Below are 144,179 nucleotides of genomic sequence, written 5' to 3'. Positions count from 1 at the left end.
TGGTCTACTTGGAGTAGAGCTCCAGGTAATGCTTTGCCCATCTCTCCATCTGCTTACCTTAGTATGTAATGACTTCACCTGAGGCAGACTTTAGGGACATAATCTTGACTGTACAGGAGCCGAAGGCTTTCTTCATGCCCTCATACATGGTGTGGATGTTGCACCAGTCATCGGCGAGTTGGATGCTGTGACAGAGAATCAGCCAGCAGTTGGTGGCACATTGCCAAGTGATCCATTGGGCATAATTTCTGGTCTTTCTAAGCACAGCTAGAGTCACCTCTGAAAGGTCCCTCTTGTAGCTGAGCAATGATGCTCACTTGGCTGGGGCATAATGTCCTGACATTCCATCTTGCCAGTCACAATATTGGTAGTTTACTTTTCTTTTTTTCATTGCCTGGTGCAGGATTTTACAGTCTGCTCTTCAATATTCACCTTAGCTCCAAGCACCCATTGAAGTAGGCAGACTGTGGCAAGTCAGCATCTTACTGTCTGGGGATTGCCCAACTTGAGGTAGGTGATAGCTGACCAGTGGGATTATGATGGGCTCTCCCACAATCAGAGACAGCCCATAGTGTCCAAGCTTACCCCAATCACTATGGACTTATAACTCATAACTGCTGTCTCTCATGTTGTTTTTGACAATGTGACCAGGCACTGAATTGACCTCTCCAGGACTCAAGCCTGGGCATAGTATATGGAGCTCTTGAGATGCCCAGTGGACAGGATCCCTCCTCAGCCTCCCTGATGTTGTAAAAAGGAATTGGAAGTGATACATTTGGCATCAGCTTGGCTGCAGGAGCTGCCAGAAGGAAGTCAGAGTTGACAACCAGACACCTTAGGGGCTCCACTCCGGATTTTCTGTCTGAGTTTACTCCCATAGCCTTTTCTTCTCCCAAAGATGTCCATAAGGCAGTGGAGCCATCATCTAATGGCCAGATTTTGGGTTTGAAGTCAGAGTTACCTTCTCCTAGATGAACTGCTTCACAAGGCTAATGAGCTCCATCTGCTCAGGTTTGGAGTCACAGTTTACCTTCTCCTAGGCTGGCTGCCAGCCAAGGTTAATGAGCCCAGCCTGCCTATCAGTCATACCGCCAGGTACTTGGTCATGCCACACAGCAGGCTCTGTGAAAACAGGGGCCCCATGAGAAGGTGCTGCTGTGGACACAATACTGTAGGAGAAGCTGCAACACCCTACCTCTGGTCCAGTAATCAAGGAGCCTCAATCCTCACCAACAGCACCAATGGGGGATATACATTGGGAGGATGACAGGTACATACACAGTATTTCCAGATGCAGCTCTCTGCATCAAATGTAATTTCCCCTTAACAGCACACAGAGACCACAGTCAGTCTGGGGCTGGTTTCTCCCTCTTTCTCCAGATCCCCAATAAGACTCCCAATTGGCACAGCTATAGAGTAGAGATCTCAGCTGAGTGGCCAAGCCAAGACCTCCAACACTCTCTCTGTCCACCCAGTGTTTTGTATACCTGCCCAAGTAGCTGACACACACCGCTGGAGATTTGTTTTACACACACACACACACACACACACACACACACACACACACACACACACACACACACACACACACACACACACCTGGGAAAGGCTGGAACAGGTTTACTAGCTATGCCCCCTCTGCCCAGACTATAAGATAGTTATTACTGCCACCATCCACCCTTTTATCAACTACTTTAAGGCCCTTAACAAAGGGTGTCCAATCTTACTGTGTAATGTTACTATCAATATAAATGGTTGTTTGACCAAGAGCAAGGCTATTAGGAGTGGCCTACACAGTGTCACTCTCAGAACTTAAATATGTCTCACAAAGGTCATCTCCAATGAAATGTTTAAATATATTTATAATAAATAATACAAGAACAAGACAATACTAAATAAATATATGTACAGTGATATCAGAGTTCAAAATCACAGGAAATATTTAAAACAACATTGCAGGACAGTCCCAAATAAATAAAGAAAAACATCTAAGCTAAGCTTTGCTATATTCCTGACTGAATCCAAGAGATTACTGTACCCTAATAACTTACTTCAGAGCAAGCAAGGCAGATGTTCTTGATGCTGATGTTGTCAGGTCAAAGACAAATACAGAATACTGTCTCTCACTAAGAGACTTCCCAAATTAATATCTTAAATATTACTGCTGGGATAGCTTGCAGAATGACATCTTTTCTTGTCATTTGACTCTGTCCCAGATGATAAATTACCATTGAAGTAGCTGGTAGCATTTAGCATCTACCTGTGAAAATGCATACACAAGGGCTTTTCCTCAAATCTTGGTACTTGCTGGAAGTCATAAAACAATAAAACCCTTGCCAGACAATGCAGAACGTTCCCTAGTTTTAGACATTGTGTCTCCTTTCTGCCATAAAGTAATTTAATTTCAGCTATTTTTTTCTGAAGTTAACCTCTTGCATTCTAGTTTCCACTGTTAAAACATATACATTCAAACAGTTACAATAGTGTATGTACATTTCTGTTCCCTTCCAACATGGCATGCTGTGGATCCAGTTTTAAACAGCACTTTGTAAAATACATCTTCAGCACACGTCTGTACAAACCACCTTATATGACATACAGTTCTAACACATTTGTAACACAAGCATATGAATAATGTTGATATTTACAAATGACATATAATTATTTACAAAATTCCAGATAGCTGGGCTGGTAGTATCTCCTTTCATGACAGAGGTCATATGCATGGACATTGTATATAGCAAATCAGACAGTAGTCCTACAGTGATCACTACACCTGGAAAGGAGAGGCTGTAAGAGATGCCTCTTTCTTTTATCAAGTGGGAAATCCAGCCCAGACCTTAAACATCCATTATATATTATTATTTATATTATTATTATTTTATTTGCACAACCTAAATCATAAAGAGCCACTATCCATTATCAGAATCAGAGTTATTTCTCAATGAATTAGTAAACTTTTATAACTAATCCTAATGATAAGAGAACCTCTCAAACTTCTAGTTGTCTCTTCCATGGTGTAATGAGACAATGTTTAGGGCATTCTGTCTGTATATGTTAGGTGGTTTTGCTTTCCACACCAACGTAATAATAATTAAGAAATGTACATAATTATTTATTTATTCCTTATTTTTTAACTGGCAACTGAGTTGATCTTAACAGGGCCATCTTCAGCCAACAGCCTCACCCAAAAAGGAGCAATACCTGAAAACTAGCATAATGTGTTCATTATGAGCATTTTTGCACTTATTAAAATACACAATATTCAAGGATTTTATAGAAAATTGAATAATTTTCTGATACCTGTTAACTTACTCAGAGCTGTGGAGGAGTCAGTGCTTATCATGGCAACCAGTGGCTATGAAACATAGAACCAGTTCTGCACAGAGCATTAATCAGTGACAAGACACACTCTCTCGCTCTCACACAAACACACAGACTTAATGGCAGTTTGAAGTGTGCCTGCAGAAGGAAAGCACAGGCCCCTATAAAAACCCATGTGCTTACACAGAAGACATAAAAAACACAGCCAATATCATAACCAAACTGAAGAACCAAATGCCATAAAGTAGGAACATACTATTCAGTATGATGAAATTACTTGATAATGAATCTCTCACTTTGCTGCACAGCATCTGTTGGCAGTTATTGATCTTACTTTCACCTGAATTATTTTTGTGTGACTGCTATTCTCTTAATATAATTGCAAATTTGAGTTTGGTAAGTAATACTTATCTGTGTAGATATCTTTATATACTGTAATGTTTCCTAAAGTACTCTGGTATCTTTTTTTTTTTTTTTGTCTGTGGCCCAAGTTGCGACTGAAATGTCCAATTGTACAGCAGTTCACTTTTCTGGGTAGCAAGCTGTAAATAGATACATAAGTAAATGCATAATTAAAGATCTGTTGGGCAGGACAACACAATGTAATGCAAAAGTACTGTATGAAATCAGAATGCCACAAGCATGACAGATGAAGCAAAGTAAGACAGCCTTTTCCCAAGAAAACTGAAAAAGTTGTTAAATGCATTGTGTCAGTTATCAGAGCAATTCTAAAAAGGTGTAGTAGACTAAACTGGTCATGTGTACTTAGAAGCAATACTACAGAGAGTAAAGCAGTGGCAAGATAAAGGAGAGGAAAGGGAGAGTTTATCTAAAAAGCTACATGGGTCTAATGGAATTCCAGAACAAAGAAGAGTGCATTCATAGTTTGGGTACTGTAATGACAAATTAGCACTTTTCTATCTGAGGCAAAGCTTTATTGAGTCCTTTAAATTCAACATGTGGGTTTTGTTAGAAAAAAAGGGGAATATACAATCAAGGGGCTCAGGCATTTTGAAACAGAAGTGTGTATAGATGCAACCAGAGAAGAAGTTAACCCTAAGTGGTGTAAGTAACCAGTTCTTTTGTGCGGAGTTGAAAAATAGTATTCTAAAAAGGGTCAAGTAGATGAATATAAAGATACATTTTTGCACAGTTCATACTATATGTAATATATGTATGCATGTATGTGTATTATTTATGTATTTATTTACACCATAGGAAAGTACAATTAACCACAAGGGTCCAAGGTTTCTCTCCAGCATCAATCTGTTATAGTAAATGTATTATTTATTTGGGTCTATATCACATTATCGGACAATGAAAAGAGCAAACGCTCTTTCATCGATCTGATAATGTCGAAAAGAGAAAAAAGTGAAGTCACGGAACATCAATTTGTTTTCCCAGGGAAAAAATTGGTGGGCTGTCTTCGTGACTTTGACATTTCCCCCACTATGGTGCGATTTCATGGTTGGTATATTTAAGTAGGGGTGTGTGTGTGTGGGGGGGGCACAGCCCCCCACTTCATTTTGTGTTTAAACTTTTTTTCGATATTATCAGTTCGATGAAAGAGCATTTGCTCTTTTCATCGTGCGATAATATGATATAGATGCATTTATTTCTTTGGTTGTTTGTTTTAAAACACCTTTCTTAAATATTATGTAAGACATAGGTATACATGCGTTAATTGAAAAGAAAACACACCATATTAACATGTTTAATTTACATGTATTATATATTAGATATATAGTTTCCTTCTTTCTTTTTGACAATTCTCATTCACTCCAGCATTACATAAATTGATCAATTCCTGCCTTCCCTTAAACCTCACACTTCTTCTTGAGCATTATTCTGCATGCATTTTTCACTACAAATTCCATTCATTTCTATGTAATTTGCTCATTTCCTTTTCTAAAAGATCCCACCTCCAATTATTTTATATCCATTATAATATTCAGTACTTCAATTCAAGTTGGTTTCAATTTTGATTTACTTTTAGAAATTGCTTTTTAGGCAGCCAATAGCATTAAACTAAGTAAGGCATTACTAAGTCTAGGCAATTCAAATCTTGTATCCCAGCTCAAAAGAGTCATTTCCTTAGTTACAGCCATTTGCTCCCAGAACATTTCTGACAGAGTATTCTGTAAGGAATTTTTAAAATCTCCCAGCTCATTATATCCCCCCAAAAAACATTTTCCCAGTTACTTTTGCCTTTCCCTTCATACCGCCAGCATTTGCGACCTACCTGAGGAAAAAAATTCTCTGAAGTTCACATGGCGTACAAAACACATATGCAAAAACTTCCAAAAAAAATTCCTAAACCCTTTGGACTTTGTTGCATACTTGAGTGGCATACAGATATCCTCCCATCGTTCCTTTGTAAATTATAAATTACGTTTCCAGTCTCTCTTACCAATCTTTTAATTTAATTCTTATAGTTATTTTATTTCTCTACTAATTAAGGCTTCTGTTCTAGACTTGACTGAGCTCATGTTTCACTTAGCATTCCCCTATACCTTTCAATTTGTACATGTTCTTTGGAGTTTTCAGGAGTCTGATTAAAAAAAAAAAAAAAGGTTAGTAAGAATAATGTAATGGACACATTACAGAATGAAATCTACAGATAACCTGCCTTCAGCAACAAAACTGTACACAGTAAGAGCTGCTACCAATGCGTAGCAACCAAAATATTATTAAAGGTCAGGCATTAAGGATATCGAGATTAACAGATTAACAACAGAAGACACAAGTCTTCATTAATGAACTACCGACATGGCAGTGTTTATATATATTATATACAAACACACACACACACACACACACACACACACACATATATATATATATATATATAAAAAAAAAAAAATATATATATATATATATATATATATATATATAGTCCTATACTATATTATATATGTACATGTACACACATATTTTATACATACACACACACACACACACACACACACACACATATATATATATATATATATATATATATATATATATTCATATTCATCCATATCCCCACTGTAGTGCGATCTTGGAGTTAGAATATATTAGTAGCGGGGGGGGGGTGCAGTAGACTCAAATGTGTCGATCATTTGGGTCAACATTGTGGCTGTTCGGACTGTTTGTGTTCGGTATTACTTTCCGTTGTTTTGAACGGCAAATGTTTTGCTGCTCGAACAAACGATAGTAAACTATATATATATATATATATATATATATATATATATATATATATATATATCTATATGGGTCTATATGACAAGGTCGACAAGTTACAAGATCGACAACCAGTTGATCGACACAAAATCACCGACAATCCAGATAACCGACAGTGCAAATACCCGACAATGAAATGTTCAACAAATCTAAATGAAATATCTGACCAGAGTATACTATTGATTGCAGTAGCCTTATCTTTCAATTCCGCCGTATAACGGATACAGAACCCACGTCCTTTTAATTTAAATCCACCACGTCAGTGAATAAATAAAATATATTGTACAGCAACAGATAAATTTAAAGTACTCAAATCTTCGTAGTCCAATTCAAAAATCATTGAAACATGCTGAAATGTATTATTCACATCTTAAGTAGCCTTGCAATGGCCTTCACAAACTCGACGTTAGAATAATTTGCCATATTTGAGATTACCGTTTCAAATCTCTTCTGCCGAAGTACTACTTTCCTCTTTTTGGGTGACGATACATACCCTGTAGACATCCGCACTCTGAGCTCATCTACCCGGTCTTGTTCATGAGCTAATATGTGAAGTAAATACCTCAAATCAGTCCCCCTTTCACTGAGCAAGCATTTTAACCTCCTATGCCACGCCTCCACTTTGTTTTGCGTCTGAGGCAGAGATAGTTCATTCAATTCAAAGACATTCCAAAATGTAATTGGGAACAATGATGGAAATCTAATTGCAGATGTAAATCTAGTGTTGAACTTACGCCTTTTCCCATACATGTACCAGTCTGAAAAGTACTGTATAATATCCTTTCCTTCTGGTGGAAATATCGATCTAAGTTCTTCAAATGTAACTTTAACTTTGTCTTCAGGTAAGAAGGCTAGGGCTACTAATGATTTCACAGCGAGCTGCAATTCCTGTGAATTATTGTAGGTAGAGGCCAAACCTAAGGATTGCACCTTTCGCCAGATGTTTTGCCCAAAGTGAAACAGACAACTCTTAGAACGAACATCAGGAATGTTCATTCTAATGCTCTTTAACGCAGTGATTTCAAAATCACATAAAACAAATTTAACTTGCATTCCTAAACCATTTGATGTGAGCAAAAAGAATATACCATTCCATAGATAGTTATATGCTTTTAGTGATTTCTTGGACATTAATACATAAATTAGAGGGACAGATTTCATATACGTCCCATATTTCACAATTGCATGCACGTTGTACAATTGCCGTATTGTTACACCTTTCAAAAAGAACGTACCATCCATCAGCCATGTACTAGCTTGACTTAAATCACGTAAATTATCTATAATACAGAATACTACGACTGTTGTGTCAGTTCCTTTGTCTGACAGATTTACTTAGAAATGTACCATTTTTAAGGTTAAATTTGCTAAAATCTATGTTATCAAGTGTTAGTACAAACTTTTTAGTTAGTCCACACTTGAGGTGTCTAACACGATTCACTTGTTGCAGCAGTGCTGTTCTTTGAGGAAGACAGTCAATTGTAGCTAAGGAGGTTGATGCTAAAGCATCGTCAACTATGAGAGCCGGTGTGTCTCTACCCATAGTAGCTCTAAATTTTAGGTCACTACAAACAACATATCATTGTAGTTCTCCTGGCTCTGCAGCATGGCAATGAGCAACTGATTTTTCAAGCTTATCACCATCAGGCAAGTAGACGGTAACAGCTCTACCCTTACAGCCCTCTGTAATCTTATATTTACAAGCCCAATATCTTTTACTCTGCCTTGTACGTTCAAGGTAGTAGAGATAACTGTCGATTACTAACATTGGTTTCATCTTTTGAGAATCTACAGTGTGATATATAGTCCCCACTACTCCCGGACTACTCATCTCAACATTCGCCATATTGTCTTCGGTGCATAGCACATAGTACGCCCACTAACACAACTATTTAATGTCTACACTGTGTCTCTATTTGCTAATACAGTGTGGATATGTATATAATTATTATGTGTGCAATGGAATTTATGGCAGAATGCATTGTTTACTCCGTATGTATTCACAGAGATAATATTACATATTGTATTTGTACGTAGTTTACTTTCAACAAAATTTACTTTGGTGTCTTTTACTGAAGTTTGTAATAGTGTGTTGTTGAAACGGGTATTTACTAAGTAACTGATTCATTGTCGACGTTACTCTATGTTGAGTATTTGCACTGTCGGTTATCTGGATTGTCGGTGATTTCGTGTCGATCAACTGGTTGTCGATCTTGTAACTTGTCGACCTTGTCATATAGACCCATATATATATATATATATATATATATATATCTATGGTTCCCCTTCAGACCATCGAGCGTTTAAAACATCGAAGTTCAGATCATCGAGACCAGAACATCGAGTTTGAAAATGTTGAAGGTTTGAAGGGGAAGAAAAAGGTAAGTGTAGGTGGGAGACTGTTTGTGTTTTATACTGTGTGCATCTATGTGCCATCTGTGTGATGGCACTACAGATAGGGTACAGAAAATCTCCCATTTAGCGCTTCTGCATATAGCGCTAAATGGGAGATTTCCCTTTACTCCACTGTAGTGCGGTTTCAGAGTTGGAATATTAAAGTAGGGGGGGTCTGGGGGGTGCAGGGGGACAAAGTATACAATTGTTAAAATTGTTTTTTTTTTTTTTTTTTGGTTACACTTGTAACCTTTGACGGTTCAAAATTCAATGTTCTGGTCTCAATGATCTGAACTTTGATTTTTTTTGAAATTTTGATGGTTAGAAGTGGAACTATATATATATATATATATATATATATATATATATATATATATATATATATAAATATATGTACACACACACATATGTGTGTCAGAGTGTGTGTGTGTGTGTGTGTGTGTGTGTGTGTGTGTGTGTGTGTGTGTGTGTGTGTGTGTGTATGTGTGCGCATTTGAACCACGTAGACTGATATTCTAATGTTGGGAAAGCCAGGCTTGTTAAGCACCTTTCTGATGTAAGAAGGGTGCTTAACAAGCTTTTGGCAAGCACTCCTAATTGCTGTTGAAATTGGGTCTTATACTAGGAATAAACAAGAGAAATTATCAGATGGTAAGGAACAGCAACAGAAGGAAACACAGCTTCTAAAAGCTGTTAGAAGTTCACTGTTGTGTACTTAATAGTACTATGTACTTTGTTAAGGGAAAACATAATGAAATCTGATGAATTTCTCATGGTATTTGTATAGTTTTAATACCACCAGCAGTTGTGGAATTTATGCCATAAATTCATTTTTAAAGCAAAGTTGAATGATCTTAGAAACAACAACCTTGGAATCTCCCTTAGAAATAATTATAACCACTCTAACTTTAAATCCATCCTCTATTCCTACCTATCTTCAAAGTGGGAATGCCCTTGCTTCTTCCCCACATAGGACTCTCTTATATTAAAATCCACCTTCTAGCTCTGTGCATCATCTCTGCACTCACATCATTTTCACTCCTACTCCTCCTTAAACTCCAAATTGTGTTAATAGTAATTCCTTACCCTCAATTGTAATTCACGAGTAATGACCCTTAGACTGTACTACTGCTAGATTTTTACTACTGTTATTGTGCAATGTAAAATTTCAATGGTAATTCAATGTTAATGATTCTTAGATTGTACAGTTACCAGATTTTATTATTATTATTGTAGAATGTAGAATTTATTTTACTGTAGAATGTTGCATAAAGCAGTATGACGTCTTTGCTTTGTATGTGTATATGGTAATATGTTTGTCATTGTTACTGGAGCTTTTCTCCTCAGGCCTCCACTAAAAACAGGCTCTTTTTAGGCCCCAGTGGACTTCCTTGGTCATCAAATTGAAATAAATAAATAAATAAATAACAAGATATAATGTTTTAGTCAATTTACTTCTAAGAATTAAAATTAGTTTTTGTTCAGTTACTGTATATTATGTTTGTGATAGCATATGCTACCACATCTTTATGAATATCTGGCACTGCTAAACCTATTTCCTCTCTTGGTACTGTTACTAACTACCAAAGTATTCTTGGTGATCCCTCTGTCCATAAAAAAATACTTACTACCCTTTTGACTTGCCATACCCATTTGTGTGTGTGTGTGTTGGGGGGGGGGTTGTTATATTTTGCATTGGAAAATGATAGTGTTAGCCCTTCTTAATATAGAAAAAAAGTTTTGAATTATTTTAAGTAAACACTAAATTTTCTTTAGATAATTCATATGGATATTATTAGTTATCTGTCACACTTTAGTGAAATAAATATGCCATGAAATTTTATAACTGTTATCTCTGGCGTAATGAACTGAGAATAAGACTGACTATCAAAAAGTTTAATCTTTGTGATTTGTTGCATTTTTTATGTAGCCTATCACATTGTCTGCTTCTTTTAATGTTTTTGTAGTAATATTTATTTCATGTTTTGCTTCTAGTGTTATAATTGTTAAATCATCTGCATAAGCTATTGTGATTTTTTATTTATCAAGAGTACAGTTATCTGTTTTTTAACTTTTATTATAATGGCAAGTATGAATAAGAATGTTTAAAAGTTCACATATGCTATCAGTCTGCAGATGATTATATATTGAGCTCAATAACCAGAAATCAGAATCAAACCTTGTACTGTTTATATGTGAGGTAAACCTTAACCATGACTCCAAATCCTCCTCCTTGCAGAAGACAGTTGGCATTTCTGTCTTACACCTCTCAGTAAGGAAAAAAATGGTAATATTTTATTAAACTTTATATATGCCTCTGACTATGAATCTACCTTTTGAATTATATTAATTAATGTTTGCGGGATTTCATAATAATTTATTTATTTATTTATTTATTTATTTATTGCAGTTGGTTTACCAGGATAGTCCATTGGGCCACGAAGAACCCGTTTTCAATGGAGTCCTGGGGAGAAAAGCTCCAAAAAAGAATAAATGTACATTAACATGTGACAATAATTTCTAGGTACATTGTAGTAAAAGAACATAAGCAAAATATTAAAGTTTGTTACTATTAGATAGTAACAGCCTTGGTATATGCTATAGAATCAACAAAACACAAACATAGAAGAAGATTTATAAGCAAACATGGAAGATGAAAACAGTAGGTTATGGTAATTAAAGGGGATGTAGTAGAGTAGTTATATAGTAGAGTAGGTTATGAGGGGTGGGTGCATGAGCACTCCCATAGAGATGCTAGGTGTGAGAAAAGAGATTTCTTGAAGGTAGAGTGATTAGTGGTAGTGCGGATGTTAGGTGGAAGAGAGTTCCAGAGGCGAGCGAGGCTGAAGGAAAGAAGGTTTTTGCCTGGGGGAAGAGTGGGTTTGTGCACTTCTAGTAGATTCTGATTATTGGACCTTAGGACTCTGTTTGGTAGGTGCATTTTGAGGGCAGAAGAAAGGGAGGGACAGTTGGAGGGGTTTAGAATCAGCTTGTGGGCTAGAGTTAGTTGAGTGTAAGTGAGATAGTTGGGAAGTTCTAGCCATTTTAGTTTTTGGAGGGAGATACAGTGGTGGGTGGAAGACCTATGAGAGGTGGCAAATTTAGCAATTTTGTTATAACAGGAGGAGAGCTGTTTTTAAAGAGGATTGAAGATTTGTAAGTAGAGGGGCACCATAGAGAAGGGAGGGATAAGAAAGGAAGTAGCTAGAGTGGTTTTAGTGGTGGATGTAAGATAGGCATTTTGTCTATACAGCATGCCAAGTTTTTGATGTGTTTTTTTGATGTGTTTTTGGAGGTGGGAATTAAATTTTAGCTGGTTGTCGATCTGGACCCCGAGTAGTTTGGTGTCTGACACTATTTCGAGAGGTAGGTTATTTTGACTGGTAACTAAGAATGAGTTTATGTTGGGGAGTGAGTTTAGAGGAGTAAATAACATTAATTTGGTCTTGGTGGCATTGAGAGCAAGATGATTTCTTAGCATCCATTGCTCTGTGGAGGAAAAGGCATCTTGAGTAAGTTTTTGTAGTGTGGGGATAGAAGAGGCAGAGCAGATGATAGTAGAGTCATCTGCATATTGGATGATGCTCGAGAGGATAGATTTGTAGAAGTCATTAATAAAGATATTGAAGAGTAGAGGACCCAGTATGGAGCCTTGTGGAACTCCAGTAGGGGTATTTAGGTAAGAGGAAGTTGCTTTTTCCATTTAACAGCTTGATTTCTGTTTGATAGATAGCTAGAGAACCAGTTCAAAGAGGAGGTAGAGAGGTAGAGTTTGGAGAGTTTTGTTAGGAGCAGACTGTGAGAGATAGTATCGAAGGCTTTTGAAAGATCAAGGAGGATGGTAGAAACAATTTGACCTGAGTCGCGGGCTTTGTTGACGATTTCAAGAAAGGAGAGAAGGGCAGTCATGGTGCTATGATTAGGTCTGAAACCGTGTTGTGTGGGGGTGATAAGTTTGTTATCTAGAAGATGAGGAAGAAGTTGGAGTTGTACACATTTTTCAAGGATTTTTGAAATGGGGGACAAGATGGCTATGGGACGGAAGTTATTAATGTTGTTATTGTTACCACCTTTGTGTAATGGTATGATGAATGCTTGTTTCCAAATTTGGGGAACTGTACCTTCTTGTAGGGAGCGATTAATTAAGATGCTGATGGGATAGGCAAGGCTTTCAGCAGCAATACTGAGAAAGTAAGATGGGATATTATCAGGAGCATTGGTACAAGGTTTCAATTTTTGAAGGAATTTCTTAATGGTAGCAGTAGGAATGGGATTTAAAGTGAAGAGAGTGCAGTCGGGGGGTGTTGAATTCTGGGGTGGTAAGGATGTGGGTGGGATTTGTGTAGAGTAGGGGATAGTGGGATTAGTGGGTGGTGAGTATGGAGTGGATGAAGAGATATCGGGGGTAGGTGAAGGGGTGTTAGGTGTTGGGGAGGAGATAGAAAAAGAGGAGGTGAGTTTGGAAATAGAGTCAATGAAGAAGGAATTAAATTGGGTGGCTAAGTCTAGTTCTGGAGCATTTGGGTCTGGGGTGGGAGTATCTGGTTTGCTGGGGTGGAGGAGAGAGGAGAGAGGAGATTCCTTTCCAGAATTTTTGAGGGTTGTTTTTGTTATGGTTTTGGAGTGTATAGTAATAGTTCCGTCGATCACTAGAGATATGTTTCTTAACTTTGTTGCGAAGCATTTTGTATTCATTAAGGAGTGGGGTTGCCTTATGTTTTTGGTAGCGTGCCCATGCTTTGTCTCTATGCTTCATGGTAGAAAGGGTAGTTTTAGATAGCCAAGGGGCTGATTTAGCTTTTATTCTCTTAGTCCGTAGGGGAGCTTGAGAGTCAAGTACTTTTAAGAATGTTGAGTTAAAGTATGAGACAGCATTGTCTAGAGGTAGTGTTTTGAGACAGGTCCAATTTACTGCTTTAAGTGAGTTAGAAAAGGTTATAGGGTTGAAGTTTTTGGTCACGGATAGTAATGATGTTGTGGGTCTGTTGATGGATAGTGGGAAATCGGTGGGTAAAGGTGGGTAGGTGGTCACCTAGTGGGTCGGGAAGGATACCAGTGTTGGTGAAATAGTGGGGATGAGAGACTAGAATCCAATCCAATATACTCCCATTTGAGGGTTATTGGCTGGGTATGTGGGTAAGTTGATTAGTTGTGAAAAATTGTAGAGGTTGATATTGTTGGTGTTTGCAGGAGCCTGGATAGAGGCCCAGTTAATGTTTACATCCCCAAGGATTATGGTTTCATTGCTAATGTTACTGGATAGCCAAGAGAGTATAAGTTCAAGTGTAGGGATGTTGTCTCCTGGGGGAATATAGAGGGAAGCTATACATATGTGTTTGTGATTATTGATGTGTAGAAGAGTAAGGAGAAGTTCAGCGTTATTAAAATATGGGATAGGTTTGTTGTAGGGAGAAACTACTAGGGAGGAGGAGTATAAAAGTGCTACTCCTCCACCCTTTCTGAGAGGTCTATCCTTTCTTATGATTGAGTAGTTAGGGGGAGTTATTTCAGAGTCCTTGATATGAGGTTTTAGCCAGGTTTCAGAAATAGTCAAGATGTCAGGTTTATTGTGTATAAGCCAAGCATGAAGGTTTGGGACTTTGTTAACGATACTTAGCGGATTTAAGGAAGTGAATAATAAGGATTTAGTTGTGGTGGTTATAGAGGCAGGGCCTGGGTTGGGATGGATGTCACCTGATATGAGAGTACATATCAGGTTAGGTATAGAACAGTTTAGGTGAATAGATAGCAGTGTGGTGAGATTGTGGTTTGTGGTGAGATAGAGGAGTTTACTAGTGGTTATGGGAATTGAAATTGTGTGATGGGAGATAAGTTTGTATCGATAAAGAAGGAGGTTGTCTGAGGGGTATAAGTGGGGTGAAATAAGAGAGTATGATTGTATTGGGGGTGAGTTATGGTGGTTAGTTAGCCAACCATATTCTCTAGTTCAATAATCAAAAGCTTTTAGAGGCATCAAGTTTTGTTAGATCTACAGTATCCTATTTTCTGAAGTGTTATTAGAATAATACTGTATTATAACTTATACCATGAATCAATTTATTGGCTTTTGCCACATTTCTTTTAGGGGAGTAGCTAAATTGCATATGGTATAATACCTTATCCAAATGTAATATTAATTTCATATTTACCACTTTTGCTTATATTTTATAGTCCATTTTGAGTTGTAAAATTGGTCTGTGGTATTCTGGTTTTACACCATCTTTCCTTCTTTTTTAATCAAAACCATTTCCACCTAACCCATGTTTTTGGTTTGTCCTAACTTGGAGAAGTCAGCAAATTATTTTATGTAGATGATAAAATTCTGCTAAGAATTCATTTCATTCTGTGGCTTTATTTTTTAAGGAAGTAATGGCAATGTTTATATTTTTAGAGTAATTTCAGGGTTCATAATCTCCATTAATAATACTGGTGTTTTATATAACCATCTCTCTAAATGGCCTGTGTTGCTTATCCATTGTTGATTATTGAGTTTATTAAAGCAGTTATTTATTATAAGTCTGATCATTTATTGACCTGTGGTTCTATATCCATTTTTGCCTTGCATTTGTAAAATTATATTCTTAGCTTTAGTGGCTTGACATTGGGATGCTAGAAGTTTCCCTATTAGCTGACTGACATTGTATATTTTAAAATCATTTTTGCAAGCATTCCTTTCTATATCAATTCTTATTTCACTTTATTTCTATAATTTTGCTTTCCAAATTTGGAAAATATTTGTCATAATTTGTAACCAACATTTGATTTAAATTTGAATTTATTGACCTAGTTCTTTTAACAATTCACTTTGGAAATAGATAATTAATATATGTCTTCATTTAACTATAAATAATGCATTTAAATTTATACCATTTAGTATTAAAGGGTATGGTGTCATTATTATTATTCTGGCAGCAATTTTTTTAAGACTTAAATACGAAAATGCTACTGCATAAGGACTTAACACTACAAAACCAAAATGTATAAAGCAAAAAGTGAATAGTCACCACAGCTAAAAAACACAAACTTTAATCGATAAAAATAATATGTAGCATAGTAAGCGCTTTCACTATTCACAGATCACTTTTTCAGACTAATTATAGCAAAAACAGTTAAGATATTTAAATCTCCTGTAACCAGACACAAAGCTAAATTATTCCTAAGCAGCATATATACATCTTACAATATAATAAAAAATCAAGACATATCTTAAAATGACATAAAACATTACCAAGCCTCATACATACACAAAAACTACTATAAATCTTAAAATATATGTATATAGTGATCACATTCTACAATAAAAGTTAATTACATTCTAGAATCAGCATCAATGGCGAGTGTTCAAGCTCTCAAAGCCAGTTTTAAAGAGTCTGAGTTACTAAAACCGGGAGGTCTATCAGCACATAAGTTCAAAATCAAATTTTGTTCCCTTAACTCTGTTTAGTTTTTCAAATCACCACCTCTGATGCTCTCATTAATAATTTCAAGTACAAAGATCTTAAAAGTATGTTGTCTTCCCCTCTACATCTCGGGCTAAAGCATTGTTCATCTTTACACTCCTAATATCCTTAAATGCTCAAGTATACATACCTTAAAGGAGCGATTCATCTTGCCTATATAAGATGCATCACAAACAGTGCATTGGGTATAATAAATTATATTCTTAGTGGTGCAATCCACATAAATGTACATTCTATGGAATAGCCAAGAAGGGAATGAATAAAAGTCATTCCAGAATGTATGTAATGACATGCACTGCATCTTCTACAAGGATAGGTCCTCTGACATTCAGTTACTAATGAAGAACAACCTGTGTATGCCTTATAGCATAAATGTCTTTTTAAAGATAAGTTATTCTTAAAGGAGAAGTGTGGTACTTCAGTAATGACCTCTGAGGTATTCAGGATGTTCCAGTTCCTCTTAATAATATTACAAAAAAATATTCACATCTCTCGAATAAATTAAGGGGATCCTCAGTTGTCTATTAAAAGATCAAATTTGTGTGCTGCTATCTCCTAGCACCTGTTCTGAAAAAATAAGCTCTACCCCTTCTGTTCCTTTCTGACCAAATTTTAGCAATGCCGTGATCTATCACTTGTTCTTTATAACCTCCATTCAAACAATCTGATTTTAGCACAGCAGAAGCTCTCTCCAAAGATGTCACTGAGCTGACCATACCCTCCACATCTTATACTCCTACACAGGCCCTGTTTTGGCACTAGGAATAGTGGAGTTGAATGTTCCCATACAGTGATAATCCTTCAATCAGAGACAACACCCTTGGTACTAGACACCAACTACTTTGGTACAAAGGTCCACTAATCACAAGGTCATTAACTTTGATGGCTCCCCTCCAGCAATGACACCAATCTCTATGGCTCCATTTATGTTATTGGCATTGTTGGCATTCAAGCTATAAGTGACAAAGCCATCATCAAAGTCAGGTGCGATGTTGGCACTGAGACATGGTACCATCAGCTCTGTGGCAACTTCATAAGGGTCAGTGTCTTAACTGTATTGACTCCAGCAGCCTAACATTTGGATGCAGTGTAGCCATCTAGGTTGTTAGACTCCAGAGAGACACATTCTACTTTAGCTACATTCCATGACACTTCTCAGTTTGATACCCTGTGTCTCTTATCCTTGTCTCTTCAGGATTCTGCACTGAAAAGTCTCCATAGATCCCAGCCATCTAGAGAAGAACAGTCTTCTGAACATTCAGATGAGTTTACTCCTAGTTTTCCAGGAAAGAGAAAGTACAAGAGTAGGCACCTTGACTTTCCACCATAATCTCCACATTAGGTGTGAATCTTGACTAAGAGAAGTCTTCCACACTATCCCCTCCAGAACACCCCAGATATGAGGAGATCCCATAATTAATGAGACAGAGGGAATCTTGACTCCTTTTCCCCAAGGAAGATATTCGGTAGAAGGATTTTCAGTCTGCCCCACCTGCAACTTAGTTGGTCTCTCCCACTAATTGCATAATCGATTTGGTGTAGTTAGGTCTTGGCAAGAGTCATGGTTGAGTCTGTTCCTATGAAACCTGACAAGATCCTCTATCTTCACAAGGACAGACCCACGTGGAGCAGAATTGTGGTGACAGCAGCCACCAAGATAGAGATAGAGGGAGACAATTGAGGAGAGTCCTTCGTTTCATCCTGGATTCTATAGGAAAGAGTGCTTATACAGTTACCTTTGATATAAGGTACAATACCAATTTTCAGCATTAGTTGGTAGAGAAAAAGCTCAACACATTGAAAAGGTTATACTGCAAGCTACTCCACACGTTAGAATTGTGCATTGCCACTGTAGCAGACATTACATCATTCACCATGAGGCTGATCAATAATGCAGCAAAATAAGCAGCAAGGGCAGCTGAGACAGGCAGTACCATGAGGAAGCACACCTGATATAAGTTATGTAAGTTTAAGGAAAACTTCGGGCATCCCTTGCTAATGCCTACTTTGATACTTTCTCTCTGTTTGAACTTCAAGTGAAGGAGAGATTGTTCAACAGCAAGCAAGAGAGGAAAATAGTCGGGGCTGTTGGGGTGAAGTTTTCCATACCACAGCAGTCATTTGCCAGAAACCAGAAGGGGGCAAAGAACTTATGGGTTCATGAATCTAAACATTATTCCTTTGAGCAATGGTCTAACAAAAACTAATGAGATCACAGACTTCCTCAGTGGGCAGAGATGAATGGCAGAACCAAGAGTTCTCTACCCTTTCCCCAGGAGTCAGCCACAATACCCCTGAGATCTTGCCTTACTGTCCACCTCTAGAGGCAGTTGGGGATCAAACATTCCTTCATCAATCATTGTGGATGCCTTTTATGCAGTACAGATGAACCTGAAAAATTATTTCCAGAGGTTACATTATTATTTTTATGATAGCTCCCAAAACTTCCTCCTTACCTCTTCAGATGTCCCTCCTTGCCAGAAAGAAGTACCCAAAGCAGCATCACTAGCCACCTTACAAAATGTTATCCAAATGGTCCCACCATATCAGAAAGGATGCAGAGTTTATTCCAGATTCTTTTTTAAACAACTTTATTTATTCATCACAATTACTAATTTCCAGCATGAGTTCACATACATTAAAGTGAAAAGAGAAGAATCTCAATAACATTTTCCATTATCATTTATATGTATTTTATTAACAAACTCCATCATAATTGATTCTTTAATCACATAACATTACAACATACTCGTATTTTTCAATTTCTACTGACCTACTTTAATCTTTTACTTCAGTATTATTTTGTTTATGATGTTCTCAAAAGATATCTGTGGTGTATTTCATTTGGAATTATTAAAGTATTTGAACTGCTCAATGGGTTTTTGTATGTTGGGTTGGCATAGTCAATTACTCTCTATATCCTGGGTTCATGTACTCATTTTGCAGTTTGAATATAATATGTTCCCCCAACAATTGTTCCAGAACATTTTGCAAGAAGTTCTTAAACTCAGTTAATTTCACACATTCCCAGAATATTTGCTCTCAGTTTCCTATCTTCTTACCTTCATATCTCCAAGAACTATTCTCCACTTGAGGGAAAAGCTCTTAAGTCTACTTGGGGTATAATAGTACATGTTTACACAGTTCCATGCAAATATTCTAAATCTTCTGAACTGTATACCTGGGACCTTCCAAAGTTTCTCCCATTGTTCATTTGTAAGTTTTTCTAATACTTCTTTCTAGTTTGTTCTAGTCTCCTCTGATTTTTTAAGATGTTCATCATTAGATCCCTGTTGCAGTAGCCTTAAGCTGCAGCGAATGTACCCTAACATGATTGTCCCTGCTGGCCATTTTCCAAAGATTTACAGTCCCAAAAATCAGAACTTTCTTGTTATTGAAGAGTGCCTTCCTCTGTGGCTTTCTAGAGATCAATTATGGTTTGGTGCTTCTTGAAGGCCAGACTGATAATTCTTTGTTGGGGATTTCCTTCCAGTATTGTTTTATTGTCCCTATCCGTGTTGGTGGTGCTGCGGTAGCGTTGTCGCCTCTCAGTAACACGCTGTCCAGTTCGATTCTCAGCTAGAGCGTCTTCTGCATGGAGACATATGTGAATGGGCATACCTTCATTGAAGGTTGTGCGTCAGGGCTGGCAACTCGGCATGTAAAAATCAACTGCCAATCATTAGCGGACCGGAGTTCCACTGTGGCAACCCCTAACCGGGAAAAGCCGAAAGACGCAACATTGTTTTATTGTCCCTATATTATACCTGCTTCTGCCCATGTCAAACTCCCACTTGACATCTTTGTAGCCTCTGCCTCCCCACTGGATGTCTATTAGGTTTTCTATTTTTAACATTTTTGACATTGTTAACATTTGTTGAAGTTCATTTGTGAGTTTTCGTCTCAGCATATTAAATTTTGGTATTTTGCTCTACTGAAGTAGATCTCTCTCTCTCTCTCTCTCTATAAATATATATATATATATATATATATATATATATATATATATATATATATATATGTGTGTGTGTGTGTGTGTGTGTGTGTGTGTGTGTGTGTGTGTGCGTGTGTGTGAGTGTGTGTGTTTGTGTATATGTCTCTCTCTCTCTCTCTCTCTATATATATATATATATATATATATATATATATATATATATATATATATCATAATGAAGCTTTAATAAACAATTATCTGACCATGCTATAGATTTTGGTTCACTAAATCTCATATGTTATTTGACATAAAAATGTCTATTCATTGTCTTAATTTAATTGGTAGCATGATCTTCCCTCACAGCCTTGGTGTTTACTGAGGTCTTTTTAGGCTGACTGAATACTATCTTCATTCAGGGTGGCATCAGCACATTGGGTGACTTTGCCTCCATACTACTATATTTCTTCTGTGGCTCTACAACATTCTAAAGAAATCTTCCACTTCTATGAATAAAAGTGGCCACCACTCACAATTGTGGTGATGCCCAAGCCCACTGACTCCCTTAGAGTATTCCAGCAGTCAACCTTTAGGATGGTGGTAAAGGATTGTTCATCCATCTATCTGGAGACATGGCTTTGACCATACATTATGGCTAAGGTACATCCTTGGTTAGTTACAAATGAATCTATTTCAGAATGTGTATGATAAGAGCTATATGCATAGAAGGATAGATGACCATATCTATTTAACAAGAATGATGGCTGTAGAGTGGCATACCATAAGATGAATAGGTGAAGAGGTAGCTACGATGGCACTCTTTACTCTAACCTAAGCAGGTGGTAAGGTGTACAGATCTTTTATCCAGTTATGAATCATGTTGGAAAGCCAATAGCTCAAGAGTGGTAAAGACAAATAGCTAATGAACTTTGTCAAAAGCCATTTTCAGCATCAAAGTATGACAAAATCTGTGTAACCTGCCATATCCAAAAAGTAAAACAATAAGCTAAACAGCTGCAGCCTTTAACAAAATCTGAGCTGTTCCTCCAAATGATTTCAAAGTAATGTAGATTTTAGCAGGACAGCCAGCATACATTATTTAAAGTATTCAGTTAAGAAACAGGGCTGTAAGGTCTGTCCCTGAGCTTCATGAAGAATAGGAAACCTTGCAAGTACAAAGAACTCACTATAACACAACAAATTATGATTGGGTCTCTGATTATAATCAGCTTGTTATATGTTTGAAAATTGGATGTCAAGAAATTCACCCTGAAAGCAGAACAAATTTTGACATCCATACAAGTTATAACTGAAGAAACCTGATTATAACTATTTGTAGTACATGGGACAGGTACGGGTGAAAATTGTTTTACAGTCTTGAAAACTGTAACATATGGAGAACCTATGGGTAGACAAACTCCCAGATTTACTACTCTTCCGTGCAGGACTAGCTTAGTCTTGCATGGAAGCGGCCATTTAGGAGCAGGATGGCAGAGCGCCATGCATATTAATGAAGGCACGTTGCCTGAGCTCCTAATCTTACATGGAGCATGTAAAAGTGCAGGGGGCATATCTGACAGCAGAGCTGTCAGAATATACATGTCCCTGCAATGAAGAACAGCAGAAAGTCCTAAAAGAATGAGCGAGACCACTCATAGGTGTACGCATACCCCCAGCAACATCCCCCCACGTGTACAATAGCAATAGTCAACACAAAATATATAAAGATACTTTTTTTTATGAAACAGATTAAATTTAACAATAGGTGCACAGGTTTGCCCATCGCTTAGCTATGGTTAATGAAGCTTAAATAGCAGAAGAGGATAAAAAGCAAGATATATGCAATTGAAACAGTATAGCAATAGTGTAGTGGGAAGAGCATTCGCCATACGAGCAGCCATTCTCAGTTTGAGTCCCACTGCAGCACATTCCGTTTTCCATGTCAAATCACTTTATGACCAATATTTTTAGTTGCATAACCTACTAAATAACATATATTTGTGAAAAGGAGTACTGCTTTAAATGAAGATGCGAGGTGTTAGTGTCATAATGTTGCAAAGTCCACAGATAATCACATGTGCCCCATCAGGGATACAAATGGAAGGTAAAATGTGTAATGAATGATAACTCCATACAGCTTCCAAATCCTCCACCTTCCCAAGAACCATTAGACATTACTATCTAAATTAGTGCAGTGGTAAGTGGGAGTAAGCACTAATAAGCAAGTGTAAGCACTATTAAGCAGTAGTAAGTGGGAGTAAGCATATGTGAGCACTAGTAATCAGGTTTAAGCCTGTTTACACTGGGTAAGCAATGCGCACATAGGTTAAGCAATATTGAAGCTAATTCTCTGTAAGCATATTTAATTGGAGGTTAGCATTGCTTACCCTCGTGCAAACACTTGCAAACCCATGCTTACAAGTGCTTAAAAGTGCCTTAATCACTCTGTATGCAACAGCCACTGTTCTTGCCAGAAACAAAATAAACAGCCTTTGTAGGCCTTGAACTCAGGACACTATAGTCACAGTAGTTAACCACTAAGCCATCACAGCAGTACATAAAATTGAGGTATCACCAAACAAATCTTCACTATAGTAAAATCAAACTGCACATGTGAAAGGAATCTATATACAGTCTTATGTTCTATAAACTACTACATAACATAACTATGTGAACTGGAGTACTAAAGTAAGCCCAGATGTGAGGTGTAACTGTAATAAAGTGTTGAAGTCCCCTAATAAACACAAGGACCCCATACAGTGTACGTACACATGAATCATGGTTACCAGACACATACATAACATGTAAGGAATAATAATTCAATGCCAAAAAGCAAACAGAATGCAAATTAAATATTAAGTAACTCTAAGTATTGCACAGGCCAGCTTAGTAGATGTAAGCAATGTGTTGGCCAGCTAAATCAATTTGCCCATTGGTATACCCCTTTACACAATGCCAACCTTAGGTAAGCAGGTTTGCCCATAGCTCAGCCTTTTCAAAATCGTCCAATCATAGCAAAGTGTGGTAAATTGGCCCTATTTAAACCCAACAGGTGGGAATACATCTCATAACTGGTTGTAGCTTCCCCTTGCAGGCACCATGTCTGGAATGGGAGAGGGTGTGCACTTTCAGGTGCAGCGCTGGGGCATCCAGGAGTCCGGAGTCATGGCAGGACTCCTTGTCAAAGACCATGAGCAGAGACTGCAGCAGGGCCAGTACCAGAGTTCCTAATATAAAGCGCAAGCCTGGGACCATCTCGCCCGTGACCTCACCAATGTCACTGGCATAACCTGAACTGGTGAGCAGGTCAGGCATCACTATGACAACCTGAAGTGGCAAAAATGGGATCTCTTAGATCAGTGGATCCAAGAGGCTAGGAGGAGAGGGGAGGTCCCACATGTGTGTAAGTATCACTCCACTTCCTGTTTAATAATTGCCAGCTCATGTATATTATGGATAGGTATGGCTAAATATTCCTCTTATGTCCTTCACAATGGCAAGTGAGCAGGCTGCAAACCAGGAGGCCCATGGATGTTGCTTGGAGAGGTTGCAATGCAAGGCAGGTTAGTAATACTCTTGCATGTACTGTCATAGGAAATAAATCTAAAAGTATTAGTAAGTTAATTGCCTGTATAAAACCTGTATTGTTTAAGGCAAGTACTGCATACACCAGAGAATATGGCAGGAAGATTCTCATACAGGTTGTATGTAAATAAAAGCATAATAGCCTGACAATAAAGGTCTAACTGCTGGACTGCATGTGTTTACTTTGGTATCATATGGTAATGTAGATTTCCAATCATGTAATAGTACTGTTGTATTAAGCACTGTTACCCACACTGTGCAACATAAATAAAATGTGTAGGAATGTCTGTATATGACTGGCGTAATTCCCAGAGGTCATTTAGTAAAACTGAGAGAGACATAGACAGAAAGCAGTGAAAAGCTAGATAACAAAATCCAAATAGCACATGCAACTAAGACGTGAATTGTATTTTTAGCACACACAGCCATGGTTCGAATCTTGGGAGTGGTAGTAGTCTGCATACAGAATCATACCACACAGCTGTACAGCTATGTCCAGAATGTCCGGTATAATGGCCCATATCTGCTGCCTGTCACCCTGTCCCCCTGGGAAATCAGTGGGATGATCCCAGATGTTTAGGCACAAAACAGGAAATACAACTGATTGTCACACATTTATAAGAACAAACTTGTCACACTAGCATCTCCCCAAAATGTTATGAAAGTAATAGGCCAAGTATGTGCCATCTACACCCCCATGTTGTCAATGTTATGTATGTGCATTATACTACTGTGGATTCTGGTATTTGTGTGGCAACATTCAGATAGTGCTAACAAACATTGCTCCCAAAGATCCGTCAGATACGAACACTGTGCCTAGAAATAAAAAAAATGATACCCTGTACTGGTACTGTTTACTCTGGTATTGTATGGCATTGTGAGTGTTGCAGTTGTTCTGAATAATAAGGTATCACTCATCACTGTCACCCACACTGTGCTACATAATATAACTGTCTAGGAAATCTTGTATAAGAGTGTTGTAAGTCACTAAAGGTTGAAGAGGGCAATAGTCTACATATGCCCTGTTCACCTACATGTGGTCAAGACATGGCCAGAATCTGTGCAAAAAGAGATGGACAGGTATGTGCATAACATCAACCTGGAATCTGGGAGTATGTGTAGAAACAGTTAGTGTTAACAAACAATTCCTCCACAGGTATACCAGGTAAGAAGTGTATCATAAAGTAAAACCAGTTCATGTATATAGTTGTTGACAGCCATATCACTGTCCAAACTAAGGCAATAGGGTAGTGCAGTAATACTTGTATGGTACGCATAACAGCACTGACTAGGAAAGTAATGCAAACTACAGGAATATACTAGTTGTTAATTGACATCTTTCACTCCCCCACCATATCTGCAACAATAAACTAAATACCCAAGTCAATTGGTGCGTGATGACTTCGCTATAATGTTGGGACATGTGTCCTATTGTTTGATAATTTCTGTTTCTATGCATGTGCTATGTTGAAATACTCCAACATTGGTGGCATGGTGCCATCAATGTACTTGCATGCTGCTGTAATTACCACTGTAGTCCCATATATGCATGTGTTCTGTTTGCTATGCAACTGTTTCATATCTGGTGTCTGGGTTAAAGGGAATATCTATGCATGCTGTTATACCTAATCCTGGAATGTGTTGACTATTACTAACCCACATATGTTGATAAAACATAAACACCATAGCATGTATGGGAATGCGTGTCCCAGCGGACCCACCTGTCTCACCTCAGCTGGCCGTGGCAACGGGCATCAGCACATCTGGGGCCCAACCCAGGACCTCCTCATCCATTGGTCCTGCACCACCTTCAGGTGGAACCGCCTCAGCGGATGGGGCTCACGGACAGGAACCTGTCACCCATTGCCAGGTCCAGGTCATGGTGCATAGCGAGCTCAATCAGCAGTTTGGAGATCTGCTATGCCAGCTTGAGGGCCACGTGTTGTGACTAGAGGGTCTGCCTAGGTCTTTGACTCAGCCCCCAGCACAGCCACCTTCAAGGCTGTGAAGGTGCAGTTGTGACTGCCCATGGGTGGGGACCTCAGTCCCACTGTTTCCACCAGGGGCCTCATGGGCTTCTGATTTCCCAACACCCTTCCCCATCAAGGTGTTTACCCCCAACATGTGTCATATACCACCCCTGTATGCATCTTGTTTGTCTTGTCTGTTAACCTACCCAACCTACCTCCTCAAATATACCTACTATCCCTCCCAGTATCCCACTCTCACCTGAAAAAACAAAAAAAAAGGCTATCTGTTCCTCCAAAAAATCTCGTCTCATATATAGCTGTCTATTTTGCACACGTGTCCACTGGACACATGTAATCTGGTCTAATTGGCATCACAACATATTATTGTTGTCCTCACCCCTCTCTCAGGGGTTTGATCATCCAACTCTACCTTCAAATGCAGTGTATATGTACAGCTGTTGCTGTAGAAGAAGTGGGCAGCTATGGCCCTTCCCTTCACCCTTTCTGCACATCTCAAGCTATTTTCCCTACTGTCTTTCCCTCTTTGTGCTCCTTTTTCACCATTTTCCTATCAACCCTTTTTTTCTTTTCTTTTAAAGAAAGCATGGGGGTAAGTGGGAGTAAGCACTTTTAAGCAACAGTAAGCAGGTTTAAGCTTGTTTGCATGGGGGCAAGCAATGCCTACAAAGGTTAAGCAATTGCGAACCTAAATCAGCCACCCATAGAAATGACAATAGTTGCCTGCTACATATACCCACAGAGAGGTCAAAGGATATAACACCACACAGGTTTGCATACATGGTAAACCTTTATTTATGTACTATTACAGTTGCATGTGCCATGTCATATAGCTGTTTAGACTTAGACATACATATAAACAGACTAATGCAACTATGAAACAGTTATATTAATCCAGTATTCTGGAAAGGTTTACATATGTTGGTGTCCAGGCCGAGGCCTTCAAGTAGTACAATAGTAAAGACAGATTGGGCCACAGGATAATAATCAATCAACAGTAAGTAATGCAGATGTATAGCCTCTATCTACACTCTGTACAAAATCCCTAGGAGGTAAATACCTCAGTTGATACAATGGGATGTATCTGCTACATAACAAGGCATAACTGACACCATCACAATCACACTGACAGACAGAACAGTCTGCATGGCAGGAAGCAGTAAGCCTGCATTTACCCAAGGTGAATTGTATGGTAATGTACATCCAGATACCTTAAGGCAGCTTACCCCTGATACCCCCACATGTTGTAACAGCCTAGGTTAGTTATGGTGCACCCCCCATAGACTGACATACAAGGCCATATACCACTGTTACATACACTGGCCTCTGGAGTTCATAGGTGCACATATGTATTATGTAGATGAAACCCACACATATATGGACCCAACCCCACAATATGTGTGGGGGGCCACAACAGCAGTGGACTGATGGCAGGCATGGCAGCATGACATATTCACAGCCCACTACATAACAACCCCTGACAGCATGATATATGGACAAAGCCTGGTATGTAGGTGGAGGACAGAGGCTGGAACACAGGCCTATATGTGAAATACTGTTTTCATACACTTAGCAAGTTACTGGTGTTACAGGATAGTCTGCAACATGCCCTTAGTCAGAAATATGAAGTTAGAAACAAAAATGGATGTAGCCATGTACTGATAGCATTCAACACACAAACTGCCAGTGATATATCTGGCATAAGACCTGTGTGTTGGACAGACAAAACATAATAGGCACACCTCTGGCCATCAAGTGGATAGGCCCACAGTTGAGAGCTATGCAGACAGACTGCATTCCATGTTAAACTAGTATGTACACACAAACCCTGTAACACTGGTGCTATACAATGCATACACTACTCACACTCTGTCTGTAGTTCTGGAACCTCATACAAATATGTAGCTGGCCTGAGTGTGCAAGTTATCTTGTAAGAGGTATTGCTACCTGCTGTCTGTAACACTGCTGCCCACACACAGGAAGGATGTCCACCATACAGGAAAGGTAAAGGGACCACGCCCGCATGATGTAGGGATTTATAGAACTGGGTTGCCATAAAAGTGATAACTGGAAGTACAACACAGCATGCTGCATGCAGGTAGCAAGTGGAGGACACTGATTAGTGCAGAGGCCATCACCTGATCATGTGCATCACCTACAAAAGCCATGCTGCAATCTATTCCAAGCAGCTTGATCCATTTACTGGAGGGAGACCAAGCTAGAGAGAGTGAGTGAAATGCAAAAAAAAAAAAAAAAAAAACATCCATCCAGCAAACTATCCAGAAGAGACATCATTCCCACAACAGGTATGTGAAGTATATATGCATGTAATTGACTGTAGTAACTAGTCCATAATAATGGGATAGATGATGTGGAATGATTTATATATGCCATCAGGTGCTGTTGTTGTAATGATGTTCAGCTGAACAACTGCTAAGGACAATAGAGTCTGTCCATGTGGGTAGTGGGCCATACCTATCAACTGTGCAGAGCAGCATCAACTGATAAGATGTAAGCCATCATAATGTCTGTTGTGTAATGGGAAGCATGTATATTACTGTGGCCAATAGCTGGTGGTGGAAGTAATGCCATAATGATGGACACATGGTTCCACAGCCCACCACTTTTAGGATACTCAGGTTAACCTGTATTGTAGCATGCTGGAATGCCATAGGTGTGTAATAGGGTTACCTGCAATCTGGCCCTACATATACCCCCTTAATGTTAGGCTGTGTCCATATGTGGCACCTGTCTGTGTTGTAGCAAGGCAGAACAGTGCAGCTATGCAGGAAGGTGTTGTGAGATTGTGGACCCGATGGCTGAACGTACCCCATATATAGGTATGTATATGTGCACATATATATCTATATATATATCTATATATATATATATATATATATATATCTATATATATCTATCCATATCTACATGTATGTCCACAAATATCCAGATACCCATATGTAGACATATTTATAAACATATATACATCATATATATCTACACATATATAGATATATACCTATATGCACATGTCTACATATATACAAACACACACACACACACACACACACACACACATATGTATGTAAATACATGTCCCCTATATTACCACCACAGTGCTGCATGCTATGTGTGAGGGAACAGCACACATAGCAATACACACAGATATATATACAGCTGTCAGTGTGTGCAACATGGATGGGTATCTCACATGTGAACCCCTTGTTGGGACCACATTGCCCTTTTCTGTGAAGTAGGAATGAGAATATGGGGAAGTATAGCAGGTATACTTCTGGAGGTGGTCTGGGTTGGTGTATATAGAGGAAAACCTACAGGGGTGGTATGTGACACATGTTGTGGGTAAACACCCTGGATGGTGTGTGTGGTCTGTGATGTGGAAGCCCCATGGGCCCCAATATGGTCACAATGGGAACAAGCTTCCCACCCACTACTACTCACAACAGCAGTCCATGTCCTGAAGGTGCCTAGCCTGGAGGCTGAACAGGAAGAGCATGTGGACCCTGTGAATGTGTACTGGGTGCCTCAAGGTGATGTAGCACATCCCACATGTGTCTGAGGAGCCCGCTATGGAAAAGACCCTGGACCTGACCTTGGGGGGCAAGATCATGTCTGTGTGTGCCTCCGGGGGGGAAGGGACATCCCCTGAGTTGGTTCCACCTGAAGGTACTGCTGGGCCAGTACATGAGGAGGCCCCAGGGTGGGTCCCACATGTGATGTGGCCTGGTAACATGGGAAGATGAGTTTGGAGAGGTGGTTCTGCTGGGAAATATTCCCTAAGCATGCTATTGTGTCACTGTTATAGAACATATGTGGGTAGTAATAGCCTACACAATCCTGGAACATGTCCGACAGCATGCATAGATATCCCCAATAACACAGACTGTCAGATGTGCAGCAATCACATAGGAAGCATACCACATGCATATATGGAATCATAGTGGCCCTGACAATGGCATGCAGGTGAATAGTCTGTAACAGGCCAGCAATTATAGTGTCCACACAGGGAACATGGCTACAAACACATAACACAAAGTGTGGTACAATACAATATCTGTCCCACTGGTAGGTAAGCTGTAGCCATACCTATTGAGTTGTGTGTACAGTTTGTTGTTGCTGATATGGTGGGGGGGTGACAGAGATGTGTATTAAGAACTGTGGTAACCTTGCTATATGAGTTTCTCAGACCTGTTTCCATCTTTATGTCTTTCAGGTAAGATGTCACATGGACGGCTCCCAGCTTACTCAGCTGCTGAGAATGACATAGTGATAAACCACCTAATCCAGCACTACCCAGTCCTGTTTGGCCAGGCTGCCCATGAGCAGCAGGAGCAGACCGTACTGTGGAACAACCTAGTCCACAGGGTCAATCATGCTGGACTGCACAACTGCAGTTATGAGCAGGTCCGAGATTATTGTTCTGACCTGCTTCACAATGCCCGTCAAAGTGCTGCTGCAGTCTGTGGGGATCACCTCACAACAGGGGGGGGGCATGCCATCCATCCCCCTGACACATGTTGAGGAGCTCCTCGCCAGCCTCATGGCACCTGCCCGTCCGCATAGCCAACAACTGCCAGACACCATTGTAGAGGTGGGTGCTACCCACACACCGGCTGAGGACCGTGCAGGTAAGGCCACAGGGCACATCAGTAGACCACTGTTGCGTATGCATCTGCAGCTGTACAGGTAGAACATGCATATCTGACATATTATAGATATAGTTTGTTGCTGCATAGTAGTGATAAACAGATGTGCATACATGGTAGTATTGTGGACATGTTGTACTGTAAAGCTGCACCCATCCTATAGCAATGCCAAAGGTGTGGCCACTGACTTCACATCTCTCACCCTCTTATGCAGGTCCCTCCGGTATACCACCAAGGCAGCAGCCTGTAGCCGGTGAGTATGGTTCATGTTGATGCTTGACAATACACCGGGCATGTAATGGCTATGATATATTCCATGCACACATCTAACACACCTACCCAGAATGCATGTTGCACATGTGCATGTATTGTTGCTATTAAATGTACAGCATCACAGTGGTGACCATGATGGGGTATTTGAAGTGTATGTCAGACACCTGCAAGATAACTAGCATCCTGTCATTGTGGAATGTGTCCACAGGGAGTAACATAATGGTGGGAGACATGGCCTACAGTAGGGGCATGTGTGAAACATCGCCCATATACAGTGCAACAAGCGTGTATATACCAGTAGTACAATGGCAACTGTTACAGAGTTACACTATGACATAACGTATTACTGTGGTCCACATTATCAGCTGGGACTAGGCTGTAATATGTGGAGTGCAGTGAATGGGACACTGCAAACTGACACACATGTGTAGGCCTTACTTGTCAAGCATCTGCAAAAAGGCTGAAGGTGGGGAGGGGCTGTCAGCATGACATACCAATGTACTGCAGCAGGGATCCTAATGATGCTAAGAATGGATGTATCTGCACACAGTCTGGTTCAGGAACTGTGGCAGATATAACCCTACCCCCACAGCAATAGTGACGGCAGTGTGTGAACACCAAGGGATGTACAACTGAGTAGACCTTGTAATCATGCAGATTAGGGGGACATGTTTAGGGCAGACTGAACATACACTGGCAAAAGCAAATGGCCCATGCTAGTATAACCATGCCAGGAGAAGTGACTGCTGTAGTACACATAATAGGTGCAGCAAACCATCATGATAAGGGTGTGCATTCATATGCACACATGGAGTGTATGCATCGTGGTCAGCATCTGCACACCTAGCACATTCCATAGACACTGCATGTGAATGTACAGGACATATGTCACATATTGGGTTCATGTACTGTTAACATATGCTGTGATGTGGTCCCATCGCAGATCAAGGAAGGGTGTGTCATATCAATAAAGGTGTGTACACTCCCCATAGCCATGGGATGCTCTGATGGTTGTCAGTGTAATAGTATTGGATTGGTCATACATGGTCCGCTGATGTTGAGATCTGTAAAGCAGACATCAGGCATTCACAAATGACATCTGTCCACATATCATCCCAGGTATGTATTGCTGAAAAACATAGGGGCTGTGAGCATTAGAGCTGACATAACTGACACAGTACTATACATTCAGCAGTGGGTTGTACACCTGTGAGGTTTGTTGCACAGTACATGGCAGGGTGCAGAACAGGTGCACAGCAATACTGTGTAAATGGGTGCAGTGGTACCCAGGGGAAGGGGCATCACCTATTAACACAGCACATGCATCACACACATGTATACTGTTGCTAGCATGGATTGATTATAGCTGCACTGCATGCTGTTGTGTACCAGATGTTATGCATTTTGACAGATGGGTAATAGGAGGACTGTGTGTACTATCATTGTGCAACCTCACATGTATGTGTGTGTGTGTGTGTGTGTGTGTGTGTGTGTGTGTGTGTGTGTGTGTGTGTGTGTGTGTGTGTGTGTGTGTGTGTCTCAGTGGGTGGTTATTTTGTCTGTAGGGTCACTCTGGTGAAGTGGAGGGAGGGTGATGCATGTAGGATGCATGTGTGCATGTGTGTGTGTTTGTGTGGGTGTCCATGTATGCACATGTGTGATTGTGGGGTTGTTCATACAGCAGTACTTCCCTTTGGGATCGTGCAGTACATGGACATGGACTGACACATGACACACCAGGAATACTTGTCATGTATGTAATCACAGGACAGCTGATTGAATAATAAGGTCTGTAGAATGGAACATAAATTAGGAGGGAAGGTAGACACCAGGTATACCCTTAATATCGCATTCAGCAGAGAGGTGACTGACAACCAACATATGCAGCACTACAGATGCATTGGGGAATTACTAGACAACACCAGGGAGTGTATCCATATATTACAATTGTCACATGATAGGTTGATTGAGCAGCATATCTGGCATGTACTGAGCAATACTTACACATAATACTCCATTGCATGATATTATGGAGTGAACATAGTAGCCCGTCACATATAGAGGGCATGCTCATGATGTCCGGACATACACAGGGTGAACACTGAATGACAGCAGTGAGGCCATGTAAAACCACTCCCCTCAAGTAAGGGAGGTAATGGAGTAACAGGTCTTGTGTTGTGATCACTTGTCAGAATGATACATTAATGAGTGTGTGTTACCAAGTGTGATGCAGGATGGAGAACGCATGGGAATAAAGAAGGGACTGTCTGTAAAGTCACGGACAGGTAAGTATTAAGGTGATGTGTGTGTGTGTGTGTGTGTGTGTGTGTGTGTGTGTGTGTGTGTGTGTGTGTGTGTGTGTGTGTGTGTGTGTGTGTGTATGTGTGTACTGTTATGCAATGCTGTATAGGTCTTAAAGTGCATTTGTTGTTTTCCTCCACAGGTGGCAAGTTGGGTCAGGGCCCCACCTGCATGTAATCTGATGTTGGTGTCCATACAGACACAGAAGATGATGATAGTACTGTTGAGGCACAGGTGGGGTTGTCAGGGGCCAAAACAGCACCATCATTTGACATCCCCCTTTTAGCCACCCCAACCCTGCACACAGTTTCAGTGCCTATACATACTCCAACACCAGTGGCCATAATGGAGGGACAGCTGGCGTTTGGTGGCAGTACACAGGAGAGTGTGTTTACCATGCCTACTGTGTCTGGTCACAGCAGGCATAGCTGGATGTCCGGCAGGGCAGCACATAGGCAGATGTCCCAGGGTGCTCGTTGTAGGGCCGCTGGTCATCATGCCCCTGGCAGACGCGCCACAACTGGTACCACCAGGCGCATGTTTCAGGCTGTCATGGCAGCGCAGGTACATATGGAATGTTACACCAGACAGGGCCTGAGGCTGCAGAGGGCTGCTCTTACATCTGCAGGTGACAACTTCCGTGAACTGTCTGGTGCCATCCATGCTTATACCGAGCTCATGGATAGATGGTCTGGTGAGATGATGGCCCTCATTGACTGTAGTTTGTCCGTGCTTGAATGTGTGATGGGAGTGCAGCGACAGCCGCATGGAAGTAGGCCAGCAACGCCAACAGCTGGCAGTCAATGTGGACGAGCTAGGACACCAAGGGGCTCCCATAGTGGCAGTACCAGCCCCAGTACTGCAGGTGGGTACTCTCCACACCACACCACAGCAGGCCACGAGTAAGTGGTCCTGGCCAGTCCCAGGAGGGACCTGTTTTCAGCGAACATCTGTCATCATCAGTGGAGAATAGCACATCGAGGCCTGTACCTGGACATGCCCATGGATCCCCTGGCAGGCAAAGTTCATGTGTCTATGGCCGGAGGCAGTGAACTGCACACCCTGCCAGGTATGGTCAGCAGCTGTCCATAAACACCTGTGTAGGGCAGCCACATGGCACAAAGTTGTTCATGCATACCCACACACTATACAAACACACCTAGGGCAACCCCATACCTACACACACCACATTACCACACCCAGTTCTTCTCATTACACCTCTCACCCACACACATGGTGTCAAATGTATGGCCCACCCTCGGCCTCTGGCAAAACAGCAACACACCCTGTGCATATGATGATACCTGTGCCACATCCCTGACATACATAACATCGATGCAGAGACAGGCTAATATGGTTCTGATGCACATGGTGATTGTACTACAGTGTACCAAAGTACTGAAGTGTAACATGTTGTCAGGAGTAAAGTTTAATGCATACATGTCAGGTTGTGTAGCCATCCAGAAATGATGCATCATAGCTATTAGTAACACTGGCTGATTGTAGTCTCCATAATTTTATCCATTTGTGTTGTAGGTGTACATGTGTCAGCATGAGGATGGTCTGCAGTCATATTCCACAATGGGGTATGGGACTTTGGTGACACTATGGCTGTGACATATCTGGGGTATAGTTGAATACATGTCACAGGTTTGTATAACAGTTATTGCCTGTGCCACATGGACAGGTGACCCACTGGGACGTATATAATCTGCAACCTGATGTAGACCCATCCACATACACACACACTCTTACTTGGCAACACTGGGACTAGACCCCTACCTAGGTATGTAGTGCTACTGAAGTGTGTGGCTTTCATTGTAAACACCACACAGCATTTAGGGTGAGGTGTGTTCCAGGTTACATGTTACACGCAGTACATCCCCAGACACGTACAGTATGCTAATGGGGGATGTAATGGGTGTAAATGGACAATACATAGTGTACATACCTTTATATACATATTAACAGACACATAACAGGCAAACACACATCCGAGAGACCTGGGCCTGTCACTGCTAACTAACTTGACCGTGAGTCCAATGTGTTACAGGTAGGCTGCACACAGCACATGCATAACTGGGCTGGATTGTGGTATCAGTTACCTGTATGGTTGATGGTAACAGTGGTAACCATAAAGTGGTACATGGGACATATATAGGGTGTACCTTGGTGTAATGATAGTATACACAGCACCCACATCCCCCAGTGGATATTGAACTCCCTGAAATCCATGATGACACTCTGACATACCCACCATCACACATTGCCCATGACTGCGATACAGCCCATTGTATATCCCAACAGTGGTACTATAGGGATATGCATCTAATGCACATGCCACAGGCATAGTAGGGTGTTGCATTGTCATGTGTCACCTATGGGCAGCAACAACACTATCTGTACTACTGTGTGGCAATGGGTGGCAAAATAGGAGTATGTGGCTTCAGAATGCTGTACCCTACAGATATACAGACATGCACACATACACACACTTGGCAGAACTCCATGGGTATCCCATGCCTATTGACCCATTTGTACAACACTGCTGTGCTGGTACTGTAAGGTTCGTGTAGCCAGTATGGAGAGGAGCATAACAGGGTACATGTAATGTCCTATAAAGCAGCAGCCACAACTGAATATGCCAATGGGTGTTGCTGTGGTTGTGAAGGACCCTCATGGAATTCCAAGTACAGGTGTGCTAACACAACGACACTGCTGTACTCAGTAATGAACACGTACACGTGTCAGTATTGGGGTGCATCGTTGCAGGTGGTCATAGCTGTGTACCTAGCTATTGTCCATGGAGAGATGGGTAGTGTAGGGGATGGGTGTACAGTGGTATTCTGCCACCTGCCATGTGGCAGCAGGCAATCTATTGACAGACACCACCGTGGTAACCCTCAGGGTGAGAGTGACATGCAGCAGCCAATCCTCTGGGTGCCTCCTGCACATGGCCACTGAGGTGATAAAGTTGACATGTATGCAACATGTATTACAACACATGGTTAGTGTCTGTGATGGAGACCTGTACCCAAACATGTTCTGTTGACTGTGGTAGTGTAGTGGAGGTACCCATGGCATGTGGTACATACAGGGTGTTGTCTCCTATATATGCCAGTTCTTCCACAGCTGGGCAGACATGTAAGTGTCAGTCAAGCATAGTTTGCCTGTACATATCCCATATATATATATATATATATATATATATATATATATATGTACATAAACATATCCATATATGTATGTTGATATGTATATGTGTATATATCTATATAGATATATGGATAATTATATATACATATATGTTCACCATATGCCCAGAACATGGAGTGGAGTCCTACCTCAGCCCCAATAGTCGCAACCTCATAGGGCAATGGGATGTCAGGTATGTATTGCAAGTATATATGTAGACTGTTGCTACTGTAATAGGGGTTGACTTAACAGATATGTTGTGTGTGGGAGGTCACATCTGCTTTTAACATGTGTACCATTGGCTACTGACAGACATCCTAAGGACATCATAGTACAGTACCACTGCTAGCACAGTAATGATCCTGTGGACTACAGCAGAGATATGGCCAATAAATGTGGACAGCCTGACACATTCTGGTCAGTCCAGAGGTATACACAGAACCCCTTAGTGCAAGATATGTGGACCAAGCCTGACAATGTGGATGTTAGCCATGTGGATGGGTATATCACGTAAATACTGGAATACATTTTCCCCCATTCACACAATTCTGTCTGTCCTGACACATAATAACCGCTGGTGCAGAGGTCACATGGTCACAAACTACCCACTAGTTAGTGACATACATCTGTACAGCATCCCACTGCTTTGTCAGGAATACATGACAGTTATGATGGCCTGGCAGCAGTACATCTGGCAAATATCTGGATATAACATCACACTGGGTAAGTACACTAAGTTGCTAGGCATGTAACAAAGCACTGTGCAGGCTACAGGCAGACTGCCACAATGCTGGCCTACATTTCTTATGGGGGAATACACATGTACCTGCAAATATAGCGGGCTGTACAGGCATGTCATAGCACAGAGTAAAAGACATCTGTGTGAAAGTGCATAACCACAACCAATTTGAAAACAGCCACAGCCACATATGGTAAGCTAGCTTAATATTACAGTATATGGACTGCCTGATCAAAACCATCCTCATATGTGCCACTCACACACTAACCCTACATATACTGGGCCACTACACAGTATGGGCCGATGCCTGTCTGTGGTATGGACATGTGTGTGTTTGGCCCTACAAACATGGAAGCCGATAGGGTACCATACACTGGAGCAGCATGTAAAATCAGATAGAACAGAACCAAGAACATTGACATCTACCACAGTCTGCACACAGGCCAAGGTACATATTCACAATACACACATTGTCGACAATCACTATAAGTACACCGACCTCAGTACTGTATACACAACCACAGAATGCCTAGGTTATTTCCTCAAATATAACCCATACTATACATAACATGTGTAGCAGTCTGATATCTCACTGGCTTATCAGATATGATGTCAGTAAATAATGTTGTACAGAACATATGCACCTCTTACTGCATGACATATGTACAAAGGTTGAGAGTTTTTGCTGGATGCACAAACACAGGGCCAATATTGATATGTTGCTGTGATAACCTCATACATTTACTGTTGTAACAGGGTTTGTTGTGACATATGTTCTATGAGGGATATGAAGTCAGTAACTCTCATGACTGTCACCATGTACTGACTGCAATCCTCACACTATGCTTCTGCAGTTCTCAGATAGGTGCTCTGTGAGTAACACAAGAAACAAAAGGCACCACACACTGACCAGTCTGCAAATAAGGATGGGGGTTTCCTCAAAAACATAGCACTGTCATGACAGGTATTAAAACATGTAGAGCAGCCATATCCACACAGACCCTGTTGAACCAACATCACTCCAAATGCAGAACAGCAACACTTATATTCTGTAGTCATGTCAGGCACACCCCCCTCCTGTGTGTTGGCCTGTTTCAACAGTGTATGTTGTTAGAGGTAAATCCCAAATCCATCTGTGATGCTGTTTGCCAAACACCACATCTAGGTCATGCTCACAGTGAATGAAAAGGCCCAACACCAACATGATGTTCCTAGATATTGGAGTGTGTTTCCATGCAATTGGCTAAGGGAATGTTACCACAGCTATTCCACATGCAATCAGCTAGAGGAGGGCTGCAATTCGTGCAGAGGCCATCAGCTGATCATGAGCATCACTTACAAAACACATGCTGCTGCCTAAGCAAAGCAGGTGTAGTTCTTCACATCCATCAGAGAGGGAGTGAGAGAGACAGAGACAAAGTAAGTCAGAGAGGGGGTGGGAGAGTGAAACCTAAACATGTTTGCGTCACACACCTACCAGTACAGAGTTTCAACCCCCTGAATGACTATGTATTGCTATCACGTCTATGCAGTTATTGCATGTGGCACATAGCTTACACATTAAGGAGCTGTCCAAACGTATATGTGATGGTGAGTGACATCTGCAACAGTGATATTGTAGCAATATGGTAGGTGTAGTACACATGCCTGTCCACATGAACAGGTGTCAGCGTCAACACAGCCACACTCTCTCAGGGACTCACACACATTGACACACTTGACAGGGTCAGGAATACACTTCCTAACTAGTTAGTTTGCCACAATACAGTACTGTGCAGGTATCACATGCACCACAGTGGTTATCCGGAGGTTATATGGGCAAAGGGTATGTGAAGGTGTCTGACATCAGACAGCATGCTTCGGTATGTCAATGGGGGTTGTAGTGAGATTGAATGTGGTCAAAAGCATCATACACCACACACACAGAGACAGGGTGCCAGTACTGGCATGCATGCATGCATTGCTTTATGGGTGTGTAGCGGTTGACTGTGGCAGAAGGCTATACAAGGCTAGGTGAAGGGTATTACTTGGCATCAGACCACATGACAATGGTCTGCAGTGTGGCTCAGGGGTGTAGTGTCTAGATTGGCCCACACAGGTGGGTATTGTATTCACCATCCAGTCACCTGGGTAAATATTGTGTGTGGCCATTGCTTTGCAATGCTTGCCATGTATATGTTCTTTAGTCTATGACATGGACACTGGGATGTGCACACGTCCCACACACATGTAAAGTGACATGTGGAACTGTACCTGGGGTGTCTGGCCCATGTTGTGTACACAGATTGTTATCATCAGATGTGCCTGTTCTGGCCTCATGTGCCGGGAACTGGTAATGTATAGTAGGTTGACCCTGCGCCTACACTGATAGCATAATACAGGTATTCCCTGGTGTCAGTGGCATCTGTCCATACAGGGCATGTGTTTAAGGCATGGTATGTCCTTTGTAGGTCACTTTTGATGGCACCACAGGTGTTGCAGGTGTCCATGGGGAACATAGTGAAGGCACACTGTCTGCATGTACATGCCTATTGTACTGATGGACAGGGTGCCATACCCTCTGTAGTCCACTGCAATCACACCATGGTTACTATCTGTGGGCAATATGCAGGGTACTACCAACATAGCGGTTGTACTTTGTTCACCAGGCCTTAATGTCACATGTAGGGGCATGGATTTCCACCCCAGCCTCTAGGCTATTTCACATCTGTTATCTATGTAAGGTGGACATTGTGACATATAATAGGGCCACCATATAAGAAATGTGCAAAACCCACTCACGCCACAATAAGTCCAGTTGTTACACACTCCCAGCCACCTACACACAAGATACGAATGAACAACACAGACATCTGGGATTAGAGCTCCTACCAAACTAGTTTATTACACTACAGCATTACACAGTTATGGGACACACCATGGAGACTACTGGAGTACTCCTTCCCCAAAGGTGTATTTCACTGGGTATGACATCAGCAGGCTTGCCAAAGGAGGTCATTGGAGGTTGCAGTGAGTGTGAATGGCCTCAAAAGCATTGCCCCCTACACAGACAAAGAAGCACACACAAACCTCCACACTTGCCATATGTGGGAATTGAACCCCTACCAAGTTACTATATCACACTACAGCATTCCGCTGTTATAGGACACACCACAGAGATTACTGGGTTGCTCTTTTCCCAAAGGTGTATTTCACAGTGAATGATAGCAGGCTTGCCAAAGTAGGGCATTTGAACTGTAGTGAGTGTGACTAGCCTAAAAAGCATTGCTCCCTATACAGACAAAGAAACACACACACACAAACATCCATACTTGCCATGTGTGGGAATAGAGCCCCTACCAAAGAATTATATCACACTACAGTATTACGCTGTTATAGGATGCACCACAGAGATTACTGGACTATGTTTTTCCCAAAGGTGTATTTCACAGTGAATGACATCAGTAGTCTTGCCAAAGTAGGGCATTTGAATTGTAATGAGTGTGACTAGCCTAAAATGCATTGCCCCCTACACAGACACACACACATTTACCATGTCTCAGATTAGAATTCCTACTCAACTAGTTTACCATACTACAACATTACACAGTTGTAGGATGCACCACAGAGATTACTAAGATACTCCTTTCCCAAAGGTGTATTTCACAGTGAATGATATCGGCAGCTTTGCCAAAATAGGGCATTTGAATTGTAGTGAGTGTGATTAGCCGAAAAAACATTGCTCCCTTCACAGACAAATACACACACAGTTGCCATGTCTGGGATTAGACCTCCTACATAACTAGTGTATCACACTACAGTATTACACAGTTATAGGATTCACCACAGAGATTACTGGGTTACTTTTTTCACAAAGGTGTATTTCACAGTGAATGACATCAGCAGGCTTGCCAAAGTAGGGCAATTGAATTGTAGTGAGTGTGACTAGCCTAAAAAGCATTGCCCCCCTACACAGACAGAAACACACTGTTGCCATGTCTGGGATTAGAACTCCTTCCTAGAATAGTTTATCACACTACAGCATTACACAGTTGGAGGACACACCACAGAAATTACTGAGCTACTCCTTTCCAAATGGTGCATTTCAAAGTGGATGACATCAGCAGGCTTGTCATAGTAGGGCTATGGGGAGGGCAGTGTGTGTACATGGGCCATAACCTATTCATCTAGAGGTAGACACACCACACACAGGAACATGCAGGTTTATATTCTACAGGTACGTGTATACAATTGCTAGATGACTACTACCTTGTACAGTCATGTTGCACAGCTAGCACTTGTACCACAGAGTCTGTAATGCTGATGGATACCAGTGTCCAATTTCTATAGTGAGTGACATTTACACCTGTGGTTGTAGCCATTTGGCTGTGTGCTGGGTGGGACAGGCCTCATGATGGAAGGCTCTATGTCACTCTCTTCCACACATCTATGTATGTCTACTTTTGGCATTTTATAGTGTGTTGCCCTTGGATATATGTCTGTATTCCTATCCAATGTGTGTGCAAAGCATGACTGGTGCATACTGAGGAGTGTATGCACTAACATCTGCAACTGTCAGATATGTATTGTCCACTGTTGTTGGCAGGCATGGGCTTCATTTGTTTTTAAGTGTGTAAGCATGCCTTGTATGACCTTTCAGTATGTTGTTGTCTGATATTGCCTTTATTACTCTGTGTATGAGCATGCCCAGTATGCCCTTCTGTACTGAATGTGTGGATCCATTCCAGGTAGTTTGTACTCCAGTGCAGACCTTTGTGTTCTATACCTATGGGTAGCAAACTGTTTCTGCAGGATCTATAGATCAGTTGGCAATATGGGTTCAATATGTGCAAGGGATAGTGTGTACTGTAGGTGATTGTGTCTGTGCTGCTTCTGCTACATGGTACTGGTGTTAGCAGAGATATTCAGACATGTGTACTGTTATGCACTGTGATGTTTTATGTCCTCAAGTACTGTCAGGTGGACATTCTTGCTCACAGTGATGTCCTGGGGAACACAGGGTGAATGCAGCTGTGTCCAGTATTGTGGGCAAATGCCTACATATTCATGGAAAGTTATGCCATTCAGGAGGGGGAACTGCAGACACTTGCTGCTGGGTCTGTGTATCCAGTTCAGCACCTCGGTACAGTGCTGGCAAAGGATCCCATACTTGTACATCCATTGACATGACAGTATGGCCTTATCTTGCTGTGGTGATACCTCACAGCTGTACAGATTCACACAGGTTACCCAAAGGCAGGGGTCATAAGTCAGGACATTACCCTTATTGTGGTGTATGGGAAGGTTTGTAGCCATCAATTTTTGTGTTTGCAGCCAGGGATAGTATCTGCACATGGCTGTGTGTCGGACCTTGCACATTCCATGCTGCCCATCCTCCCACCCACCCCCTATTATTCTATCCTTTTCCATACATTGTGCATACATTCTCTGATACTTTCCCTAAAGTTATCACCTCATCACAGCTGTGTTTTGGTATTGGTCCACAGTTTATGCAGTGGGACATGGTAGACATGTTTCTGTGGTTTGTCCACATGGCCTTGCATATGGCTTATGTGGAGTGTGTTATGTTGTTATTTGGGTGTCCATGACATAAAATACATTGGCAGTATTGGTGAGACACAGGCCTTTGGCAGAGACCTGTAGGCCATTTGGTGGTGATGCAGGCCAGCTGTAACAGGCTGTTGCATTCTGGCAGTCCTACAGTCCCAAACTGCCATACAGTATATTCCCCTGGGGTGACAGAGTAGGTATGCTAGGTGTTCATGCCAATACTTTCTTTCAGTATTGATCAGGTGGCAGGGTGGTACTTACAGCTAGGGACATACTTGCATGGGACACCTGCACTGCATGCTGCATTCTTTTGCTATTGCCATACACTGGTGGGGGTCATATTGTACCCATTCCCAACAGCAGGGATACGACCAGAGAGGTACCTGTGGGTGGTGTTTGGGTGAGCTGGGTGCATGTGTGCTATGGACACTACTTGCATCTGACAGATATGTATGGGGCATTCCAGTTATGCTGGCTTGAGCAGGGACATGAGCTGTTTCCCAATACATCAGTCCTATCACCTTTGTGATCTGCAAGTGTTCAGCCAAATGACATTGGTGTTCCCTACTACAGGCTCAGATAATGTGATGCATACCTGTATGTACAATTCCAGGGGTCTGTCCATTACACGGTTACACATTATATACTGTATGTCTGAGGTACTTTTCCATGTGTACTGCTTGTATATCTAGCCCAACAGTCATGCCATGTCTATCTTTCAGATGTTGACACATATTACCACCATACATTTGCAATGGCTTACTGCTAGCATGTGTTATACTGGGGGGAATTGTCTTTGGCACTGCAGTTGTGTCACCGGCAGTAGTGGGCAATGGCCACCAGGTCAAACCTCAACATGCATACATACTGACCACTCTCACACAATATGAAACACACACCAACCTAACACACACATACCTGCATATTGTACATGCTACAATCTATCTTGCTACCTTGGCCACCTCTAGTCATTTGTGCTCTACTGGTATTATACCTACACATACATGTTACTACATGTCTACATCAGATTGGGGGGGCATACCTGACGTTACTACATTTCTACATAGGATTGGGGGCACACCTGACTGTTACTATATGTCTACATGGGATTTGGGGGGGCACACCTGACTGTTACTACATTGCTACATAGGCTTGGGGGGCACACCTGACTATTTCTAACATTTCTACATAGAATTGGGGGGCACACTTGACTGTTTCTACATGTCTACATAGGATTGGGGGGGCACACCTGACTGTTTCTAACATTTCTACATAGGATTGGGGGGCACACCTGACTGTTTCTACATGTCTACATAGGATTGGGGGGGCACACCTAACTGTTTCTAACATTTCTACATAGGATTGGGGGCACACCTGACACTTGTACACATTTGCTATGACTGTACTGGTATGTTGGGTACTCCATTTCATTCTGTTTTCTAACCTATCATGCTGACTAGAGACATATCAGTGTACTGCAGGTGTTAGGTTTGATTGACCTACATATTAGTTTCTGCCTTACCTACTCTTCAGAACTAACATCCCACTGTCTGACCTGATGTAGTCTATCTGTGTAGGTCTGGGGGGATTACCCATATACATCATTCAGAGGCCTTAGCACAGCCTTTGTTTGTATTCAGCTACACCTGTCCTGCTGGCTAAGACTGTTGTTGGGTATGTGAACCTCCCTGACTGGCATATGTGTGTCACATGGACACATGTGGCCCACCACATTTCCTGCATTGGGTTTTGTCATCATGTGTAGTACTGGTTACTATGGTGACACCAGTATTTGTTACAGATCTCATGCTGCCACTATAGGTGTCTACTATCTGCTGGCATCCCATTCAGCCACCCATTTCCCTTGCATGTTCACATCCATACAATAGATACTGGTAACAACACATACTACTCCATTCAGCAATTGGTAAGGAGAGTGATGTACCTTGTGGGTGTGCCAGTACTGAGGATGGTGCTGGAGGGCTGCCTATGTCGGATGCACATAGTACGCTCTGTATACATTGGTTGAGCACAGGTAGTGTCATGTTTGGCATCCCTTTTACTGCATGTGTGAGTCAGAGAGAGGTGTCATTCCTTGGGTCCCTCCTGTGTCAGTGTATGTGCTATGCGTTGCCTCTTTGCCAAGGCCAGGGCATACTGAGCACACCTCCTTCTGCCTACTGGGGCAGGGTCAGGTTGTTCCTCCTCCAAGTCACTCTGTGCCTGTGCAGGCCTTGGCAATGGTGGGGGGCTGTGTGGCCCTGCCCCATGCTGTTCCTGCTGCAGCTTTTTCTGCAAGATCATATTGTGTAGCATGGCACATACAATGACAATTTGAGTACATGTAGCTGGGGAGTACTGCAAGGCTCCACCGGATGTGTCCAGGCACTGGAACCGTGACTTGAACATCCCAAACACATGCTCTATTACAGCTCTGGTCTGTGCATATGCCTCATTATGGAGTTCTTGTTCAGGTGAGTGTGCATTTCTGATGGGTGTCATCAGCCACGGCTCCAGTGCGTAACCAGCATCCCCCACTAAGTGACCAAAAGGTATGCCCCCATTGGCAAATCTCTGGTACAGCTGTGTCAGATGCCAGATGCGGGAATCGTGATAGCTTCCAGGGCAGCCAATACACACATTCATTATTATGCCCTGGGCATCGCACATGACCTGGCAGTTAGAGGGGAAGCCTTTGCAGTTGGTGTAGATCCTACCCCGCTCACCAGGTGGTGATTTTTTGCATATGTGCATGCAGTCTATAGCACCCACTACCTCAGGGTATTCTGCTATTTGGTGGAAGAGATGCATATTGCTGGCCAACGCCTCACAGGTGTTGGGGAAATATAAGTGCTCACCACTGGTGGAGTACCCTGGATGCTGATGCCTGTGAGACCCCCATGATATCCCCAGTTGGCATTTGGAAGGTACCCGTAGCAAGTATTCTTAGGCCTACACATACCTTAGTATCCACTGGGATGGGTTCCCCTCTGTTAGTTCTGTGTGTGAGGCGTGGCTGGCACAGCTCATTTTGCTGTAGGAGTTCCTTGTCCACCCTATAGCACTCCACTATCTCCAGCTCATGTAGCCGCTGTTAGGATACCCTGGGTCTGTACACTCTTCTCCTTCTCCTCACTGTGGGTTGGTTGACAGCATTCTCATCCTCACCACCCTCAGCCTCTTCCACATGTTGTTGTATGATAGGGATAGCAGCCCCTATCATTTTGTTGCTTTTGTTTGTTAACAATTCCCCACTTGTATACATCAGTGGTGTAGACTATGTGGAAAAAAACAGAGGGAAAGGTGTTTGCATAGTTTATTGCAGTGTTTTAAGCTGGTCTGCTGCCTGTGTAATTGGCTGATTCTGATACATTTCACCTGCCAGCTATGCTAGTTCTCCTTGATTACTTTCCTACTACTGTTTTCCCTTCCCATTGCCTTCCTGTTTAATCCCAGGGGAGCGACACGCAAACACAGTGCTCAAATGTGCACAAAGCTGCTATTTCCAGGTTTACATTTCTTTTCCTTTAAAACCTGGTGCTCAGCACGCAAACCTGCTTAGGCAATGTAAAGAGTGCTATGCATCCTCAGACACACCCCCCTTGCTTAGCTCTCCTAGGCTAAGAGCAAACCCAAGCCACAGGGCTCCAATCTGCTTACAGTATGCCTGACACCCCCTCATGATGTCAGCTAACTCCTAGGCTTGCACCAAGCTATTCCTACTCTTACACTGTTGGGTGCTGACTAATATGCAGGGGAAATATGGGATTCTGTATCATTCCCCTCATTTGCATAGGATTGCCTGATGATGCATAGTTACAGGTCCCACAATAAGCCTCCCCCCTTAGTAACCACTATTAACTGGCTATGTTGTCTTCTGCCTGCCATTGAGTATAATGGCAAAATAGTGATTTTGGTTAGAATGCTTATTTTAGGCTTTTTTTTTTAATTTTTCGCCCGATCCCGTTTGCACTCCCCTGCCCTAAAAAAAATTAAAAGTTGCTTTTTTTATTTTTGCAACTGTTTTTCATGCCAGTGGCCATATATTTGACCATTGGCATGCTTTCCACTTAATATCAACCCTTTATTTGGAGCTGTCATGGCTCCGTTTTATAGTTTGCAGAAATGTACTCAGTTACTGGCCGAGTACATTTCTGCAGATTACACTAGTCCTGCACGGCTGGCTTCCAGCTTCATGGATTGCAAATTCACCTCATTTGCATGGATTTCACCTGAAAATGTGGTAATTTGCATACAGGGGCTGAGTCCATGCAGGACTAGTGCAGGAGCGCTCATGCACGTCCCAACAGCTTATTCCTGGATCACCCGGCAGACATATTGCCTGCTGGAGCTCCTGCACTAGTCCTACCCACCATGCAGGGCTTGCTGAAACAGGGAAAGATGAAGGTCAATTGTCAGAAATCAGGATCAGAGGTGAGTATCAGAAGTCTCAGTGAGTGAGCATCCCAGTGCCAGATGCCCCTTGTCAAAAGACCTCCAACTTCCTCCTTCTTTAGCTCTATGAAATTTATATATATTATTATATATATATATATATATATATATATATATTATATATATATATATATATATATATATATATATATATATATATATATATATATATATATATATATATATATATATATATATATATATATATATATATATATATATATATATATGCACACACACACACATACACACACAGTTGAGGTTGTGGGGTGCAGAGGGGCTTATACCCCCTGCAAAAAAGCACTTAAAGTGGATTCTTTTAGACTTTTGTTTTTGGTTAGGAATGCAGTTCACGGATTTCAGTCCTTGGCAAGTTGGAATTCTTCCACTCATAGTGGAAGTATAATACACTTAGTGCTGCTACACAAACAGCTATCAGGTTTAAAAGCCATTAGACATTTCACTCTTGTCAATTTGTTTTTCTTTATGGTAGCACAAACAGTACTGCATATTTCAAAGCTGTAAAACTGCTTCTGATACTGTTCTGTTGTAGCTACAGTGATTGCTGCAGTACAAGACCTGATCATAACACTGTGCTCACAGGTGTTTAACACTTGTTATTCACAGTTTAAGGCTATTATGATCAGGTCTTACACTGCAGCACTGTATAGCTGATTTAGCTTTCTAGCTATTTTAGATAATATTCAAAGCAGTCCAAGTACTACAAGCTATTACTTAACTAATTGTATGTGTAACAAGAGTACTTTCTGCATTACACACTGTGTTTTTTGTGCGCACGCGTGTGTGTGTGTGTGTGTGTGTGTGTGTGTGTGTGTGTGTGTGTGTGTGTGTGTGTGTGTGTGTGTGTGTGTGTGTGTGTGTGTGTGTGTGTGTGTGTGTGTGTGTGTGTGTGTGTGTGTGTGTGTGTGTGTGTGTGTGTGTGTGTGTGTGCATTTATTTATCCTTTGTTGGCCAGGTTATTCCCACTAGGCTGCTGGCATCTTTTCAGAGGAGACCCAAGATGGAATTTATGCTACTAGGTGAAATTTGGCAAGTACATTGGGGAACTTCCCCTACTCTTGGTAGTAGGGGGAGGCATGTATGTGTAACACAACAGTCTTGCTGTTCCTGTTCCAGACACTGAGGTGTCCTGGAGAAATAGGGAGAAAAAATGTCTGATTTGGCTTGTGCTGAAACTGGAATGAAAGCTGCTGATAATGTAGTTGAAATGGTAGAATTGCTACCAGAAGTTTTTTTCTGATGATGTGGGTACAGAAAAAACACTGACATTGGAGAAAAAGGAGATTGTGAAAGAAAAGGAGATTGTAGCTGAAACAGAGATGGATTCAGAGGAAAATTTTCAGAGGAGATTGTGTGAAGGAGAGATAGTTACCTCTGAAAAATGCATAATTACAATCGTACAATCGGGGGAGAGGGGTTGCGGGATAATTATTTTGAAGAAATGGTAAACCAAAGTGAGACAGAAAGTGGAGCAGCAATTTTATGGAGTGACATCATGGCTAAAATAGAAGAAGAAAAAGGAGAAGAATGCATTGTGCCAGAAAAAGTTCCAGAGACAAAAACTTATGCACAAACTGTTGGAAAAGAAACAAAGAAGAAAAAAGAAATAAAAGATGCAGTACATGTGAGCAGTTAAAAAAAAGAAAGTTTGACAAGTATGAGGTTTGGGACTTTTTCATAGCACCTCTGGGTGTCAAAGCAAAACAAGTAAGATAATTTATTTTAATTAATAAAGAGACTTTTTGTGACTTGATATTTGAGATTGGGCAGGCCATGGAAGATTATTTGGGTGTATATGAACAAAAGAAAAATATTTATCCATGGTCATGTTGTGCAAGCTTTTTACAGACAAACCAAAAATTACTAATGATCCAGTTTAGAACTGAAGTTGAATCGAAAGAACTGAAAGAACATTTGTTAACTATATATAAAGAAGTAATGGACACAACAAAAATATATGATGTAAGAGGACTATGGACTGGAGGATGGGAATGTGGAGTAATACTGAAAATGGAAAATAATAATGTTATGCATGTACCTAGTATTATTAATATTTATAGTTCTAGGGGTTTTGTGAATACAAGGGTCAACCAAAGACTTGTTATTTGTGTGGGAAAAAAATGATCATTTAATCAATGAATGTGGTAAAAAAGATGTTGTTTATGTGGTAAAACAGGGCATAATGCAAGAAAATGTGATTTAAAGTGCAAAATGTATGGTAATACTGGTCATTCATGACAGGAATGTGAAATGAATGTGCAAGAAAATGAAAATGAAGTTATGCAGGAGAAAGAGATAGAAGAATGTGTTTTACAAGAAAATGTACAAAAGATGTAACTGATGAAGTGGTTATACATGAAGTTAAAGAAAGTAACAAGGAAAATAAACAGAGGAGACAAGTGAGGAAGAAGCTGACTGGTGCACAGTAAGAAATAAAAATAATTCAGTAGGGAAAAGAGTTAAAGAAAGGAAAAGAAAATATAGAAATATAATGCTCAAAGAAAATAAGAAAGGAAAGGGATAAACATTTTATTGTACTAACGTTTTGTAATAGCTGAAAAGATTAGCTTTAAATGTGAACAGTATGAAAATTGTAAGAGGAGGATAGGTATAGTACAATGTTGTGCTGCAGTAGATGCACATATTATTGTTTTAGAAGATATTTTAGATGTTTTAGAAGAAAGAAAACAAATTGAAAACTTTGGAATGGTGCAGTAGTTTAGAACATGGGGAAAGAAACATGCTCGGGCATATGTATATTATGTCAAGAAAGCATTAAAATATTAGATGTAACCATAGTGGAACTAAGACGAATTAAGGTAATAGACTTGAGATGGAAAAATTTGTGCACAGAATTACAGCTTTATATGCATATGTAACAAATAAGAGAGAGAGAAATGATGTTTAAAAAATATTCTTGAATGTGTTTGTGTAAATATAGACATTATAATAGTGAATGATTTTAATTGCAATTTAAGAATAAATAAGAGCAATTGTGATGTTAAAAGGGTTAAAGAATTTATGAGAAGTGGAACGTTAGGTGTATGGTAGAATAACCAGTAGACCTACAAAAGGAATGACATTAGCACAGAAATTGATTATTTTTTTAATATCTGATAGTTTAAAAGTTAAAAAAGGAATTAAGAATCCAGGAGTTTCATATCATGTGGCTATATGGGTTAAAGTACAGGAACATGAAGAATATATAAGAATAGGAAAAGGAATAAAGAGAATTAATGAAAAGGAATTAGATTAGAAGAAAAAAAGAACTTATGGAATTATAGAAAAATTACATGAATATGAGAGTTTTATGAAAACTGGTCTGTTCAGTAGCTTAATTTGAAGAGAGGACCAGCACTACAAGAAAAGGACCAAGACCTTTATTCAAAAGTCATAAAACAGCCACAGACCAGATTAGGCCCAAAGCCTTTATCAATGTGCCCATAGACTATAAAGAAAAAATCTTTTATAGCATAATCTAATTAATTAACCAATCACCATAGCCCAGTTAAAGGCATTCATTCAAACCAGGTGAAAACAAGCCCCCTTGTCTCACTAACCATGCTTTTTCTTTCTAATTCAAAATATTTTTCCAACCTAATTTAGAACTTCTATCCCCGCAAACCCTGTCAATAATAATGAACCTGAATTGGGCAGAGTGGTATTTTAAAGTGTGTTTGTATAATGCATTATTAGGATTTTTATTTCTAATACTGCTGAAGTGTTCAGACATCTGAAATTTAATAGGTCTAAATGTCTGCCCTATATAAAGGGCAGAGCAAGTACACATTACTAGGTAAATTACCCAAGCCATGTTACAATTACCAAAAACATTAAAATTAAATATACGTGGTGTATTTTTTGATGAAAACTCTTTGGTTTGAACTATGTGTTTACAAAATGAACACTGTCCGCAGGAAAAACAACCCACCACTTTGTCCCCTTCAATAGTAATTTGCTTAGGTGTTGAAACCGGTTGACTATGCTTATAGTGGTTGAAATAACCACCCATAGTTTTACCTTTCCTAAAAGAAAAATGACATCTATTTTCCAGGAATGTGTTAAGGTGTTCATCCGATAGCAAACTACCCCAAGGACTTTGCATGATATCTATACATAACCGTGTAATAAATCGGAAAGGATGACATGTTTGTTGATCATAACTCTTATATTTCAACAAGTTCACTCTATTCATTTGCTTGACCTGATTACTGGTTTGGGACAAACATGATATATTATATCCATGTTGTACAGACCTCTCAGTTAATTCCTCAATTGCTTAACAAAATCAGCATTACTGGAACAGATCCTACGAATCCTCATATACTGGGACTTCAGAATGTTATGAATTATGTGAGGTGGATGATAGCTGGTTGCATGCAAAAGGTTATTAGAATGGAAAGGCGTACGATAGAGTGTGGAGGATAGTGTACCATCCATTTGTTTGTTGACCAACACATCCAAAAATGAGATTGACTGGCTATCAAAATTTAAAGTGAATTGGATGCCCCATTTGTTTTCATTAAGATATTCAACAAATTCATACAAATATTGGGCATCAGATTTCCACACTAACCAACAGTCATCTAAAAACCTCCTCCAAATATCAATTTCTTACAAAAAAAAATATTATGACTGTTGTCATAAATAATCATTAGCTCCAATTACCCAATGAATAAGTCAGCATAAATGGGGCAAAAGAAGCCTCCATAGCAGTGCCCTTGAGCTGTACATAACAAGTGTCCTTAAATAAAACACATTCCTAGTGAGCACATGCTCCATTAAACAAATAAGAAATGTGTTGAATCCAGGACTGTATAAAGATGTTTTAGTTTCATAGTTTCATAGTATAGTACTAGGCTATCTGCCCTGGGGCATTTGTAAGCCTAGCCATAGTGATGTGGCTTTTGCCACCCCATGAAATGGTACAAAAATGTACAGAATAAATCTAGAATACTGTGCCTCTGTCTTGTAGTGACACAATGAAGGTCCCCTTATATAATAGAATTAGTTTACTGTGCCCCTGTCTAGCAGTGACACAGATGTGACCCCTGGGGTAAACTTTCGATCTCAAATGCCAAGAGGTCCAGCAAGACAAACAACGTTCTCAGTAGAAAAACCACTTTAATGTGAGGAGCAAAGCTTTCGGATAAAATCCTTTATCAATACTGAAAATACAAATGCAAATGCAGAGTATATATAGGTCTAAAAAAGTCATATGACCGGCAGCCAAGAAGTCACATGACCCAAACATTAAAAGAAAACATGTAGAAATAAATAAATATGCAAAGCTAAAAAATGCAACAGCATAATGCATACATGAAAACAAAAAACATTTAAAAAAGGAAGAATGTATATTTTTTAAAAAAGGAAGAATGTATATTTTTAAAAAAAGCAAAGTTTTAACCTAAAAATCACATGTACAATCTTATACATAAAGAAAATCTCATAATCTAGATCTACTCATTCTGACCAAAATAGGTTTAAGGCTGACAGTACTATTCAAACCAGGGGGTGAGTCACCCATCAATCTAATTATCCAGTTGTATTCTTTAATTTCTAATTTGTTATTGATATCACCACCTCTGGGTGAGGGTGAAACATGGTCTATAGCTTTAAATTTAAATACATGCTGTTCACCAAAACATAGCCTGTGTTTATATAAAGCATTAGTGTCCACACATCTTCGGATTTCAGACTTGTGTTCTGTGATCCTATCTTTAAGTTTACGTGTGGTTTTACCCACATAGAAAGAGTTGCATAATACACAGGTAGCAAGGTAAACCACGTGGGTGGTGACACAAGTAGCAGTTACATTGAACCTAAACAGCCTCTTACTGACTGGGTGTTCAAAGATACCTAAATGTTCATCATCAATGTCATCACAGCACGAGCATTTATAACATTTTCGTGTGCCCATAATGCTGGATGGATGTGTTGTGATATTTGTAGGAAAGAGTGTCCTCTGTTACAAAGATTTTCCTACAAATATCACAACACATCCATCCAGCATGTTGTTTAGGTTCAATGTAACTGCTACTTGTGTCACCACCCACGTGGTTTACCTTGCTACCTGTGTATTATGCAACTCTTTCTATGTGGGTAAAACCACAGAACTTAAAGATAGGATCACAGAACACAAGTCTGAAATCCGAAGATGTGTGGACACTAATGCTTTATATAAACACAGGCTATGTTTTGGTGAACAGCATGTATTTAAATTTAAAGCTATAGACCATGTTTCACCCTCACCCAGAGGTGGTGATATCAATAACAAATTAGAAATTAAAGAATACAACTGGATAATTAGATTGATGGGTGACTCCTGGTTTGAATAGTACTGTCAGCCTTAAACCTATTTTGTCAGAATGAGTAGATCTAGATTATGAGACCTCCTCTTTATGTATAAGATTTTACATGTGACTTTTAGGTTAAAACTTTGCTTTTAAAATATACATTCTTCCTTTTTTAAAAATATACATTCTTCCTTTTAAATGTTTTTGTTTTCATGTATGCATTATGCTGTTGCATTTTTAGCTTTGCATATTTATTTATTTCACATGTTTTCTTTAATGTTTGGGTCATGTGACTTCTGCCGGTCATATGACTTTTTAGACCTATATATACTCTGCATTTGCATTTGTATTTTCAGTATTGATAAAGGATTTTATCCGAAAGCTTTGCTCCTCACATTAAAGTGGTTTTTCTACTGAGAACGTTGTTTGTCTTGTAAACTTTCGATCTCCCATCTACTCATCAAGATTTCTCTTGAAGAGAGTCAGTGAGGGGCTCTGCCTAATATGAACTGGGATCCTGTTCAAAAGCATGGGAAGCCTCTGGGTTATGAATCTATCCCTCCAGCATGTCCTATTCATACTTGTGCCGAGGTTTAAGTCTTTAGCTCTCGTGGTCCTGATGGATTTGGATTTTTTGAGGTGGAGCATGTCCATCAGATCCTGATTGGACATGGCCTTGTACGTCAGGCAGAGATCACCTCTGAGCAGGCGGTATGCTACTGAATAGAGCTGAAGTTTCTTTAGTCTGGTGGAATAAGACATATGTTGGAGACCCTTGATCCTTTTGGTGAGGTACTTTTGTGGTCTCTCCAGCTGTTGCAAGTGCCGGGTGAGGTACATACCAAATGGGGCATTGTACTCAATCATGGGTCTGATGAGGGAGGAATATAGGGGTACAATGACATCCTTGGATCTGGATGTGAATCCCTTCATGATGAGGTGTGCAAGGTAGAATGTTTTTCTAACCACTTTGGCAACGTGGGTGTCAAATGAGAGGTCGCTGTCTACTTGAGTCCCTAGGTCTCTGATTACTTTTTCCGTACTCAGTGGGTTGCTGTCTATGTGATAATTTGTGGGTACTTTGTTTTTTCCAAAAGGGATGACTATACATTTTTTGGCATTTAGTTTAAGGCCGTGACTACGGCACCAGTTGTCCGTTTCAGTGAGGCCTTTTTGTAGGATGTGTGTGTCTGCTGGTGCATCGACTATGGTGCCTAGTTTGCAGTCATCTGCAAACTTTGTCAGCCACAGTCCTCCCATGTTTGCTTTAACATCTGAGAAATAAATTTCTTCTAGCCAATATTTTTTCTAGCCAATATTCAAGAGCACTTAAGCCAGCCCAATGGGAAATACTTGTATAGAAAGAAACCACATCTAGGGTTCACATTAACCAGCTATCATCCAACTGAGCATTAGAAATAACATTCAAAAACTCCACAGTATCTTTTATCTGAGCTCTAACTTGTACCAATAATGGTTGAAGATATCTAGTGAGGAATTCAGATAACAGTTCCGTAAGGGAACCATTACCTGCAACAATACATCTTCCAAGGGGCTGTGTGGCATGTTTATGAATTTTTGGAAGCAAATAAAGGTGTTGACGCAATGGATCTTTAACCTTTAAATGGAATGAGATTTTGTCACTAATAATACCCTCACTAATTGCCAAGTCTAAAAATGCATCAATCTCACTTTTGAACCTGGGTGTAGGATCGATAGACATTGTAGTATAAAATCTACCATATTTTAATTGTCTATCTGCCTCTGCTGTATACATAACGCAATCCATAACAACGATTGTACCCCCTTTGTCAGTATTCATAATTGCAATATTCTTATTCTGTCTCAAATTGTTTAAGGCCATAATTTCTAATTTGAACAGATTGTTAGAAAGAAACTGATTATCAGTATGAAAGCCAAAATGTAACTCTTTCAATACACATTTATAAAAATTAGAACCAAATGAGTGGTGCAGTTAGTGCTCCAAAAGAACTAAGTCATCAACAACAAGAGCACCAAAGCTGCGAGTCCTCAGAATAAGTTTAATAGAATAAATGTTGAGTGCTTTCATCAAAAAATTGACTTCTTCAGAAGGTTCTGAAGAAGTCAAATTTTTTTGATGAAAGCGCTCAACATTTATTCTATTAAACTTATTCTGAGGACTCAGAACTTTGGTGCTCTTACTGTTGGTTATATTTATAAAAATTGTCTTCATGTTTATTCATAGGGGGTACAAACGTGGATTTATGGAATGTAAAATCAGATGTTAAAGTTCCAGTAGTATAGTTCACATCATTGTCAAAAAATAATCTCAAATTCAATAACCTACAAAATGAGTTCAAATCCTGAACAAAAGTTTCCTCTGACACAAAATAGCCAGGTACAAAGTTTAATCCCTTATGTTAACAATTTCAATTCAGAGTCAGACAATGATATAGCTGAAACGTTGTCAACATTGTTAACATAATCTACTTGGGTTGAAGAAAATTCAGCAAAGTTTGCAGAAATGCGCCTGGATTTATGTTTACACCCCACCCCCTCTGTCTTGGTCTAAAGGGACTTTACTTATGTTCCAATTATGTCTAGAACAAACTTCTAGAAAAGAACAGCTTTTCTTTGAAGCTGGTGACATTTGTTGGAGTTCAGGTTTTGTATCAATATAAGATGATGAATCTTCACCCGAGAATAGACTTTCTCCTTTTCCTTTTTTGACTATTTATTTTAGTCTCTTTCTGGGAAAACTTAACAGTTTTAATTTCTTCAAAAGGCTTACCAGAACTGTAGTCTTTCTTATCCCTGTTGAAATAATGTATTTTCCTGTCTTTCAATTCACTGTCAAGAACTAATAGAGCACTACTTAGTTTTTGAAAACAGGTTTTATAAACAGGTTGGTCACTATATTTTTTCACCAACTCACATAGATTGGTGACTTCTGACATTTGGCTCTCAATCTTCCATTCATAAAAAGCATGTAAAGCTTTAACAAAATTCATTGCTGTATTTTGTTGTATGTCTGCCCAGGGTTTTAACAAAACATCATTGGCCTGTCCAACTAAGGGTTTTATTTTAACTTGAAGACCCCTAGGTAAAATCCCCTTCAGTATATAGGGTTTAAAAGCCTAGTATACCATACTGAAGATCTAAGGTTTTTCAGACTCCTAAATAATTTATCAAACAACTCAGTACATTCATTAACCTGCTGTGGTTCTTGATTTAAAGAACCTGATCTATTGGGGTTAATACCAAAACCCCCAATATCATCCTTATCCACAGAAAGACCTTCTAAAATGCTCAACAAATCCATCTTAGTAAGAATTAAAACCAAAAGCCTTAACTCTTATGTATAAGTTTTGAAAATAAACCAATATAGTAAATATACTGGTTTATATAACAAAAATAGTTAGCACTGTATACGAGCTTAAACAATAACCTTAGTGTGTGGTACACCCTCTACTATTATTGAACCTCTCATATGAAATATAAATGCTAATATTCTTCTTTCAGCTTTTCCTGGTTAGGGATCGCCACAGTGGATCACCTGTCCACTCATGACTGGCAGTGGAGTTTTACGGAGTCAAGTTGCCAGCCCGGCACCCAACCTTCCACAAAAGGCACACACACACACACACTCACACCTAGGGCCAATTTAGAGTGTTCAATCCACCTACACCATGTCTTTGGGATGTGGGAAGAAACCGGAGCACCTGGAGGAAACCCACATGACCACAGGGAGGACATGCAGACTCTGCACAGAAGGCACCCAAGCATCAAATCAGAGAACCTCTTGTTGTGAGGTGGCAATGCTAATATAACTGCTAATATTAAACTCAGTAATCCCAAATCCCAAATCTAAAGTTGATTTAGGACAATATTGACAGGCCCAATGTGTGACAATATTTACATAGCCTTTAGAACAAAAATAAAGGACATATTATGCATTATAAACATCTTCTCAAATACCAGGGTACAATCAGACAAATTCTGTTAGTAGAGTAATATGAGGTATAGTTCCAATTAAACCCCCTATAACTCAAAAATAGTATAAAAATTCTCCAACGAATCTTATACAATGTCTTTGGTTATCAGAAGATATAAAACAGAGTAAAAAAAAATTTTTAACCCTGTAGCAATTAAACAGTAACCCCTCAATATTACTAGATATGCAAAAGCCCAAAACTGCAAATGTTCCCAGTTTTATAATATTATGCACAAAAACAACATATTTACTAAGCTTCCAATATTCACCAGAAGAGATAACCCAACACACTTGAAATAAATGTGCAGAGTCATTGATAACACTTTTAATGTTCACAAACGTGAAAAAAAAACATTCGCCATCTTTACTGATGCGAAGCTATAATTGAACTCTGAAAAGGAATCGTAATTGAAGCTAAAGTTCGCGAGTTGCATCCAAAAACTCAGATTGAATAAACTGTCCCAAAATCCCTAAAAGTTCACCAGCAGACCTGGAAATAAACACATATAGTCATTAACCAAAACAGTCATAAAAGTGTGGGTACCTAATGGCAGTTCAACTGGTTTCAGTTATCAATTCTGACCACGTCACGTACTTGAAAGAGTTTATGACTTGTGTTCCTGAAGAGGACTTTTATTCTTGTGACGTGGTCAGAATTGATAACTGAAACCAGTTGAACTGCCATTAGGTACCCACACTTTTATGACTGTTTTGGTTTATGAACTTTTTTCCTGTGTGGGCACCGTGCTCTGTTTGCTGTGTGTGGCCTTTTTTTGCTTTGTTACATATAGTCATTAATGAATATCTAGTGTTCGCAAATGTGAAAAATCACATCCACCATCTTCCATAACACCAAACTGTGAATAAATCCCCAAAACAGATCATGACAGAAGCAATAGCTAACCAAACAGTCTCAAAGACACTAGTGAATTGTATTTTTAGAGTCAGGTTTATTTGCACAATCATGCAAAATGGGAAAAAATGCCAAAACCAAATGTTGTAAACCACCAACTTGTTAGATTCCCCGGTGAGTGCCAAGACACTAAACATGCATAAATGTCATCCCAACATATAAATTATCATAGCAATCCACCAAAAGTCAAATATAAATGGTGCCAGTAATCCCAAAAGCAAGCCGGTTTCTGAAAGAAAAAAGCTCTCTCGACAAGAGAGCCAATAGCAGAAGCCTTACTGTAGTTCTTGCGATCCACTGATGTATATTACATACACATAGATGCCATCCAAACCCGTGAGTTGTCCGTATGCTCCACCTACATGATAAGACCAAAGATACAATGCAGAATAATGTCAGTAATCCCAAATGGAAGCCCAGTGCTTGTATTTATACTGAAGCAAACTCTTCTTCATTGTATCTAATTCTAATAATCTTTTGATGCAACACAAACTAGGTATACCAAAAAAACTCCAGTTAAATCCACAAGGCACACTGGAACACACACCAAGAAATCTCCAAAGGAACTCCAGGCAAGAGCAGAACTGAAGTCAAACTTGTTAAGCAACAATTTATTTCCACAAAGCTTTTCGTTCAACTGATAGCCAAACTTCAGACAAACAGACCAAACAACACCACACCCATATATACATCTTCCTTTACAAACACATGTTAAACCTAATTGACATTTAAAGGGACTATTCCATAAATAAAAAGACTGCAAGTTGAAAATAAAAAACTTTTATACATGATCAATCAAATATTACCCACTAAATAAAAACCAACATCCTCAAATGCTGGACATGTAAAAATCCTACTTAGACTAATATAAAATAAACCTAATCCAGTAAAAAATCAAACAATCATGAAATGTTACCCCAACGTTCACATTTCAAGATTTATAAAAACATGCTGTTAATATAATGCTTGCTTAAATCTCATACGAACATGTAGACGAATGGAAATAAGTACACGCCAATGTACGTGCAACTACCATCAACACAAACATCAGATGGCCATTGCTCTATCTCAGCAGACTTCTTAATTTCAGTATGCACAAAAGAGAAACCTTGTCATTAAGACCCGGAGCTCAGTAAGAATTCAACCTCAGCTGCCAAATCAATTCCTGTCTCTCTAACAGTAACTGGTAAGGGTCCCCTTTTACATCTGATGTAATTTGCTTTAAAACCCTAAACACGAAAGAGTGAGTGGGATTCTCACTATGCCAGGGCATTCTCTAACCTAGCCTTCCTTATGCTGTATAAATGCTCATAGATCCTTTCTTTCAAGTTCCTGTCAGTCTATTGATGCATCATAAATCTTTTGATGCAACCAGCTGTCATCCACCTCACATCATTCATAACATTCTGAAGTCCCGGTATATGAGGATTCATAAGATCTGTTCCAGTAATGCTGATTTTGTTAAGCAAGATGAGGAATTAACTCAGAGGTTTGTACAACATGGATATAATATATCACGTTTGTCCCAAACCAGTAATCAGGTCAGGAAAATGAATAGAGGGGACTTGTTGAAATATAAGAGTCATGATCAACAAAAATGTCATCCTATCTGATTTTTTACCAGTTATGGTAGGAATACATGGTTATTTATGGATAACATACAAAATCATTGGGGTATTTTGCTATCAGACGAATGCCTTAACACATTCTTGGAAAATAGATGTTGCTTTTCTTTTAGAAAAGGTAAAACCATGGGTGGTTATTTCAACCAGTGTAGTCAACCAGTTTCAACACCTAAACAAATTACTGTTGAAGGGGACAAAGTGGTGGGTTGTTTTTCCTGTGGAAACTGTTCATTTTGTAAACACATAGTTCAAGCCAAAGAGTTTTCATCAAAAAATACACCACGTATATTTAATATTAATGCATTTGGTAATTGTAACATGGCTTGGGTAATTTACCTAGTAATGTGTACTTGCTCTGCATTTTATATAGGGCAGACATCTAAACCTATTAAATTTCAGATGTCTGAACACTTCAGCAGTATAAAAAACAAAAATCCTAATAATGCATTATACAAACACACTTTAAAACACCCCTCTGCCCAATTCAGGTTCATTATTATTGACAGGGTTTGGGGGGATAGAAGTTCTAAATTAAGTTGGAAAAATATTTTGAATAAGAAAGAAAAAGCATGGATAGTGAGACTAGGGGGCTTGTTTTCACCTGGATTGAATGAATGTCTTTAATTGGGCTATGGTGATTGGTTATTTAATTAGATTATGCTATAAAAGATTTTTTCTTTACAGCCTATGTGTACATTGATAAAGGCTTTGGGCCGAAACTGGTCTATGGCTGTTTTATGACTTTTGAATAAAGGTCTTGTTCCTTCTCTTGTAGTGCTGGTCCTTTTTTGCTCTTACTATTGGATTTTTGGACCTGTGCACTAGCCGTCTGTGCAAAGGTTTCTTTTGGTTGCCATGTTAATTTTGAAGAGAAACATAAAAAAAGTGTTTATATCATGTATAAGGAAGAAAAGAAGAAAAGAAAAAGAGAGATATAAGATATAAAGTCAAGACACATTCAAAGATTTAGAGAAGAAAACTTCCTTTTATGAAAAAGAAAGAGAAATGTATAAAATGAATCAAATTAAAATTAACAACTGATTATATAAACAAAAATATTGTTTACAAGGAAAGAAGGAAGAGGTAGCACCATATCTGAGTAAAATAATAAAAGAAGGAAAAAATAATAAGAGAATTAAAACATAAGGGAGGTAACCACATAAGACAGAAATAATGAATATACAAAATAAAGAAAGTGTGTTTTAATCATTTGTTAAAATAGAAGAAAACAGAGAACAAATTTCTAAAGTTGAGAAATTGAATAATGAAGATAACGAGTATTTAGAACAAAAAAATCATATGAAAGAATTGAATGAAATTCTAAAAGATATTAATATGAATTCTGCAACAGGACTGGATGGAACTGAATATGGTATGTATAAAGAAATGAAGAACTGGCAAAAATATTTTTATAGAAGTTATGAATGAATGGTTAGAAACTGGAATTAAAGAGAAAGAGATGTGTATAGCAGTTATAAAATTTATATTTAAAAAATTAAATAAAAAGGAGTTACAAATTGGAGATCTATAACAAATAATACAGATTATACATTTTCTATGAGAATAACAAAAAGGTTACAAAAATGGATATAATATATGATCAAAATGTATTTGGAAGAAAAAAAAAACTAAGTCAAGAGTTATTATGGATAATAAGATAAATAATTGATGATGTCATAAATAAAAAGGTAGAAGTGAAGGGTATGACAGGGTATATAAGTAATGCCTATGATAATATTCAACATAAATCATTATGGGGAATTTTGCTGGCATATAATGTAAACAAATTAATTGTAAATGGCTGGATTGGGGAAGAAATAAAAATAGAATGTGGAATAAAACAGAGCTACCCAGCTATTAGTGTAGCGGTAGATACAAAATGATGAAGGAAGTACAATTGCTATTAATGTATAATTATGCAGAACATATTATATTAATTGTTACAAATAAAGTATGGATGAAAGAAGTAAATGAAAAAAGCATAAATTTAAAAAAATTGGTTTAAGCATAAATAAAGAGAAATGTGAAGGATTTGGTTTTGAAAATATGATAGGAGGTATTGAGTTTGACGAGAAATATATAGATAGATTAGGAATAATATTTGGAAGAAGTGAATACAGACACCAACAATAGGATAATGTACTCAAAGAATTAAAGGATATGACTATTTTTGGAAATTTAATAGATGTTCATATAGGAAAAAAGCACACTTGTTGAACACCATGGTAATGGGAAAAAAATCTTATGCTGCTAACATCTGTGTGATTCCTATTAAGTATGAAAATGAACTAATGATGATTATATTTTCTTGTATATGGGACTCTAGACTGAATCCAGTCAAGCGAGGGGATTCTATATATGAAATAAGAACAAGGAGGCTTGGGTTTAATAAACTCAATAGTACATGCAGCATCTTTAATTTTTATATAAGATATTTAAAGGAATTTTGAAGGAAAGTAAAAAACTTTATAGAAATTACAGTATATTATAATTACAAATAATTATGGAAAGGAATGGAAGTTAAAAAAGACGTAAGGGCATTGTAAATTAAGAAAGAGTACAAAAACAAAATTGTGTTATGGAAAATAAAAAAATGAATGTATGTGAGAAAAATAGAAAGGAATGGAACTTAAATATTATGAAAGCATTTTATTGCATTGATCTATGCAACGATTTAGAAATAGATAAGGAAAAAACATAATGATGGGATATAATAGCTATAAAGAGATTAAAGAATGTAATGATTTTTTATGAGATTGTCTATTAGAATATTGCCGGTTAATGCAAATATGCCATATAAGAAAAAGTAATATAGAATATGTAAGAAATGTGTAGAGTTTGTGACTACTGAGCATGTGTTTTTGAAATATGAAAGAGTTAACAATTTGTGGAAAGAAACATGCAAACATAATAGGGTGAAAAGTGTGTTAAAATATGAGCAAATAAATATGGACATAATAGAATTTGGTTAATATGGTGCACAAAAACAAAAAGAAGTGAAGAAAATGGACACAGTAATATTTTATGTTTCATGGACTATATAAAACAAGAGACTAAATTAAATTAAATTAAATGCAATAGAAAATGGATTTTGGCAAAGATTCTGGAGAAAATAATGTTTTGGTTGTGGATAAAAGAGTTGGGGGAATGCTTAAATTGAAGCTTATTATGTATGGAGATTTGTAAATAATGTAAATATGTAAATCTGTAAATAATATGTAACATATATCAATAAAACCGCCTACTCTTTTCATTCTGAGTACTGTCTAACAGAAGAGCACTGCCAATAGTGCTTAGAGAATTCTAAGATGGAGGAAGGAGTAAACCTTGTGCTGTAGAAATACTGGAAAGAGAATCACAGCAAGATGAAATCCTAATTATAGAGATGGACAGTGGAGGTCTGGCTAGAAAGATAATGGAGAACTTAAATGAAAGCAGGAGAACAAGATGAAGGTGAGGAGATGAGCTAGAGTGCTGGGAAGGTATGGATTTGGTGCAGAAATAGTCTGATAATAAAACTGATATTGTGTCAGAAAAACAGATTACAGAGTCTAAAAGTACAGAAGTATGTTTGCCTGATGGAGTAATCAGTTTTAAGGATATGCTTCTGAGTAATATAGACGGCTGAATGAAGTAAAGAAAAAAAAACATATGCAAGTGCTGTAAGGCAAGGAAGAAGAAACAGTATAAAACATGAAGATAATGTTTTTGAGCAGCAGAAGTGAAGCAGCTTCAGAAAAAGAGACCAGCTATAAGACGAAGAAGAAATACCACTGCTACTATTGACATTTATGACATTATGGACAATATCATATTATGTTAAAATTAGTATTTACTTTAAAAGACATAAGAGTTTTGATAAATTTGAGGTGAGAAGATTTTTTGAAGTACTTTTGAGACTTTTTCAAGTACAGAAAATGATTGGGGTAAAATAAAAAAAATAAATAATATATCACCTTGGGAAGACTTAATTTTTAAAACTTTGGATGGCAGTTTAAAAAGAAAACTAATTGTGCAGTTAAGAACTTTAGACATAGGATAACTTGAACTTAACATTTTTTCACACAATATGTGATAAAACATATTACATAAAAAAGTATGAATAATAGAAATGTACACATAAAGGATAGAAAGTGTGGGTTACACTAGATATGCACAATGGAAAATTACAGCATATTTCAAGTAATATAATAGTAAATGGAAAAGAGCAACTGTTAGGAATTGTCACCCATAAAAGGCGTGCTTTCATTGTGGAGATGGAACACATTTGGATCCGGAATGGACAATAAGAAGAAGATGTGGGCAATGTGAAGAGCAAGGTCATATTGCTAGAAACTGCAGACAATTTTGTAGGAAATGCAATGAGTCTGACCTTTTTTGTTTTGAATGTCCTGCACTGGAAAAAAAAACAGCTGTAGAAAAAAGAAATTAACAGGGAGGAAAGACAACACAGAGAGAACAATATTCAGGAAAAATGTGAAATGGCTGATGTGAGCAAGTAAAAAAGCAAGAGTAATATAACTGAGCAAGGGGAAGGACTAATGGTAGAAGAGACTCAGAAACAAACAAAAAAAAATAAGTATGATATGTTAGCAAGTGCACAAGAGGAAGATGGTAACTCAGAAAAGGGAAAAAAAAGAAAAGACAGAAGTTAAGCTTATTGGAGAGAGGGTGAAAAGGAGAAAGACAAAATAAGAACAGGTGCAGAAAAGGGAAATGGATGATTTAAGAAAATATACATTTTATTTATTTATTTAACATTTGTTGATCAGGAAAGTCCAACTAGGACAGAGCCTATTTTCAGCAGAGGCCTGGGGAGAAATGCTCCAGATGCATGTGGTTGGAATGTGGGAGGAAACCAGAGTACCCAGAAGAAACTCACGTGAACGCACAGAGGACATACAAACACCACACAGAAGACACCCCAGCTGAGAATTGAACTGGAGAACCTCTTGCTGTGAGGCGACAACCTTAATGTTGCACAATTGTGCTGCCCAAGCATATATGTATATACATATATATATATATATATATATATATATATATATATATATATATATATATATATATGTATATATATATGGTCGCCTTCACAAGATTGAATTCCTATAAGCTCGAAATTCATAAACCCGAAGCCAGAATCTCGAGTTTACAGAAACTCGAAAATGTGAAGGGAAAATAAAAAAAAAAGCCTTTCTAATGCTTTTGCAGGGGGGCTTCACCTTCCTGCACCACCCACATGGGGGGCTGTGCCCCCCACACCTCCCTACTTAAATATTCCTACTCCGAGATTGCACTACAGTGAAGGAAAGGGAAATCTCCCATTCCACACTATATACATAAGTGCAAAACAGAAGATTTCCCAGTTCTCCGCTATAGTGCGGTCACGCAGCTCTTAGATGACAGCTGCAGGGGTGCAGTGCAGGGGGACCTAGCCCCCTGCAAAAAGGTAACTGAGCACTTTTTCTTCTAACCCTAAACTTCCCATTCACAATTTTGAGTGAATGGAAGTTCGAGATTCTCGTCTCGAGCTTATGCATATTGAGCTTCCATTCATTCGATCTTGTGAAGGGGAGCTATATATATATATATATATATATATATATATATATATATATATATATATATATATATATATATATATATATTATATAGATAAGAAATAAAGTGAGAGAATTAAATTAATGGTTGTAGAATCTTGCAAAAAGAAAAAAGATGAATGTATATTGTTTGCTCGGTAGAAGATGTGTGCAACAAGAAAAAAATAGATAAAATTAAAGCTGTATGGGGAAAATGATTGTGGTTAGGGGTGTTAGTAAGAGAAGACAAGGGAAAATATTAGATACAACAATTGTGGTACCAGGAAGGGTGATATGAGACTTAAAAAATGTAAATTGTTTGAGGTTAATAGTAAATATATATTCATATTCAACAAAGTTTACTGCAACCATATATGTTTATGTAGCTGTTAATATATCTGTATATATATATATGTACATATATATATATATATATATATATATATATATATATATATATGTGTGTGTGTGTGTGTGTGTGTGTATGTATATTTATATATATATATATATATATATATATATATATATATATATATATATATATATATATATATAATATATATATATCGAGAGACAGTGAGATACATGTATATATTTCTACATATATCTCATGAAATGTTGGGCATCTTTCCACCCCAAAGGACCATATGTTTGCACACCTATTGGACTAATTCATGCAGAGTCTTCTCTGGCTGTGCAATCCAATCCAGGAATGGCAGTCCTTTCCACATTCTGAGTAGCAGTAGGTAGATGTCAGCCTGGATTAAAGGGCATGAATATTCCTTAGGGCTATCTTATCCTCTGCTGTCCTTGCAAAGGTGATTCCATATATAGCAAGAGCCTCCTTCACTTCCTGTTTCCATTCATACTTGTCTGAGGCAGGAGAATACCAGGTGTTCATGCTGATGGAAAGAGTGTTGATGTCACTTGCATATGTCCTTGTTGTGCAATTTGGGTCACCCATTTGGCCTCTTTCCAGACTCCATCTCTACAAAAAGGAGGTCTTTAGGTATTCAGCCACCAGTCATGTGTGAGACATAATCCAACCAGCACATATGTCTCTGTTTCAGGAGAGTGAACATGAGGTGGTGCCCATCCTCTCAAGCACTGCACTGTTGGAGATGTTATCCTGCCATGTGATACCAAGTATGTGCCTAAGGAAGCGCATATGGAATACATTGATAAGCTGTTCCTGTTTTGAAGACCAAAGTCCATGCTTCACTGGCATATAGTAATGTGCTGAACATACAGGCTTTGTAAACCTGCACCTTGGTATGCACAGTGAGCTTATTAGTAGTCCATACTCTATTAGCCCATACTCTGTTTGTCAGCCTAGAAGATGTCATGACAGCTTTTCCGGTGTATTTGTTGATCTCGCTGTCAACTGGCAAGCCGTCAGAGACTGTAGAGCCTAGGTACCCAGACTCATGGATGACCTCCATCCCATAGTCACTCACCCTGATTAATAGCTCATTGCCCACATTTTGGCCCATCACCTGGGACTTCTTTAAACTGATTCTGAGGCCAAATTCCATTCATTCATCTGCAAAGTGAGTAATGAGTTACTGAAGTTCCTGCTGAGTGTGAGCAGCAATAGCTGCATCATCAGCAGACAGGAACTTCCTTAGATGCTTCCTAAGCACCCTGGTGTTAGATCTAAGCCTCTACAGTTTGAAGAAGTTGCTGTCCATTCTGGTTCAGACAAAGATAGCTTCTGCAGCAGTTCTGAAAGCAAATTTCAACAGAACTGAAAAGAAGATACCAAACAATGTAGGAGCCATTACATACCCCTGCTTCCTTCCACTGAGAATCTTGAAAGGTTCAGATGTGATCCATCATACATGATACTCCTCATGATCCCTTCATGAAGGCCCTATTAATGGTAGGCAGTGTTGTAGGACAGCCAGTTTTTTGCCAGAATCACAAACCGTTCTTTCCCACTGATGAAGTCAAATGCCTTGGTCAGATCAATGAAGACAAAATACAGGGACTTATTCTGCTTCCTGCACTTTTCTTGCAGTTGCTTAACAGAAAAAAAAAACATGTCTGTAATAGACCACTCAGCTCAGAGCTCACACTGATTCTTGGGATAAACCCTCTCTGAAGTAACATGGAGCCTCTTCAGGAGAACACACGCAAATAGTTTTTTTCATGGTACAGAGAAGGGAGATATCATGATAGTTCTTATAATCACTGTTGCACCCTTATTATTATAGATAGCAACTTTGTTAGCATCCCTCATATCTTACAGTACACTACCTTATCTCTAGCATTGGCAAGTACTGAATGCAGCTCTGAGATTAGAGCACCATTGGCACAATGAAGGATTTCTGAGGGAATACCATCTTTCCCAGGGATTTTTCTAGAAGAAAGTGTATTAGTGAATCATTGAGTTCAGTCATAGTTGGCAGAGACTCAATGGCATTCAGGGCTGTCTCCTTAAATATGGTCTCGCTGACATATAGCTGTGAGTAGTGTTCCACCCAGCATTCCATCTGCTTGGTTATGTCCTTCAGGACCTTGCTTGTGGCTGACTTAAGCGGAATGATCTTCCTTTGTGATGGACAGATGGTTAGCTTGACCCCATCATACATTCCTTGCATGTTACCAATGTCCATGGCCTGCTGAATCTTTAAACAAAGTTAAGATTCAGTAATTATTTGCACATCACCAAGCTACCTGCTGCACTTGAATCCAAGCACACGAAAGTGCCTGCAAGTTCTCCTCATTGGGAAAAGACCTGCATGTAGTCAGTGTCTGTCTCTTCTTCTCAATCAGGGGTGTCAGCACTCTAGTGTGGGTTTCAAACCAATCAGCACACTTGAATGTATTCTTCCCAGAGATAGATTTTGCAGTGTTATAGATAGAATCCTGTAGTTTTTCCCATCTCTTGCTGGTATCAGTGCCATCTGGGCAGGGCAAGGCCTCTTCAACTGCTTGAACAAATTTGTGTACTTTTGAAGGGTGATGAGCCTTGCCAATATGAATGAGTGGCCTCCCTTTCTTTTTAGAGTGAAAAAACTTTCATGACTGGATGTTCTTCTTACTACACATGAACAAATGGTCGATATCCAGTCTGCACTGTGGTAACTGCATTTTACCCTGACACTACCTAAACTTCTGTATTTCGTGAGGACAAAGTCAAGCTGGTGCCAATGTTTCAATCTTGGGTGTCACCACAACACACTGTAGTGGGGCTCAACACTGAAGAAGGTGTTGGTCATGCAGAGGTCATATTGGAAACAAAGTTCAAGGAGACGCTGGCTGTTTTCATTCATCTTTCCTGTTCTGAATTGTCCCAGACAGGAATGCCAGCTGTGATGGTCACTGCCCATTCTGGCATTAAAGTCACCAAGAATTAATAATGGTTAATGGGAAGGGACCTCACTGATAGCAGCACTAAGTTCATCATTGATCTTGTCCTTGACTTCCTTGACAGAAGTTAAAGTAGGTGAGTAGGGACATAGATGCTGAAGATGGTAACCATGGTCACTGGTGTTTGTAGCTACATTTTCAGCATTTTCTCTTTTCCCATATTTGGTGGTATGACTGAGCTAACAAGGTTGGTTCTGATTGTGAAACCAACACCATGTTCCCTGATCTCTTCTGGAAGTTTCCAGTGCCAGAATTAAAGTAAAGTCCTTCTTCCTGAGACATTTAATAGCCTTGTTTCCCGGAGAGCAACAATGTTAATCTGCAATCTGCTCAGCTTGTTGTTAATGACTGCTGCCTTCAAAGCATCACTGGTGTTCTGTAGATCTTCCATAAGGCCTGGAGTCATAATCCTTATATTCCATATGCCCAGCCTAAAGACTGGTTTATTTTGTTACTTTTTTGTTTTTCCAGGTGTATGGTTAACAATCCACCTTTTGGGTTCCCTAAGCCCCAAACACCCACAAGTACACTGTGTTGAGGCATGACCTATTTTGCTGGGGGCTGCCCAACTTAAGGTGTTGAGTAGCAGCCCAATGACATCAAAGGATCTCTCCCACAGCTGGAAGTAACCATTGGTGCCTCACTCTATACAACTGAGTGCATTGGCTTACTACCAGTAATGGCTACTTCCAGTGTTGGGTCACTGCTCACAAAGTAATGCTTGAGTGTCCTTTCCCTGGTGCAGGCCTGGGCAAATGAGCTTTGAGGAAACAGCTGATGCTGAGTAGCAGCTCCCTCCTCTCAATACCACTGATGTAATCCAAGGTGAAAGGAAACACCAGTACAACTTGGCATCAGTGTCACTGCAAGGGCTGCCAGAATGAGACTGAGTAGAAATTCAAACTACCTTAGGGGCTCCACCTCTGGGTTTTTTCCTTGGGGTTTACTCCTGAAGCTTTTACTATTATTAGGTATTTCTAAAACACAGCTGATGTTTTAATAAATCAGAGTTTACCTTTTCCTAGGTGTACTGCCTTCTCAGGCCGACTAGCCTCACCTGCCCAAAGCAACTGGTTTGAAGGCACCAGTCATCTGCCTTCTCCCCTTCTCCTTTGAGAACAAACAGCTTTGCCAGGCTTAGAATCTAAGCTAGGTTAGGGTTTTAAAAGTTGTCATAGCTGTCATAATATATTTTTGTAAGAAATTGATATTTGGAGGAGGTTTTTAGACAACTGTTGATTAGTGTGGAAATCTGATGCCCAAATTTGTATGAATTTGTTGAATATTTTAATGAAAACAAATGGGCATCCAATTCACTTTAAATTTTGATAGCCAGTCGATCTTGTTTTTGGATGTGTTGGTCAACAAACAAATGGATGGTACACTAACCTCCACACTCTATCATAAACCTTTCCATTCTAATAATCTTTTGGATGCAACCAGCTGTCATCCACCTCACATCATTCATAACATTCCTAAGTCCCTTTATATGAGGATTCATAAGATCTGTTCCAATAATGGTGATTTTGTTAAGCAAGATGACGAATTAACTCAGAGGTTTGTACAATGTGGATATAATATATCACGTTTGTCCCAAACCCGTAATCAGGTCAGCAAATGAATAGAGGGGACTTGTTGAAATATAAGAGTTATGATCAACAGAAATGTCATCCTGATTTTTTTTACCAGTTATGGTAGGAATACATGGTTATTTGTGGATATCATACAAAATCATTGGGGTATTTTGCTATCGGATGAATGCCTTAACACATTCTTGGAAAATAGTTGTCACTTTTCTTTTAGAAAAGGTAAAACCATGGGTGGTTATTTCAACCTCTATAAGTGTAGTCAACCAGTTTCAACACCTAAACAAATTACTATTGAAAGGGACAAAGTGGTGGGTTGTTTTTCCTGCGGACACTGTTCATTTTGTAAACACATAGTTCAAACCAAAGAGTTTTCATCAAAAAATACACCACGTAAATTTAATATTAATGTTTTGGTAATTGTAACATAGCTTGGGTAATTTACCTAGTAATGTGCACTTGCTCTGCCTTTTGTATAGGGCAGACATCTAGACCTATTAAATTTCGGATGTCTGAACACTTTAGCAGTATTAGAAATAAAAATCCTAATAATGTGTTATACAACCACACTTTAAAACACCCCTCCGCCCAATTCAGGTTCATTATTATTGACAGGGTTTGGGGGGTTATAAGTTCCAAATTAGGTTGGAAAAATATTTTGAATAAGAAAGAAAAAGCATGGATAGTGACACTAGAGGGCTTGTTTTCACCTGGTTTGAATGAATGCCTTTAATTGGGCTATGGTGATTGGTTAATTAGATTATGTTATAAAAGATTTTTTCTTTACAACCTATGGGTACATTGATAAAGGCTTTGGGCCGAAAATGGTTTGTGGCTGTTTTATGACTTTTGAATAAAGGCCTTGGTCCTTCTCTTGTAGTGCTGGTCCTTTTTTGCTTTTACTATTGGATTTTTGGACCTGTGCACTAGCCGTCCATGCAAAGGTTTCTTTTGGTTGCCATGTTAAATTTGAAGAGAAACATAAAAAAGTGTTTATAGCATGTATAAGGAAGAAAAGAAGAAAAGAAAAAGAGAGAGATAAGATATTAAGTCAAGACACATTCAAAGACTTAGAGAAGAAAAATTCCTTTATTGAAAAAGAAAAACAAATGTATAAAATGAATCAAATTAAAATTAACAACTGGTTATATAAACAAAAATATTGTTTACAAGGAAAGAAAGAAGAGGTACCACCATATCTGAGTAAAATAATAAAAGAAGGAAAAAATAATAAGAACATTAAAATGTAAGTAAGGTAACCACATAAGACAGAAAGAATGAATATACAAAATAAAGAAAATGTGTTGTAATTATTTGTTAAAATAGAGGAAAACATCAAACAAATTTATAAAGGTGAGAAATAAAATAATGAAGATAGCGAGTATTTAGAACAAAAGAATCACTATGAAAGAATTTAATGAAATTCTAAAAGATATTAATATGAATTCTGCAACAGGACTGGATGGAATTGAATATGGTATTGAAATGAAGGAGGGGCAAAAAATAATTTTTATAGAAGTTATGAATGAATGGTTAGAGACTGGAATTAAAGAGAAAGAGATGTGTACAGCAGTTATAAACTTTATATTTAAAAAATAAAATAAAGAGTTAAAAATTGGAGATCTATAACATTAAATAATACAGATTATAAATTTTCTATGAGAATACAAAAATGTTACAAAAATGGATAGAATATATGATCAAAATGTATTCGGAAGAAAAAGAAAACTAAGTCAAAAGTTATTATGGATAATAAGCGAAATAACTGATGATGTCATAAATAAAAAGGTAGAAGTGAAGGTTATGACAGGGGATATAAGTAATGCCTATAATAATATTCAACATAAATCATTATGGGGAAGTTTGCTGGCATATAATGTAAGCAAACTAAATGCAAATGGCTGGATTGGGGAAGAAATAAAAATAGAATGTGGAATAAAGCAGAGCTGCCCAGATATTAGTGTAGTGGTAGATACAAAATGATGAAGGAAGTACAATTGTCAATAATGTATAATTCTGCAAAAGATATTGTATTAATTGTTACAAATAAAGTATGCATGGAAGAAGTAAATGAAAAAGGTATAAATTAAAAAAAACTGGGTTAAGCATAAATAAAGAGAAAAGTAAAGGATTTGGTTTTAAAAATATGATAGGAGATATTGAGTTTGACGAGGAATATGTAGATATATTAGGAATAATATTTGGAATGAGTGAATACAGACAACAACAATGGGATAATGTACTCAAAGAATTAAAGGATATGACTATTTTTTTGGAATTTAGGAAAAAATTCTTATGCTGCTAACATCTGTATGATTCCTGTTAAGTATGAAAACAAACTAATAATGATTATATTTTCTTGTATATGGGGCTCTAGACTGAATCCAGTCAAGCAAGGGATTATATATATGAAATAAGAACAAGGAGGCATGGGTTTAATAAACCCAATAGTACATGCAGCATCTTTAATTTTACATAAGATATTTAAAGGAATTTTGAAAGAAAATAAAAACTTGATAGAAATTATACTATATTCTAATTACAAAGAATTCTGGAAAGGAATGGAAGTTAAAAAAGAAGTAAAATCATTGTAAATTAAGAAAGAGTACAAAAACAAAATTGTGTTATGAAAAATAAAAAAATGAATGTATGTGAGAAAAAAAGAAAGGAATGGAACTTAAATATTATGAAAGCATTTTATTGCATTGATCCATGGAAAGATTTAGAAATAGATAAGGAAAAAACATAATGACGGGATATAATAGCTATAAAGAGATTAAAGAATGTAATGATTTTGATGGAGATTGTCTAATAGAATATTGCTGGTTAATGCAAATATGCCATATAAGAAAAAGCAAGATAGAATATGTAATAAATGTGGAGAGTTTGAGACTACTGAGCATGTGTTTTTGAAATATGAAAGAGTTAATAATTTGTGGAAAGACATATATAAACATAATAGGGTGAAAAGTTTGTTAAAATCTGAGCAAATAAATATGGACATAATAGAATTTGGTTAATATGGTGCACAAAAACAAGAAGAAGTGAAGGAAATGGACAGAGTAATATTTTATGTTTCATGGACTATATAAAACAAGAGACTAAATTAAATTAAATTAAATACAATGGAAAATAAATTTTGATAAAGATTCTGGAGAAAATAATGTTTGGTTGTGGATAAAAGAGTTGGGGGAATGCTTAAATTGAAGTTTATAATGTATGGAGATTTGTAAATAATGTAAATATGTAAATCTGTAAATAATATGTAACATATATCAATAAAAACCCCTACTCTTTTCATTCTGAGTACTGTCTAACAGAAGAGCACTGTCACTAGTGCTTAGAGAATTCTAAGATGGAGGAAGGAGTAAACCTTGTGCTGTAGAAATGCTGGAAAGAGAATCACAGCAAGATGAAATCCTAATTATGGAGTTGGACAGTGGAGGTCTGGCTAGAAAGATAATAGAGAACTTAAATGAAAGCAGGAGAATGAGATGAAGGTGAGGAGTTCAGCTAGAGTGCTGGAAGGATGGATTTGGTGCAGAAATAGTCTGATAATAAAACTGATACTGTGTCAGAAAAACAGATTACAGAGTCTAAAAGTACAGAGGTATGTTTGCCTGATGGAGTAATCAGTTTTAAGGATATGCTTCTGAGTACTATAGATGGCAGAATGAAGTAAAGAAAAAAAAACATATGCAAGTGCTGTAAGGCAAGGAAGAAGAAACAGTATAAAACATGAAGATAATGTTTTTGAGCAGCAGAAGTGAAGCAGCTTCAGAAAATGAGACCAGTTGTAAGTCTAAGAAGCAATACCACTGCTACTATTGACATTTATGACATTATGGACAATATCATATTATACTAACATTAGTATTTACTTTAAAAGACATGAGTTTTGATAAATTTGAGGTCAGAAGATTTTTGTGAAATACCTTTTGAGACTTTTTCAAGTACAGAAAAAGTTTGGGGTAAAATAAAAAATGAAATAACATATCATCTTGGGAAGACTTCATTTTTAAAACTTTGGATTGCAGTTTAAAAAGAAAACTAATTGCGCAGTTAAGAACTTCAGACAGAGGGGAATTTGAACTTTTTCGCACAATATGTGCTAAAATGTATTACATAAAAAATGTATGAATAATAGATATGTACGCATAAAGGATAGAAAGTGTTGGTTACACTTGATGCATGATGGAAAATTACAGCATATTTCAAGTAATATAATAGTAAATGGAAAAGAGCAACTGTTAGGAATTGAGGCCCATAAAAGGCGTGCTTTCATTGTGGAGATGGAACACATTTGGTTCAGGAATGGACAAGAAGCAGAAGATGTGGGCAATGAAGAGCAAGGCCATATTGCTAGAAACTGCAGACAATTTTTGTAGGAAATGCAATGAGTCTGACCTTTTTTGGTTTGAATGTCCTGCACTGGAAAAAGAACAGCTATAGAAAAAAGAAATTAACAGGGTGGAAAGACAACACAGAGAGAACAATATTCAGGAAAAAGTGAAATGGCTGATGTGAGCAAGTAAAAAAGCAAGAGTAATATAACTGAGCAAGGGGAAGGACTAATGGTAGAAGAGACTCAGATACAAACAAAAAAATAAGTATGATATGTTAGCAAGTGCACAAGAGGAAGATGGTAACTCAGAAAAGGGAAGAAAAAGAATAGACAGAAGTTAAGCTTATTGGAGGGAGGGTGAGAAGGAGAAAGACAAAATAAGAACAGGTGCAAAAAAGGGAAATGGAAGATTTAGGACAATATAATTTGTATATTTGTTTAACATTTGTTGATCAGGAAAGTCCAACTAGGACAAAGCCTATTTTCAGCAGAGGCCTGGGGAGAAATGCTCCAGATGCATGTCTTTGGAATGTTGGAGGAAACCAGAATCGTCAGAGGAAACCCACGCAAACACACAGAGAACATGCAAACTCCACACAGAAGACACCCCAGCTGAGAATTGAACTGGAGAACCTCTTGCTGTGAGGCGACAACCTATATATCTACATCTATATACATCTATATCTATGTATATATATATATATATATATATATATATATATATATATATATATATATATATTTATATATATATATATTATATAGATAAGAAATGAAGTGAGAGATTTAATGGTTGTAGAATCTTGCAAAAAGAAAAAAGATTAATGTATATTGTTTGCTGGGTTGAAGATGTGTAAAACAAGAAAAAAATAGATAAAATTAAAGCTGTATGGGGAAAAGGATTATGGTTAGGGATGTTAGTAAGAAAAGACACAGAAGGCCTCTGGCTAATGAAGTTCACAGAACACTGCAAACTTGGAGCCATAGTCAAGTCCCCAAATGATATGGACATCCTACAGAAGGGCCTTGCTGAGACAGATGCCTGGTGTCAGAGCCATGGCCACAAGCTCAATGCCAAAAAGGGCTTCCCCTTTGGTTAAAAACTCTGTACCCATGAACTACCACATAGGCAGCAATCTACTTAACACCGAATGTGTGATAAGAGACCTTGGGACCCAGGTAGACAGTCGTCTCTTTTTTGATAGTCACATCACCACAGTAGTCAGGAAGTCCATCTATGTGGCACACCTCATCATAAAAGGGTTTTCATCCAGGAAAAAAGAGGTCATTGTTCCCCTCTACTCGACACTCATTAGATCCATTATAGAGTACAACATCCCTTTTGGAATGTACCTCACAAGACATCTGCAGCAGCTAGAAAGGCCACAGAAGTACCTCACAAGGAGGATTACTGGCCTCAAACAAATGCCCTACACTGACCGCCTCAAAAAACTCCAGCTTTACTCTGTAGAATATTGCCTACTTCGAGGTGATCTCTGCCTAACATATAAAGCTATGTCAAACCCAGAGCTGTTGGAAACCTAAAGAAATCCCAATCCCTCCGAGCTACATGCTCTAGGGACCTAAACCTTGTCACCACAATAAACAGAACATGCTGGAGGGATAGATTCCTGTCCCAGAGACTTTCCATACTCTGGAACAGGCTACCCATCTATGTCAAGCAAAGTTGTTCATTAGCACGCTTCAAGACAAATCTTGATGAAATACACCCCGGGGATCACTTCTGTGTCTCTGCTCAACAGTGGCACAGGAAAATAACTTTCTTGGGTGGTGTAAGCCAGGGAAACTTGTTGGCTAGGCTTATGTAGGCCCTTGGGATGATAGCCTAGTACCTACCTATGAAACTATGAACCTATGAAAACAAGGGAACATATTAGATATAACAATTGTGGTACCAGGAAGGGTGATATGAGACTTGAAAAATGTAAAATGAGGTTAATAGTAAATATATACTCATATTCAATGAAGTTTACTGCAACCACATATGTTTATGTAGCTGTTAATATATATGTATATATATATATATATATATATATATATATATATATATATATATATATATATATATAGAGAGAGAGAGAGATACATGTATATATTTATACATATATCTTATGAAATGTTAGTAGGCAACTTTCCACCCCAAAGGACTATGGGTTTGCACACATATTGGAAAATTCGAGCAGAGTCTTCTCTGGCTGTGCAATGCAATCCAGGAATGGCAATCCTTTCCACATTCTGAACAGCAGTAGGTAGATGTCAGCCTGGATTAAGGGGCATGAATATTCCTGAAGGCTGTCTTATCCTCTGCTCTCCATGCAAAGGTGATTTCATACATTACAGGAGCCTCCTTCACTTCCTGTTTCCATTCATACTTGTCTGAGAATACCAGATGTTCATGCTGATGGAAGGAGAGTTGCTGTCACTTGCATATGTCCTTGTAGTGCAATTTGGGTCGCCCATTTGGCCTCTTTCCAGACTCCATCTCTACAAAAAGGAGGTCTTTAGGTATTTAGCCACCAGTCATGTGTGAGACATAATCCAACCAGCACATATGTCTCTGTTTCAGGAGAGTGAACATGAGGTGGTGCCCATCCTCTCAAGCACTGCACTGTTGGAGATGTTGTCCTGCCATGTGATACCAAGTATGTGCCTAAGGAAGCGCATATGGAATACATTGATAAGCTGTTCCTGTTTTGAAGACCAAAGTCCATGCTTCACTGGCATATAGTAATGTGCTGAACATACAAGCTGTGTAAACCTGCACCTTGGTATGCACAGTGAGCTTATTAGTAGTCCATACTCTATTAACCCATACTCTGTCAGCCTAGAAAATGTCATGACAGCTTTTCCAATGTATTTGTTGATCTTGCTATCAACTGGCAAACTGTCAGAGACAGTAGAGCCTAGGTACCGAAACTCATGGATGACCTCCAGCCTATAGTCACTCACCCTGATTAAAGGCTCATTGCCCACATTTTGGCCCATCACCTGGGACTTCTTTAAACTGATTGTGAGGCCAAATTCCATACATTCATCTGCAAAGTGAGTCATGAGTGACTGAAGTTCCTGCTGAGTGTGAGCAACAATAGCTGCATCATCAGCAGACAGGAACACCCTTAGATGCTTCCTAAGCACCCTGGTGTTAGATCTAAGCCTCTACATTTTGAAGAAGTTGCTGTCTATTCTGCTTCTGACAAAGATACCCTCTTCAGCAGTTCTGAAAGCAAATTTCAACATAACTGAAAAGAAGATACCAAACAATGTAGGAGTCATTACACACCCCTGCTTCCTTCCACTGAGATTCTTGAAAGGTTCAGATGTGATCCGTCGTACATAATACTCCTCATGATCCATTCATGAAGGCCCTATTAATGCTAAGCAGTGTTGTAGGCCAGCCAGTCTTTGCCAGAATCACAAACAGTCCTTTCCTGCTGATGAAGTCAAATGCCTTGGTCAGATCAATGAAGACAAAATACAAGGACTTATTCTGCTCCCTGCACTTTTCTTGCACTTGTTTAACAGAAAAAAAAACATGTCTATAGTAGACCACTCAGCTCAGAGCTCACACTGAGACTTGGGATAAACACTCTCTGAAAGAACATGGAGCCTCTTCAGGACAACACATGCAAATAGTTTTTTCATGGTATAGAGAAGGGAGATATCATGATAGTTCTTATAATCACTGTTGCACCTTTACTATTATAGATAGTAACTTTGTTAGCATCCCTCATATCTTACAGTACACTACCTTATCTCTACCATTGGCAAGTATTTAATGCAGCTCTGAGATTAGAGCACCATTGGCACATTGAAGGATTTCTGAGGGAATACCACCTTTCCCAGAGAGGTTTCTAAAAGAAAGTGTTTTAGTGCATCATTGAGTTCAGTCATAGTTGGCAGAGACTCAATGGCATTCAGGGCTGTCTCCTTAAATATGGTCTCACTGACATATAGCTGTGAGTAGTGTTCCCCCCAGCATTCCATCTGCTTGGTTATGTCCTTCAGGACCTTGCTTGTGGCTGACTTAAGTGGGATGATCTGCCTTTGTGATGGACAGATGGTTAGCTTGACCCCATCATACATTCCTCGCATGTTACCAATATCCATGGCCTGCTAAATCTTGAAACAAAGTTGGAGCCAATAATCATTTGCACATCACCAAGCTGCCTGCTGCACTTGAATCCAAGCACACAAAAGTGCCTGCAAGTTCTCCTCATTGGGAAAAGACCTGTATGTAGTCAGTGCCTGTCTCTTCTTCTCAGTCAGGGGTGTCAGCACTCTAGTGTGGGCTTCAAACCAATCAGCACACTTGAATGTATTCTTCCCAGAGATAGATATTGCAGGGTTATATATAGAATCCTGTAGTTTTTCCTATCTCTTGCTGGTATCAGTGCCATCTTGGCAAGGCAAGGCCTCTTCAACTGCTTGAACAAATGTGTCTACTTGTGAAGGGTGATGAGCCTTGCCAATATGAATGAGTGGCCTCCCTTTCTTTTTAGAGTGAAAAAACTTTCATGGCTGGATGTTCATCTTACTACACATGAACACATGGTCGGTATCCAGTCTGCATTGTGGTAACTGCATGTTACCCTGACACTGCCTAAACTGCTGTATATGGTAAGGACAAAGTCAAGCAGGTACCAATGTTTCAATCTTGGGTGTCACCCCAACACACTGTAGTGGGGCTCAACACTGAAGAAGGTGTTGGTCATACAGAGGTCATATTGGAAACAAAGTTCAAGGAGACGCTGGCTGTTTTCATTCATCTTTCCTGTTCTGAATTGCCAGCTGTGATGGTCACTGCCCATTCTGGCATTAAAGTCACCAAGAATTAATAATGGTTAATGGGAAGGGACCTCAGTGATAGCAGCACTAAGGTCATCATTGATCTTGTCCTTGACTTCCTGGACAGAAGTTAAAGTAGGTGAGTAGGGACATAGATGCTGAAGATGGTAACCATGGTCAGTGGTGTTTGTAGCTACATTTTCAGCATTCTCTCTTTTCCCATATTTGGTGGTATGACTGAGCTAACAATGTTGATTCTGATTGTGAAACGAACACCATGTTCCCTGGACTCTTCTGGAAGCTTCCAGTGCTAGAATAAAAGTAAAGTCCTTCTCCCTGAGATATCTAATGGATGCTAGCCTTGTTTTCTGCAGAGCAACAATGTTCCTCTGCAATCTGCTCAGCTTGTTGTTAATGACTGCTGCCTTCAAAGCATCACTGGTGTTCTGTAGATCTTCCATAAGGCCTGGGGTCATCATCCTTATAATCCTTATGCCCAACCTGAAGACTGGTTTATTTGTTACTTTTTTTGTTTTTCCAGGTGTATGGTTAACAATCCACCTGTTGGGGTTTTCTAAGCTCCAAACACCTGCAAGTACACTGTGTTGAGGCCTGACCTTTTTTGCTGGGGCTGCCCAACTTAAGGTGGTGGGTAGCGGCCCAATGACATCAAAGGATCACTCCCACTGCTGGAAATAACCATTGGTGCCTCACTCTATACAATTGAGTGCATTTGCTTACTACCAGTAATGGCTACTTCCAGTGTTGGGTCACTGCTCTCAAAGTAATGTTGGAGTGTCCTTTCCACGGTGCAGGCCTGGGCAAATGAACTTTGAGAAAACAGCTGATGCTGAGTAGCAGCTCCCCCCTCTCAATACCACTGATGTAATCCAAGGTGAAAGGAAACACCAGTACAACTTGGCATCAGTGTCAGTGCAAGAGCTTCCAGAATGAGGTTGAGTAGAACTTCAAACTGCCTTAGGGGCTCCACCTCTGGACTTTTCCTTGGGGTTTACTCCTGAAGCTTTTACCATTATTAGGTATTTCTGAAATGCAGCTGAAGTTTTAATAAATCAGAGTTTACCTTTTCTTAGGTGTACTGCCTTCTTAGGCTGACTAGCCTCACCTGCCCAAATCAACTGGTTTGAAGGCACCAGTCTCCTGCTTTCTCCTCTTCTCCTTTTTGGAACAAATGCTTTGCCAGGCTTAGAATCTAAGCTAGGTTAGGGTTTTAAAAATTGTCATAGCTGGGGGGGTGCAGTGTGGATAAGCCTCCACTATCTGTATAATTCTCCAATAGCATATGTATCTAATAGTGCCTGGCAACCCAAGTCCAGCTCCTGGCCTTCACAAATGGCTTAGTTATGAAATATCTTAAGTAAAAATATCAAACCTCAAAATATCTAACAAAAAAAAAACATTGAAAGCACAACACCCTGAAAAGTCATAATATCCAATTACTAAATACAAATTATTTAATAATGCTATATCAGTAAAAATTACATCTTTCTTTGACACCAGCACAATCAATGAGGCCTAGGGACCATTAAGATGCTGAACTGTAACCTATATCCAACATCTTCTGCAATTCCTCTTTCACAATGTGCTCAGTTGGCTTAGGAGCTGCTGGACCCTGTGTTCTCATGATGCCCATCCAGGTGGGTATAGTCTGGCTTACGAGTAAATATGCCTCCAAACTGCTCCAACCTTGCTTAGATCTCCTGAATAAGAGATATCTGGTATGAAAGGGCTATTTAATCCACTGTGGTGTCAGAGATAACTGAGGTCTTAACACAAGAACCCCTTTAAATCTTCATGTATTCAACTGCAGATACTGATTCCCAGTGTAAATCTTGTGCTTCCACATCCTTCTTGGAAACTCTGCCGTGTAGTTAAAATCACTTACTTTTCTCACAGTAGTTGCCACAGTAGTCAGGAAATCCTTCTCCATGGCACACCTCATCTCAAACGTTTTCTCATCCAGGAAAAAAAGAGGTCATTGTTCCCCTCTACTCGTCACTCATTAGACCCATTATAGAGTACAGCACACCTTTTGGTATATACCTCACAAGACATCTACAACATCTGGAAAGGCTGCAGAAATACCTAACAAAGAGGATTACTGGCCTCAAACAGATGCCTTACGTAGTCTGTCTCAAAAAACTCCAGCTTTACTCCATTGCATATCGCCTACTCAGAGGCAATCCCTGCCTAACATACAAAGCTATATCAAACCCAGAGCTGTTGGACATGCTCCACTTAAAGAAATCCCAATCCCTCTGAGCTACACGGTCTAGGGACCTAAACCTTGTCACCACAATAAACAGAACATGCTGGAGGGATAGATTCCTGTCACAGAGACTTCCCATACTCTGGAACAAACTATCTATCTATATCAAACAGAGCACCTCATTAGCACTCTTCAAGAAAAATATTGATGATTGGATGGGATATAGGAAATTCACACTGGAGATCACTTCTGTGGCTCTGCTCGACAGGGGCACAGAAAAATAATTTTCTTGGGTGGCGAAAGTCAGGGTACCTTTTTGCCTAGGCTTATATAGGCCCTAGGGCCAATAACCTAGTACCTACCTATGAACCTGTGATCCTCCTATACTGCCTGCAATTTCTTTGTTTGAACAGCACATCACTTTAGGCCCTACATAATGTTCTCTGGCTCTGGCTGCCTGGTAATACCAGACTTATTGGTGATATTGTGCTTATGCCATCCCCATTAGCATCCTAAGACTGGTCCTCAAGCTCAGGACATGTTACATAACAGATTCCTGGAGGGAATGACAGTTACTCTCTACTCATCATGCCCCAGCCCAGCAACTGAAAGGATGAGCATTCAGTGGATTCATGTGACATCTCTCAGAATGCAAAGAGGAGATGAATATAATATCTGTCACATTGCTGCTTGAACTCATCTACAAATGCTGTCAATGCGGTCCTTAGTACAGTGGTGTTAAAGCTTACCACCAGACTGCTGGTCTATGGCTGAGAGGAAATAGTGTGTAAATGCTTTATCCAAAAAATGATTCCACAAGCAAGCCAGACGATCTGTGTAAAAATGACAGATGTGACAGTATTTCTCTTGGGAAACCTACTCTGCTGAAAATTTTAAACAGAACATTTGCCATCTTCTCTACCTCAATAGAAGATAGAGACACCACTTCAGGGTGTCTAGTAGCATAGTCCATCATCACCAGCAGGATATACCGCTTAAGCTTGGTTGACAGCTACACTTTGAAATGGCTTCTTAATAACAGTCAAGAGGCACTGAAACAGCTTTAACTTCATCTCCTGTCTTGGCAACCTTCTGGCACTGCTTACTCATCTTCTGAAATGCCTGGCCAACACAATTCTGCATAAGCCTTCTTTTTTACACTTTATACCCATATGGCCTTAAAATGGAATATTGTTGGCTATGGTTAGAAGAATTTATTACTATGTCTGCGGTACTACCAGATGCTGCATCAATTCTCCTTCTAGACATGGGTGGGAGGATGGCATAGTAAGGTGTTTACCTTATAGACACAAAGTGCAGGGTTTGATTCTCACATGGGGTAATTGGCTAGGCTTGAAAAGGCCCACAAGGGTAGTTAGCCTAGTACTACTCTATGAACCTGTGAACATCCTGCAGGAGTCCATTTCCTGTTCAATAGCTCTTTGTCTCAGTATATGGACTCTCCCTGCCCTTGAGGGTCAAAGGCCTCCTTGCTTAGCTACCCCCTGCAACCTCTAAAGCAGGCTCTAACATCTGAGCATGTCTTGATTCTTTCTTTGTGACACTTCCAATTTCTACCTCCAAAAGAAGTCAAGAATCTTCTGACAATAGTGCCTCCAATTCAGGCTTGCTACTGCTACCACCTTATTCTTCCCTTAAGTTAGCCTTTTATACAGGAAGATCAGGTGTGGCACAGATTCAGGCTTACCGCTAACTGGCCTTATCCAAAAACCCATATCATTATACTTGGTTGGAGGTGTGGGCACTGATTAGGTCTGCTCTCAATACTACCTTTCTTACATTTTGCCTCCAAGTCTGGCTGCATGATATCATAAGTACCCAAGGTAGTGAACTGTTAAATCATTTCCAATTAAAGCATCCACTGAGATAAAACTGGACACTGTCAACTGCTTATTTTGATGTTCATAGGTAAATACTTGAGAATTAGTCTACAGGCCACTAAAAACTTAGCCAAAATCTTTCCATCAAACCATAAGGAGGACAAGACAATATTAGCCAGGGAAAGAATTTAAGGATGCACATTCAATTATCTAAGTTTATCTTGAACATGGCAGGGATACTACTCTGCTTGGTATAAAGCAGTAGTCTTTTGCAGAGGTGAGAGATAAATTGGAACATGAATCTATCTCACCAGCACATCTTATTTATCCATTGATGAAGGTTTAATTACTTTTATTTTATTTTACATTTGTTGACCGGGAAAGTCCAACTGGATATATGTCCATTTTCAGCAGAGGCCCAGGGAGAAAAGCTCCAAATACAATAACAAAATTTTGTAAGCAAAATTAAAAAGGATTTTTGACTATTAAGACTCAACTTACTTTAAACATACTTAGTATACATATTCTATACAAGTACAGTTGTAGAGACTAACATAACACAGAGAGATTGTTGCATGACTAACAAAAAATTCTTTAGGAATAGTTAAAAAAGGGAAATAAAACAAAGGAAGAGGAATCCAGTACTACACAACTAACTTATACTTACTGCTATACCTCCATTAGGGTATGCCGGTTCTGGGTGATCTGTCTACCTTGCCTCAGACAGCCATGGCACTGGGTCCCAGCATGTCCAGGATCCAGACCAGTGGTTCCCCCTCAATTGCCCCTGCACCACCTGTGGCATCGGGTGAAACCTCCTCAGGGCAGAGAGACAGGCCTCCCCCTGGGAGCAGTGACAGTGGAGGCATTTTCATCCAGGCTGAACTGCCGGTCATGGTGCACAAGATTGTTTGTTGGGGCTATGAATGCCGCTTGCATTGGATTAAGGGCATGCTGGTCAACCTAGTGGGGCAGCCTTGTGCTGGCACCCAACCTCCAGCACAGTCACCCTCGGGGCAGTGAAGGAGCAGTGTTGACAGTCCCATGGGTGGGGACATGAGTCATGCTGCTGCCATTTGGAGGTACGTGTGACTTGGATTCTACAACACTGTCCCCATCCAAGGTGCTCACCCACCTCATGTGTCACACACTGTCCCTGTCTGCTGTCTTGTCTGTCTGCAAATGCATCCTGTTCTACCCAACTTATCTCCCCACACATACCCAAGTCCCGTCCCCAACATTCCACTCTCACCTTAATAAAAAGAAATGGGCACCTGTCCCCCCAAAAAAATCACCCCATACATAGCTCTGCATTTTGCAACTGTCCACTGGACACCAGTAATTTGATCCAATTGGCTTGACAATGCAGTTATGTTGTCTTCACCCCTCTCTCTGAGGTTTGAGAGTTCAAATTCATCTACAAAATCTGTCAAAGTGCACAGCTGTTGCTGTACAAGAAATGGATAGCTATGGTTCTTTCCCACACAATTCCCACACAACCCTATCTGACTTTCACTATGTTTTCCCCCTGCCTGCCCCCATTTTACCACTTTCCTATCTCCTCTTTTTTCTTTTCTTAATATTTTTTTAGTGTGGAGCTGCATGATACGCCACATTGCACAGCTTCACTTAGCTCAGCTAAATAGAGTTCTTATAAATATATGTGTTTATAACATTGTAAGTCACATGTACAAAATAAACACCTCTGTACATGTTTCAAACCTAAGCCCATCACACCTGCAGCACACTGTATTAACCCACCACTCCACGCAGATCTAAAAACGCATGTTTACATCAAAACATAGTGATTCTCACTTAAAGTCATTAGGTGCATCTCAGTGAAGCTGCGCACTACGATGCATCACACAAACTGGAATTAAAAATTAATGGAAAAAATGGGAGTGTTCCTTGGACTGTGGTGTAATAATATACCACTAGTGAGCCAAAGACATAAAAATGGATGTAAGTGAGGCCTATGATAGCAGGTAAATGTGCCTTTGTATCAGCAACATGTAGAAAGACACCTGCTAAGGAAGCAATGGCAAAGAACATGTTCAACTCAGACCCTGTGCAGAAATACAGTCATAGAAAGCCATGCACATACTGATGAATGCAGACAATGTGTATGTCACAGCCTGTATGTATGCAAATATATCTTGCAAATACACCAGCTGTAGCAGTAACACAGCAGCTCAGTTTGTTAAATGCCTTGCATGCAGTACATTTTGCAACACACAGTCCTGGGTTCAAATACAGTCTTGTGTTGCAGTGAAATTACATTATTGTGAAGACAGAAATTAATGACTGAGTCATGCAATCTTTAACTGCGCATGTTACTGCTAATTAATGCACTACTATCCAATTTTGCAAGTCAAAGGCCTTCAGGTGGACACACTGCACATATCCATAAAACACAACTATATGTTGCCTACTACTCTGTTATTGGCACTGTTGCATAATAGATGCATCTTAATCATATGTCTTGATTGGACTGTAAAAGGTACCCTTACCATGGCTCTGCCGTAATGACAGGACTGATACAACTGCCACAGTTACATGTACAGCTTGTTGTCTTCCAAAGTGTTTGCACTCCCCCATGTGTTCTAGGTTGCAGCAGTAGCCTGTAGCACACACACCTGTATGTAAAGGTAGCTACTACACACCTATCATACCTCCCAACCCTGTAGCAGAAGGAATCAGGACACAGCCATACTTACAAAGGTCCAGAGATTGGGACATTTTTTACAGTTTGCTCCTACATTGATAGTAAGTTGATACAATAACATATATTGCATTAGCATGCATATTCAGAGGGGTATGAAGTCTGACACTCAAATGTGTGTCTTCCATTACTGACCTCAGCCTACAATGTTGGCCAATGAATTGCCAGGTGACCACAATGTCATGGGACACTGACCACATATATGAGATGAAACTGTTGACATACTGCATAAATCTCTACAGTAGACAGTTATGTTACCTACCCTCTGCGATGCTGTAGTCTCCACATCTCAGTAATGTCCATCATAACAGCTAAGAACAGGGCCCAGGCCTACATGAAGGCCTTATATATTGCACTGTTGTGGCATGTCTTTGGTTAATGATAGTGCAATTCAGCTGCTTTGGCTGCAATTACCATATCAGAGCCACAGATTGGTGCAGAGATAATTACCTGCTAATGAGCAGTTCCTTAAAAAGGCAAGCAGCTGGTTATAGGGAAAAAGTCTGTATGAGACTTACCTCACACATACAGCACATTTTCAAAAGATTACCAGAAGCAAAGTTTAACAAAGAAGTACTGCACTCAACCAGGTATATAATTGATTTCTCCATATAACAGGATGCAAATGGGAAGATGGAGGTATGGGGAATAGGAATCACATTAGTAAGCCTGTCTTAGATCTATGGTAATGGCATGTCATTGATACTCAGCTGTCCTACATCTACAAGCATGCCTCTCAAATGTCCCTGATTTCCGCTCACATCTTAGCTCTGACCCCTTATTCCCTGCTACATCTGTTGGCTGCTGTAGGAAAGCTAGTGAATTACATGTAAAACCTAGTGACGATAAGTAATGGTGTATACTCCTGTAACATTAGACAATGTACACTAATTCACCTCCTCTCATTCTATCATTGCCTCACATAAATAGTTCTAACATTTTAAAAGTGTTCCTGATTGTCCCTGATGTATTCTGGCCATGTCTATGATCCTGTTTATGTTGTTTACTGTCTGGTTGAGATCTATGCCTAACATAGCTGTCAGCCTGCTACAGCAATACATCTGAACAAAGCCATAATTAATTGAGGGATGAAGGCCCGACATTAGGGACACTGTAACTATTGCCCATACAAAGTAAGAAAGTGAATAGAATAACAGATATTACAGTAGCATAACCGTGTTCAGAAGGGTATGATGTCTTAAACTCAGATGTCTGTCTTTATTTTCTGACATAATAATTAGCCAACCTTTTTTCAGAAATCCACAATGCTGTGTAAAAATGACCAAACTGTGAGGCAAACATCCTGTCATTCTGAAAACATTTGTATAGTTGAGAGGTATGATGCCTACAGGGAACATATACTAGAACAGGTTTGCATTGTTTTCTGTCATTGTGGCACTATGGTGTTGCTGGACTGTCCCCATATAGTGGTTGTAATAGCACATTGCTATTTGTCTGGCAGTGGCTGTGTGACATATTAGTGGGTGTTTGCCCATAGGGGACACACAACAGTAGACTGCAGTGCTGGATGTAGTAACATACAGCAGAATCTGTCACAGAACACAGGGACATACTTCAGTATTGCTACTGTCTTGGTGGTATCCACATATGTAGTGTGTTGCCAGACTGAGGGGTATGACATCTGAGGGGGCAGTGGATAGTGCAGGCCATTATGGGTGTGCTGGATCTGTACATAGTGGATGCCCATGTAATCTGGTCCTGTAATGTGTTCCCCTTTTGTTGTCTTTCAGGAACCATGTACCACAGAAGACATGCCCCCTTCTCAGATGTGGAGAATGACATAATAGTGGATGGACTAAGACAGCACCATTAGATCTTGTTGTCCAGGGGGAGACATAATCAGGAACATATGTCTGCATTGTGGGCAGACCTTGTGTGGTATGTCAATCAGATTGGCCAAGAGGACAGGACCTATAAGCAGGTCTGATACCAGATCACAGACATGCTGAATACTGCATGAAGAAGGGCAGATGATGTTCCCAGGGATCTTGCCACCAATGGTGGCAGGCCTGTGACAGAACAACCACTCTCAGCCACAGAGGAATTCCTGGTGAACCTAGGAACACATGACAGCTCCAAGGCATCCATCACACCATACAACACAGAGGTGGGAGACACAGTGTCCACAGTAGAGGATTGTCCAGGTGAGCACAATATGTTCACCAGTGTAATACTGTCTCAGTCATTGTGACAGGCTGTACATACCTGTACATGGCTGTTAGGTCTATCTGCATTATGGGTGGTGTTGGGGTATATACTCAGTTGTGCACAAATACTCAGAATGTCAGCAATACAGCCAGTATCACAGTAGCTACTGTACATGTGGATATATGCACATATTACCTTGCAGTGCTTCAACATTTGGTAGTGCTAACAATACCTCTCCCTCACCTTTCCATAGGTCCATCAGGTGTGGCCCAAGTCTGTGGTCCTGTACCTGGTAAGTGTGATACTGTTTTTATGGATCATATATACCCTATGAAAGTTAAGGGCTGCCATATTGCCCTATGTACGAATGTTGGGTTTAGCCAGAGTAATATATTTGTATGTTCTATTCTGGAACAGTTAACTACAGTTCATAGACTGGGTAATCACAGGTGTATATTTGAATGACCATTGACACATTTGTACTTATAGTTATGAGCGGCTACACAGCCTGGTATATATGAGGCAATTACTCCAAGATGCCTTTCAAACACAAAAGGGAGATGGTACATACCTGAGGCAGTGACACTAGTACTGGCATAACATTCTCAAGATAGGTATACTGGGTTTTATGTGTAGTGCTATCATGTATAGTGTCATATTACATACCTTACAGGCAGATTGTACTGGCACTTTACCTGAAGTGGCTGAAGTGCATGTTATAAAAGCCTTTACATGTCTGTGTATGTTGTTGTGAGGTTGCCTGTTGTACATGCGAGCGGAGATGAGAAGACATGAGACTGGAAATGCAATTATGGATCCTCATTTGTATGAGTCTGTGTTGATTACCATACAAAAAGCGCAGGTAGTAATTTACTGCTTTTGTCTGGGTTTTCACAGGTGACTGGGGGGTTGGAGTCTGTCTGCCTCACAACCTGATGTCAGTGTCTCATCGAACTCTGATGATGATGATGATGATGATGATGATAGTGGCCTTAGTGAGGCACATATGGGATTGTTGGGGGTTGAATCTGTCCCAGAGGTTGACATCCCTCTTCTGCCCCCATTGTCACCGCGCACAGTCAGTATGCCCATACATATCCAGTCCCCACAAGTCACAGGTATTAGACAGTCAGAGGGTGGTGACATTGAACAGGGTAGTGTGGCAACTATGGTGTCAGTGAGTGTAGACACTAGCCATAGGCATAGAGCTGGTGAGGTCCCACACAGGTGGATTGACATAGGTGCACATAGTAGGACTGCTGTCCATCCACCACCTGTTGCAGGTGTCACATCACATATTTCCACATAGCAGGCCTTTGTGAGGAAGAGGCAACAGACTTGCACTCAAGTTAGCTAAGTGTAGGAGCATGCCCAGTGGGACTGTCAGTACTTACGAGGTGACCCAGGGCCATGGCTGCCTATACTCCAGTCCGGGATTTTGTGTGCTGAAGACATTGGCTGCTGCACCTGTTTCCACAATACAGCACTTCCCTGACATTCTCTAAGGCATTCCCTGGCTGTGTGCTTTACTTAATATGTGACTGGGGTAGATAATGTAACACCACACACAGGGTGACAGTCTGCATACCTCTCACTGTACATGTTTTTGCAGAAAGTCCAGCATTTCATCCCATATTTCTGGTCTGTTTCCCATATATTTGTGGTGCTCCGTTATAATATTGTATAATGCAGTCACTGAATTGTACTAAATACTGGCACATTTAAGTAATGCCCTTTACATCCTGCAGCTATTCTGTTCTGTTGCTACCTGCTGTTATACTAGTCACCTTCTAGATTCATCAGAGCATGTGTAATGTCTGTCTGTAGTTTTGGCCCTTTATTGCCCCATTCTCTCTGACTTTGTCAGCTATCTTGCAGTAACAGATTGAGGGGTATGACAGTCTGTGGGAATAGCTTACATGCAAAAGATGTGGATGCTGCCAGATTCAAAGCATCAACAACATCACCCATGCTAATGTCCCTAACCCAGTGAGCCACAACATCTGCCGGACAAACATTTGTCACTCCTCACACAATCAACAGCATAATTGTCACCACTGCATTATCTGACAGATACAACGTGTAGCCAGATTCTATGTCACAGCCCTGGAAATGTCTAGTCTGCTGATATATCATTGCAGACTTACTGTTACAGAAGTTGTATGGGAACACTGAACCAACAGCACATGATCTGCTGGGATAGTCAGTAGTCCAACTATCAAGTGACTCAACCGTTTAACAATGTCCTTGCCTGATGCAGTGCATATTCCAACCATGAGGCCTAGTGATAATTAGGGAACACACACTATTTGACTTGGTACATGTAGTAACACATGGCTGTTACTTCCGTCCACATAGCCCACTATATTTCTTTGCATAAATGCAGCAGATCCATACATATGATACCATATTATAGTAATCTTTACACCTAGTCTGTAGGTTAGATACTTACCTTGCAAATTCAGCAGTTGGCAGGACTGTAGTTTGGGGCTGACTCTGTGTGATGCAAGCAGTACACAGCCATTACATGGATAGGAACAGGTTGTGTGGGTTGTCTGGCATCAACAATTTTATTATATGTATGTGACTCAGAATAAGGTGTCAGTCCCTAGGGCCCTAGGTTGTCAGTGAATGTGCTATGCATTCTCTCTTAGCCAAAGCCAGGGTGTACTGGACATGCCTACATCTGCCTACAAGGACATCATCAGGGGTTCCTCCTCTGACTCCTCCTGTGACTGTGGCAATGTAGGCACTGGTGGGGGGCTGTGTATCCCTTCCCTTTGCTGGTCTTGCTGCAGCTGTTTCCGCAGGATCATATGGCACATACTGTGAACATATGGGCACATGTGTCTGGAGAGTACTGCAGGGCTCCAACAGATATATTGAGGCACAGAAACCGTAACTTCAAAAGCCTAAACACATGCTGTATGATGTTCCTAGTTTGTGTGGGTGCCTCATTATGGCATTCTTCAGTGGGTGTGTGTGCATTTCTGATGGGTGTCATCATCCACGGTTCTAATTGGTAGCCAGCATCCCCCAGTAAATGGCCATGTGGGATGCCCCCCCCTAGCAAACATCTGGTATGGCTGTGATGCATGCCAGATATGGGAGTCATGATATCTACCAGGGCTGCCAGCACACTGAATCATAATAATGATCTGGGCATTGCACCCGACCTGGAAGTTGATGGAGTGGTATCCCTTGAAGTTGACTTAGAGTCTACTCTCCTTACTGGGTGATGACTTGATGTGTACATGAGTGCAATCTATGGGACCCAGTACCTCAGGGTAGTGTTCTACATGGTAGAAGTATTGCATATTGCTGGCCCTCGCCTCAGGGGTGAGGGGAAAGGAAATTTGCTCACTGGTATGTGGTAGCATGGCATCCATGAACTGATGGAGTACCCTGGAAGCAGATGCCTGTGAGACACCCATCATGTCTTCAGTTGGTCTTTGGAAAGTACCTGTAGCTAGTATCCTAAGTGTTACAGTTACCTTTGTTTCCACTGGGATGGGTTCCCTTCTGTTGGCTCTGGGTCTGAGTTGAGATTGTCAAAGCTCAGTGATGTCTTGTAGTATGCACCTGTCCACCCTGTAGTGATCTACAATCTCCAGCTCATATAGCCCCTGGAAAGTTACCCTGGGGCTGAATACTCTTTTCCTTCTCTGTCTCGGCCTATTGTCAGCAGCAGCACTGGCTTCATCATCTAGCACATACAGATGTAGCAGACCTGCAGCAGCCCCTAATATTCTCTCAGTTAAAATTCCCAGTTCTGTACTCCAATGGTGCAGAGTATGGGGGTAAAATCAGATTGTAGGGTGTATGCATACTTTATAGTGCTCTGCTGTAAATGCTGACTATGTGAAGTGGCTATGTATGATGCATTCCACCTGCCAATTATATCATTAATATCATTTCATGGCTCTAGCTTAAGTTAAACAGAGGTCAAAACTAATTAATATGTCACTGGGGTTTAGATACAATCAGCACTGCAGTGAGGCACACAAATGTGCACTCATTAGGTAAACAAAGCTTAGCAGTCAGTGTACACACCCCCACAGACATAAATGCTCAGCTTAGTGGTGTGCTGCGCAAACATGCAGAAGCATGTTCCCCTTAGCTAAACAAGGCTTAGAAGTGAATGCACACACACACGCTGTAGGGATACACTCAGCACTGTAGCACACCCCACAAACAGGCTGAAATAAGCTTAGAAGTCATTTGACACACCTTCCCCTAATGTCAGCTTCCTCCCCTCTAAACAGCAATATAGTTTGCTGCCCACACGAAAGAGATATGTGGACATTATCACCCCTTTGTACTAGTCAGTAACTCCACCTCATTTGCATAGGGATCCATGCTTACAGCCTGGAAACTACACACATCAAAGCCCTACCACGTTAGCAACAGCACCAATGCACCATTGCAGATACTCCACGCAGGGTCCTGTAATACATTTCTGTCACATCATATTAATTTTGTTTTTTCCATATTTTTTTTTTGTGCACTGTGGTATGTTGTGAAAACATGCCCAGATTATTAACAAAAAATAAACTTAATTTAACTTATTTCCTTTAATTTGTCAGACACACAGAGGATAGTTTCGCTCATATCTGTACATGCTATGCCATTTCTGTCCATCTATCTGCATTATTATAGCCCCTTTTATCTGTGTATATTCTTGTACACAGGATTTTTCCTTGTACACTACGGACACTGACACATGGTCTGCAGAGCTGCCTATCTGCCTGCTGGATTGCTCTACCTGCCTCATTTGTATGAGATTCACTTGGTTATAAGGTGATGTGCATGCCACAGAATTTTCTGTGTTGATGCACTCATGTCTGCTGCTCAGCAGCACTTACTGAATCTAAAACCTACTTACTTTCATGTAAGCAATGCAGCACAATGCCTACATGGTAAAAAAGACCATGTAGGCTTTAATAAATTCCCTCCTGATTTATTTTGCAATGTTGTGATGAGATCAAATTACATTTTACAGGATCCCCCTTCTTTACTTACTAAAACAAACCTGATACTGACCCATGCTACAATGTCTCTTGTTCAATAAAATAAAGACAACTAACACCAATGGTACATACAACTGTTCATCTGAAAGGGTTGTATACCTGGCATCATGCACATCCTGTTCTGCCTTTTACATAGGCAAGACAAAAAATGCCTTAAATAAAAGGATATACCAACACATATATAGCATTCAGAGTCAAGATAACAAAAGTGCATTAGCCAGGCATTCCAGTGTTTGTAAGGGGTTTACAAGTTCCTGTTTTTTGTGTGGGAACAGGTGCAAGTAACTGCATTTGCAGGTGATTGGCAAAATATACTTTTACAAGGTGAAATGTTTTTGGTAATTTAGGCTGGATGCAACCAACTCTGGCCTTAATGACAACATTTCTATTTCCAATGAACTTAAAAGAAGGGCTAGCAAATTGTGACTTGTTGGTGCTTTAAAGTACACCCTTGGTGTACACTAGTTGTATTTTCCCCTTTATATTTTTAATCTGCATGGAAAGTACACTCTATATACCTTTTATGTTTTGTATGCTTTTTCAAGGCTGCTCTTTGAATTATTTTCTTGTTGTTAGCAATCTTTACACTGGATTGGTTGCTACCTGGGGTGTATCCTTTTCATTAATTTTAAAAGTTCAGCACTAGGTTTTACTCGTGGTTCTGATGATGTCTTAAATGTGAGTCAAAAGCACCTAACTGTGTTCCTTGGTGTAATAAAGTATTCTTTTGCTTGGAGTTTAGGTTCCTGACATAGTGGTCATTTTTTCTTTTCTTTTCTTTTCGGGAATGACAATGGCAAGATTTCCATGCAAGTCTTATGGGATTCAAAAAATTGATTTATATGTGAGTTTTTTTTCTTAATATCATACGAAAAGGCTTAAATTGAGCCCTACTCAAGCTAGAAAATGAACTGATGAAATGAAACTTAAGATACAAAAGTGCAAATGTTTGTTATCAATGCCAAAGGAACTAAATGTTGATTATAAAAAAAATACTACAATGTCTATTAGCTTAGAAAAATAGATCATAATCACATTCACATACACACAAAGAGCTTTATAGATCAGCCCTTAGATCAAACCAATAACAATGACATGGCAAAAAAATCACTGACCTAGGGGACATTTTATCTTGTTTTAAAGTTTGTTATGAGAATTTAAATAATCCAAATGATAATATTGGAAATGATAAGGCAGAGTCATTTTAATTTAAGAATATGTCTAAAAACTTTAATTTAAAGAAAAAAATAAGAAGTTAAACCATCCCTTTTCTATTACGAAAATGAAAGACCACATTAAGAATCTTAAAATAAAGCTGCGGGAATGACAGTTTCATTCCAGAATTATATAAACTTTTCCCAAAAAGAAGCCTTATCTCTCATGTTAAATATCTTTATATAAGTCAAACATATAATATCCTTTCCACCCTTTTAGAAATATTCTCTAATCTCACCTATATTAAAACAGGAGTAAGAACCATTCATTCTTCATTTAGACTTATTTCTTTACTAAAGATTCACTATTAACAATTTCTGTGAGTCTTTGCAAATAGAATAAAGAATTTTCTTCCTGATCTCATTCACAATAACAAAATAGGTTTTATTTCATACAGATAGAAGCATGATATTTAAAAAAATCACTCTCATTGATTGTTTCTTCTTCTAATGAAAGAGAATTATCTGTGTTTTGCATGGATTCACTAGATAATCTCAAAATACTGAATTGTCAAATTTCAGTATTTCAAGACTGAATAGTGGAAAACCCACATACCCAAAAACCCAAAACCACAAATAGAACAATCGCGACCATTCACACACATACACACACACACACACACACACACACACACACACACACATACACACACACACAAACCAGCACATAAGCACACACACATACACCTGCCTAACTACACTAAAACAAACATAACAACACACACAAACACAACATAACACGCAAACACACCTACCCTACCTATAAGCGGGGGGGCAAGCCAACCTGCATTCCTCACGTGGGGGGCTGTGCCCCCCACCCCCCTACTTATATATTCTAACTCCGAGGTCGCACTAAACACACAAACACACAAAAAACACAACTACACACACTCACACACACTAAAATCCCTACCCAATATCCTTACACAAACACTACTTACCTGAAACCCCAGATAAATGCACAAACCACACCACACGTCACGAACCTATAACCATGATAGCGGATTCGACATTTCCGCATTTGACAAAGTGCAGTTTCGCGTAACTGTACTTTCCACTGTTCAGTCTCACGGTACTGAAATTCAACATTTCAGTACGTTGAGATTGTCTAGTGAATCCGTTTTGTATATACTTGAATAAAGCCTTTGATTTAATAATATGGCTTTATCTTACCAAAGTCTCCAAAATATCTTCTCTAATGATTTTATTTCCCTCATTAATCAGCTACATTCTATTTCTCATCTGATAAGCTGGGATCTTATAGTTCAAACTCTCTTAGGATTCTAGAGGTATAAAACAGGGGTGTCATCTCTCAGCACTTTTATTTGCTTTGGCAATAGAACATTTTCCAACTATATTAAATTTAATAAAGATATAGTAGGCTTTGATCTAGGAGATGAATACTTACTGAAGTTTCAGATATTTGCTGATGGCATCTTTAACTATTAGTAATGTTGAGCCTTCTTTATGGAGAATTAAAAATGATTTAATTTATTTTTAATCAGCTTCTTGATTAAAATTCAGCTAAAATAAAATTGATACTTTATTATATCAATATCTTGAAGAAATGTTATGGTGAAATAAACTGGGGTAATAAACAAATTAAATATCTTGGGGTTACTATTATGAATAATCTAAATGAAATTATAAACCTTAAAATAAGATCTTGAAAGATATTACATTGTTATTTGATAGATGGAATAAAATGCTTTCTATGACTGGTAGATCAACACTGATTAAGATGATCATTTTACAAACTAATTCTCTATTTCTCTATAAAAATATCAAACAGTATAATATTTGTATGAATTATGTGCTTCACTATGAGTTGATAAAACTGAATGCACCAAGAATCAGAAACCTTGAACTACATTCACCAAAAAAGGCTGAAAAACACTTTTTTAAAATGTTTATTGCAGGTGGCAAGCCCCCTGCCCCCTGATGTGAGGGGCAAGCCACTACACTCCCAAACTTATATGTACAAACTCCAACATCACACCAGTTCAAAGAAGGGGGAATTCCCCCCACAAAAGGCATAACGGCTAGCACAACTCACTGACAGTAATTTCCTATGGACGAACTCCCGTCATCAATGGGCTGAATCCTGGGCAACTGAAGCTTGAGTATTCAACCTTTGTCCACCAGTAGGGTAACATTTTATGATACCTTAATAACGCTAGAATAGAGTTAACCTATCATATTAGATATTGGAAAAGCGGTGAGATCAATTTTCTCTATCTTGACACTTATGCAACTGCCTCAGTGAATTCTTACTAATCAGACAACTGAAAAAATTGTATGAAACATTTTGGTTAAAATCTGTGAAAAATGTTATAATACATCATAATCTTATTTTGACTAATAACATATGTTGGTTGTCAAAAATATATTTCTGAAACTACTATCAAACCAACTGGTTCCTATCACGAATCACATGTTAAAGTTATTCAAAAACTTTTTATATAAAAACACGGAAGTAAAGGCTTAGTTATTCTCTATTTTCCTATAACATTTATTCCTGAGTGCATTGAAATGTCAAGTTATAATAAATTAGCAGCTTTAAAGGTGGTGATTTAATTTACTGGAATCAGTTTTTAAAAGAAAGCAAATTGTATAATACTGGTTATGTAATACACAAGTTTGATTGAGAAAATGACAATTGTTTAACAGTTCAGGGTTCCAAATCAGTTACAGTATTGAAACTGAATCTGATGTTGGATTCTGCAAAAATAATTTCCCGGCCATAATTAACTTTTTCAATAATTGTGAATTAAATTCTGGAAGGAGAGTATCATACATTTCTATTATATATAAATCAAAAATCATAAAAGTCAAGCAAATGAAACATATGAGTTATGCCTATCTAATACCTGACTCTTATTTATCTAATCTAGATGAAAATATGATTCTAATGTCTTCTTTGAAAACCATTTCTTCATTATTTTCAAACATTTATTTATTTATTATTTATTGTTTGTTAACCGGGTTAGTCCAGCTGGGCTAGTGGCCCGTTTTCAGTGGAGACCCGAGGAGAAAAGCTCCAATACATAATATAAAGTATATAGGTTTACATCGTTACAGTATATCTAAGTATACAGAATGTACATCATTATATAACATAAGTTCAAAAAGTTGTAAATTTACAAAGGCAGAATTACAGAGAGTTGACACATTTATAATAGATGAAATGAGTAGCATGAGTCAATATTGGTCTGTACAGGAGTAACAGTTTTACAAGTAATATATACACACTGGTTTGAAATTTAGAGCTTTTCAGTTTGGGAAATTAGCAAGGTAGGCCAGAGGCATGCATGCAAAAGAATTTTTGGAAAGATGTTCTGAGCAAGATATATGAGGTTTGTTAAAGACGGTAAAGAAGTGATGATTATAGGTGTGGAGTTTGTAGTGTGGGTGTTTTAGGTGGGAGCATGTGAAGGACATTCCCATTTGGAGGAGAGATGGGGGAGAAGCTTGGATTTGAAGTTGTTCTGGTTGGGTATATTACGTAGTGGTTTGGGGAGATTGTTCCATAGCTTGGCTATGGTGTGGGATAGTAGTAGTTTGCCAGGAGAGTGGATGGGTTTGTATATTTGTAGTAGGTTTTGGCCTTTGGATCTCAGGGTGCAGGTAGGTGCATAGGGTGTTAGAGATTTAGCAAGAGAGGGGCATTCAGTTGGTTTAAAGATGAGTTTGTGGGCTGTTGTAAGTTGTAGGTACTTTAGGTGGTTGTGGAGTTCTATCCAGTTTAGGGTGTGTAGAGAGTGACAGTGATGAGAAGAGTTCTTAGAATTGGTTGCAAATTTGCAGATTTTGTTGTAACAGGATTCGAGTTTAGAGAGAAGGCCAAGTTGAAGGTTGGAGAATAGGGGAGCACCATACAAGAGAGAGGGGAGAAGGAAGGTAGATGCAAGGGTATGTCAAGAGGCTGGAGTAAGGTAGTAGTTATGTCTGTAGAGGAGACTGATTTTCTGGTGGGTTTTTTTGATTGCTGAGAGGATGTGAGAGTCATATTTTAGGTTTTCATCAATGGTAATTCCAAGTAGCTTGGTATTAGGAACTATTTCTAGAGGGGTGTTATTGTGGCTTTTGATGGAGAATTGGGCCTTGTGGAACTGGGAGGTTTTGGTGGGAGTGAATATCATAAGTTTTGTTTTGTTGGCATTTAGGGCCAGGTGATGAGATTGCATCCATGTTTCAGTTTTGGAGAAAGCTGTTTGGGTATAGAGTAGAAGTTTGGAGGGGCAGGTGTCTGAGAAGATGATAGTGGAGTCATCTGCATATTGGATGATTGAGGTTTCAGGGATAGAGAGGTGGAGGTTGTTAATGAATATGTTGAAGAGGAGGGGGCCAATGACTGATCCTTGGGGAACTCCTGTAGGTGTAGGTAAGAAAGGGGAGGCTGATTCTTTCCATTGTACAGCCTGTTGGTGCATGGAAAAATAGCTGGTGAACCATTCAAGAGTTGGGGGAGATAAATGCAGCTGTGAGAGCTGCGACAGGAAAAGGGAATGGGAGATAGTGTTGAATGCTTTTGAGAGGTCAAGAAATAGAGAAGATATGTATTTGCCACTTTCACATGCTAGGTTGACTGTTTCAAGGAAGGAAAGGAGGGCTGTCATGGTGCTGTGGCCAGGGCGGAAGCCATGCTGGGTGGGAGAGAGGAGTTTGTGCTGGATTAGGTAGGGCATGAGCTGGGAGTGGATGTTTTTTTCTAGAATTTTAGAGAGGGGAGAGGGAATAGCTATGGGTCTGAAGTTGGTTGTGTCTATGTTTTTACCGCCTTTGTGGAGAGGAATTATGAATGCATGACGCCAGATGGTTGGTACATAGGATTCCTGAATGGATCTATTTATGAGGATGGAAATGGGATAGGCTATAGATTCGGCTGATATTTGAAGAAAATTTGCTGGAAGGTTGTCAGGGGCATTGTGGCATGGTTTTAGCTTTTGCAGTAGTCTTTTTATAGTATTGGTGGAGACAGGTTTAAGGGAGAACAGGGGTGGAGGAGGGGAGTGAGAGAGGTGGTTTGAGGGGCAGGGTGAATGGTTAGTGTTGTGGATTGGGGAAAGTGGAGGATAATGTAGCTACGCAGTCTATGAAAAATGTGTTGAAGTTAGTGGCTATTTCTAGACTTGAGAGGTTAGGATTGGGGCAGGAGTTGGAATTATTACCAGGGTTGAATACTGAGGAGATGGATGTCCAGAATTTCTTTGGATTGTTTGAGTGTTTGTATTGTAGATTGCTGTAGTAGTTTTTGCGATCTTTTCTTATTGATTGTTTGGCCAGGTTATGAAGATGTTTATATTCTTGGAGGGTGCTGGGTTTTTTTTTTGTTTTTGGTATAGTTTCCACTTTTTGTTTCTTTGATTCATTATAAGTTTAGTTTCTTGAGATATCCAGGGGCAGGAATTAGTTTTGATACGTTTGGTTTGTAAAGGGGCTAGTTTATCAAGTAAGGTAAGGAAAGTTTGGTTAAAGTATGTAACAGCATTATCTAGTGAAAGACTTTTCAGAGGAGACCAATTAGTAACCTTGAGGCATTCAAAGAAGATTTCAGGGTTGAAGGAATATAGGTTTTGGGATTGCTTGAATATGTGTTGTTTTCAATGTGGGAGGGTAGGCAGTCTGGAAGGCTGGTAAGTGGTTGCCTAGGGGGTCAGGTATTATACCGGATTTGGAGATATGGTTGGGGTGTGTTGTTAGTATCCAATCTAAGATGGTACCAGAGGAACCATCTTTGTTTGGCCTGGTAGGGAGGTCGATTAGTTGGGTGAAGTTGTACAGGTTGATAGAGTGAGTTGGGGTATCTAAGAGGAAGGAGGTCCAGTTAATATTTACATCACCAAGAATGTAGGTTTCATTTATGATGTTTGAGCTAAACCAAGAGAGGATGTCTTCTAGAGTTTTGGTATTGTCTCCAGGAGGTATGTAGATGGAGCAGATGCAGATGGATTTGTAGTTATTAAGTTTTAAAAAGCCCACAGTCATTTCTGCATTGGCAAAAGTTGGGATGGGGTTGGTGGTTGGGGTAAATGTGAGAGTGGAGGGGTAGATTATTGCTACGCCTCCTCCTTTTCTGTGAGGCCTATCATTGCGTATGATATGGTAGCCAGGGGGGAGGATTTCATTATCTTTGATGGAGGGTTTGAGCCAGGTCTCAGATACTGCGGTTATGTCTGGCTGATTGTAAGAGAGCCAAGCATGTAGGTTGGAGATTTTATTATTGAGGCTTTGTGCATTTAGGGTCATGAGGCAGATAGCCTTAAGTTTTTGTGGATTGGTACTTGGGTTAGCGTGGGTAAAGGTGGGGGTTGAGCCAGGGTTAGGGTGGATGTCACCTGAGAGAGAGAGTGGGATATGTTGGAGGAGATGTCTGAGGAGAAATAGAGGGTAAATAGAGGTAAGGTATTTTTGGGAAAGGCTTTTCTTTGAGATAGTTGTTAGAATAGGGTGAGGAGATGATGGTGTATGGAGTAAGGAGGGTTTGAAAAGATTGGATGGGTTGTAGGAGTAGAGTTCAGGGGAGATCTGTGAATATGAGTGGGATGTAATTGAGGGGTCTGAGGTAGTAGTGTGAGAGGTTAGAGGTAGGTATGAGCTAGTGTGGAGGCTTAGTTGGGTAATGTAGGTTAGGGATACTAGAAGGGTAGATAGTAGTAGAGTTTGCTGTGGGATGGTAAGCATTGTAGTATCGTTGTGTGAGGTGTGGTGTATGTATGAGAGAGGGTGGGGGTGTGTGTGAGATTAATTTGATTATGGGAGTGGGAGGAGTAAGGTGGTTGGTGAGTGTGAGTGGTACAGGTGTTGAGGGGGTGTGGTTTATGGAAGTATATGTGTAAGTGCACTGGGGTGGGTGGGATTTGGTGGTAGGGTAGGGGAGCGGAGTGAGCCCGTAGGGCGAACGGAGCAGGATAGAGCAAAAATAGAGAAATCAGCAGGAAAAAGTATCAGCAACTGCCATTTTGAAGGTAAGTTAAACAGGTTGTTATTGTGAGAAAAATAAGGGAGAAATAATTTACAGCGGTATAGATGTTTTAGTACACCTAGTGTGTGCTTTGAGTGGTGGGGGTTAATTTCCAGTGTTTGGAAAGTGTTGACTAGAATATTGAGATATACAGTCAGTTACAAAATAAATGAAGCCATTGTGGGAATAGGGTTTTACTGGGTTAGGATGGAAGGTTCTGCCACCTAGTGTTAACTAGGAAGATAGCAGGCAGGAAAAAGGAGCAGGTTTCATTTATGGTGTACTTTAATAAAAAATGCTGGGACACTATGAAAGCTTCGTGGACATAGAAGACATGGAGGAGGGAGAGTAGATGTCGGTCTGCGGTAGGCTGCTGAACCACTCACACAGGGCAGCAGACAAGTACATTTAAGTGATTAATAGGTAGTTACAATACTAGATTTAGGTCTACATACATTCAACAAATTATGGTGTTGGGGAGTCCTCACAGAAGTCCGAAAGGCTCAGGCTGGCAGGCAAAAAATCCAGGGAAATATCAGAGGAGTTGCAGGCGGTGTTCCTTTCAGTTTAGAGGCAGGGAGGGAGCTTCTGGAGTGATATAATTCAACAAATGATGGTGTTGGGGAGTCCTCACAGAAGTCCGAAAGGCTCAGGCTGGCAGGCAAAAAATCCATGGAAATATCAGAGGAGTTGCAGGAGGTGTTCCTTTCAGTTTAGAGGCAGGGAGGGAGCTTCTGGAGTGATATAATGCAACAAATTATGGTGTTGGGGAGTCCTCACAGAAGTCCGAAAGGCTCAGGCTGGCAGGCAAAAAATCCAGGGAAATATCAGAGGAGTTGCAGGAGGTGTTCCTTTCAGTTTAGTGGCAGGGAAGGAGCTTCTGGAGTGATATAATTCAACAAATTATGGTGTTGGGGAGTCCTCACAGAAGCCCGAAAGGCTCAGGCTGGCAGGCAAAAAATCCAGGGAAATATCAGAGGAGTTGCAGGAGGTGTTCCTTTCAGTTTAGAGGCAGGGAGGGAGCTTCTGGAGTGATATAATTCAACAAATTATGGTGTTGGGGAGTCCTCACAGAAGTCCGAAAGGCTCAGGCTGGCAGGCAAAAAATCCAGGGAAATATCAGAGGAGTTGCAGGAGGTGTTCCTTTCAGTTTAGAGGCAGGGAGGGAGCTTCTGGAGTGATATAATTCAACAAATTATGGTGTTGGGGAGTCCTCACAGAAGTCCGAAAGGCTCAGGCTGGCAGGCAAAAAATCCAGGGAAATATCAGAGGAGTTGCAGGAGGTGTTCCTTTCAGTTTAGAGGTAGGGAGGGAGCTCCTGGAATGATATACGGGAGGCGACGCAAGCAGCACTACTGCGGGAACCGGCTCGGGGATAGAAGAGATATGGTGTTGCTTTTGATTAGGTTTTACATAGAGCTTTTTCATACCACATAAATTAGAAATTATATTTAAAATGGAAGCTTGGAATGTTGGGGATGTAATTATCAGCTGAAGCAGATTGGTCATATTTTGCATTTGATTGTCATACAATTATCCTACTTTGGAAATTAGTTCAAGCATTTTTTACAGCTGTTATGGTCTGACAAGTTTACTTTATTTAAATGTTTAGTTTTGCTTAACGCTCCATTTCCCAGTAGTATTCCAAGATCTCAATATTCTCTTCTTTGCAGTTTGTTATCTATTGCTAGAAAACCTATTACCAGACATTGGAATAGGGAATCTATTCCTTCATTCGGCAAATTTATAAATACTGCCTATGAAGTCTGTCAAAGAGAATTAGCTACTATTAAAATGAGAACAAACAAATTGATCAATGAACTTAACTGCTAATTAAAACTAACCCCAGGATTTAATAAACTCTATGTAGGCACTGTGTAGAGCCTACATGGAATGTTACCGTGTCCGTGTACACGTTTCCTCCTCAGCAGCACACCATGCATATTAATGATGACACATTGCAGAGGAAGAGCTGAGGAACATGGTTATTGAATCAGTGTAGGGAGATGCGTAGTGTTAACCCTGTCCTCAGATGAGTAACAGACTCCCTGGACTGTCCTTTTGTTTTATTTTACACAGATAAGATATCAGACACCTGTCAGACATCTAAAAATAGAAACAAGATGTACTTAATTAATATTTAAATGTGTGTAAGCATATCTGAGCATGTTTGCACAGCACTGCTTATAAGTAGCTCAGTGGTATACGTGAAGGTATATCAGATGTCTTAATATCCACATAGCTTAATGGGTAGTGTTACAGCTCAATTTGCAGTGGGTCCAGGGTTTGAATGCATGGAAGGCCAAATATGTATTTCATTTTGATAGACATATTGTGCAGACAATTTTAAAATATGGCCCAGCTGAGCTCTGCTAAGCTCTGCTTAACTGTGCTTAGGCCTGCTAAGTACCACATACATATGGTGATGGCTGCCAATGTTTTTGTGCTGCTTGGCTGGATTGCGTGCTGCTAAGCAATGCTGCACTTTTTTGAATGTTGCCCAATGATGTGTAAGGGTGGGAAAACACCCTATATTAAGCCCAATAGACGGAAATACAGCAGAATCCATTGGAGTTATTTCTCTGATGATTACTATGGCTGGTATTGGTGAAGGTACATGCTTTCCAGCCCAGCCTTGGGGCATTCTGGAATCAAGGGTCATGGTTGCACTCCTAGTTAAAAACCATGATGACTAGCTGTTGCAGGGAGGTTTTCAGGGCTCAGAGTATAAGGCAGAGGCCTGGGACTGGCTGGACAGAGAACTCACCATTCTTACTGGTGTCCCCCGCACAAGTGAGCAGTGTCATCCCCACCATGATGACCTAAAACAATGAAAGAAGGGACTCATGGACACCTGGGTCCAAGAAGCTCAGGCAGGGAATGCCCCACAAGTATGTAAGTAATTTTACCTCTATTTTAACAATATGTAATCTGAATGTCTGCAAAACTGGCATGCATAATGGTGTGCTTCTCTCCAAACAGCTACAGCTGAGAGAGCTTGGAATGTCAAGTTGCACGCCGGGCTCTTGGCCAGGTTGTGCCATGACTGTGGTGAGTGTGGATATATTATGCTAACTGTAGTGAAATAAACAAGAAAAAGAGTAAAGTATTAACTGCATTAAAGTACCTACAATAAAGTTTGTAGTGTCATAAATGTGGAATTACAGCTGTATGGCAAGAAATGAATAATGCCAACTGTAGTGCAATAAATATGACACAATACCAGTAACTGCATTAAAGTATATACAATAAAGTCTGTAGTTCAATAAATGTGAAATTAGGGCTGTATTGCAAGAAATGAATAATGCTGACTGTAGTACAATAAAAACATGAAACAATACCAGTAACTGCATTAATGTATATACAATAAAGTCTGTAGTGCAACACATGTGGAATTAGAGCTGTATCGCAAGAAATGAATAATGCTGAATGTAGTGCAATAAAAACATGAAACAATACCAGTAACTGCATTAAAGTAGTCTGTAGTGTAATAAATGTGGAATTAGAGTTGTATTGCAATAAATGAATAATGCCAGCTGTTGTGCAATAAAACATGAAACAATTCCAATAATACCAATGAAAATGGTGTACATCAGCATTGTCTTGTTGTAACCATTGCAGTAGAGTTGTATGCATTCAGGCTGTAAGGTAAGGAGCTGCAGTCAAGTACAACACTTTCATAGCTGTAGAATGCAAATCCAATGGATGCAAATTGTATTGCTTGAGTTATATAATACTGTGCAAGGCTGTCTCTAGGCCAATACTGTTCACATAATGCTCTGTCATTAACAGATATCAGGTAATAGAGGTATATGGGTGAGGTAGCCCACTCCATGAGCTGATATTGTTTGTGGACTTCACAGATTTTTTCAAACAACTAACAATAAATTCTGTACACTAGCATAGTTTAGAGTGATATATAGCTTACCTACTATCTGCGTTATGCTTGTATTTCATGCATGTGCTTTCTACTGTCACTGTAGTCTAGTTTAAAACTCTAGCAGTACTACCAGGTCATATTTTGGTTGAGCTCAAGGCAAATATCAGTCAGTTAGTAATCAGCAGTGATTCAGTAGCTCCATTTGTTAAATGCTGTGTATATAGTACATTTTGCCACACACAGACCAGGTTTTGAATCCAGTGCTATATAGTACAAAATATTACAGTAGCGATCATGTAATGCTGACAAATTCTCCCTCCACAAAAACTACAGGTAAGTGTATGAGGTAGTCTATATTATGAGTAGATAACTGTGTGTTTAGATGTCACAAACTGTTAAAATCATTAGTAAGAATGTGAAAATTCAGCAATGTGCAGTCAGAAATAAAATGTGTAATCCTGGTATGGCTGTATGCCTGGAGTCTCTGTTAAAAGTTGCTGCAGTCAAGTAACACATCTCATGCAGATGCCTCCTACAGTCACTGCGATTGGGTTCTATTCCCATGCCTTCCAACCAAGGCATGACTGCTGTGTAGTGTCTTTATTGTGCACAGACATGTCTCTCAAGTGTCATGATTTCACAGTATGTAATTAATAGTGCATAAACTACCTGTTACAGGATTATCATGGAAATCAGTAACTAGATTGCAAAGTATCAACATATCAGCCCGTAGAACACCTTGGTAGTTGTATAGGTCCACCTGATGTGTAAGTGTTCTGTGTAGGTGTGTACCCACAGTTGTTACTGCTTGGCCTATAGTGTTCCATGCAAATAGATTGAGTGGTATGTACATGCTACATCAGCTATAGGAGATTAATAGTCACTGTACACATAAAGAAACTACAGACTCATAGAGTAGATAGTAGTACTATTGTCAAGGAAATAAGCTGCAATGTTACTAATGGACTGCTTTTCTCTCTCTCTCCCCACCCCTTATCTTCAGTTATTTATTACTGTTATTCACTGGTTATGGTTTACTATTAACATATATTGTTACAGTAACTGTATTTTGGGCCATGTGTTTTATTATTGTCATGCATTATAATGGTTGCATAGTAGCATATCTTGTTAAATTACCTATGTTGTTGACCTTCTGCTGTAACTGTTACTGATATACTGTTAACATATTGACCGCACTGTTACTTATTGTTGTGTTTCACATAATATGCATTGATATGTAATCGGGTTATTTCCAATGTTCTGGCATGCTGTTATTACTAACAATGTTTTGTTCATAACTAACCTATACTTATTGCTATACCACCATTGCCACAACATGTCAGGGTAAGGCTAGGCCAATTCTGGGTGATCTGCCTACCTTGCCCCAACTGGTCATGGCACTGGGTCCTAGCATGTCTGGGACCAAGGTTGGAGGGTCCCCCTCCATTGCCCGTGCACCACCTGTAGTGTCTAGTGGAACAACCTCAGGGGATGAGGCCCAGCCTTCCCCTGGGAGCAGTGGCAGAGGGGCTGCAGTCGCTCAGGATCAACTGCTGGTCATGTTGTACAGGATTGCTCACCAGAGCTATGAAAGCCACCTGCATCAGATTGAGAGCACTCTGGCCGACCTGGTGGGGCAGGCTCACCCTGCCACCCAGCCTCCAGCACAGCCACCCTCAGGGCAGTGAAGGAGCAGTGCCAACAGTCCCATGGGTGGGGACATATGTCATGCTGCTGTCATCTAGAGGTACGTGTGACTTGAATTCCACAACATCCTCCTCATCCAAGGTGTTTACCCCACCTCATGTGTTACACACCACCCCTGTCTGCTGTCTTGTCTGTCTACAAATGTATCCTCTCCTACCCATCTTACCTCCCCACATGTACCTATGTCCCTTCCCCTACATTCAACTCTCACATTTAAAAAAAAAATGGGCACATGTCCCAAAAGAATTTTTGCCCCATACATAGATCTCCATTTCTCACGTGTCCACTGGACACCACTAATTTAGTCTAATTGGCTTGGCAACACTGTTATGTTGTCCTCACACCTCTCTCTCTGGGGTTTGAGAGTCCAAATTAATTTACAAAATCTGTCAAAATGTACAGCTGTTGCTGTACAAGAAACGGAAAGCTATTCTTCTTTCCTACACCCTTCCTGCATATCCGTACCTGCCTTTCACTATGTTTTTCCCACTGCTTGCCCTCATTTCACCACTTTCTTATCACCCCCTTTTTCTTTTCTTTATGTGTTTTAGAGTAGAACTGTGCGATACAACTTGCTGCACCACTTTGCTTAGCTGAGCTTAAATGAGCTTTTAATGATTAAATGTGGTTTTCTGCAAAATAACCACCACTACCATGTTTTGAACCCAACCCCCACACACCTATAGCACACTGCATTAACCCACCACACCACCAAGATCTTAATTAGTGGAGGTGTTTTTAGCAAAACATACTGCTTGCTACTTAAAGTCATCAGGATTGTCTCAAACTGGAATAAACAGTACTGGGGAAAATGGAAGTGTACCCTGGTCTCTGGTGCAGCAATATACCACTAGACAGCCAAATACATTATAATGGAAGTAAGTGAAGCCTGTGATAGCTGGTAAATGTGCCTTTATATCAGCAACATGTTGAAACACACCTGCTAAGTCATCAATGGCTAACTACATGTTCATCTGGGACCCCGGTGCAAAAATACAGCCATAGAAAGCCATGCAGATACTGACGGATGCAGACAATGTGTGTCACAGCCTGCATGTCTGCATATATATCTTACAAATACACACACTGCAGCAGTGACTCAGTAGCTCAGTCCATTAAAGGCTTTTTCATGCAGTACATTTTGCCATACGCAGTCCTGGGTTCAAATCCTTCCTATGTTCAAATCCAGTTTTGTGTTGCAGTTCAATTATATTATTGTGAAGACAGCAAGTAATGTCTGAGTCATGAAATCCTTATCCCCACAATGTACTGCTAATTAATGAACTGCTATCCAGTTTTGCAAATCAAAGGCCTGCAGGTAGGGACACACTGCACATATCTGTATAGCATAACTATATGCCACTCACCACTCAGTTAGTGGCACTGTTGCATAACAGACATACCTTACTCACATGCCTCAGTTGGACTGTAAAGGGTACTTTTACCTTGGCTCTGCCATAACTACAGGACTGACTCAGCTGTTACAGCTACACATACTGCTTGTTGCCCTCAAGAGTGTTCACACTCCTCCTATGCATTCCAGACAGCCTGTAGCACACACACACACACACACACACACACACACACACACACACACACACACACGCACGCACGCACGCACGCACGCACGCACACACACACACACACACACACACACACACACCTGTATGTACAGATAGCTGCTACAGATCTACCATACCTCCCACCCCCTAAAACAAGGAATCCAGACACAGCCAAACCTAATGGAGGGGACAAAGGTCCATAGATAGGGACATGTTTTACAGTTTGCTCCTACAAAGATAGTAAGTTGATAGAATAACAGTTTTTGCATTAACATGCATATATTCATGGTTATGATGTTTGACACTCAAATATGTGTCTTTTATTACTGATCTCAACCCACAATGTTTGCTAGTGAAATGTCAGATGACCACAATACCATGGGACACTGACCACACATATGAGGCAAAAACTGTGGACATGCTGCATAAATCTCTACAGCTGACAGCTATGTTATCTACCCTCTATGATGCTGTAGTCTCCGCACCTCAGTAATGTCCATCTTTACAGCTAAGAAAGGGGTCCAGGTCTACATGAAGGACATATATTGCACTGTGCTGGCATGTCATAAGCTAATGATAATTTAATTCAGCTGTTTTGTCTGCAATTAGCATATTAGAGTCACAGACTGCAGTAGAGGCAATTACCTGCTAATGAGCAGTACCTTAAAAAGGCAAGCAGCTGGTTATGGGGAACAAGTCTGTATGTAACTTAACTCACACAGACAGTGTATTTGCATAGTAGTATGGAAGCAACATTCACGACAGGGGTACTGCAGTCCACCAGCTATGTGAATGATTTCTTCCTAAAACAGAATGCAGATGGGAGGATGGAGGTATGGGGAAATAGATTACAGCAGTAAGGCAGTGTCTATGTTATTGACATGTCGTTGAGACTCTGCTGTCCTACACCTACAGGCATGCCTCTCAACAGTCCTTGAGTTTCACCCACATATTAGCTCTGTCCCTCTTACTCCCTTTTACAATGGATGGCTGTTGTAGGAAAGCAAGTGAATTACACATAATAAATAGTGACAATAAGTAAGGGTGAACACTCCTGTAGAGTGAACACTCCTGTAATGTCAAATGATGTACAGTAATACAAATCCTCCCATTCTGTCAATGTCTCACATAAATAGTTTTAACAGTTTAAAAGTGTCCCTAAATGTCCTTGATGTACTCTGGGTATGTCCCTGATTTTGTTGACATTTGTCCCTGTTTGGATGAGATCAACCTCTTACAGCAAGATATCTGGTCAAAGTCATAATTAATGGCATGGGTACTGGAACCATAGAGTGAGGGGGGAGGGGAGCCCCCCACTTTTGCAGATCAACCAACTGTCCTGAATTATTACTTCTTATGCTGATGTCATCGCGCGGTGCACATATTTCTGGGTTTCAAATGCTTTTGCAAGCGGGAACAGAAACGGACGGTTTTATTTAGCTGCTGCTGCTGCGAGGACTGAGGATGTGGTTTTATTTAGCTGCTGCTGCTTATCTTGAGGATGGAGTCTAGAAACAGACAGTTTTATTTAGCTGCTGGGAAGACTGAGGATGGACTGGCTGTTACTGGGAGACGTACTACAGAGAAGCTTTTCAGAGTGAGTAAGCTGGTGTGTGCGTATGTGTGTGTGTGTGTGTGTGTGTGTGTGTGTGTGTGTGTGTGTGTGTGTGTGTGTGTGTGTGTGTGTGTGTGTGTGTGTGTGTATGTGTATTCATTCAAGAAGTTGACTTTACAAGATGTAGAAGCAGTGAACTGATTTTTCATTTCATCAGACCATTATCTGAAACCTGAACAGTGAGACAGCAGTTAAGCAGAAATGTGTCCTTTTTCCAGTGTCGTATGATTGCAGAGTTACTGTAGTTAGAGATGAGGGTGTGTTCAGGGGAATTGCCTTCTTTAAAAAACATTGTTGAAATATGTTATGTCTTTTTTATATGTGCGAACCAATTTAAGTGGAGTTAGAAGACCAGGGGTGTGGTGGATGCAGTGGAACTTTGACCCTGAAAAAATTGTGTGTGTGTGTGTGTGTGTGTGTGTGTGTGTGTGTGTGTGTGTGTGTGTGTGTGTGTGTGTGTGTGTATATATATATATATATATATATATATATATATATATATATATATATCTACATACACATACACTCATGTGTGCGTTGCTTGTATAATGCAATGTTTGTGATTATTTGAAAGTAGATTGTATATTTTAATTGTTAGAAGGGAGACAGGTGGAAAAAAAGTGATGTTAAGCAGTAGTATAACAGAAAAATTACTAATTTAATTTAACAGTAGTGTGGCTTATGTGCACAATTTAAAGTAAAAATATATAAGTTAAGAACATTCTATGTAGTGTTATAAATAACAACTATCAAGTGATGGCTATATTAGTAAATTTAGAGTACTGGTTATGATATATTATTTAGAGCTTTTTTACATTATTTTCTCTGAGTATGTATATTACACTCCTGTCTTCCTGAACAGTTATGTTGTGTTTCGTGTGGTAACAATGGCATCTAAACTATTATAACATGGGCATTCTAAAATGGAAAGCAGTTTTTAGAACTGTTTCCACTGCAAACATTACTATTTTAGCAGGGATGCTTTTAAACCTGTGGTGCTCATTGACCCATTACTGTTTTAGTGCTGTTAGAGAAGCAAAAGGATGGAAGAAGGAAGGAATGGAGGGATCGGCATTTTCACTCTACTTTAGATGATTCATTGTAAGCAGGATTGAATTCTGCTCCATGAGGAAGCTTGTTTGCTTATAAAGTGTGACTGGAAAGGTGCCAAGAAAACACTTTACATTTCAAAGCATTGCTGAAAGTTAAATTACTACAAAATGCCTTTTATTGTGAATAAATCTACTTGTGACTCAGGTGTAAAGCAGCACATAGTAATATTAAAGTTTTGCATATAGTTAATTGTAACTCAGTCAGACAAGTGACTGATGTGAATATTTTCTTTCTCTTTCTTCACTTTTTTTGCCTTGGATTTGACTTTTTCAGCAGAGTTGAATAAAGTAAGCCAACATTTCTGGAGCCATCATTCTTAAATTATTAAAGGGAAAGCTACTTTATACTTTTCATTTATAGTACATATATCTGCTGCAGGAAACAGCTAACAGTAGTAAGATACCTTGCCTGAGAATGTCTAATCCTGAAAAAAAACACTGACTTGACAACATGTAATCGTTTAGTATGTCACTACTGAAATATTAAAAGGGTAGATTTTGGGAGTTATTCATAAAACTTACCTGCAGTTGCAAAATGCTGCTACACAGTAAAACCCACATACCATGCAATATGCAATGCATACAATTCCCCATGACCTCTCAAAATGTGATGGTGTACAGACATATAATACTTAATACCTGGAGGAGTCCAGTTAGAGCGTTGGTATGCAAACGGGGATCCGCAGTGTACGCTGCACTTCACAAACGACTTTCTGGTGAATTGCACTGTGGTGTAGGGAATGGAGATGGAGACTACAGCTGTTGACAACATGCTGCAAATTACACAGCACAGTGCCCAACCCACCCCCCCAAGGAATGGCGATAGGTTAGTCAGCATCAAATAAATTCCCCTAGAATGACACTTCTGGTAAGATGGAAAAAAAAAACACGGGATGTAATGTCACATCTGGAGTTGTGCTGTGCTACAGAAAAGCATTCTGCAACAACCAGATTTGGAGAACCCTTCATACAGTGAAACAGTCAACCTTCCACCAATAGCAATGGCTACTTTACTATTAACATAATATGCTAATGGAATTTCCTTCATGGTCATGGCAACTGGCAACAAAATATTTGTGAAATCAGCCCTTGCCATCCTCCATGACCACAGAGGTCTACAGAAATAAGCTGCAGTTATCTCTTGCCATCCTCCATGACCACAGAGGTCTACAGAAATAAGCTGCAGTTATCCAGAAACAGTTAGGAACTGACCAAGAAGGGTGTGTGTGTGTGTGTGTGTGTGTGTGTGTGTGTGTGTGTGTGTGTGTGTGTGTGTGTGTGTGTGTGTGTGTGTGTGTGTGTGTGTGTGAGTGTGTGAATGCCCCCAACAGGATACATCTGGTGACTAGAAGTACTCAGGCTCAAACCTTGTACCTTGGGTACAGGTAAAAAAAAGCCTAAAGTCCATAGCCACCATCACTTGTGAAGGTCTGCCTCACATTTTTGTTCGGTTCCTCTGGTTTTCAGAAGTGGTAAATTAAACCTTTTATTCTAGCAATTTTCTAAGTTATAAAATCAGTATTTGAAATGTGTCCCTATTTTGGAGCTGTATTCCCCCATTATTGGCTTTGTTCTGTATTTTTGTGCTAAGAGGTTGAGAGCTATGGTGAGAAGTGAGAACTGAATTCACTAAATGATATGATAGCCTTTTAAGTTTGTTTTCCTATCTTTCAAAAGTTGCTAGTTTAGCTTAGTGGTATGTTGCTCTGACTGTAATGCATAGTATTCTGGGTTCAAGACTTGGCAGTGAAATATATAGTCACAGCATGACATTTTATGCAAGCAACTTTCCAAAATTATACAAGCAATGTTTAAAATGTGTCCCTGGTTTTTGGCCTTTTACCCCCTCCCCAATTGAAAATAAGTCCAAGAAGCTGTGCAACATGCCTATGGCTTACACTCCGGTGATTCTGTATTTATATATTGTGTGTAGAAGTAGACTGTTATCATGGAAATGTTCTGAATAGGGCAGTTTTGCAATTATTGGTGCATGCATTTTGCTTCATTGCCGACTGGAAAAATGTTCAAACAATAAATTTAAAATGCAGTTGTGTGTGGAACTAGATCTTTATGATGGAAATGTTCTGAATAAAGCAGTTTTGCCATTATTGGTTAATGCATTTGTTTCATTGCCTACTGGAAAAATGTTTAAACAATAAATTTAAAATGCGCTCTAATTTAAGTCTAACAAGTGTGCTGTATTATACAAGGAATATAATTTAATACAATCAGGAAGGTGAATCAAGGAATGCATACATGTATGCATGGCCCTAAAAATGTGTTTGAAAACAGCCCAGAGGAAAGTCTGAAAGGTTCAAAATCATGGGCAAATTTTAAGCTTTACTCTTGTTACCAAAGCAATGGATGAAGGCAAATGTTCACACCACATTACTTTGACCTGGCCAAGCTTTTTGACACAATCCCCTACTCAGGTGTAGTGCAAAAGATGAATAATGTAGGAGCAAACACTTACATCACCAGCTGCATTGGCAACTTGGCTCATAGGATGCAGGAGATCAAAATAGGGGAAAAAAACAATCACCAATGGAGTCCCTCAGGGTTCGGTGCTGAGACCTTTTCTGTTTGGCATATACATCTCAAAAGTAAAAGGAAATACCAAAGAGCTTTGGCCAGCTAAGTTTGAGATGACTGCAAGCTAGGATAAGTTATTGAATCCCCAAATGATTTAACCATCATGCAAGAAGGTTTGTCCCAAATAATAACAACTGGTGTCAAAATCATGACAATGCCCTTTGAGAACTGATCCAATTGTTTGGCATTTGGGAACTTGTGTGTACAGTGACCTAACTTTTGACCAACATGTGCCCAGTCATAAGAAAGCCTTTCTATATTGCACAGCTTATAAACAAATTGATTGTGACTAGATGTAGAGATGTTGTTGTCCCTCTTTACAAAGCTCTCATTATGTCAATCATTTTGTATAATGCCCACTTTGGCATGTATCTGTCCAGCCCCATGCAACAATTGGAATACCTTCAGAGATACCTTACTAAAAGGATACAAGTCCTAAACAATAGGTCTTGCATGGACCACCTCAAATATTTCTTACTATACCCAGTATCATCGAGGAGAGCTTAGAGGTGACATGTCTGGCATACAGAGCATTCTCCGACATAATACAGTTGGACCTACTGAACATCAGCAAGTCAAATGGCATCAGAAATACTCAGTCCAGGTATCTAAACTGAATGTTGTGGAGAGATGGATATATATCACAGAGACTACCACTGTTCCAGAACAGACTATCCATAAAAATAAAACAAAGCTCATCCATCCATATTCAAATTCAACTTGGATCTAAGGATGGATAATAGAAAATGTACTCCAGGATTTCCCCTCATGCCATTAATGGATAGAGGCAGTTCCTAAATGCTGCATCCCTTACATGGCCCCTTCAAATTATCTATGGTATGATCACAGTTGTTCTCACTAGGGCTAATATATAATTATCAGCCATGGGGATAGCTAAGACCAATAAGAAAATGTTAATTCAAGCACCAAAAGGGAATTGGCTAAGCTTCAAATGTCCTCCAAGTGAACCTATGTTGTGGTAGCAAATAGTTATAAAAATATTTCCCTTTTTAGTTCACTAAGTGCCCCTGTCACCCCCCCCCCCAGTCTTTAACAGCTTCCGGCACCTATTATTAATGGAGGGACAAAGGTTCAGAATGAGGGACACTGTTTATATATTGCTTGTACAAAATAAGAAGGTGAATAGAATAACAGGTATTACAGTACCATAACTGTCGTCTGAAGGTTATAACTGCAACTGAGATGTCTATCTTTATTTTCTGATATCAACCATCAATGATTGGCCAACCATATGTCAGACATCCACAAGTTTGTGTGAAAATTACCAAACCTATGAGGCAAACATCTTGACATTCTGCAAACAGCTGTATAGTTGTGATGTATGATGCCTACAGAGAATATATACTAAAGCAGATTTGCATTGCTGTCTGTCATTGTGGCACACTGGTGTTGCTGGACTCTCCCTATATAGTGGTTGTAGCAGCACAGTGCTATTTGTCTGGCAGTAGCCGTATATGACATATTAGTGGGAGTTTGCTCATAGGGGACACATCACAGTAGTCTGCAGTGCTGGGTGTAGGAACATACAGCAAAATCTGTCATGGCACACAGGGGCATACCCCAGTATTGCTACTTATCTTGGTGGGATCAACACATGTAGTGTGCTGCCAGTCTGTGTGGTATGATGTGTGTGGAAGCAGTGGATAGTGCAAGCCATTATGGGTGTGCTGGATCTGTACATAGTGGACATCTATGTATCTGGTCCTGTAATGTGCTTCTCTTTTGTTGTCTTTCAGGAACCATGTACCACAGAGCACCCCCCCTTTTCAGATGCAGACAATGACATAATAGTGGATGGACTGAGACAGCACTATGAGATCTTGTTGTCCAGGGGGAGGCATAATCGGGAACTGCAGGCAGCATTATGGACAGACCTTATGTGGGCTGTCATTCAGATTAGCCAACAGGACAGGCAGGTCTGACAACAGGCTACATACATACTGAATTCTGCATGATGAAGGGCAGCTGATGTTGCCAGGGATCATGCCACCACTGGTGGAAGGCCTGCAATAGAACAACCACTCTCGGCCACAGAGGAATTCCTGGTGAATCTAGGAACAAATGACAGATCCCAGGCATCCATCACACCATACATTGTGGAGGTGGGTGCCCCAGTCTCCACAGCAGAGGAGCATCCAGGTAGGCTTACTGTGTTCACCAGTGTAATACTGAATCAGTCATAGTGGCAGGCTGTACATACCTGTACATGGGTGTCAGGTCTGTCTGCACTGGGGAGGTTGTTGGGATTTAACCTCAATTGTGCACACATAGTCTGAATCTCAGCAATGCAGCCAGTAATGGTAGCTAATGTCCAAGTGGATATATGCACATATTACCCTGTACTGCTGCAACATTATGGTGGTGCTGACAATACCTCTCCCACACCCTTTCATAGGTCTTTCAGGAGTTGCCCAAGCCTATGGTCCTGTACCTGGTAAGCATACTACTGTTTTATGGATCATACACACCCTATGAAAGTTAAGCTGCCATATTCCCCTATGTACAAATGTTGTGTTTAGCCAGATTACAATATTTGTATGCAACATTTGGGAACAGTTGACTACAGTTCAAAAACTGAGTAATTACAGGTGTGTATTCGAACAAATATTAACACATTTGCAGTTATAGTTGTGAGCGACTATGCAGCCTGGTATACATGAGGAAGTTAATCTAAGATGCCTGTTCAAACACAAAAAGTTGATGTTACATACCTGAGGCAGTGACACAAGTACTGGCATATCATTATCAAGATAGGTGCACTGGGTTTTATGTGTAGATCTATCACTTATTTATTTATTTATTTACATTTGTTGACCGGGAGTGTCCGACTGGACGTAGGTCCATTTTCAGCCGATGCCCGGGGAGAAAAGCTCCACAGTTAAAATAAACAGACGGTAGTTACTTTGGATTACATAGCGATTAACAATTTGACATAGCAATTAATTACAAACATATTTACAGATGAAGAACATAGTACATCAGTAGACAACTAGAATCTTTCTCTGCGAAGTACATAACAGACAATAACAAATGTTGCAATAAGAAGTTCCTGCTGTATAATAAGTATTAGGCTAATGAGCATCTGAGCTTGCTATAATCAAGGGAGTTAGTGGGGTGGAAAGAAAGGTAGTGGTTGGATGGGGTGGGTGATATTAGAGTGGGAGTTGCAAGGGCATAGCCAGCATGTTTTTAGGTGTGCTTTTAGTAAAGTTTTGAAGTGGGTGCATGATGGTATGGAGGTAATTGTGGGTGGGAGGGAGTTCCATAATTTGGCTATGGTGCAAGAGAATAGTGCTTCACCAGCAGAGTTATTGGCTTTAGTGATCTGCAAGTGATTTTTGTTGCTGGATCTTAGTGGTCTGGTGGTGCAATAGGGTTGGAGTAGATTCTGGAGGGATGGGACATTTAGTGGATGGCTTACTAGTTTGTGGGCAAGTGATAGCTGATACCATTGAAGGAGGTGAGGGAGTTCAAGCCAGCCCAGTTCAGCAAGTGAGAGACAATGGTGACTATGGTAGGATGCCCCTGTGGCGAATTTGGCGATTTTGTTGTAGCAGGTCTCTAGCTTGTTTAGATTGCATTGCCTTAGGTTGGTATATATTGGAGAGGCATAAAGTAGGGTGGAGATAAGGTGGGAATTTGCTAGTGAAATCTTTGCTGCTTTGGTGAGAAGTTGCTTATTTCTGTATAACGCTCCTAGTTTTTGTGGACTTTTTTATGGTCATGGATATGTGAATGTCAAATTTTAGTTTATTGTCTATTTCCACTCCTAGCAATTTGGTGTGTTCAGTTGGGTATATAATGGTGTTGTCCTTTTCTGTGATGTTAAAGTGAGAGTTGTTTTGAGTATGTTTGGTGTGTTGGAAGATGAGTAGTTTAGTTTTGTTTGGGTTGAGTATTCATTGGGCATCGGATAACCAAGTTTCAACAAAGGAAAAGGCTTCCTGTGTGACTTTTTGCAGTTTGGGTAGGGACTGGGCTGAGCAGATGATGGCTGAGTCATCTGCGTATTGTATGAGTGCGCCAAGTTTGGTGGCAGAGGCTAGATTATTGGTGAAAACAGAGAAGAGTAGGGGTCCAAAGATGGATCCTTGGGGAACCGCTATGGAGACAGGTAGTTGGGGAGATATGTCATTCTGCCATACAACAGATTGTTGGCGGTCAGACAGGTAACTCTGAAACCAGTTGGTGACTGATTAAGAGAAGGATAGGTTATTGAGGACAGAGATAAGTTGTTTGTGTGGGACCATGTCAAATGCTTTAGATAGGTCTAAGAAAGTAGCAGAGGAGAGATAGCCATTGTTTTTATGCTGAAGGCTAGTGTTAGTAAAGGAGAGTAAGGCAGTGGTGGTGCTATGGTTTGGTTGGAAACCATGCTGAGTATCCGAAAGGAGGTTGTTAGTAAGGAGGTAGTCTGAGACTTGAGAATGTATGCATCTTTCTAGTATTTTGGAGAGTGGAGAGAGAATAGCTATGGGGCATTAATTGGTTAGTTCTGTGGAGGGGCCGCCCTTGTGGAGGGGATGTATATGTGATACTTTCCACAGTGTGGGAATGTAACTTTCTGACAGAGATCAGTTAATCAAGATGGATACTGGGTAGGCCAGAGCATCAGCTGCGATTTGTAGGTATTCACTTGGGAGGTTGTCTGCTGCTAATTTGGTGGCTTAAGTTTAGTTAAGAGTTTTTTTTATGTTGGAGGTAGGTACAGGAGAAAAAGAGAAGGCAGTGGGGAGATTACTAGTTGAAGGTGTGGGTTCGAGGGGAGAGGGTTTGTGTTGTTTAGCTAGTGATAGTATGGTTTGTGTGAAGTATGTGTTGAATGAGGTAGCAATATTTTTGGAGGAGTGAGGGATGCTAGAAGGAGGGGTACTGACTTTACCTGGGTGGAGGATGGCATTTATGGAGGACCAGAATTGTTTGGGGCTGTGTTAGGAGGAGTCTAGGGCAGGATGGTGTCATGTATGGTGTCATATTGCATACCATACAGGTAAATTTTACTGGCAACTGTAACTAGAAGTAGCTGAAGTGCAGGTTATAAAGGCTTTGACTTGTATGTGTATGTTGTTGTGAGGTTGGCTGTTGTGCTTGGGAGCAGAGATGAGTATATGTGAGACTGGTACTGCAATTGTGGATCCTTATTATTATAAGTCTGTGTGGTGTACCATACATAAAAGTGCACGCTGATAACGTATTGCTTTTGTCTTGATTTTCACGGGTGACTGGGGGTGTTGGAGACTGTCCCCCTCACAACCAGATGTCAGTGTCTCATTAGACTCTGATGATGATGGTGGCCATAATGAAGCACTGGTGGGGTTGTCAATGGCTGAATCTGTCCAAGAAGTTGGCATCCCCTTGATGCCCCATTGTCTCCGCACTATGCCCACACATACCCAGTCCGCAGAGGCCACAGATATTGGACAGTTAGAGGTGGAGACATTCAACAGGGAAGTGTGACAACTATGGCTCCAGTGAGTGTAGACCCCGGCCATAGCCAGAGATCTAGTGATGTCCCACACAGGTGGATTGACTGGGGTGCTTATATGCAGCCTGCTGTCCATCCACCACCTGTTGCAAGTGTCACATATTGAGTCACTCGATGTATGTTTTGGCTCATCATGGAGGCACATGCATGTTCTGAATGGAACACCAGATGTATGCTTAGGGTTATGGAAGCAGCACAGTCTGAAATCCGTGACTGCCTCCACTGCATTGGGACACCCTGGTGCAGTTCACTGATGCAGTGGACAGAAGGTGGGCTGAGACAGTGTCTGTCTTGGGCTACACATTGTCTTTGCTGGAACATCTGGCCTGAGTTGGGCATCAGACCCATGGACATAGGTCAGCAACACCAACTGCTAAGATTCCATGTGGCCGTACGCAGTCACACTCCCATAGAGGCAGTACCTCCAGCTCTACAGAGGGAAGTGTGCTGTCCACACCATGATGTGGCTGGCCATCGGCACGTGGTCTTGGGTGGTCCGAGGGGGACATAGACCCAGCAGGCAGAATTTACTTTCAGATACTAGCACCACATCTGACCTTGGGCATGGTGTTGCCAGTGCAACTCCTGGCAGATCCAGTTCCCGTGTTTATGGCTGGAGATGGTGAACTGTCCATTCTACCATCTATGGTCCACAGCTGTCTTACATACACACATGTAGGGCTAGCACTGGGCATAACTGTGTACACACACAGTCAAACACCACTGTCACATGCAGGTCAAGTACAGATACACACGGCACCTCCCCATGGTTTGTTTATCCACCACCCCTTCCTTAGTCTCACATATCCTGTCAACTGTTTGGCACAGCCTAGACCTCTGACACCCCCACACCACAACCTGTCCATGTGCTGATACCCGTGCTGCATCCCTGTCATCCTTCCCATCAGTGTAGGGAAATGAAGCTGTGTGCGATGCACAGGGTGACTATATCACTTGACATGTATTTGTGTAATGGAGTATTGTTTTGTCCTGCCATTTTTTGTGGTCCACAACAGATACCGTACACTGGCATGTGTCAAGACTAAGCACCAAATTTTGTGTACCTTATGTTGTATGATGTACTGATGGTAGTGTTACAGAATGACATGTGTCTCATGAACCTGTGTATGTTTCTATTCCAGGAGTCTGGGGGAATAAAATATAGACACATGATGGCAATACAGAGGTACAGGATGGCATGGCAGCACAGCAGAAATATGATGTCAGCAAGGTACAGCTGTATAAGTGTATGGCTCCCTAGATGCATATGTGTAGAAACGTCTATCAGGGACAATGGGGTCAGTCAGCGTAATCATACAGTCATACTTTATGCTAATGGCTGATACTCTTGATGCATGTCTCCTGGTTTTTCTGAATGTACAAGTCTAGACGGTATGGTGATGGAGTTGACCCATCTACAAATATCCTGTGTCTGAGTCAGACAGGTGGCAGACATCAGTTATGATTATGTAGAGGATGGTAATTCAGGGTCATAAGAGGCATAACCATTGCATGGAGATAATCCATCTGGGCATGTTCATAGGGCTGCAAAGGGATATATTTCTACACACACAGGGTTGGCTGCTGTGAGAGTAGAACCCCTACCAATCTGCTATTACACACTATGGCTCACAGCACTTATCCCATACACCACAGAGTTTATATGGTATGAAACTCTCTGCCAGCACTCTTAAGGTGGATGACATCAGCAGGCCATGTAAAGGAGGGCAATCTACAGGTCAGCAACTAGTCACAAGGCCATAAAATACATAACCATTGCACAAAGATAGCCCATGCCCTTAGTGCTGCAAGGGGATATATTTAAACACACACACACACACGCACACACACACACACACACACACACACACACACACACACACACACACACACACACACACACACACACACACACACACACACACACACACACACACACAGTTGGCTGCTGTGAGATTACATCCCTTACCTATCTACTATTACATATTATAGCTTGCAGTACATATGACATGTGCCATGGAGTTTATCTGATATTTGACTTTCTGCCAGCAGTCTCAAGGTGGATGACATCAGCAGGCTTTGTACAGGAGGGCACTGTGCAGGCCAGCGGCTAGTCACAGGGCCAAAAAAAAGCATACAATTACATGGAGCTAGCCCATATGGGCATGTCCTTAGTGCTGTAAGGGGATATATTTACACACACACAAACACACGCACACACACATGTGCCACGAGTTACACCTGTTTCATATGTGATTGCAGGCACACTACTTGTGGACTACACAAATTAGCCTTGTGTTAGACAGTTGTGTGGCCTGCAGAGTGATATTGCTTGACACTGTTACTCTATCTATTGTACAAGGAGTGGGATACCTGTTAATAGCCCTGCTATGTGTGTACAGTTACCAGTATGGCCATATGTGGCTGGTGCAGTCAGATAGGCAAACATGTGGCCTTGGACAGTATGGCCTGTCCAAGGTGTGCATTAAAAACATTGTACATTACAACACCTGCTTTCCTGTGACAGGCTACAGGGTGACATTCTGCAGGCACAGGGGCCTGTGGGTGAGTGGCTTATGTACTGTTTAAGCCTTGGTCTGGTTCATTCAGACGACTATTGTGATGTGAAAGTGCAGATAACCTCAGCATTCTGAGGGTATGTTGGGACAAACTTACACCCCCCCCACACACACACATATATATATATATATATATATATATATATATATATATATATATATATATATATATGTCTGTGTATAACAGGGATGTGTCTTTAAATATAGTTGTATGTGTACATTATGTAAATGTGTTGCGTAGACATATTTGGAGAGTCTATGTATCATTGTAATTTATATATCTATGATATATATAAGTATCATATGTATATGTGATACATACTGATAGGTACACTATTCATGTGTGAAGGGGTAGGGACAGACAGATATGTATACGTAGCTGTCTTTATATACACATGTATTTCCACATAGCAGGTCTTTGTGATGAAGAGGCAACAGACTCGCACTCAAGTTAGCTGAGTGTAGAAGCATGTCCAGTGAGAATGTCAGTACTTACAAGGTGACTCCAGGCCAGAGCTACCTGTTCTCTGGTCTGGGATACTGTGTTCTGCAGGCATTGGCTGCTGCACTTGTTTCCGCAGTACAGCTCTTCCCTGAAATTGTCCAAGGCATTCCCCAGCTGTGTGCAGTACTTAATATGTGACTGGGGTACATAATGTAACACCACACACAGGGTGACAGTCTGCATACCTCTCACTGTAGATGGTTTTGCAGAATGTCCAAAATGTCGAGCATTTCTCCCCATATATCTGGTCTGTTCCTCATACATTTGTGGTGTTCTGGTAAAATATTCTATAATGCAGTCACTGAATTGTACTAACTGCTAACATATTTAAGTGACAGCCTTTACAACCTGCAGCTGTTCTGTTGCAACCCCGTTATGCTAGTCAGCTTCTAGGTTACTCAGAGCATGTGTAATGTCTCTCTGTAGTTCTGACCCTTTGTCCCCCATTCTCTCTGACTTTGTCCAGCTTTCTTGTAGTAATGGATTGAGGAGTATGAAAGTCTGTGGGAATACCACCATATGAGTACCTCATATACAAAAGATGCGGATGCTGCCAGATTCAAACCATCAGCACCATTACCCATGCTAACATTCCTAGCCCAGTGAGTCACACCAGCCACCAGACAAAGAGGTGTAATTCCTCACACAGTCAATAGCATACAGACATACATTGTCATCCCTGCATTATGTGAGACATACAACGTGTGGCCAGGTTTTATGTCTCAGCCCTGTAATTGGCTGTTCTGCTGATATATCATTGCAGACCTACTGTTACAGCAGTTGAATGGTAACACTGATGTTGGAGGTGGGAGATGACCAGCCCATGATCTGCTGTCATAGACAGTTGTGCGACTGTCCTGTGACCCCACTGTTTGCCATCTCCCTTGAATAATGTAGTGGATTTTCCAGCCATGTGGCCTAGTGAATATTATGGAGCACATACTATTGGACAGGGTATCTTTTGTCTCAAGTGGCTGTTAGATCTCTCCAAGTAGCCCAGTAGCCCACTATATTCCCTTGCATACATGCGTCAGATCCATGCATATGCTGCCATATTCTAGTAACCTTTACAAGTGGTGTATAGGTGAGTGACTTACCTTGTGAATGCAGCAGTTGACAGACCTGTAGTTTGGGGTTGAGTCTGTCTGATGTATGCAGAACACAGCCAGTACAAGGTCAGGTACAGCTTGTGTGGGCTAGCTGGCATCCTTTTTACTATATGTATGCGAGTTAGAGTAAGGTGTCAGTCCCTAGGGCCATAGGTTGTCAGTGCACATCCTATGCGTTGTCTCTTTGCCAAGGTCAGGGCATACTGGACATGCCTACTTCTGCCTACAGGGACACCCTCAGGGGGTTCCTCCTCTGAGTTCTCCTGTGGCTGTGTGGACCTAGGCAGTAGTGGGGTGCTGAATGTCCCTTTCCTTTGCTATCTCACTGCAGATGTTTCTGCAGGATCATATTGTGTAGCATGGCACATACTGTGAACATCTGTGCATGTGTGGAGGGTACTGCAGAACTCCATCAGATATATCGAGGCACCAGAACTGTGTCTTTAGCAGCCCAGAAATACTCTATGATGTTCCTAGTTTTTACATGTGCCTCATTATGGCATTCCTCCATGGGTGTCTGTTCATTTCTGATGGGTGCCATCATCAACGGTACCAGTGCATAGGCAGCATCCCCCAGTAAATTGCCATGTGTGATGTCCCCACTAGCCAACATGTGATACAGCTGAAATGCATGCCAGATATGAGAGTCATGATAACTGCCAGGGCTGCCAGCACACACACTCATGATAATGCCCTGGGCATTGCACATGACCTGGCAGTTGATGCAGATTCTACCCTGCTCACTGGGTGGTGCCTTGATGTGTACATGATTGCTGTCTATGGCACCCAGTACCACAGGGTAGTGAGATACATGGGAGAAGTGTTGCATATTGCTGGCTGTCACCTCAAGGGTGAGGGAAAATAAATGTTCTCACTGGCATGTGGTAGCATGGCATCCCAGAAAAGGTGGAGTACCCTGGATGTTGATGCCTGAAAGACCCCCATCATGTCCCCATTTGGTCTTTGGAAAGTTCCTGTGGCTAGTATCCTTAGAGCTACACATACCTTTGTGTGCATTGGTATGGGTTCCCCTCTATTGGCTCTGGGTCTGAGTTGAGGGCAGCAGACCTCAGTGAGTTGTTGCAGTATGTCCCTGTCCAACCTGTAGTGCTCTACAATCTCCAGCTCATGTAGGCCCTGTAAGGTTACCCTGGGCCCGAACAATCTTCTTCTCAGTCTAGGCCTATAGTCAGCAGCAGCACTGACCTCAGCATCTAGCACATAGAGCTGTACCAGACCTGCAGCAGCACCTAGCACACCATCAGTTAAAATTCCTAAGTCTGTACTCCACTGGTGCAGAGTCTGAGGGAGAAATCAGATTGTAGGCTGTATGCAGCCTTTACTGGGCCCTGCTGTAGGTGTAGGCTGTGTGTTTGACTACCTATGATGCATTCCACCTGTCATGTACATCATTAAGAATGTTTAATTGCTGTAGTTTAAGTGAATCAGTAATTAATATATCATTGGGTTTTGGATACACTCAGCACTGTGGCACACCACATAAACATGTGGAAACAAGCAACCCAAAGGTAAACAAAGCTCAGCAGTCATTGTACACCCCCCCCCCCCCCGAAAGGGCTTGCTCAGCACAGTGGGGCACTGTGCAAACACACTGAAACACACACCCTGAAGGTAAATAAAGCTTAAAAGTCAGTGTACCCCCCCACACTGAGCACAGCAGCACGCCACACAAACAGGCACAGCTGAGCTCCAATGAACTTACAAGTCTGCAGACACACCCCCACTGATGTCAGCTATCTCTTCTGTTGATACCAACATGGCTCTGTGTCTACACGGAAAGGATATTTATTTATTTATTTATATTTTTATTTTACATTTGTTAATCGGGGGTGTCTGACTGAGCTGAAAAGGCCCATTTTCAGCAGAGACCCGGGGAGAAAAGTTCCACAAAGAAAAATTACAGATACATTTAGTTATTTAGACATGATCAGTATACACACAAATTACAAGAGACATGTTTTTACAGTGGTATGTGGCACATAAACAGTTACAGTGGAGAGGACAAACTAAAAAATATTAATTTTAAAAGTAAAGGTAATTAATAGATTTGTGGTGTACAGCTAAAATTTGGAACATAGGTAGAATACATACATAGTACACAGGTACAGTACATACATTGTAGATTAGCCAGTGTTTGTGAGTAAGATTGAAAACTATTATCAAGTACTCTAGATTTAGTATGTATACCTTATCCGCTTTCACTAGCCTGGGGAGCAATCATGGCACTGCCAACTTTGCTTGAGATGTTGCCTGATGAGGTCTTTAAAGGAGGCTTTGGATGATGTGTTTTGAATGCTAGTAGGGACAGAGTTCCATTTTTTAGCCACTGAACTACTATATAGTGCACCTCCAAAGCTATTGTAGCTGTTGGTGATTTCTAATAGTAGTTTGCTTGATGATCTAAGAGGCCTTTTAGCTGAGTGATGTTGTACTAGGTTTTTGAGGGCAGGACACTTATTGGGGAGGTAATAGACAGAATGATAGAGGCAGAGCTGATTGTAGGTTAGGAGGTTGGGTAGTTCAAGCCAGTGGAGTTGTCTCATAGCAGTACAGTGATGAGTTCTATATGAGCAATTTGCAGCAAAGTGGGCAATTCTGCTATAGCAGGCTTCCATTTTGCTTATTTCAGTTTTGTTGAGATTAGTCAGAATGGGAGATGCATAGAGTAGGGTGGATACAAGTTGGGAGCGAGCAATGGCTGATCTTGTGTTGTTGGTAAGAAATGGTTTGATACGGTAGAGTGACTCCAGTTTGGCATATACTTTTTTAATAGTTAAGTTGAGATGACTATCAAATATTAGGTGGGAGTCTATGGTTATTCCCAATAGTTTAGCCTGTGCCACTGGAGCAATTGGAGTAGCATTTGTGGAGTAGATAGTGAATTGACTGTTAGTGTTTTTGTTAGAACTGGTTATAATCATAAGCTGAGTTTTCATTGGATTGAGGGTAAGTTGGGCTTTGGTAAGGTAATTTTCAATGTCAGAGAATGCTAATTGAGTTGTTTGCAGGAGGGTGGGAATGTTTTGTACATCACAGATTAAGGTAGTGTCATCTGCATACTGAATTATAGATGCATGCTTCGTGGAGGTATGGAGGTCATTTGTGAAGACTGAATAGTAGTGGTCCTAAGATAGAACCCTGTGGAACTCCTATAGTTATGGGCAGCTGAGGAGAGGGAGAATTTTCCCATTTCACAGCTTGGTACCTGTCAGTTAAGTAGCTTTGGAACCAGGTAAGAGTGGAATTTGATAGATGATATTGGTTTAGTTTGTTTAGCAGGATTTGGTGTGAGACTGTGTCAAATGCTTTGGACATATCCAAAAACATAGTTGACACTTGTAGGCCTTCATTTTTGAGACGGTTTACTGTGTCTGTGAAGCAGAGAAGGGCTGTAGTGGTAGTATGGGCAGGTCTGAAACCATGCTGAGTAGGTGACAGGATGTTGCTGTCTAGGAGATAGTTTAACATCTGGGTATGGATGCATTTTTCTAGGATTTTGGCAATGGGGAGAGTAAAGCAATGGGTCTGTAGTTACTAAATTCAGTGGAAAACCCGCCTTTATGTATGGGTGTAACATAAGATATTTTCCAGAGTTTGGGCACATAGTTTTCAACAATTGATCTGTTTATGAGAGTGGAGACTGGGATAGCAATAGCATCTGCTGTGAGTTTCAAGAAATAGCTGGGGAGTAGGTTGGCTGCTGTTGATGAGGTTTTTAGTTTGGAGAGCATGCTTTTGATTGAAGTGGTGGAAACTGTTTTGAGGGTAAAGCTTGTATTAGTGTTATTTGTGTTGGGGGGATAGTGAGGAAGGAACTGTCCTGTGATACTAAGGATAGAATTGAGTCCACAAAGTGGGAGTTGAATTGTGTTTTGATGGGAACTTTAGTGTCAGGGGTAGTTGGTTTGGGGGTAGCCTTTTGGGTGGATTTTAGTAGCTGGTTTACATTTTTCCAAATATTTTGTGGGTTGTGTTGGTATTTAGTTTGTAATGTTGTGTAGTAGGATTTTTTTGTCCAGCCTAATGCATTTTATGCATGGTTGCACAGTTTTTAGTACTTAGTAAGGCTTTGTGTTTCTTAGTTTTTTTGATAGTAAAGCCAGGCAGTGTCTCTGGACTTGAGGATTTGTTTGGTTTCTTTACTGAGCCAGGGGTTTGTAGAGGTTCTAACCTTGATTTTGCGCAATGGAGCGACAGTGTCTAGGTGTTGTAGAAATGTTTTGTTGAAATATGCTACAGCCTGGTCAAGTGGGAGGGTTTTTAGGGGGGTCCAGTCACAGTTACACAGTAAAGTGTTTAGGACCTCAGGAGAGAATTTTTTTTGTGTTTCTAGTGAATATATAGTTAGTGGTTTTGCATATGCTTGTTCTACTATGTATAAAGTATATTATGTTGTGGTCACTTAATGTGTCTGGGAGACTGCCTGTGTGAGGGTACAATGTGGGGTTGTTAGTTAGGACCCAGTCAAGAATGGATTCCCTTTTAGATTTTTTATCACATCTAGTTGGAATTTAGACTAGCTGCTGGTAGCCATGGAGATTTATTAGATTACTTGGTGGTTCTGATATACAGGTGAACCAATCTAGGTTGAAGTCCCCCAGAATAAGGGTTTTTTGTGAGTATGTGGAAGAACACCAGGATAAGAAGTCTTCAAGGCTAGCAGGTGTATTACCAGGTGGAATATAGATCACAATTGTGGTGATGACCTTTTTAGGGTGAAGTTGAAGTCGTGAGATAAGTATGTCCCAATTATTGGGGGAGTGGAAGGAGTTTGGTAATTGACAGACAGTTAAGTTAGACTTGTACAGTAAGGCAGTTCCACCCCCTTTACAAAGTGGTCGGTCTTGTCTAATGATATTGTAGCCGGTAGGGAGAACTTCTGAGTTAGCTATGTCTTTATTTAGCCAGGTTTCTGTTAAAGCAACTATGTCTGAGGAGTAGTGTGCTATTGTGGCCTGGAGTTCAGGTATTTTATTTTTGATACTTCTAATATTAATATTTATCATTAAAAGATGGTTGGTTTTGCTGCTGTTGTTGATTTGCCCAGGGATGAAGAAAGTGGGGGTTTTATGTTCTGACATTTGTGTTGGAGCACTTTGTGTTGGACAGGATGGATTTGGGTCTGGGTTGAGGTGGCTATCCCCACTTATGGTGAGCCTGGAGTTAAAATTGTTATACAGATGTTGGAGTTTGGTGAGGAGTGTGAGAAAGTATTGTGTTTTTTTTTTTGAGTAGGAATGAGAGCATATATATTTAGTTCTGAATTGGTCCATTATGTAGTTCTTGAATAACTGTGGGCAGATATTATTATAATGTGTGGTGTCTGTATACAAGAGTGCATAATGCAGTGTTGTGCTGCTAAATTTAGGGATATTGCTAGAGTGATAACTTGTGGTGTTGTAAAGAATTATGAGAAGACAGACTAGACTTAGTTGTGTGATAGTCATGATTATAAAGTTTAAGTTGTTTCTAGGTGGGGGGGGTCTGAATAGGAATTATAGGGTTGCACTATATGTGGATGGGGAAGTAGTGTGGGTGATGTAAAAAATGTCTAGTGGGAATGAGAGTTATTGGGAGTATTTTGTGGACATATCCACTATATGTGGACACAGATACCCATTCGTGCTATTCAGTAACCCCAACTCATTTGCATAGGGTTCCATGCACACAACCTGGACACTATGCAGTTCCAACCCTATCTCATTAGCAACAGCACCATTCCACCATTGCAGATACTCCATGCAGGGTCCAATAATACTTTTCTGTCACATACTGTTACATTTGGTTTTTCAACTTTTTTTTTTTAATATTTTCATCACTGCATGTTTGTGCACCACAGTGCGCTGTGCAAACATATCCAGATCATTAAAAAAAATAAATTATTTTAACTTATTTCCCATATGTTTGTGGACACACGGTGGATAGCTTTGCACATATGTGTGTCTGCTATGCTAGTTCTGTCCTTCTAACTCCACTTTTACAGGCCCTGTTCTTTAACATCCTGTACAAGGAATTTTTCTGTGTACACTACGGACACTAACATGGAGTCTGTAGGACTACCTGTCTACTTGCTGGATTGTTATACCTCCCTCATTTGCATGCAATTCACCTGCTTATGAGGTGATTTGCATGCCATGGATACGTCTGTGTTGACAAGCTCATGTGCACTGCTCAGCTCTATTTACTGGATCACAAACCTGCTTACTTTTGTGTAAGCAGTGTGCCACCATGCCTACATGGAAAAAAGTATGTGTAGGCTTTACTAAATTCCACCCTAACTTTTTAAATTAAGTATTCGACTAAATCTTGTTTAAATGTATAACAATATAATTTGGAAATGCGATGTGCTATGAATAAAGTGTATACTTGTTCATATTTATTTTGTGTGTGTCATTTATTTACTTATGTAATTTTCAAAATGTTAAAGTTCATTTAAAAAATCAAATGTATTATTCCTTTGCTATTATTAACATTTCCTTTATGTCTTTCCCTTTTGCACTAAACAATTTCCTATTCATTCACTCAGCATTTCTTGGAACCATGTTTATATTATTTTCAAAATATTTTCTAATCAGTATTCCCTAAAGTTCTAGGTCTCTAACTCCTTAAGCATTTCCTTTCATGCTTTTTTCATACAAATTTTATTGTGCCGCTATATACTTCCTCTTGCACCTCTATCTAACCAATTCCTTTAAAATTTTACAGAAAACCAGTTTTTATTCAATCAATATTGATTTGTAAAGCTCATAACTTAGTCTATCTAAACCTGGTGGTGACTCTTTTCTCCCTTCTGCTATTACTTTCTGCATTTCTTCCAAAGTAATATCATTTTCCATTTGTGCCTTATTACGTTCAGATATTTTAGCACACGATTCTTGTTTCTCAACTTGTTCTTTTTCAAACATTTTTCTACAAATCTTTCAACTATTTCCATTATAACTTTTTGTTTATATCTTACACCATTCTCTTCATACTATACAATATCTATTCCTCCTTCTTTCATACTCAGTTATTTTCGTAAATAATTTTATTTACCTTTTAAGAAAAAAGTGTCTAAAGAGATTTTTAACCTTTTCTTTGATTTGCCATATAATTTTTTCCAGCACTCATATTTTTCATTTTTTTCTCAAATTCTACATGAAGCACTCCTAATGTTTTTTTCATATTCCTCTTTTTATTAATTTTTTTATTCTATTTTCTGCCATTATTTATTTATTCTTTTCTTTAAACTCTATCCACCATACAGATCAGTTTTCACAAATTTATCTCAAACATACATTCCTCACATGATTTCTTACTCTACTGCTTTATTTTTTCTGTCTTATTGTCTTTATCAGTTAGCCTTTTTATTCCTATTTTTTTCTTTTATCTCTTTATTCTCACCTGCTGCTCTCTTCCACACAACTCTGTGATCAGGAAACTCACTAATTTCTGCACCTTTTTCTGTGACTTCCATTCTATTTGAATGATACACAATATATCTCTGTTTAAAATATTATTATTTGATGTGTCCACTGTCTTTTTCATCTGTAATCCTCCAGATTTTGTAACTTTCTTCAATACTTCCACATCTTGTGTTACTTTCCCTTTCTCCTTCCCCTTCCCCTTCCTTAAATGACAGTTAAAGTCTCCTATCATATAAATAAACATATTAACCAACACATATTTTAAGACCTCAAATATATTTTCCTGTCTGTCATATTTGTATATGCACACATAGCAAATAATCATACACATGTTTTCCCTTTTTATATCTCACATCACTATCTTACCTGGCATTAATATTGTAAGATCTAACATTTTAATTAATTTCTTATGAAAATTCTTATATCTGAACATTAGTTTCCTACAGGTCATACAATCATTCACCACAGGGCCACAATTAAGATCCCTTTTCTCTTTTTTAGCACATATTGTACCTATCTCATCTTCTGCTCTATAATTCTTGTGTTTTATTCAGCAGTTCCTTTATCATGTAACAAAGGACAATCAAACCAAAATAAATCCTTAGGCATTACATTTACTAGAGTCTGGCTTTCATTTTTTCAATGAGTATCCCTCCATGTTTGCATCTTCTTTTTATGCAATCTTATTTGAAATATCTTTCATTGCTGCTAAAAACAGACCATCAGCTGACTTCAGTGTCTTACAGCCCCCTTATTTCCATTAAACTTTCTAACATGTTGAACATACTGCATCCTTCATTGTTACATTTAATTTTGTCAATGCTTCCCATCCCACAGTTCACACATTTTTTCATCCAATACCCTTTTATAACTTTCAGTTCTTTACAAACCAATAAGAAAAATCTCAACAATGTCAGTGTAGCAATTCTGAATAGTTCATGTATTTCGATAATAAGAAATGGCTGACAAAGTTGAAAACAGTACAGCTTTAATAATCATCCAGTAAATTTTTTCATTTTATATTGCAGATGGAATGTGAAAAGTTTGAAAGAGAAATTGAGTGCAAAAAGTCAAAAAAATGTTTAACATCAGGATCTAGGCACACAACATCAGGGAGGTATATTTCCATAAGAACAAGATACTTGATTAAGGTGAGAGACAAAAAATATAAGAAATGGAAGAGTGGTCGAACTACAACTTTGAAAACTGAAATAAACAGGCTGGACAAACAGATTAAGCATAGTGTTAGACAAGATCAAGAAAAATTTGAAGAAATTTTATATAAAGATATTGAGCATAATAGGAAATCTTTTTATAGATACATAAGATGTGGAAGGAGTAAAGATACACAAATTGATAAACTGTGTGAAGATTCTAAAATTTATTCTCAGACACAACAGATTATAGATATATTTAAAAAATCTTATGCAAAACAGTTTGGCTCCAGAAAAGGGGTGGTAAGTTGCCCTAGTGACATCCAGGTAACCCCAGATACTGGAATCAAATTAGATTATATTGAAAAAGAACTGTGCAAACTAGATCCAAACAAAGTGCAGAGAGGAGACGGAATAAGTAACAATCACCTGAGAACACGTCAGGAAGAACTTACACTACCATTATATCTATTATTCACTAGGTCATATAAATATGGGGAGATTCCTCAAGATTGGAGACATGCATTTATTAAACCTGTCTTTAAGGGAAAGGGGAGTAGGACAAACCCAGAGTCATACAGACCCTTAAGTCTACTTTCATGTTGTGGAAAAGTAATGGAGAAGGTAATACTGATAAGTTATTGTCAGAACTGGATAGGTTGGGACTTGAAACCATATATCAGCATGCAAATATTGAAAATAGATCTATTACCACCTGGAACGTGCTGTTCTATAATAATATAATAACAGCTATGAATGTAAAATTGTGCTGTGATGTGATTTATATAGATTTAACTTCAGCATTTGACACGGTCATACACAAAACACTGATCAACAAATTAGTACAACTAGGTATTGATGTACTGTTGATAAGATGGATAGCTGCATGGCTTACAAATAAGATGGCAAGTATCACACACCAACTGGACAGGTGAAATCCTTGGTTACAGTCAAGGAGTCCTACAGGATTCTGTCCTAGGCTATTACTTATTTAGATTGTATTTTTCAGACCTTACTTTTTCATCTGAGGTGTTCTACAGTCTATATGCTGACGACCTGAAATTGGGTAAACTGATTATAAGTGTTACAGATAAGGCATGTCTGCAAAATAATTTGACTAAATTGCCCATTTGTGCGCAGGAGAATAATATGTTGATAAATATCAAAGAGATATAAAAAACTAAGCATATGAGATTTTGGAGACATCAACTGAAAGGTGAATATTTAATACAGCACACAGTGATTGAAACTGTAAACTCATTTAAGGACCTGGGTATATGGGTAGATTCAGCTATGAGTTTTTTTAATCATATTAACCAATTGGATAATGATAGTTATAGAACTATAGGTTGTTTAAAAATATTTATAAAGTCTAAGAAATCAAACATAATGAAGTCATTGTTTGTTAGTTACATTAGACCCAAACTTGAGTATGGAATAACAATATGGAAACCCTATAAGAAAACAAGCATGAATAAACTGGAAAGAGTACAGCAGAAATATACCAAGCACATCCATGGATGTGAAAATCTAAGTTATTATGAAAGACTAAAATATGTGAACTTGTGCAGTATCTCTTACAGATATTTAAGAGGAAATCTTATTCAGGTATATAGGGCACTTAGGGACAACTACCTCTGGGAATGTTTGGGGTTATCAAAAAGTACAAGAGAATCATCAGATAACCTATGTAGATGATTCTATAGAAATGAGAAGGGTTCTTATTGGCTCTCTGACAGAGTAGCTGATGCTTGGAACAGACTACTAAATTACATTAAAGCAAGTACTAGTTTAGATATTTTTAAGAACTGGACATTTATTATGAGAACAAGTGTTTTGGTATATTGGCAAGCTAATGCCCATGCTTGAAACATTTGTATGTACGTATGTATGTATGTATGCATGTATGCATATGCAAGACTTCAAAAGACTGAATGAAATAAACACAAGCAGCATTTAAACAACAAACTTAAATCACATGATGAAATTATTAAATTAACAGATTAATTTGTTTGAGTTTTAAAAATATTTTAAGATTCACTTTATCATTAAGACCAGGTGGATAACAAGCATCTAATTTCAGTTGCCATAAATATTCTCTTCAGTCAAGGACATTTTCAGCATCAAATCTATATTGAAAATTTGAAACTTGGTCCAGAACAATATATTTAGAAGAAACTTTACATACACCTTAACAACTTAATTACCATTTGATATACTATCCTTAACAAGCACAGAAGTTCTATAGTTTGTGTGTGTTAATACATTTATTAATATTGTTAGTAGTGACCTTTTTACCTCCCTTCTGAATATCTACATCTTCAAAACTTTGTTCCACGACCTTAACAGGATACCCTATTTTCAAAACTTTATAACATAAATAAATCCCTTCATTCATAAAATCTTGATCATTGTGGGTGAGCCTACTCATTCTCATTAACTGACTTTTAACCAAGTTAATTTTAGTTCTCTTTGAATGCATATTGTCATAACTCATATAAGTGTTATTTTGCATATCTTTTTTACATATTTTAGTTATTAATTTAGCATTCTGTTTTTTCACCATAATATCAAGAAATGTAAAACTACAAGAATTGTATTTTGATGTAAATTTTAAATAGTTACTAACATTGTTCAAATAATCTAAAAAAGCTTTATAAGAATCAATGTTGCCTTTCCCAATTAGAAGAATATTATCAATAAAGTAAACACAAAAAAAAAATAATCTGAGTAAAAATGGACTATTAAAGATAAATTCTCTTCCCCATGCATTCATGAAAACGTTGGCATAACTGGGGGTCAGAACAACCCCCATGGCAACTGCAATGATTTGCTGATAAAAATTTAGAATTAAATTAAAAAATATATATCCTAAAATAATATCTAACATCTCCATAATAAGATGGATGTTTACAAAGTTCAAACTTAACATAATCTAGACCTATTAGAATAAGTATAACTGCATAAAGAGACTAAATATCTAAAGTTGCTAAATAATCCATAACACAGTCACTGATTCAATATTCTGTATAAAATCAAACCTGTCTTTTATATATAAAACACCCTTCTGTACTACCTGCTGTAAAACCGTGTCTGCAAAAATTGCCATAGCTTCAGTTTTTCCACCTCCACTAGCCACTTTCGGCATAAAATGCAGATCAGCATCATCATCATCATCAGCCACCTTTTTCCCATTTTCTACATGGGGTCAGGGTATTGTGTTAACTGTCGGTATCTCTCTCCATTCAGTGCAACACTCCTGTCTTTTTCAACACTCATGACTGACTGTCGCAGATCTTCTTTTACACAATCCATCCACCTCTTTGCTGGATGTCCTCATTTCCTCTTACCTTCTTCCTGTCTGTCCCAAATCTTCCTCACCAGATTGTCTTCTGCTTTTCTGCACATGTCCATACCATTGTAATCTATTCTCTTTGATTATTTCTGCAACTGGAGCTACTTTGTCTTCTGCTCTTATGTCCTCATTTTTTCATCTGTCTTACAGTGTGCATCCTACCATCCTTCTTAGACACTTTATTTCCATCACCTCTAGTTTCTTCATCTGCTGTACTTTTACTGACCAGGTTTCTGTACCATATAGTTGTACTGGTCACATCACTGTCTTGTACACCTTACTTTTCAGCTTCTTTGGCATTCTTCTGTCATAGACTATACCTGAGACTCTATGCCAGTTGGCTGCAGCCCCTCTGATTCTGGCCTTGACCTCTTCATTCAGACTTCCCATCTCCTCAACCACCTCTCCCAGATACTTGAAGTTATTTACCTTTTTCACTATCTTCCCTTCTATCTCAGTTTTCAACTTCTTATGATTTCCACAACTGTCTTATCAGTGCTAAGTTTCATTCCATGTGCCTTCAGTTTTGCATTCCATTCCCCTGCCCTTTGCTGAAGTTCTTGCTCAGAGTCTGTCTGTAATGCTACATCATCTGCATCCAGTAACTTTGTTGATCTTTCTCCTCCAACCTGTTTCCTAATGTACTCTATCACCAGCATGAACAGCAGTGGGCTCAGAGCTGAACCCTGGTGTACACCCACTCCCACTGGGAACATCTCTGGGAGGCCAAACACTGTAAATACTTGTGTCATTGGGTCCTTGTACATAGCCTGCACTAATTCTACCAATGTTTCTAGGACTTTGAACCACTGCAGTACTGCCCAGATCAGCTTTTTTGGGACCTTGTCATATGCTTTCTCCAAGTCTAGGAATGCCCAGTTGGACTCTTTCCTCATCTCTAGCTTCTTCTCATCTATCTGTTTCACTGAAAACATTGGGCCAGTTGTGCTGCATCCTGGTCTGAATCTGAATTGCTCATCTCTCATCTTACATTCTGCTACTCTTCATATCCATTTATCAATCACCCTCTGCAGAACTTTCATGCAATGTGATAGGAGGTTGATCCCTCTATACTGCCCACAGTTGTGGATGTCTCATTTGTTCTTATACACTGGCAGGAATATGCTTATTCTCTAGTTATCTGGGATATGCCTTTCTCTCAACACTGCTATGAGTACCCTCATGAGCCATTTCTCTCCTATCTCACCCAGCATCGTTATCATATCTGTTGTGACCTCATCTGATCCTGATTTCCCTGACTTCATTTTCCTTAGTGCTATTCTTACTTCTTCTAGTGTGGGCTCCTCTTCTTCTCTCATCATAGGCTGTTTCTGGGGCAGTATAGCTTCAGTGTTTTTTTTTTCATTCAGAAGCTGCTGAAAATACTCCTTTCATCTGCATTTGATGTCCTGTGTACTGGTAATCAAATTGTTGCTGGCATCCCTTATGAAGGGTGTCTGACTATCTTCTTTGTCTTTCTATCTTTGCCTTGAAACCTGATATAGTTTCTTTGTAGTCCAGAGTCACTTTCCAGAAGTTGGTAGAGTGCCTCTGATGCCCTATTCTTTGCTATTGCAATTCCTTTCTTAGCTTCTTTGTTAGCCAACCAGTATTCCTTCCTAGCTTGGTCTGTCTTTTCTGTCTCCCATTTTTTTCTGGCACTCCTTCTTTCATTTGATCACTTCCTGGACTTCTGTATTCCACCACCAGCTTTCCTTATGTACCTTATTTAAAAACCTGGATCAGCCACATGTGTGTTCTGTAGTCCTAACACATGCTGTTTTTGAGGTGCTGCCATTCTTCTTCGCCTCCACCTTTTTCCTCCTCTTCTTGGGGTGCTAGAGCCCTGATTAATTCCTTGAACTGTTGTAAATTCTCTCCAGTCAACTTCCAGGCTTCAGCCTGGTGTCTGTTGACCTTAGAGACTTCTCTGACTGCTTGCAGCTGATTGTGACAACCAGTGGTTTAATGCTGTGGGTCAACTGTTTTACTGGGGATGACTTTGCAATCATGGATTCTACCCCAGTGCCTTTTCCTTACTAGGAGGAAATCTACCTGAGTTGCATGTTGGCTACTCTTCTATGTGATCTTGTGGCTGTCTCTTTCTGAACTATGTGTTGGCTGTTATCAAGCCATTTGCCAGACAGAAGTCTAGAATGGCTTCTCCTCCTTCTTTATTCCTGTTGCCTCACCCATGGAGACCCAGGCAGTCCTTATATCCTGTTTTGTCTGTTCCAATATGTGCATTCAAGTCAGTAATGCACTCTTACCATCACTATCACAACCCTGTGGGGCATAGATTGAGGTTATGAATACTGCCCTATCATTACACTGGAGTCTGATTGCCATGACTATGTCATTAATTCTGATGATATCCCTCACTGCTTTCTGAAGCCTCTCTTTCACTACAATTCCCACACCATTTCTCGCCTGTCCCCCTCCTGATTAGTAGACTGTGGATCCCAAGCCAAGTGACTTTACTGCACTGCCCTTCCATCTTGTCTCTTGGATACATACAATGTCCTGCCTCCTCTGTATAATCATATTATCCACTTCCAAGCTGCATACTGTCAGTGAGCCTACATTAAGTGTAGTAATTCTCAGTTCATGTTTGGCAGGTTGATTGGTTTTACGTCCAGCTTTTACTCAACAGAGCTATCCCAGGTAACCCAGGCTAGGCAACTAGACACCGGCTGGATAGTAATTTGATTACCCGTGGCTGCAAGGCTTTAGGGTGGGTACACACCAGCCAATAGGGGCATATATATCCCTCCCACCATTAGCATGGGTCCCTGGCATAGGTCGGGTCCTCAGCCCACCTATCACTGGTAACTACCCTTGCCCATTTTGGCATTATAAGAAAACATGACTGAATCACTTAGAGCCAGAGTCATATTTTTACACCATCGACTGGCTAGCCCTGCCATGGCATGCAATCTGTGATCCATGTTCTCCTATCTTGAGGATATTGCACACCACAGTAGATGCCCAAAGCAGTTGGTCTGTACAACTCTTACCCCAATAGGACACCATGTAGAGTCTGTGCTGGTGCCCACAGCTCTACTCATTGATGAGTTTTAAGATGGAAAAACTGACCATGTTTTTAGGAGGTGGGAGGATCCCCAGAGACAGAGGGAGAATATGCAAACTCCAAACAGACATTGGTCAGAGGTCAGGATCAAGCCTTACACCTTGTGCATGGGAGGCAAACACCTTAACCATTACACCAACTGATCTCTTTTAAAAGACAGCTCATCTAAGGCTTTATGAACCTTTGGAAGGCCAAAGATTTTAGCAATTTTAGGATTGTTAATACTCAAAAAACAAGCTGTTTCACTGCTGATAACCCCATCACAAAGCCACTCCTTGATAAATGAATCAATTAAGGAATAAGCCCTTTTAATGTCACAGAACAAGACAGGTTTATAAAATGCACTATCAGACAAAAACTTGTTCATTTTTGTCATCATAAAATTGTCTAATACAAACACCGTGTTGCCTTTATTCACTTTAGAAACAATTAAATCTTTATGATTTAACAATTTATGAAAAGCTGACCTTTCATTTTTAGGCAAATTATAAAACTTGTACTTAGGTTTGTTTTTTAATAGTTCTTTGATATGCATCTCATTAGTACTAAGAAAAGTCTCCAGTTCAGGATCTAGCGGTGGATTAAACAAATTTGTTTTTTTGAAGTCCATTTTCACTGCTACCATTATCGGCAAATAAAAACTATAAATTTTCTAACATATTCTCTTAAACTATTGATAAAATCACATTTGTCAGCTGTTTTTCTTTTAATTATACCACTCATTGCTCATCCTAGTTGTTTCCTTCTTTTTATTTCAAGTCTCCTTGCAGGAATAAATGTCCAGCCTTTGCTAAGAACATATATGGAATCAGTATCAAGACTATGAGATGATAGGTTCACAATTTTAAAACCCAGTCCAAACATACCTCTCATTTGCTGAAACTTTCAGACCTTTCCATCTTGGGTTCCATTTTTGTTGTCCTGGTTCCCATTTGTCCCTTTCGAAACATTAAAAGGCACCACTACTGGATCCTGGTATGATTCCTTGTTCTGGTATCCTGGTACACTTCTATTGGCTGAAAAACCCAGGTTGTACCATTATTTTTTTTTCATATGTATTTTGATTTCATGGAAGACTAGATTCCTTATGAAGACAGGATTTTGTCTTGCCTTTCTTTTGGGTTAATTTCTCAGACCTTCTGACAACAACTTTATCCTCATTGCAAGAAGCAAAATTTTGCTCTACATCTTCATCAGCACTGACTTTGTTATTTGAACTTTCTTGAGAATTGGACTGACCATATGCCATACCCCCTTAATACACAGCACAGTCTCATTCAAATTTCTTAAGATTTTTTCTGTAATATTTCATTCTCTTTAATCAATTTGTCCTGTATTAAAAAAAGCCTAGCCTCAAATTTATCAGTAGTAGTGTTATCCTTTAAGGAGTAGTAGTTAGTTAGAATCATTTCATTGACCTCCTTGATTTTCTGTTTATTGAGCCCTATTAACATGTCCAAGTAGTGTAGACCCACTTTTTGATTCAGATCTATTCATTTATCAATAAATTATGTAGGTAAATCTTTGCCTACAGGCATTTTGGTGACTGAGACATTTCAGTATTCTTTGCACCATCACACAGTTCTCAAAATATAAAGTATCCCATTGTAAACACTTTAACTTAATTAGGTCTTTTTCTAACTTATGAAAGGACTCTATGAAGTTCATTCCTGAGTCATCAGTGTTCAATTCTCCCATAACTGCAGATGGGTTAATCAGTCCTGCCTGACATCCAGATAAGGCTTCATCTGGTTTATGGAAACTGAAGGTAGGGTTGCCATTCACTCTCTGAACATTTACATTTTTTATGTAGGGCACACTACAAAAGAATTATGTTGTAGAATCTGTGAACATAATTATGCTATAGCAGTGGGTAACAGTCTTTAAGTAAAAATTATAGCAATGGAGTATGAAAAGTTTTTTTTAAGTTTACTGTTCTGGACCAAGTTTCAAATTTTGAAAATAGATTTGATGCTGAAGATGACATTGACTGGAAGGAATATTTATGACAACTAAAATTAGATGTTTGTTATCCACCTGGTCTTAATGATAAAGAGAATTTCAAAATACTTTAAAAACACAAAATAATTAATCATTAGTTTAATTTAGTAACTGCATCATGTAATTTAAGTTTGCAATTTAAATGTTGCTTGTGATGAAATTACTCACTGGATGATTATTAAAGCTGCGCTGTTTGTAAATTTGTTAGCCATTTCTTATTATCAGTTTTAACTTTTATGGGTTTTCCAGTTTATATTGGATTGTTCACATAGTTTCTTTTTAAGTTCCTGTCCAAATTCAAACAAGTAGTCCTTTCATGGTGTAGCCTCTCTTTTCTTTCCTATCTCAGACATACATTTTCTAATAATCCATTTTTTCCAAACATAATTTCACAGAAGTCCTCAGTCCCCAAATGCATTAATGCTCTTATACTTTATACTAGATCTTAAAGGCAAAATTGTATTGTCCAAAACATAATATACAAGAGTAACTTTTTGTTTTAATTTTCACCACAGGTTCTTTATTCTGAGTTGCACGCATTCTGTTTTAATACTTCTTTCTGTTACACCTGCTTGTCTTCTCATTCTTACAATGGCAATATAAGATTTTTTATATATCCTGTTGCCAATCTGTGCTCTTAAAAGACTTTACTCCCAACAACTAAAAATTCACTAATTATTTCTGCTCCATTATTATCAAAATACACAAATTTTTCTGTTGAAACTGTAATTTCTTTTTCTTTCACAGCCATAACACAATGAGCTACCTCAGTCAAGCTCTATATATTTTTTTTGTTTTGGTTTACTTTACTCCATCGAATTCCATAATTCCTGTGTTGGTAATCCATCTATTTCTATCTCTGTTAAATAATTCCCTTGTCCAGTAGTTTCAGTTACCTCTTGGTCCACTTCTTCCATAACACACACTGCCCTATCTCTCATGGCATCTTCCATCTTGGAGTTCTCAGAGCCTAGTTAGCAGTCAACCTCTGGTACCACCTAGTGGTTGTTATGCAAGACAAAAAGAAAAAGTGTAGGAATTGCTTTAACACTTTCATTCATTTTGTACCATAAAAAAATTTGCAATCAGTTATTTACACTCCATTTTTTTACATTCATATTTAGAATCATTTACAAGTTATCAACACAAAAGACATTAACTAAACAATTGTATTTCTTTCATTCCATTTTCTTTCATATTTATTGTCTGTTCCTCTACATGTTCTTCCACAACCATCTTCTTATTTTACCTAATACAGCAACATCTTTTTTCTTGATGTTATATGACAAATCTACAAATTCCTTTTTTTCTACAATATCCATATTGCCACAAGCAATACTTTACACAATTTATTAACATCAGATTTATTTACTTTATCATACTTCCCATATAAGATCATATTCATATTTTTCATTAAAATCCTTACAATCTGTATTCATTTTTAAATTTTTCTCCATTTCTTCTTTTTACAATCCAAAATGTTTTGTTGTTTCTTGTTTTTTATCACAATCTTTCTTTCCTCCATTACTTTATATAATCTAAGATAACATCCAGACTACATTATCTCATTTTACTTCATTTCTTAAAAAATCAGAAACCCCTTCTTTCCTTTTGCTTCCTTGTTTACCTCTTTGTCATAATTATGTAAAATTATTTGTATTTCATCTCTTTTATATTTTTCTCAACACTTGTAAATATGTATTTTATACTTACTATGCATTACATATCACTGTTCCCAATTTTCTGAAATGGCCTCTTTGTCACGTGACATTTCCATAATATTTCTATCTCTTTTATAATTTCTTTCTCCTTTTTAAATTCTGCATTTCATGTCTTTATCCCATTTTCCCCTTTATTATTCCTCTGTCTACCCCTATCCTAGCCCACACTGCTTGATGATCTGAGAACTCTGCCATCTCTTTTCCTCATGTTATTTCATTTGTCTTTAAACTATATTATCAATTTCATTCTTAATATTCCCCTTTATTATGCCTGTTTCCTAATTTTCCTACTTTTAAATGTCCACGCTTTATTAATCCTCTTAACATTTTAATATCCTGTATAATTGTTTATTTTTCTTTTATCAGATTAAAGTTAAATTTTCCTACTATCCTTATTTACATATTCACTAGCAACATTTTCCAATTTCTTCAGACAGTTCTTTTCTGTATGTTATATTAATATACACATAAATCATTATTAATTTCTACATTTTTGTCTAATTCTCATATCACATGTCACTGCTATCATTAAATCCAGAATTCTTATTTCTTCATTTTTTATTAGAATTCCTGTTCCAGAATGTCTCATTTCCTACTGACCAAACAATTTGCCAGGCTCCCATACTGCCTGTATTATTTTCCTTTTTTTCAATTATTTACTACATCTGATATCCAGCAAGTAAAAAACATCCACTTTTATTTTTTTACACAATTCAACTATCAAAGCTGTTATATCATTTCTCATGCTATTCACATGTAATGCTAAAAGTCTTATATAATCCTTTTCCCTTTATTGGAAGTGTTTTACTTCCAGATCTTACTTTTCTTTACATTCTCATAAGTCTTTCATTAATTGATTTCTCATGATCTTGTTTTTATTCATTTCCTGTCTCCATTTCTCCATCTTCTTCTTCCTTGCTTTCTGAAAATGCAAATACATGTTTTCCCTTTGTATTGCTAAACTCACCTGGAACAGTTATTTCTTATCAAACTGCATCTTTATTATCTAATCTTTTTTCAGTATCCTACAAGAACATCTCAACATTTCAACATCTTCTGCAATAAGATTTTATATTGTAAGTCTTTCTTCTGAGCTTTTTTCTTTATCTACTATTTCCTTTTCTAATCCTGGGCAGTCAAACCAGAAATTCCAAATTCTGCTTATTTTTTTTACAGACTTCTTTATGTCACATCTCCCCACACTGGCCATGCCCTTATTTGTCATATTCTTGTATTAAATGATTTTTATCATACAAAATAGCATGTTTTAGATTGCTTACAGTACTGAAAAAATATCTGTTATTATTCATAATTATTTTATTTGAAATATGGTGACTTTTCCCATATTTCATCCATTGTTACCTACATGTCCCAAAGCCTGGGTTCATGCATTTCTTTCACTATATATATATATTTAACTTTCTGTACTTTACTACAAAATTAAAGGAATAAACGTTTTATGCCATGCTCATCCACAACTGAAG

This window comes from Protopterus annectens, chromosome 10.part0 (assembly GCF_019279795.1).
Source record: "Protopterus annectens isolate FY-2018-M chromosome 10.part0, PAN1.0, whole genome shotgun sequence".
Taxonomy (NCBI): Eukaryota; Metazoa; Chordata; order Ceratodontiformes; family Protopteridae; genus Protopterus; species Protopterus annectens.
The sequence above is the reverse complement of the archived record's forward strand: the minus strand, read 5'-3'. Positions refer to the sequence as shown.